The sequence below is a fragment of the Tasmannia lanceolata genome, unplaced genomic scaffold (assembly GCF_043159265.1).
Source record: "Tasmannia lanceolata isolate RefF3 unplaced genomic scaffold, GAP_Taslan_0.1 ptg000020l, whole genome shotgun sequence".
NCBI classification, from domain to species: Eukaryota; Viridiplantae; Streptophyta; class Magnoliopsida; order Canellales; family Winteraceae; genus Tasmannia; species Tasmannia lanceolata.
Window position 1 is genome coordinate 6,366,335 of NW_027518697.1, and position 143,548 is coordinate 6,509,882.

A 143,548-nucleotide genomic window follows, 5' to 3' on the forward strand; every position below is an offset into this window, starting at 1 on the left:
ACGTGTAATAAGATGCTTTCGCCACGTCATGCGTTGCTTTCACGGCCCCCCTCCTTCCTTTTTAACTTTAGACAAGGGGCTCTATCTTTGGGAAGTAAGATAGAATCTAGATTTACTTTTCTCATTTGAGATTTGGGAAATCATATACTCGCCCCATTTTCTTACTCAGCACAGCGCCCTCTAGCGTAAAAAAGTAGTCGTAATACACTGGAGGGGGCTGTCCTATGTAAAAGAAGGGAACAAATATATAACTTCTCTGCAGATTTTAAGTGGGAATAGTTTTTCATATAATGCTTTGTAATCAAGACCGTTGATCTAATGGGGCTTAATAGGGGACTCCACTGGTTCGATGGGATCTCTCATTCACAAGATTTTCGGAGTGAAAAAAAAATAAAAATAAATCAATATCTTACAGATTTCTCCTTAAAAAGGTTTGTCTAGACCACGCCTTACAATCATTAATTTCCATTGTTCCTTAAGTTTTTCTCGATATTGGATTGATGCTTTGTGTTATTTTGCCTCAATTTAATTTTTAGATCTTAAGAATTTTTATATTAATTTACAGACGTATGCTAAATTGAAGGGCGCCCTTGAAAAAAAAAACCCAGAGATGCAAGGCTACTCCATTGGATTTGCATCACCTAACCTCATTTTACAATGGCACTAAAAAAATATAAAATTAAAGAAAGGGTACTAATAATTAGGGCTGCAACTCGGGTCGGGCGGGTCGGGTTTTGGAGAACCCAACCCTACCCGAGAAATATCTCGGGTCGGGTCGGGTCGGGTTTTTTTTCGGAAAACCCACGATTCCCAAACCCGGCCCTACCCATGATAAATCTCGGGTCGGTTCGGGTCGGGTCGGGTTTTTTCACGTTGACGCAAATTTTTAAGGAAAATTCTTGTTTGGCAAGGCAACTCAACTCATAGAAGCAGAAATTACACTCACATTACACTTGAATCAAACAATGATGTAATTACACTCACATCACACTTGAATCAAACAATGCTGTAATCAAACAATGTTGTAATTACAATCAAACAATGCTGAATCAAACACTTGAATCAACTCAACTCATAGAAGCATAAATTACACTCACATACAGTAACAGTGGGTGCGTGGGTATTCACTTTTAACTTTGGGATAATTACATTTACACCCCCTCTAGTTTCTGACACATCCACTTCCACCCCTATAGTTTAAAACGTGACAAATACACCCCTGTAGTTTCAATTTGTTTAAGGTTTGCCCCCTCAGCTGAAGGTTCGTCCATAGATTGAAGGGTTAGGATGATCCGATGGAGCTGATTTTTTGGGCACACCATATCTATGTCAGGACCCATCAAATGAATGCTTTGGATCATCCAAATAATGTGGGCCCCTACCCGAATCCAAACACTACCAAAAAATCATCCAAATAATGTGGGCCCACATTGTTTGGATGATCCAAAGCGTTCATTTGATGGGTCCTGACATAGTTAGGGTGTGCCCAAAAAATCAGCTCCATCGGATCATCCTAACCCTTCAATCTATGGACGAACCTTCCGCTGAGGGGGCCTACCTTAAACAAATTGAAACTACAAGGGTGTATTTGTCACGTTTTAAACTATAGGGGTGGAAGTGGATGTGTCAGAAACTAGAGGGGTGTAAATATAATTATCCCTTTAACTTTTAACTAACAATAGAAAAAAATATACATACTATAACTTATGTAACTCGGGTCGGGTCGGGTCGGGCCCCTTCAAACCCGGCTCGACCCGAGATTCATGCGGGCTTTTGAATGCTGAACCCGGCTCGACCCGAAACCCATGAAACCTGAACCCGACCCAGGCTATTTTCGGGTCGGGTCGATGCGGGTCGGGTTTTACCCGGCTCGAGTTGCAGCCCTACTAATAATATTGGCACTACCATGTTTTGATAATTTTTTTGATAGGTAAGCTGGGATTGAACCTTCGACCATAGGGGTGAAGAACAAATTCGGGCTCAGCCCATACCATGTTTTAATAATTGCACATACTCAGTTTGTCAAGAGCATTTTAGAAACTGTAATAGTTGCACAGGCACACCTTGTCTTTTCTTTTTTAATTGGTTTGTAAGAGCTTTTTGGAAAGTGTAATAACACTTGATAGCTCTTTAAACAATAAAAGACAAGATGGAGATGAGGAAAGTGTTCCTGACCTCAAGCTCAGATAAGCTTATTTGAGTTCGAGCTCAAAAACTCATGTGGCCCCATATTTTTGGAGTGATCCAAAGCATTCCTCCACCTTTGATTGGGTTAGGATGATCATATTAATCTGATTTTTGGTATACACCCTATCCATGGAAGGGCCTTTCAAATGGATGCTTTGGATCACCTAAAAAATGTGGGGCCACATGTGTTGTTGAGCTTGAGCTTGAGCTCATGAACACTTTCCTCTATGGTGATATCATTTATGATGAGTAAGTGCAATTATCAAAACATTGTAGTTCAAATATCAGTAACCTTTAAGAAATGATAAATGCAGTTGGGTGACGTGGATCTAATGGCGCGCCCTTGAGGTTGGGTTATTGGAAGGGCGCTCTTCAATCTAGCATTGTTTTAAATAATTAAAAAGCCATATTTGTCATAATCATTATTATTTATGGTATCAATTTCAGTGAGATGGATCTTTCGAATACATTTCACCTTTACCTACTTTTATACAGGATTTGCTACGCAATTTCGCGGCTCACTTTTGCGGGAGAGAACAGCCACCTGAGATGAATTAAATGAACTAGTCAATATCTATTAAAAGGTGAGCTTTTGTGGATGTTCTCTCATACAAAAGTGAGCTACGAAATGGCTTTCCACGGAATTTCCTAGAAAATCTCTTTTTACACATATGCAAGATTTGCCCCACTGCTTATCCCTTCTTAGACACGTAGAACTCAAAAAAAAGAAGAAAAGAGGGTTTCAATTTTCCACCAGCCGAAAGTTTGTTCAATTGGCATAGATTCTTTAGTCAATTGTTGAAAATATTTTCATATGAGATGCTTTCGGAATAAAGTAAGTGAGATGACAAATGCTACCCATATAGCCCCTCTATTTACTAAGACACCCACCTTTAGTGGTCTTTTGACCATAAGAAACGTTCAAATTTCAATAATACCTTTCAACCCCATAAGGCAAAGAGAATATATCATTTCCCTAGGCTTTAATGATCTTTGTGTAGGGCCAACGCCATTAGGTGTAGCTAGAGATTCCAACCTTGCCTACCAATTGCTGCATTCTAAAGGTTTAGAGCTTTTGGATCAACCAAAAATAGCTAGATTAGAGATTACTAAGGAGCAAGCTAAGTCGTCGAGGCTAAGATACAGCTAAGAGTTCACTAAAATCCCTAATCGAGCGACAAACATGGACGGCATCAAAGAATTTACTGAATTTTGATTGGTCAATGTGGCCCTTACTATCTCCTAAAAATGCAGCTCTTCTTGATTTATATATTGAGATATGATTACTTTTAATTCTTAACTAGAAAAAGGCACGCCACGAAGCACACTAGAGAGAGATTTCATGATTTGATCAAGCAGTGAGAGCGTGGGTAAGTCCACCCCCATCAGTATAAAAAGAGTAGTCATGATGTTGATCTTGTAAAACCTCTAGGGTTGGTAAGCAAACTCAAGATCAACCTTCTAGGATTGTTCATGATGTTTTTCAAGATCAAGTCTTGATTTCAAGTCCATCTTTATCATGAGGCTCAACAATTGCACATATTTCGATAAGGTCCTTTTTTTAAAAATTGGATTTTGATAACCGATTGCGAGTCTAAAAGCGATTATTGTACTCAAAATTAAGGTTGGGCCAATAATCAGTTGGGCCCCTCGCCATTGGTTGGTACAATCTGAAACGAACAGGGCCTAAACGTAAATTTAAGTCCAATAATCAGTTTTGGACTCAATATGGGTTCTCAAAAACCAAACCAAACAGGCCCGGACGTCGAATCACTTGTTAGGATGATCCAATGGATGAGGCACAAGCTCCTTATTGTACGAATCAATTATAAATATCCAATCATCCTTCCTTTGGATCCCGGATTTTGGTCCCTCATCGCTAGAAAGAAGGGAAATAGAAAAGCAGAAAATGAGAATAGGAAAAGGGAAGTGATATATTCCCTCTTTTTCTCCCTGGGGCCACCCGGGAAGAAAAGGGGGGGCCACTATCTCACTTCCCTACAAAAAAGGGGTCTTGACGGTGGGTAGGACATTCCAATTGTACCATTGATGTAACATCCACATTCCTGTTTCCTTATTCCCTCTTACTCGAACAAGATAAAGAAAAAAGATAATCTTCTGAAAAGTTCAGGTATCTTGATCCTTTAAAGATATCATCGGAGATAAATGGTGTAAAGTCTTCACTTTCATAATTTTTGTTATATTTCTAAGCTTAGGTGTGATATTGATGTTTAAACTCGAAAACCATGGGCATCTGGTTATATGCAATAATTGTTGCGTAGTGGCCACATGGACTCATACTATAGGTAAGGGAGTTACATTGTTGCATCTTATGGGATAATGTGTGGAAGGGGGTGTAGCAACATGTTGGCCTATATCTGGGTTGTAACGGTTATATCCAAGGGTGCATATATACACCAGTTAACCCAGGGAGAAAGTATGTCTCGCTAATGGAAACTCCCTAGCCGGAAGAGCAAAGCCCCTTTACATATCTTCTTCTAACCAATTTTTCCACATTGAGCTCTGTTGGGTATATAGTGTAACCCTAATTATGTTCTAATATAAGCCCAATAAGATAATGGACCGGTGTAGTAGGCCTACATGGGTAGAGTGTATTAACCAGTCAATAATTCTAGTGTATCTCTATATGTAGAGGCTGAGGCAACAAACTAGGTATTCCAAACTAGATACCTAGGGTGTAATGCTTCAAGCAACCTTTGCTTGATCTAACAAGCTCCCCATCACTGAGTGCCGTTATTATCAGTTGCTTTTCCTTCCATTTGAAGAGAAATATTGAGCAATATTCACCCATGTGAAATCCATTGGGCCCCATAAATGCTGTGTCATGGCATTCCATTAGAATTTCTTTCCTAAGGTATCCTAATCGTGGAATGTACAACTGACTCTACTTGGTCACAATGATGCCCTCTTGGACCCAAAACCAACGAGTGCTCTTGTCCTTCACATGTTGCATGAGGGTCTTAGCAGAGGGGTCTTTATCTAACCCTTCACAATGTGATCACGTAGGTTGCTCTTAAGTCGGCTCTCACCTTTATTCCTCCAACGTCAAGGCGGCTAACTCGGCCTTCAGGCTTAGAGCATATGCTTTCGATTCACTTGTACCTCAAGTCTTTCCAACTAGCTTGTTTAGTTGATAACTTCCTTTGTGCTTGAAATAACTCATGGCCACATTATCTGTCTTGACAATGAACTCGGAACCAAGAACCTAGTGTCTCCACACCCTGAAGCAGTGCACTGCCAAAATCTCATTCTCCTGAACATTGTACTTAAGTTTAGTGTCATTGAGTTTACACCTCTCGAAAGTAACGCGGAAAATTATCAATGACACACAAAATTGAAAATTATACCCAAATCAGTATCCATCTACTCTAAATAATACTCCAAATTATCTTATATGACTTCGAGGAATGATGTTGGGCCTCTCCATCACACCAGTGGTGTACTATGTTGGCCAATTGGGATCTTTGTATTATCTTTGTTCCTTCAGGACCACCTCGGTTCTGTTTTTACATATATATATATATATATATATATATATATATATATATATATATATATATATATATATATATATATATATTCTGTTGCCCTTTTCAAAAAAAAAGAGTCCCGCCTTGAATTCATGACACACAATCGGCTATTGATCAGACGATTATAACCGTTCAATCAAGTGACTGGCAACGAAATACGAAAAATATATAAATATCTAGGACACATTTGGCTACCATGAGTTTTTCTTTTCAAGATAAACTAGTGTCTCCAAGTGGTGAGTGGGGTAGGATGGGTTCAGTGGCTAAAAATCAGGAAACTAGTGACTCAAGTGGCAACAAGTGACTAAAAATAGGATCGACTTTGCTCCCATGAAATGTTTTTCCTGACAAATTGTCATCTCCAAGTGTAAATTGGAGAGAAATCATGAAACAAAATCCCAAAGACGACGTCTCAAGTGAAGGGAAGATGGAAAACGTGCATGGTCGATTGTTTAGATCATTTGATTACAAGGGATTTGCTAGGGTCCATCGCAAAAGGCATTTCGTGGGACGTCTGTTGCGTGAGAGAGCAGCCACCTCAAGAAAAATGACAAAATCTGTTGGAAAGTGAGCCTATGTGGCCGCTCTCACATGCAAGTATCCAACAGACGTTCCGCGGAGTGCCTTTTGCAATGGACGCTAGCAAATCCCTGATTACAATATTTCTTGGGCAGAACAACTATCCAAGGTAAGGGCCCAGTATATATATAATACAAAGTGGGGACTTCCTATCGGACCCAGGATCGTTGCGTTGCATCAGAATATGACATGAACACGTCCCGTTGGATCATTTCTTATAATATCTTTTTTCACTAAAAATGGTTAGTATGAGAGATCTCACTGTTGGATCATCTTAGTGGTAGATTAGGACAGTAGGTTACATGAGGAAACCTAGCTAGATTATGTGATAGACCCTAGCCTGTGTGGCTGTGTGTGGGCGTTTTAAATAGAGAAGAGGGCTGAAATGAGCATCATCTATCTTTGATAGCCACACCTCCACTGCTCTATTAAAAGGATTCTCACCTTATCTTATGTGGCATACCCAAATTGATAACCACACCCCCATATTTGATATTTGCACCTTTGTTTTTTTGAAAAAAAATCCTTGTGTTATTCAAATGCTTAGAAATTTTCCGCCGATATGTCGCCCTATCCTAGCCGCTAGTGTTTATCTCTCTCTCTCTCTCTCTCTCTCTCTCTCTCTCTCAATTTTACTCTTATTTTTCAAACCGTAAGGTACCTCTCTTGAGGTGTGTGCCTCAAATATGCTCTACTAAGTTGAAGTGCCTTCCTTGAGGTGCGTCCCTCTAAATGAAGGAAAAGAAGTGATTTATAAAACACTTCTTTTCTCATTCAAGTATTGGATCTCACCAAAGGAAAATGTCCCAATTAATAAATGATGATTCAGAAGGTGTTCGGTGGCCTTCATCTCAGTTCGCACAGAGTGAGTGGGAGGGATGATAACCAAGGTTTAAAATTTCGGTTTCGGTAATTTTGAAATTTCAGTCAAATTCTGGTACAAAACCCAAATTCAATATGTTATTCAATATTAAATTTCGGTCAAAATTTCGGTGAAATATTAAATTAATATTTTAAAAAATAGATTTTTTGGGTCAAATTTTCGAAAAACCGAAATTTCGACCAAAATTCCGAAATTTTGGCTGAAATAAATGACCGTTTCAGTTTTGGGTGATTTCGGTGTTGGTCTCCACCGAAATAAGAAATTTCGGTTTTCGGTCAAAATTTACAACCATGATGATAACCCTCCTCACACCTGAGCAAGAGCATATTTTATCAAAATCATGAAAATTCATGCGTGCCAAATGTGTCCGAAAAAGAAGAGCAAAGCAAACGTGACGATTGGAGTGCCCTATTAGTAAGTACCTTCATAGAAGCGTGCACTTTGGTGCCCAAATCTTGGCGATAAGGCTCATTGCCAGACCTGTAGGGAGACTGCGATCCACAAACTGACGCATGGGACTCACCCTTGAGCGTCGGTGCAGAGCACTTTCAGAACGAAGCGTCGGTAGCAAAGCTGAAAACGCAACGCGTTAGTGCAATTGCATCGATTCTCCGCTCTGGATCAAAGCAAAATTCTCGAGCAAGGGACCTCCACCGTATGGACGTAGTTCTCGCGAAATGTTATCATACCAGAAAGAAAATAACGTTCTAGGAAGATTCATAGAATTAGAAGAACTATTCTTCCTCTTTGAAGAGTAAAGTAAAGAAAGAGGAAAAGAAATGAAAAAAAAAATGGGGTTGGTTGTTCCTCGTTGTAATATCCATAATTCTGGCATGGGTCGTTCGAGCTTTTCCTGGGAGTATGGCATGGGTGATCAAGGGGTGGTAACTCATATCACGGGAGGAAACTTTGCACAGAGTTCCAATACTATTAATGGGTGGCTCCGAGATTTTTTATGGGCATCTCGTGGTAACAAAAATAGATTGTTCTAAGGTATATCGAGTCGGATCGGAAGTGACATAATATACCTCCTCCGAACCCTCAACAATAGAGCGTGTGTGTTGTAAATACCAATTTGTTATTCGATGAAATAATGGAACAAATGGCGACGAGAATCGGCTGTATCAATGATTCTCAATGGAGGATCGGGGGTTTCTGGCGATTCGCTTCTACGCTCAGCCCGCCGCCTATCCTATCGGCTTGGTACTACCTGTTGAGATATTAATTTCAAATTCTGTGAGGATCGGTACTAAAAAAGCCGAACCATGATGTCTTTCCTATCGAGGCTTTCTTTTGCCCATTAAGGCATTGATCTATACTGGCCTACTTTTATATATGAGGTTTGGTATTCTAAAACTGGCCAATGATGACTCACCTATCGAGACTTGAGTTCGATTAATTTAACCCATTGAGGCAATTATTCGTTGAGGATCGTAAGCCCACTTCGTCGCTCCTCTTCCAGGCGACACATTCTTCAGCAACAGGCATGAATCATCAACTTCAGCAATATACATCTCTCAACATCTTCGTCGGATTAGGAAATTTGATCATAATCAAACGTATGTCAATTTTTCAATTCACATACGTTTAAGGGGGCATGTAGAGTATGAGAGATCTCGCCATTGGATCATCATGGTGGTATATAAGGAAAGTATGTTAGATGAGGCAACTTTGATAAATCAGGATACTAGATTTGATTTGATTTTGTGGTAAATTGAGGTAGGTAGGCTTATTAGGTAACTAAATTAGATTGATATTATCTCTTTCCTTTCTTATCCTAACTCACTGCCATGTTTATTCTTTGAGTGTTCTGTTTAAACACTCATGGGGTTCATTTTAAAACATCCAAGATAAATAGAAAAATCTATTTTATCAAAAAAATGCTAAAAAGAAAGGAATTGCCAACATCACTTCACAAAAGACACTTATTGGGATACTTGATCAAATGATCCTAGTCACTTGACATGTTTCTCTACCAGGATCAATGGTCTTGATTTTGCATACATACTCTGTGTGGGATCTAAAAATTGTCTCTCACCAATGATTGTAAAAGTGACTATGCATAGTTCTTTTCTTTTTATTGAGGAGGGCCAAAACTTCATTCAAATCAATAGAAACCTCAATTACAATTTATGTCAAAGACCCTTATGAGAGGAGCAAATTTTAGTTAGCAACCTCAAATCCAATTTGTACCAAATACCCTAATGAGAGAGGACCAAATTTTTAATTAGGCATGTTTGGATGCAGGAATTTTTGGAAAAGTTTGGAAAAGAAAAATATTTCTAAGATTCCCTACTTGTAATTCAAAAAAAAAAAAAAAAATCCTATTTGATTGACACACTAGAAATCACAATTTGAAACTACCCTAAGCATCGTTTAATTGTGGGATCTTCAATTTATTATAATATCCCTCAAAATTAACCATAAGAGGAATGCTAGCATCAAGCATATCATTTACCTGTAAGTCATTGAAAGAAAATATTTTCTTGATAACAAATTTTCTGTCAGAATTGTTCTTCTTGGAATCCAAACAGTGCAGGGAAATGATATACTCCCCCCCTTTTCGCCTGGGACAGCTCCCTCTTGTATACCCATGCCTACTCTTTTAGACTACAAGTGGCTGTCCCACGGAAGAAAATGGGACGCATATATCATTTCCCTTTAGTCAGCAACCTATCATTTCCCTTTTAGTTAGCAACCACACTTCTTTTGAACTTTATCCCTCTCCTTAATTTGAAGAGTCTGATATTCCTCTGTTTTTTCAGTGGCTCTGGTGCCATTGTATCTAGATATACATCCCTTTCACTTATAATTTATTTATACTTTCTTTCATGTTGCATGGTCTATATACTACATACACAAAACATGCCAACCAATAAAATAAATACTAAAATAAGATTGAAAAGTAATAACATATAAACATGCAAATGCATCTATTTCTGTAAGAGGCCCATCTTCATATGAAGCTCCATGTTTCGTTTTAGCAACTTAAGAACATCTGTCAAAACCCAAGAATCTCCCTCCTTCCTCTGAATTTTCAAGGTAAACCCTTTGGCAAAAAGGGAAAAAATGATTTGTCTTGAGTTTTTGTTAAATGGGTGTGAATTCCTCTTTTATAGTTATTCAATTTTATTGATTTGTACTTCTAGTTTTATGATTCGAGCTTTGGGTTTTATGGTGGAATCGATGAATTTCTCAATTGGGTATGAGAATTTGTATTTGATTTTATTATAGTTTTAGTATGAGAGCTCAATAAGATCATGGTTTGGAGTGTTTCTGTTGAGTAATGAATCTGGGGTTGTCCTTTTTGGTAATATTCGGCATTTGTTTGGACGTTTGTTGGGTTTTGGTCCTTTTTTGTGTAAAAACAATCGGGTTTTTCTCTTTTTGGTGTGAGTGATGATAGCACTGTATGCATAATTTACTGTAGATTGTGTATTTTTAATTCTTGAAATATTATCTTTTTCTTTTACATGGTTTTATAATTTCCAGTTGGAATTTGATGTCGCATTTCTTATATTAATATTACTATTTTAATTCATTTGTTCTTCCGTGTCGATCATTCATTATTTATGACAGCGGGATTTTCCCTTTTGTAATTCTTGTATAGAAATGATTGATTGTTAAATTATCATGGAATTTTCCTTTTCATTATTTTTTTTGAATTCTAGTGGTGGAAAGTTTAAAATGATTAATTGGTTTTCTGCTTAATAATTTCTTGCTTATATTTTATGATTTGACATGATTTTTCTTGTGTAACATATCATGATATCTCTTTGTGTAGTTTTCATGCCTTCCAAATTTTATCTGTTGCTTGATTGTGCATACATGAAGATGGTAAGCATGCATTTTGTTTCCAATCCTTTTTTCTTAAACAAAAAAAAGAAAAGAAAAGAAAAGAAAAACTTCACTATAAAAAAGAAGAAAAGAAGCTTCACAATTTACTAATTCATTCGATGTTTCGCTTTTACTTTTACCTGATTTTGATTTATTACTTCTTTGATTTATTCTTCATTGATCATTAAGCGGCAACATGGAATGATCAGTCTTGCATTTAGGCTTACTTTTGGTTTTAGATATTATTAGCACCTCACCTTCAACACATTTTTCCCTGGATATTCATTATTTAGAATGAAATGACCTAGTCTCTATGAAGATTAGCTTCCATCAATATTGATATTTTTGGCTCTTGTCATGATAATGAACCAATGACTTTGTAGTTCGCAATAATTTTATGCCATGATGTTCACTCTTTTGGATGAAACCTTTTCTCGTTATCCTCATTATAATTATGCCTTAAATCAGATTAATTTGTAGACATGGTTGTTTCTTTTGGGGAGCTTTTCATACTCATTTTACAGCACTGTAGGTTTTCAGGTTACGAACTGAGTCTATAGGTTTCTACTGTATATTGGAGAGAAAATTCCTATCTGCCTCTGTGGTGACATTGATAACTACACCATCATGTCACCAAAGGCATTAGACTACGAGTCACTGAATGAGAACGTTAAGAAGGTTCAATATGCTGTAAGAGGTGAGCTGTATCTCCGTGCTTCAGAACTTCAGAAGGAAGGCAAGAAGGTATATACATGCACTTTTTTTCTTGGGACTAACTTCCACTTACTTTATTAGCAATGTGTTTATGTTTGTTTACAAGCGGTCCGGCCTTGTTCTTCAATGGCTATCCTCCAATTGCTTTTGAGTATGTATGTGCAGGTGGTTTCTGAAACTAAGTTTCTGCTCTATTGTTTGCTTTAAATTACTTTTTGAGCTGTTGTTTCCAAATTTGTATTCTACCATGGTCTCCGTAAATTCTATAAATAAGATGAAGAAGAAAACGATGGAGACCCAAAATGTGGAGCTTGTATTTTTATTCAAATGAAAACGGAGCTATTACAACGCATACAAAAATGCTCTTAATGCACATGAACTCTTTAACATCCCCTAAATTTGAAGCGTTCCTTGGATAATTTTCATCTTGTCAATCAAATGAGTATGTTGGTCTACAGTCAAACCTTTGGTGGACACATTCACTACCACGTCTCCACTAGCAACTTGCACTGGAGTGATCTCACCCTTCATTACCTTCTCATGAACGAAGTGAAAGTGTATCTCAAGGATGAGATGAAGGCACTCATAGGTAGTGTCACTACTGCATTGAGCGTAGTCAAGAAAGACGTATCGAACTCTGTGGATGAGGTCCAGTAGTTGAAGACCAAGGTTTTCATACTCGAGAAGGCTGGGTGGGTCGGTCACTAGGAATGTCACTGACGTACGGATTTCTGAGCTAAAATGCTATAAGGATATTAGAAATGCTGAATTGGAGAACTTCCTGTGGCAAATGGAACAATACTTCAAGGTTATACTGTTAGTCTGTTATAAGAATCGATTATGAGGAAATAGGGTGCACAAACTACAATGTACCTCATCTACGGTGCCATGTTGTGGTGGAATAGACAACATGGTGAAATAAAGAGGGTTATGCGCTATTAAAATAAGGAGCAGAAGAGAGGAGAGGAGAAGAAAAGTGTAGTGGAAATTAGGTTATGTGAGGATTCTCTCCACATGACATCTTTATATGAGAGAGTAATATATATTACAAAATGAACCCAATAATAACAGCATTTTACAGTATTACCATCATAAGACATAAACTAGTCACAACTCTAACTTTGTTCACTGTTTAAAGTTTCCGTAATTCCAAGTAGCTTGTCATGATTAGGAAAGTGGGTGCAACAAGAAGTTTATTATAGGGAAATGATAAATGCGCCCCTTTTCATCACTTGGGACACCCAGCAGCAGTGTATCAATGACTGCAGAGGGGCTGATGTACTTCACGTCAGAAGGATTCAACGGATTTGATTGCCACATACACTGCAGTTGGGTGTCCCATGTGATGAAAAGGGGCGCATTTATCATTTCCCTTTCTATATCATCTGCTTTAAATTGTTTACAGTTGTATGGCTCTTCTTTGTGCTTTATTTTTCTACTTCAAGTGCATTAATGTTGATATATAATGAAATTTATCCATTAAAATTTACAAGTTGTCTTAGAACCTTATTATTCAAAGGATTCCTTGCAACACTTCGGTATATGGAAGTATGAGTTTGGTTTCTATGATGAAGTCAAGGTCACCACACAGAACAAGCTTTTTCTTAGGTTTCAAAGTAAATGGTTACTTTATAGGTTATTCAGTATAACTTGTTGAAATGATAAGCATATTTAATGGTTTTGCATGAAATTATTGTTTAATATATATTTTTTACTATATCATGTTCCACTTGTTCTTTGCAGATCATTTTTACCAATGTCGGCAACCCTCATGCTTTAGGACAAAAGCCACTGACCTTTCCTCGCCAGGTTCATCACCATTGCCGTATTCCCTTTCGTTCTATTTGGATGTGAAATGTACAATTATTGGATTTGAAAATTTCCCTTTTCATTTGAATTTTAATGAATGCCCATTTCAGGCACTTGAAGTTAAATAACTTGAAGAAGCATGATAATTCATATTCTGTGCTCTTATACGAATAATAAATGGGTATTCTGCTATCTATTTCCGGCAACTTAAATGCAGAAAATGATTTTCTGCATATTGTTTTCCACTTATTGCTTGGGTATCCTGATATATTGATGCTCTAAGGTCGATTTTTTTCCTTTGAAGTTTATCTTCACATGAAAGTGGTTCATTGCAGGTGGTAGCATTATGCCAGGCTCCATTTCTGTTAGATGATCCAAATGTTGGACTTGTTTTCCCTGCAGATGCTATTGCCAGGGCTAAACATTATCTTTCATTAACATCTGGTGGTTTAGGTATGCCCCTTGATCCTTGATACATTGTTCATGTTGTTATCGGCAGGGAAATATTATTGAGTTGCATCAGTTTCTCATAAAGTTAAATGCGTACGGATGTACATGTTTTACTTTTATTATATCACATTTGAGGATAACTTATCTGTAGTCTTTATGGACTGGGTTATGGTGTGTGTGTGTGTGTGTGTGTGTGATATATATATATATATATATATATATATATATATATATATGAGAAAAGGGTTCCTGCGCTTGAATGCAGGAAACAAGGGTGGGGCCACATTGTTGGGGTGATCCTAAGCATTCATTTGAAAGACCCCATCATGGATGGGGTGTGTACCAAAAATCAGCTTCATTGGATCATCATAGGGTGTCCATTTGTGGGGGTGAAAATGGACAAATACTGTTTGTCCACTAATCTGCCAAATTTTCACCCCACAACTGGAGACCCTAAGATGATCCAGTGGAGCTGATTTTTGGTAGACACCCTATCCATGAAAGAGACTTCCAAATGAATGCTTTGGATCCCCCCAACAATGTGTCCCCCCCCCCCTGTTTTTGCACTCGAGCGCAGATAAGCTTATCTGCGCTCGAGCTCAAAAACCCTATATATATATATATATATATATATATATATATATATAGGTTGATAGATATATAGAATTCAGAGTCTCATCCCTTGAGGGGTGAGAGTTAGCCACTACAAATATAATCCTTTGAGATTTTTTCTCCAATTCAAGTAAAAGAGGGAATAAAGCAAAACTGATAATTTGCAACCTTTCTGATCAATAGGTGCCTATAGTGACTCCAGAGGCCTTCCGGGAATAAGGAAGGAAGTGGCTGAATTCATTGAAAGGCGCGATGGGTATCCTAGGTAATCGGGTTGGATATGAAAATGGATATAAAAATTGATAATTTATTTATATACTGGGTGCAGTGTACTTTAGTTTCTAAAGTAGCGGCTGATTGTATCAATTTCATTGCCTGTAGTGATCCAGAACTTATATATCTCACGGATGGCGCCAGTAAAGGAGTAATGCAGATCCTGAATACTATTATTCGCAATGTAGACGATGGGGTACTCAAGTCTTTCATAATGACTTAGTATACATTTTACCAGTAAAATAACCTGAGAAGTTCATTTTTCTTGGTTAGCCACTTCTCTGTTTATTTTATTTTTGTTGTATTAAAATACTCAGAATTCGTGCATTTGCAGATTTTGGTTCCAGTTCCACAATACCCACTTTATTCAGCTGCAATTTCTTTATATGGCGGTTCACTTGTTCCATATTACCTAGAAGAGACAGCAAACTGGGGTCTTGACATCAATAACCTGCGTCAATCGGTAGAACAGGCCCGGTTCAAAGGAATAACTGTAAGCATGGTTTCTTTTCCATCATCAGTCCCATATTAATACATGCTACCCAGTTTTTAAAATCTTGGTACTTGAGAAATGCCAAGTTGAGTCGACTAAATTAAGTTTTCCTAACTTGAAATAACAGTCCATATTTTTTCTTTTGGGCCTGAAAGATCAAGCAATCCACTGAGTATAGAATCCGATCGTACTTATGCACTCATTGATCCTGACTTGAGTTTCAGGTTGTAAGTGTTAATATTAATGCATCGTGAAGAAGTGTCGGTTGCAATTGTTGCTGATTTTATTCAAAATTTTACTGTGCATGCAGTTATTTCCAGCTTATGGACTAATGGCTTATAATCCTCTCATATTGTTTGCTAGTGGTTTTCCAAAAAATTTGTCCCACCTATAACTGCTTTAGTGCTTGGTGACATGAAAAGTTGCTTGCTAAAGTGTTGTGCGGTTGTCTTGTATTCTGGCTGTAATTCATCATCTTGATGGACTAATATGCCCGATCCAAAACTCTATTCGACATATAATCCACATATTAGGGTTATGTGTATTTTGGTAATTCTTGATGTAGTGGCATCGATATATAAGCCACATATTAGGGTTACGGGTGTGAGAGGTTTCGGGCATCTTCTTGACTGAGAGAAAAGGTAAAAAAAGATTTTTGTAACCGTAATATCAACATAGTGAAACTCTATTGTACCATGGATGTAGCCATACTGTCGAACCCCGTAAATCTTGTATTTCTTATTTTATGTGTATCTGTTTCTTTCATCTGATCTCGTTGTTTGCCGCACGTCGAGTTTGATCCTGTTCTCGGGAGATTAGAGATCTCTCGGTTTTCAACATAAAGTGTATTATTCTGCGTGCCTTTTTTATTCTTCTTCTTTTGGTATTGAACTAATGTTTGTTTAGTAAAGGAAACTTCTTGTAGATGCTTTGAAAGTAATGCCTTTTTTACCCTAAAAATATTGAATTTTCTTTCTTTTAAGGTCATGCTTTTTTTGAAGTCCTACTTGCCATTGTTTGAAAATTTGGGAGATTAAGAAGGTTTTATATCTTATGAGTATGAATTGTATTTGTTTAATCTCAAATCTATTCTTTGAAGACGTACTTGGTAATAACATCTGATATGTTTTGTGCGATCTCTTAGTATATACGTATGGTTATGGCAATGATGCTTTCTGCAGTAATGCCTCAAATTCAATGATACACATTACAGTTTCTTAGGTGTCTGCATGCAGTATAAGTGAATATTCACACATTGCATGCATGCATCCACATGTAGGTATGTTTGAAATTTTGAATGCATGACGCTAGCATTCTCAATCTCATAAACTAATCCAGGCATTAACAAGTTTATCATCATCTTAACTAATCCAGGCATATAATACCAGTTAGCAAAATAGTAAAAGAGATTGTAAGATGCCATTCACCATGCACTAGCATAACCTAATTACCTAACTACCATGTTATTGGACAAAGTTGTAAATAGACTGTATGAATACCTGATAAATTCATATCTTTAATTTTAATGACCACTGCAGAATAGGAGCTCCGTTTGCTAATAGGCCTGTGGCAGAAGTTCCGCTTGCCACACACCTGTTTCCCCTTTCATAAATACTTTTCTTTCAATAAATTTACTTAATTTCCATCAAAAGAGAAAATTCCAATGTGATAGGATAACATGAAATCTTTTTTTAGATTATAGGTAGCTGATTGTTCCAGTGTAGCAACTTCATATGCCTCTGCATTTCGTTTAATATGCGTTCAAATCCATTCATGGTGACATTTTCGTTTATAGATATATTACCCATATCTGAAGCATTCAAACACGTATCTGTTGGATTCAGGTTCGAGCTATGGTGATTATAAACCCAGGAAACCCTACTGGTCAATGTCTGAGCGAAGCTAATATAAGGGAACTGCTAGAATTTTGTTTCCAAGAAAATGTAGTCCTGCTTGCAGATGAAGTTTATCAGCAGAACATATATCAAGATGTGCGCCCCTTCATAAGTGCAAGAAAGGTATAACATACTCTATTTGTTCCTTAGTTCAAGAAATTTTTTTTCTGGCTTATCTTAAACTAAAACTAAACATTTCTCGATACTGCAAGATTTTGATGGGCATGGGTCCACCCAAAAGCAAGGGGGTGCAGCTCGTGTCTTTCCACACTGTCTCAAAAGGATACTGGGGAGAATGTGGACAGCGTGGAGGATATTTTGAGATGACTAACATTCCTCCACAGGTTTGTTTCTTTCTGGGACTTGTCCGAGTTTCCAATTATCTTGTAAATTATGAGTTTAGAATTTCATGTTTTCTACCACAATTTATTGCCTTGCATATCTTTCTTGTATCTTTTTTCTTTGAATGGTGAGGAGTACTATTAATGGAGAAGAAAAGAGAATAACCTGATGACCGAGATGGTCGATACATGGAAAAATACAAAGAAAAATTACATAAGATCGCGACCCTCAAGGGGTGGAAGTCAAACAACTCTAAACCCACCATTTTAACACCGACCCTGGCTAACCTATTGATGTCGGCCAAGGAAGCCTACAATCCGCAACACCTATCAGCATCGTCGTTCGCCAATCTTCTTACACGGCTGTAGGTAATAGGTCCTCCCACTACGCTCGCTCGAGGGTCTCGTCGAACCAGTGCCCGAATCTCTATGGGTGGAGATGACTCCCTTGCAACCACCTGATGACATTGAGGGAATCTCCCTCAACAATCAACATGTCGAAGTTGTTCACTCTATAAGCCTTATACCCTGGAGAACTACTCACCTCCGCCTCTTTGTAATTGGTGATCCCAATGGGACCTGAGAAGGCGAATCTCTGCCAGGGTTTCCTTTGTTTCTGCCACTCTTTTACTTTATCAAATCCTATCAATAACTTAGTATCAGATCAAGTTGTGATTCCCAAACTGGTCTGGATTATCATTATGAGAGGTGGAAACCTCATCCAACAGCATAAAGATGAAATGTTGGTGTATATGACAAAACAAGTAACGGCTCTAATGCAACAGCTTCAAGCTATGTGTAGGGAGCAACCTGGTGATGGGTGTGTGCCTGGTGAAACTCATCCAACCCATGACAACCGCAAGGTGATGTAGGTGAATATTTTCCTGAGGATGATATGGAGGACTATTAGTCTATCCGCTCAATGCCAGATTTGGAGGAAAGAATCCCTTCCATTACGATCTTTTCAATTTCATATACCCTCCCCCAAGATAAAACTAACTTTAAAACCACGGGCAAACATTGAACGGGATTTGCTAGCGTCCATCGCAGAAGGCATTTCGCGGATGGTCTGTTGCATCTGACAGCAGCAACCTAGTGAATGAAGACAAACTCTACTGAAAAGTGAGCCTCTGTGGCTGCTGTCCAATGCAACAGAACATTAGCGAAATGCCTTTTGCGATAGAAGCTAGAAAATCCCACATTGAACTTTATGGTTATTCATTTTTCCCTTTGTCAAATAAGATCAAGTTGTGCAGTGAATTATTCTCAACTGTTTTGACTCTTTAGTAAATCATACAATTCTTGTTCACTTTTTTTTATAATTATAGGTTTGAAGTTGAATTGTAGATTATTTGCTGTGAAATTTGTACCAAATCAGAAAACTTTAGTGAGACACCAAAACTTAGGATTTTAAGAAATGTGTTGTATTTAATCTGCTTTCTCTTCACATATGCCTCTTCAGTCTTCACTGACTATTTTAACCAAGCACTTCTGAAGATGCTGATCTTTTATGTTGTACTGATGCAGACAGTTGACGAGATTTATAAAGTTGCATCTATTTCACTCAGTCCAAATGTCCCTGGCCAGATATTTGTAAGTCAAAATGCATGTAGATACTTAAAAATTGTCATCGTCTTTTAGATCTGTAACTGTGTATGCAACTGTAGAAGTTAGAAGTGGTGTACTGGTGTTAGAAATCTCTATCAAACTAATAACTCTGAACAAGTCAAACGCTACTCAGTTTGGCTAGGCTTTGAATACTATCTCCAAATTCCTATTTTTAAAAAGCGGTTGAGTTAATAGTCAACTCCACAGATTTTTCTTCAAGTTGGAGACTTTCTCATTGAATCAATTGAGTCCAACTCAGAAGCGGAAAGACCGATTTCTGAGATGTTATTGGAATATTGTTTAGAAGTTTGGTGCTTTATGAGAAGCAAAGTAAAATTGTTGAAGTGTGTTATTTTTCATTTCTTATTTCCCATTCACATTTATTATGTGATATTTTTGCTGGCATGCTTTCTTTTTTCAGCTAGGGCTGATGGTTAATCCCCCAAAACCAGGAGACATCTCATATCTGAAGTTCGTTACAGAAAGGTAGAGACAACTATTTTTCAACTGCCAGTTAATTAGCAGCCTTTCCCTTTTTCTTTATGATATGTGGATTTTGAACTGACAAATCCTTCCTTTTGACCACAATTATGGGTAATGCGAGTCCAACAAAGGTCCTTTGTTACTTGGTGAATTAAATTGCAGGAGCAAATAAGCATAGAATTCAACATTTTTGAAAAGAATTTCTTTGTTTTGGAATACTGACATGTTGCTATTTCTGTTTTTTTTTTTTTTTTTACGAATTAAGGACTATATGGTTAATTTCTGAATATTATTTTCTGAAGGATACATGCTAACTTTTTCATGAATAATGAATATGCAGCAAGGCAGTCCTTGACTCACTGAAGAAGAGAGCGCATATGATGACTGATGGATTCAATAGCTGCAGAAATGTAGTTTGTAATTTTACAGAAGGTAATGACGGCTAACCAGTATTGTCTATACCTTATTTATATTTTCATTAAATTTGAATGGTTCCCATGTTCCAAGCGCTTGGAAGTTAAATAAATAGCTGGTTTCAGGAGCCATGTATTCGTTCCCACAAATACGGTTACCACCAAAAGCAATTGAAGCTGCCCAAAAGGCTGGAAAAGTCCCTGATGTTTTCTATTGTCTCAAGCTTCTGGAAGCGACAGGCATATCTACAGTCCCAGGTTCAGGCTTTGGCCAGAAAGAAGGGTAATTTGCTAATCTATTTTTTTCTTGATTATTCTCGTGGGTGAATGTTCATTAATTAATTATTTAAGCCATGAAATCTAGAATTTTTTCTATGATCTCCTTGATTGTTCAATCATGAATAAATGATCTCTTAATCAGCAAAGAAAAGTTTAAAAACTTGAAACTTGATTAGGTCTTGATGGGAGTCCAGGTCTACTTGAAAATTGTTTTGAGTATTGATCCGAAATTGTTTATTTTCTGTCCTGGGTTCTCCAAACCCAATGAAGGTGAATCTGAAGGATGTGATGCAATCCATCCCCCTAATTTTGATATTTGAGTGAGCAGTTTGACTGACACATTTGAATCTTTCAAGCTGTAAAACTTGTCAATTTTTAAAAACTCACCCGATTTGGTTGAATTTTGGAAGATTACACTAAAATTGTAACCCAATTGGATTGTACCATAAAATTCGATAAGGTATATTAAGTTGTTCAGCCATTTCCAAGAGGGGTTTTGAAATGTATTCATGTAAGTTTTCTTTATACAATTCCGTGGGGTTTATTGAGCTACTTCTTTGATAGGGTCTTCCACTTGAGAACCACCATCTTGCCAGCTGAAGAAGACATGCCTGCAATCATGGCTAGTTTCAAGAAGTTCAATGATGAGTTTATGGAGCAATATGAAGACCACAGAGGTTATTCAAGGATGTAAGAAAAAAAGAACTCCAATTTGTACTACTTGCTATAACTTTGGCAATTAATTAATGTACTCAAAACTCATGGTGTTATCATTTTCTAAGCCCTCTAAAAGTGGGTGATACTTTTATCATATTGGTTGGCATTGCTGCACATTGATCTTTCTGATAAGATATTCAGAAAGACAGAACAGTGTGAGAAAACCAGAGTTTCAATTTCCCATTAGAAGTTTGGCACATTTCTCATGATTTTGGGTTTGATTTTTCAATAATCACACGCCACCATTTCATTTGGTTCGAATACATGTAAATCTACACTGTTGTAGAGACATGTCATGCTTCAATTTAATTTCCTTATCAAAATTAGCTGATTTGTTTTGATACATTCTAGGTGAAAGTTAGGAGAACCACTAAAGAGTCTGCCTATGCAGAGAATCAACGGTTAGGATTGAATCCTGAATGCTTTAGCTTCTCTCGGGGGAACCCAATGGCCCTGTTTGTTTTGGATTTTGAGAACCGATTGTGAGTCTAGAGTCTAGACTGATTAAAGTAAATTTGAGTCCAAAACTGACTCACAAACTGTTCTCCAAATGCTAAACAAACTGGGCCTAATCATGGGCTTATAGATCAATGGCTAGTGATCATGGTAGGGCCAAAGGTAAGGGCCGGATTTGTGTTTGCCAGTTGGATCAACGAACCTTATCACATCCATGTGGCACATGTGGGACAAGGACAATCATTAGGACAAATAAACTCAATATGGATCTCAATTAGTAGTTTTTAATGGGCTATTTCTTTAATGCATTTGGGTGCCTGAAAAACTAGGCGGAAATGGGATAATGAGAAAAAACTCATTTTTTTCTGTATTTTTGGACTTGCGTAAAGCAGAAACTGGAGGAAGAGGCTGGTATGAACTTCATCTTCTGGATTTTATCATTCTCTGCTGCAAAAAATCTGAAAACCATTTCCGTAAAGGGTTGTTGAACTCATAAATTTGACTTGCAGTTAATCTTCTCATGGAATGTGAATGCATTTTTGAAGTGAATATTGGATATGGACAACATGGTTGCATGACTGGAGAATTCCTATGAATGTTGAAGGAAAGCAAAAGCAAGGCCTCGTTAATTTCATTAATATGACTTCCATTGAAGAAGTTTGAGCATTATGTTTGGATAAATGTTGGGACGGGCATTTTGCAGACTTGTAATTCAGTATTTCAGAATTGCTGAACTTGATTGTAAAAATGTCAAGGTGTGGCATTTCTTATGCAGGATCCTTATGTAATGTTTAAGTACCTAAACAGTGCGCCAAAAGCTCTAGAGGTAATGGAACACGTTAGGCAAAGCCCTTTAAACATGTACCATACCAGACTGGGTCCCACCTGGTCCCCACCCACCCCACACACACACTTAGAATCATAGCATTCCACCATACTTTCTTATCTGCCATCTTTTGGCGGCCTACTCTGTGACGGCTTTTACTCTAGCCGTTTTTTTTTTTTTTTAGTTAGCCCTTTTCATGTCACCACTTCTGTAGTGACCTCACTATGTAGTAACTTTACTCTTAACTGCTTTCATTTAGAAAACGTGATGCGGTGACTGCTATGATACCAGATGTTAGGTACCGAGCCAATATGCCAAAAAGGTCCAGACTTGCTAAAATTTTGGGGGCAGGTTTGAAGGGCCTAGTCCGACACATTTCAACAGCTCTAGAGCTTTTGGTGTATTAGGTAGTAACCTAACATTTGGTAGCATAGCACAATCTAGGGGTGCAACTCACGTCGGGTTAAACCCGAAAAAAAGTCAGATCAGGTCGAGTTGAGTTGAGGGTTTGGGCAAATTGACCCGAGTGAACCACAATATTTTTCCTCAAAATTTTTTTTTGTAAGCTTAAAAACTCGGGTTGGGCTGGGTTGAACTTCGACGGGTTGGGTTGGGTCGGGTTGAGTTGCACCCAGCAGCTACTGAGTTACGTCTTGGGAGTCATGGAAGGGGAGGGGACCACTTGAAAATCCCCCCTGTAACGAGGGTTTATCGGTCGTAGTCTCTTTTGTTGCATATAAAGAAGTAAAGGCAAAATCAAATAATTTGCTTCCCCTTCTGTTGAAAAATAAATTGGAATTCTCCTACTCTTACCTAAGCCAGCACAGGCACAATCTCCATACAAGTATGCCGAAGTAGAAATAGTGTTCATAATTCAATGGAAATGGGTATCAAACAGAGCAAAATAGAGGATATGTACACCAAAAAACGAAGTATGTAAGGGTATACCCAAGCATGTTGTTGCAAAATAAGGCCTTTTTTTAGCTATGCTTCTTCACAATATCATCTCTGCTTTTGCATAGAAGATTACATCCTCTTTGGAAGCCATTAACTATATCATTTTGAAATTTATTATAACTATTATTCACAAATCATTGTAATTGAGTGCAAAACCCAGTGGCATATAAGATTATAAGTAAATAATTATGAGAGGTATCAAAAGTTGCCCTAATATTGGTGTATGCTTGTTTGCTTATTAGGTACAGCGTGAAATTTCAGCATGAGAAGTCAATATTCATGCTATTTATTTATTTAAATATGTGTTTCTTTTTTGAATTAGTCTAGTTGAGATAGACCCGGCAACATGGGACCCGTACTTGTGGGTACACCCGGCCCGCAGGGGTACGGGTACCAATATCAATACCCGCGAAAAAAATACCCGTACCCGTGACCCGCAGGTGGGTCTGGGTCGGGCGTTGGTGCCCACGGGTTACCTACCATTCGGTTTTCAACTTTTTATTCTTGAGGCCTAAACACTAAACACTAAAAAATAGACTATGTGGGCGGGCCAACAAAACAAGTCAAAGCAATCAGACCATGTGACTCGTATCTTTGGTTGTACCAAAACAAACATTTGTTAAAGTAAATGAAAAATTGTATGATGAATGGGCGTATAAACATGTACTCATCATCCCATCCTTGATATTTGATCCAATAGCAGCTGACTTGTTAAGAAGCTGCTGTTGGATTAAATATTAAGGCTTGTACATCCATCGTACCACCTACTCTGTATGGTTGCCAGGATTTTTTTATTCCCGGGAGTTATGTGGGAGAAAAAAATACCCTGAGAGATAGGTGGGAAAAAAAAGTCCTGGAAGTATCCTTGTAAAATAAAAATCCCATGTTTGGTTATGTGGGAGAAAAAAATACCCTGGGAGATATGGTGGGAAAAAAAAAAACCTTTGTTTGGTTGCTTGAACTGTTGGGTAGAAAAAAATTCTTCTCAAGCTTATTTTTGGTTCCTGAGTTTATTTTTGTTCCTGGGGTTATCTTGGGATGGGATGAAGAGGCGATCATTACAAAAGTGGGATTAAAAAATTCACCCCACAAGTAATCATTACAAGAGTGGGATTAAAATAAACCTAGTGCTAAAAGGCAACCAAACATGGGATGGGACCAAAATTTAACTTACTCTCCCACAAAACTCCCAGGAACAAAAAAAACCTGGCAACCAAACAGAGCAGTATGTATTCATACACCCATTCATCATATAATTTCTTTTCGTAAATATATATATAATTTCTTCTTTAGATTTGCCGGGTTACCCGCGGGTATACCCGTACCCACCCGGGTGGATTCCGGGTTCATGAAAGGCTACCTGTACCTGCGCCGGTATTTCTTACCCGTACCCTCCCGGGTTACCCGTTTGCCGGGTCTAATGTGAAACCATTTTCAAATTTTATGTGTCTTATGGAGTGTACAATTTATCTGTCTTCATCAAAGGATGTCTCCCTATCAATAAAACTAACCTGAAAAATCCGGATCTGATCATAAAAAGGATTCAGATTTAAACTAAAAAACTCTAGATCTAATCCAAGACACTTTTGAAGGAGAAAATAAGAGTACCAACCCACTATGACAGTGTACCGTCCAGACCATGGGATGATCCAAGCGGTCCATTTGATAGGCCACATCGTAAATAGGTTGTGTCCCAAAAAACCATTTCCATATGATGATCCTAGCCCTCAGATATAAAGAGAAATTGCTTATTATGGAAACCTCTATAGATTGGAGGGCTATGATCATCCTATGCAAATGATTTTGGGGGCACAACCCATTTAAGTTATGGCCCATCAAATGGAAGGCTCGGATCATCCTATGGTATGGACGGTACACTTCATTTTCAAAAATATGGGTGGAGCCTAAATTGGGCCTTAATGTTACTGTACGAACCACACCATAGGATGATCCAAACCATGGACGGCTTGGATCATCCTATGTTGTGGACGGTACACTTCAATTTGAAAAATATCGGTGGGTCCTACTAGTGAGCCTTAATCTTACTGTACGACCAACTCCATAGGATTATCTAAACCATGGACGGCTTGGAACATCCTATGTTGTGGACGGGCCTTAATGTTACTGTATGACCAACTCCATAGGATGATCCAAACCCTTTATTTGATGGGCCACAATGTAAATAGGTTGTGCTACCCCAAAAATCATTTCCATAGGATGATCACAACCCTACAATCTATAGAGGTTGCATAAGATGTAGTTTCTATTTAGATCGGAGGGCTAGGATCAGCCTATGGAAATGATATTTTGGGACGCAACCTATTTACGTTTATGGCACATCAAATGGACGGTTTGGATTATCCTATGGTGTGGTATGGGTGGGGCCTACGTTGTTCAAAGATGGGCCCACCATTACACCAACGGTTTCTGTTTGGCCCACCAACTGTTCCTGTTGTGTGCTTGTGTGTACGGAGAGAGAGAGAGAGAGAGAGAGAGAGAGAGAGAGAGAGAGAGAGAGAGAGCAAATGGTGGGAAACGTGACATATAACTATATAAGTTAAAGCCTAACGTTAAAACGTTAGCCAGCCGTCAAGGGGGCGGAAAATAGACTACAGGGGGGCGGAGGAGAGATACCAGCGCCCATAAGATTTATATGTTTGTTTTCAATTTGGCACAATAAAATGAGTTTTTATATGATGGCCAACCGGGTAATAAAAGAACTTATTTAAAAGAAAGAAGATGTACGAAATTTTTTATTTGCAAAATTGAGGTTATCATGATAGTCTATCAATGAGTATTCAATTTTGCTGCTCTCTGAAGAACTAACTGCTGATTAAAAAAAAAACTATAATACCTTATAGCAAAAATTTCTTAAATAGACAAGATTCTTTCTTCTCTTATAATAGCATCTAGGACACTGCTGCTATTAAACAAATTATGAGGAAGTTTCTAGTTTATATTGCTTGAAAACCATGATGATTTTCATTCATATAACCCCTACAAAATTGATTTATTAATTCTATCCATATAAAATCGTTTTGATATAACAAAATACAGAAGAGAGGGCATTTGATTTACTTAACAACTGAAAATTGTACATACAGAAGTGAATTCCACCAATACAACTATGAACAAATGGTACAGAATGCTTCATCTAACTGATTTTGTACAACTGATCTTATCTATTCGAATAGCATACATCATATACACACCTTGGTAATAGCATAAGAAAAGCATCCACACCAACCAGGCTTCCACATAGATAATTGCAAATATCATCAATGTACCTCCTCCAACTGTTTTGACTACCACACATTCCTTATTTTGGTGACAATGATTTTGGGTGGGAAGACTTACCAGTGATGGCCTTCTTTACTTTTGCAATTGAATGCTTGACCTTTGATCCTACGCCTGACAAAATGTTGTGAGATTTCTTATGTGCTGGCTTTATATCTGCATCTCTAGAGGCTTCGACTATGACTGGAGCATCAGAGCCCGACTCCTCTTTTTTATGTTCATCTAATTCTTCCTCATCTTTTTCTTCATCTGTTTTCTCATCTTCAACTTGAACGCTCTCTTCCTGTCCAGTTTTCAAGCCATTTTTGTTTACTGTTTGGTTACTTTCTTCCATGAGATTTTCTGCCATCTGTAAGTTTTCCCTCGTAGATTTCTGTATGAGATCGGATAACCGAACCTTATCAGAATCTGATGCTTTGGATTCTTCTACTGCATTTTCCATTTTCTTCTCAGTAATTCCATCTTGGTTTTCTTCATCACATTTTTCTCCTTTTAGTTCTGACTCAACTCCAGAAATTTCTACTATGGATTTCTGCAGTGTTTTCTCGCATGGGTCCTCTGCGTTCGATAGAGTGTTTTCATTGTCAACCAAACTCTTTATCCCTCTGTTGTCAATGGAATTCTTCTCAATGTTCTGCAAGATGTCTTTGGCTTCTGCGTGTTTTTCACTGCCTTTCTTTTGTAGTATTTCTCCATCAGACACCAAATCAGGGTCGGCTACAGACATGCCAATATCAAGCTTGCTATCTGGAATACTCCTATTTAGGAAAGCCTGTTCTGTGCTATCACTTGCAAAAATTGTCTTAAAAACCTCAGTTCCGGGCACCATATCACAGACTTCTTCTATCTTTTTATCTCCCTCAGATGCCTGTATAACAGTTGAATCATCGAGACTCTGTTGTGGGGTTTCTTCACCTTTTCTAATAGCGATTTCTGCATTCTCCTGTGCATCTATCTTTTCATGGCTTTGTTTTTCAAGAACCAAGTCAGAGGTGTCCTCGAGCTTCTTGGGACCTTCTAGTTCATCTTCTGCAATGCTTCTTTCTTCTATTGTCTGTTTGATAGGTAAGAAAACGGGGGCTTCTTCATTGTTTGGGATTTGGATTTCTTCAACTTCTCTTGCAATGGTTGTTTCCTGAACCTTCTCTTTGGAAACTGAATCAGAGACTTCATCAAGCTTAATGTCTTCTGTCTGTGAAATTTCATCAACCGAAGGCTGTGGAACAAGTGAAGCATCGAGATCTCTGTGTTGCTTTTGCTTATTTTCTGAAGTTTCAACGTCTATCTTTTCATGACCTGCTTCAGATGTTGCTGGCTCAACAGATATCAAATCTGATTTCTCCTCATCTTCGACAATATCTTTTGCATCTAACTTTTGAAAGCTCTGCTCTTCAGATACAAAACTAGAAGCTTCTGCTATCTTCACACTGCCTCCTTTCTGTAGTATTTCTTTGCCTGAATCTGTGGTGAAGAATGAAACATCATGGTTAGCGTAATTATCTTTCAGAATTTTAATTTTTTCTTCTAGCATATCAATTGAACTGCTTGTTTGATGAAGAGAAATTGAATTTGCATAGGAGTTCTTAAGCTTCTCACCTTCGATAAGGCCTTTCGGGATACTCGTCTCTTCTATTACAAAATCTATGTTCTTTTCATTTGTGTTGACGGTTGAGACCACCTGTTCTACAGGCACAGAATCAGGCAGTTCCTCAACTTTGTCGCATACTTCTTGCTTGGTTTCTCGTTCTGACACTTTTGTAGCAGGTGTAGCATCAAGGTTCGTATTTGGGTTGTCCTCATATTCGTCACTGAACATTTCTTTCTTCTCATAGCCTGTTATCTCAAAGTTTTCGTCTATGGACACTGAATCGGAATCTTTAACCTGTGATAAATGAGAACGTGACAGTCAAGAAAGAGTAGAAGGATTGGGAAAGGAAAAAAGAAGAAGTGTTATCTGTTGTGATCTGACCTCTTCATTTGAAATTCCATTCTTTGTGGTATCATTTGCATTGTTTGCTTCACAACTCTGGTCTTCAGGCTCCAATAGGGTATTGAGTTCCTTAGAAGCACCCCTTTCCTTTACTGTACTTTTTTCATTGTTCTTACTTGCACAGGCTGCCTCAAGTTCCTCACACACCTATGTAACAAATTAGCTTCAACTCAACGGGCATAAAAATAATAAAATGGAAAGAAAAGAAAAGAAAATAAAAGAGATAAAGCTTCAACTATATGTTCTGTTCTAACCTCTTCATTTGGAATTTTCTCCTTGCTGGTTTCAAAAGAGATAAAACTTTCTTCAACCGTTTTGTCTGTGATGGATATATTCCCTAATTCCTTAACAGTGGTCTCATCTTCTACGACCTGTTTCTTAATGTTCTCAACTGCAGTAGCTGTCTCAAGTCCCTTAGACACTAGGTCGACTGAGGGATTTTCAAGCTGCTCTTGTTCCGTCTGTTCTTTCTGCAAGTCTGTATATATAGTTTCCACTTCCTCTGGCATCTCTACTCTGTTTCCTGTCTCAACGATGTTCTTCAGTTCATTTTCAGTGTCCAATTCACATGCATTTTCAAGTTTCTCACCCATTGGTTTTGTAGCATCAAGGTTCTCTAGGTCTTCCTCACCCATTGGTTTTTCAGAACTTGACGTTTCAAAGTTCTTTTTCTCATCTCCTTGAAACTTTTCTTCAATTGTTTCACCTCCACAAGATAAAGTATTGAGTTCCTTAGTAGCACTGTTTTGCTCTATTTTCTGGATTTCGGTGTTCTCAATTGCACCAGCTGCCTCAAGGCCTTCGGACACCTGTATAATAGCAAAGTTTCAACTTAACAAACAAAAAGAAGAGTAGAATCTAAAAGGAAACATATGAAGCTTTAATGTTCTGTTTTCTTATCTGACCTGTGCATTTCGAATTCCATTATCTGTCATTTCATTTGCATCATTGTTTTTGTGACTGTGACCTTCAGGCTCCAATTCAGGTGCTGTTTCCTCGAGATTCTCACTTGCAGCTGCTGCCTCAAGACCCTCAGACACCTGCATAATAGTGAAGTTTCAACTGAACAAACAAAAAGGAAGAGTAGAATCTTAAGGAAACATATGAAGCTTTAATGTTTTGTTTTCTGATCTGACCTGTTCATTTGGAACTGTCATTTCATTTGCATCATTGTTTTTGTGACTATGATTTTCAGGCTCCAATTTAGGTGCTATTTCCTCGAGATCCTTGCCCTCGTTTTCATCCTCCCTAATGCATTCTTTCACCATGTCATCTCCTACAGGTACAGTACCAAGGTCCTTTAGACTGCCCTCTTCTTCTATGATCTGTTTTTCAATATTCTCACCCGCCCCCGCTGTCTCAATTCTCTCATACACCGTTCCTGAGGTTTCCTCAAGCTGTTCATATTCATTTTTTCCTCTCTGAAAATCTGTAGATGAAGATTCATCTTTCTTTGGCGATTGTTCTTCTCTGTTCTCCCTTGAATTTACATTCTCCGATTTATTTTCGGAGTCAATTGAATAAGCATTTTCAAGTTTTTCACCTTCTACATTGTTTCGTTCTAAGTTCGATACTGTTGTTACCTCATCTGTAGTTTCCTCTTCCTCTGTGATCGTAATTTCTCCACTTTCGCTTATTTCATTTGCTTCCTTGATAGGATTTCCAGCTTCCATTTGAGGAGCTTCTCCTTTCCGTGTGTTTTCTTGATCAGAAACTTTCAGGGTGGGTAAAACATCAAATTCTTTGTCAGGGATTTTATTGTCCATTGAGATATCAATTTGGGTGTGTTCCATTTCAACGATCATCTCCTGACCTTGTTCTTCAGACACTGAATCAAAGGTTCTTTCAAGCTTCTCAGGTTCAGTTTCTCCCTCAGGGCTATCCAATTGTATTCTATTCTTTGTGTAGATGGTTTCTTGTATCTGTAAAGATGTAGCCTATAATAAATCAGTAGGATCAACTTAGTGCAAATAACTAATAAAGGAAAGAAATAGAACATAAAGTGTCATTTTATTTTATGATTTCACCACCTCATTTTCGCCATCATTTGTTGTAAGTATTGCATCTTTTTCTTTGGAACTCCGGTCTTCATCCTCCAGTTGAGGTGTTGCTTCCTCGAACTTCTTGCACTCACGTTCCTGAAAGTGCTGTTCAACCGGTTCATCTTTCACGGGTATAGTATCAAGGTCCTTTACAGTGCTCTCTCCCTCTATGGTCTGATTTTCAGTGATCTCATCTTCACCAACTGCTTGAAGTTCCTCACGTGCCACTGATCCAAAGGCTCTTTCAAGATCCTCAGGTTCAGTTTCTCCCTTTGGGCTATCTGATTGTATGATATTCTCTGTGTTGATGGTTTCTTTGATCTGGGTTGTAGCGGGTGACGTATCAATGATCTTATTTGGGTCTTCCCCGTCGTTAAAGGTCATGGTTTCTATCTTCTCAGTTGAAACTGTTGTTTCGAGGTCCTGCTGTTTGGATATGTCAGAATCTTTAACCTGTAACCGGAAAGTTCAAATTAGCACTAATAAGTAATAAAGGAAAGATAATAGAAGATAAAAGTTTCTTTTATTTCATGATTTGACCTCCTCATTTTCTCCATCTTTTGGTATAAATGTTGTATCGCTGTCTTTGGAACTCCGATCTTTATCCTCCGGTTCCTGTGTTGCTTCCTTGATCTTCTTGCACTCACCTTCCTGAAAATGATGTTCAAGCAGTTCATCTTTTGCGGGTATGGTATCGAGGTCCTTTACTGTGCCCTCTCCCTCTATGGTCTGATTTTCAGTGATCTCTTCCCCACTAACTTCCTCAAATTCCTTAAAAGCCACTGCTTCAAAGGCACTTTCAAGGTTCTTGGGTTTAGTTTCTCCCTTCAGGATATCTGATTGTATGTTATTCTTTGTTTTGATGGTTTCTTGGATCGGTTCTTCAGGCACCGAATCAGTGGTTGGAACAGGTGAAGCACCAATTATCTTATTTGGGTCTTCATCATCCTTAACAGTCATGTTTTCAATCTTCTCATTTGAACCCATTGTTTCAAGGTCCCGCTCTTTGGATATATCAGAAGCTTTAATCTGTAACCCGAAAGTATCACAAAAGCTTTCTATAATAAACCAAAAGGATCAACCTAGTGCAAATAAGTAATAAAGGAAAGACAGTACAAAATAAAGTGTCATTTTATTTTATGATTTCACCTCCTCATTTTCTCCATCCTTTGTCGTAAATATTTCATCACTTGCTTTGGAACTCTCGTCTGTAGCCTGCACTTGAAGTGTTGCTTCCTCGACCTTCTCGCATTCGACCAGTTCATCTTTCAAGGGTATAGCATCGAGGTCCTTAACAATGATCTCTCCCTCTATATTCTGTTTTTCAGTGTCCTCATCTGCACCAACTGCCTCAAGTTCCTCACATGCCACTGATCCAAAGGCTCTTTCAAGATTCTCAGGTTCAGTTTCGCCCTCAGGGCTATCCAATTCTATGATTTTCTTTGTGTTTATGGTTTCTTGGATCTGCTCTTGAGGCAACAAGTTAGTGGCTTCCTCAACTACTTCATGTTCACTATCTTCAGGAGACGTAGGCGTAACATGTGAAGCATCAGTGCTCTTATTTGAATCTCTCTTATCCTCAAATGTCAAGATTTCTATCCTCTCTGTTGGACCTGTTATTTTAAGGTCTTTGGATATATCAGAAGCTTTAACCTGTAACCGGAAAGCATCGGAAAAGATTTAGCCAGTGAAAGTGCAGAAGGTTCAACTTAGTGCTAATAACTAGTAAAGAATATGGAAGATAAAATTGTAATTTTTTATTTTATTTTACCTCCTCATTTTCTCCACTTTCTTGGATCTTTTCTTCATGCCCCAAATTTATGGCTTCCTCACCTACTTCTTCCTGCGCACTGTCTTCAGGTGACGTGGACGTAACATGCGAAGCGTCACTGATCTTTTTTGAGTCTATGTCATCCTTGAATGCCAAGGTTTCTATCTTCTCTGTTGAACCTGTTGTTTCGAGGTCCAGGTCTTTGGATATATCAAAAGCTTTAACCTGTAACCGGAAAATATCAGAAAATCTTTAGTTTGTAATAATGCATAAGGTTCTACTTAGTGCTAATAAGTTGTAGAGAAAAGAATATTGAAAGAAAATTGTCAATTTATTTTGGTATTTTACCTCCTCATTTTCTCCATTTTCATGGATCTGTTCTTTAGGCACCAAATCAGAGGCTTCCTCACCTACTTCTTCCAGCGCACTGTCTTCAGGTGATGTGGACGTAACATGTGAAACATCACTGATCTTATTTGAGCCTCCCTCATCCTTAAATACCAAGATTTCTATCTTCTCTGTTGAACTTGTTGTTTCGAGGTCCTGGTCTTTGGATATATTAGAAGCTTTAACCTGTAACCGGAAAATATCAGAAAAGCTTTAGACTGTTATGATGGAGAAGGTTCATCTTAGTGATATTAAGTTGTAAAGAAAAGAATATTGAAGGAAAATTTGTCAATTTATTTTGTTATTTTACCTCCTCATTTTCTCCATTTTCATGGCTCTGTTCTTGAGGCACCAAATCAGAGGCTTCCTCACCTACTTCTTCCAGCGCACTGTCTTCAGGTGATGTGGACGTAACATGTGAAACATCACTGATCTTATTTGAGCCTCCCTCATCCTTAAATGCCAAGATTTCTATCTTCTCTGTTGAACTTGTTGTTTCGAGGTCTTGGCTTTTGGATATATCAGAAGCTTTAACCTGTAACCGGAAAATATCAGAAAAGCTTTAGACTGTTATGATGCAGAAGGTTCATCTTCGTGATATTAAGTTGTAAAGAAAAGAATATTGAAGGAAAAATTGTCAATTTACTTTGTTATTTTACCTCCTCATTTTCTCCATTTTCTCGGATTTGTTCTTCAAGCACCAAATCAGTGGCTTCCTGACCTACTTCCTGCGCACTGTCTTCAGGTGATGTGGACATAACATGTGAAGCGTCACTGATCTTATTTGAGCCTCTCTCATCCTTAAATGCCAAGATTTCTATCTCCTCAGTTGAACCTGTTGTTTCGCGGTCCTGGTCATTGGATATATCAGAAGCTTTAACCTGTAACAAGAAAGTATTAGAAAAGCTTTAGCCTGTGATAACGCAGAAGTTTCAATGATAATATGTAGTAAAGGAAAGAGTATAGAAGATAAATTTATCATTTTATTTTGTTATTTTACATTCTCATTTTCTCCGTTTTCTCGGATCTGTTCTTCAGGCACCAAATCAGTGGCTTCCTGACCTACTTCCTGAGCACTGTCTTCAGGTGATGTGGACGTAACATGTGAAGCGTCACTGATCTTATTTGAGCCTCCCTCATCCTTAAATGCCAAGATTTCTATCTCCTCAGTTGAACCTGTTGTTTCGAGGTCCTGGTCCTTGGATATATCAAAAGCTTTAACCTGTAATAGGAAAGTATCAGAAAAGCTTTAGCCTGTGATAACGCAGAAGTTTCAACTTAATGCTAATCTGTAGTAAAGGAAAGCGTATAGAAAATAAAATTATCATTTTATTTTGTTATTTTACCTCTTCATTTTCTCCATTTTCATGGCTATGTTCTTCAGGCACCAAATCAGTGGCTTCCTGACCTACTCCCTGTGCACTGTCTTCAGGTGATGTGGACGTAACATGTGAAGCGTCACTGATCTTATTTGAGCCTTCCTCGTCCTTAAATGCCAAGATTTCTATCTCATCAGTTGAACCTGTTGTTTCGAGGTCCTGGTCCTTGGATATATCAGAAGCTCTAACCTGTAACAGGAAAGTATCAGAAAAGCTTTAGCCTGTGATAACGCAGAAGTTTCAATGATAATATGTAGTAAAGGAAAGAGTATAGAAGATAAATTTATCATTTTATTTTGTTATTTTACATTCTCATTTTCTCTGTTTTCTCGGATCTGTTCTTCAGGCACCAAATCAGTGGCTTCCTGACCTACTTCTTGAACACTGTCTTCAGGTGATGTGGACATAACATGTGAAGCATCACTGATCTTTTTTGAGCCTCCCTCATCCTTAAATACCAAAATTTCTATCTCCTCAGTTGAACCTGTTGTTTCGAGGTCCTGGTCCTTTGATATATCAAAAGCTTTAACCTGTAATAGGAAAGTATCAGAAAAGCTTTAGCCTGTGATAACGCAGAAGTTTCAACTTAATGCTAATCTGTAGTAAATGCTAATCTGTAGTATAGAAAGTAAAATTATCATTTTATTTTGTTATTTTACCTCTTCATTTTCTCCATTTTCATCGCTATGTTCTTCAGGCACCAAATCAGTGGCTTCCTGACCTACTTCCTGCGCACTGTCTTCAAGTGATGTGGACATAACATGTGAAGCGTCACTGATCTTATTTGAGCCTCCCTCGTCCTTAAATGCCAAGATTTCTATCTCCTCAGTTGAACCTGTTGTTTCGAGGTCCTGGTCCTTGGATATATCAGAAGCTTTAACCTGTAACAGGAAAGTATCAGAAAAGCTTTAGCCTGTGATAACGCAGAAGTTTCAACTTAATGCTAATCTGTAGTAAAGGAAAGAGTATAGAAAATAAAATTCTCATTTTATTTTGTTATTTTACCTCTTCATTTTCTCCATTTTCATGGCTATGTTCTTCAGGCACCAAATCAGTGGCTTCCTGACCTACTTCATGCGCACTATCTTCAGGTGATGTGGACGTAACATGTGAAGCGTCACTGATCTTATTTGAGCCTCCCTCATCTTTAAATGCCAAGATTTCTATCTCCTCAGTTGAACCTGTTGTTTCGAGGTCCTTGTCCTTGGATATATCAGAAGCTTTAACCTGTAAGAGGAAAGTATCAGGAAAGTATCAGAAAAGCTTTAGCCTGTGATAACGCAGAAGTTTCAACTTAATGCTAATCTGTAGTAAAGGAAAGCGTATAGAAAATAAAATTATCATTTTATTTTGTTATTTTACCTCTTCATTTTCTCCATTTTCATGGCTATGTTCTTCAGGCACCAAATCAGTGGCTTCCTGACCTACTTCCTGCGCACTGTCTTCAGGTGATGTGGATGTAACATGTGAAGCGTCACTGATCTTATTTGAGCCTCCCTCATCCTTAAATGCCAAGATTTCTATCTCCTCTGTTGAACCTGTTGTTTCGAGGTCCTGGTCCTTGGATATATCAGAAGCTTTAACCTGTAACAGGAAAGTATCAGAAAAGCTTTAGCCTGTGATAACACAGAAGTTTCAACTTAATGCTAATCTGTAGTAAAGGAAAGAGTATAGAAAATAAAATTATCATTTTATTTTGTTATTTTACCTCTTCATTTTCTTCATTTTCATGGCTGTGTTCTTCAGGCACCAAATCAGTGGCTTCCTGACCTGCCTCCTGCGCACTGTCTTCAAGTGACGTGGACGTAACATGTGAAGCATCACTGATCTTATTTGAGCCTCCCTCATCCTTAAATGCCAAGATTTCTATCTCCTCAGTTGAACGTGTTGTTTCGAGGTCCTGGTCCTTGGATATATCACAAGCTTTAACCTGTAACCAGAAACTATTAGAAAAGCTTTAGCCTGTGATAACGCAGAAGTTTCAACTTAGTGCTAATCCGTAGTAAAGGAAAGATAAAGAAGATAAAATTATCATTTATTTTGTCATTTTACCTCTTCATTTTCTCCATTTTCATGGCTCTCTTCTTCAGGCACCAAATCAGTGGGTTCCTTACGTACTTCTTCATGTGCACTGTCTTCAGGAGATGTGGACGTAACATGTGAATCATCAATGATCTTATTTGAGTCTCTCTCATCCTCAAATGTCAAGATTTCTATCTCCTCTGTTGGGCCTGTTGTTTCTTGGTCTTTTGATATATCAGAAGCTTTAACCTGTAACCGGAAAGTACCAAAAAAGCTTTAGCATGTAATAACGCAAAAGGTTCAACTTAGTGCTAATAAGTAGTAAATTAAAGAACTATTCAAAAAAAAAAGTAGTAAATTAAAGAATATGGAAAATAAAATTGTCATCTTATTTTGTTATTTTACCTCCTTATTTTCTCCACTTTCTGCTGGGAAATTTTCGTCAGGCACAGAAAGAGTGGTTTCCTCGCATACTTGTTCCTGCGCACTGTCTTCTGGAGACGTGGACGTAACATGTGAACCATCAGTGCTCTTATTTGTGTCTCTTTCATCCTTAAATGTCAAGATTTCTATCTTGTCTGCTGGACCTGTTGTTTCGAGGTCTGTGGTTATATTAGAAGCTTTAACCTGTAACCAGAAACTATCATAAAAGCTTTAGCCTGGGATAATGCAGGAGGTTCAACCTAAGCTAATTAGTAGGAAGAATATTGAAGATAAATTTGTCATTTTATTTTGTTAATTTACCTCTTCATTTCCTCCATCCTTTGTTATAAATATTGTGTCATTTGCTTTGGAACTCTGATCTTTAATCTCCAGTTGAGGTGTTGCTTCCTCGACCTCCTTGCATTCACCTTCTGGAAAGAGCTGTTCAACCAGTTCATCTTTCGCAGTTATAGTATCGAGGTCCTTAATAGTGCTCTCTCCCTCTATTGTCTTATTTTCAGTCATCTCACCTGCACCAACTGCCTCAAGTTCCTCACATGCCACTGTTTCAAAGGTTCTTTCAGGATTCTCATGTTCAGTTTCTCCCTCGGTACTATCCAATTGTATGAAATTCTTTGTGTTGATGGTTTGTTGGGTCTGTTCTTCAGAAACCAAATCAGTGTCTTCCTCATCCTTAACGTTCACTGTTTCTATCTTCTCCGTTGAACCTCTTGGTTCAAGGTCCTGTTCTTTGGATATATCATAACCTTCAACCTGCAACTCGAATGCACCAGAAAATCTTTAGCCTGTAATAAATCTGAAGGTTTAACTTATTGGTATTAAGTAATAAAGTAAAGAAAATATATGATATAAGTGTCATTTTATTTTATGATTTTACCTCATTTTCTTCATCGTTTAATGTTAATGTTGTGTTGTTTGTGTTGGAACTCTGATCTTTAGTCTCCAGTTGAGGTGTTGCTTCCTCGACCGTTTTGCACTCACCTTCCTGAAAGCTCTGTTCAACTTGTTCATCTTTCACGGGTATAGTATTGATGTCCTTAACTGTGCTTTCTCCCTCAATGATCCTATCCGTAATGGTTATTGTTTCTTTGTTCTCTGTTGAACCTGTTGTTTCGAGGTCCTGGTCTTCGGATATATCACAAGGTTTAACCTGTAACCGGAAAGTTTTAGAAAAGCTTTAGCCTGTAACAAATCAGAAGGTTCAAAATAGTGCTAACAAGTAATGAAGGAAAGAGTATATAAGATAAGTGTCATTTAGTTATGATTTTCCCACCTCAGTTTCTCCATCCTCTGTTGTAGATATCATATCGTTCACTTTGGAACTCTGATCTTCATCCTCCAGTTTAGGTGTTTCTTCCTCCAACTTCTCGCACTCATGTTCTTGAAAATCCTGTTCAACCAGTTCATCTTTCATAGGTATAGTATTGAGGTTCTTCAACATGTTTTCTCCCTCCGTGGTCTGTTTTTCAGTGTGCTCGCATGCACCAACTGTCTCAAGTTCCTTATATGCCTGCATAACAAATTAAGCTACAGCTTAGTAAAGAAAAATAGAAGATAGAACAAATGCAAAGGAGCAAAATCTCAGCAATTATATGCTGTTCTGACCTCATCATTTGTAATTTTTTCCTTTGTGGTGTCATTTGCATCTTCTGATTTGTAACCCTGCTCTTCATCCTCCAATTCAGGTGTTGCTCCCTCAAGCTTCTTTTGCTCCTCCTCGTCTTCCTGAAAACTTTGTTCAACTGTCTGACCTTTGAGAAATACAGTATCAAGGTCCTTAAGGGCACCCTCTTCCTCTAAAATCAAACTTTCCATGGTTTTACCCACTCCAATTGCTTTGTTAAGGTGCTCTTTGTCAACTTCCAGAAAAGCTCCTTCTTTCTGCATGTTTTCTTCAACTGAAGCTTGTGAAGTGGATAATGCACCAACCACTCTATCAGAGCTTTCTGCATGCGTTGAGATCTCAGTCTCGAGTTTTTCTGTCTGAGCAATTGTCTCATTATTCTGAACATTGGACACTGACCCAGAGACTCTTTCAAGCATCTCATATTCTGTTTCTTCTTCTAGGCTGTCTTTAGTTAAGGCTTTCTCGACGGGCTTTGCCACTGCTGATGCATCAAACTTTTTGTTTTGGACCTTCACTTCAGATGGGTCTTCAATTTTATTTTCACACTTGTCTGCTTCACGGACAGTCTCAGTGTCTTTTTCATTTTTTTCGCTTTCTACTTCTTTCTGTGGGAAGCTCTCTTCTGATGATTGTGTTAGAAATGAGACAGTGAGGTTCTTGTCACATGTTATCTCTTCTTTTGGAGCCTCAATTTCTACCTTACTGCTTGAAACCATTGTTTCAGGATCTTGTTTGACTGACACCTGCCCAAGAGGTTCTGCAATGATTTCTCCTTCTTTGCCTTGTAAGGTGGTCTTATTTTTTTCTAGAGTTATTGCTTCGGATGCAAGATTGGAGATCTCTACGGCCTTCTGATCCGGTTCAGCTTTAATTAAGCTTGTCTCTTCCATTAGCATTGAAACAGAAGCCGCCTCAAGCTCATCCTTATCACTAATTCTGCTGCCTTCTTTGTCTACTATCTCCTCTTCAATGTTTTGAATTGAATTGTTTCGTTCAAGACCCTTCTCTTCATACTCTAACTTGTGGATGCTTGTAGGCATTGTGGTTGCTGAGATAGAAGCTCCTCCAAGGCTATTTCCCTCTAGTTTTTCGTTCTCTATCTTTTCACTTGCATTGATTGTTTCGGGACTCTTATTCACAACCTCAAAATTGGATGCTTTTTCTAGCTCCTCGCTTTCTATTCTGTCTTCTTGGAAGTGAGCCTCTTTTGTTTCTTGTTTGACAACTACAATTTCAGTATCAAGGTCCCTGTGAATGCTTTCATCTTCTTTGTCTTCTTTCACATTTGTTACACTCGTGGTTCCAAAATCCATCGTTTCTTCTAGCACCTTCTCAGATGCTTTCTCCTCCTTCTCTACATTCATCTCTCCAAGTTTGTCTGCTAGTGCCTGTGATGCAGATATATCTTCTCCATGTTCTTCAAAACTTTCTCCTGATAAAGACTGTGTGACGAATGGAGTTCCTAGATTTTCATTATCAGTTGCCTCAATTTTTTCATGTATCTGTTCCCCAGATTCCAAAGTAATATCTTCTTTGAAACTCATGTCTTCCGTTTCTTCCTCCTGTAAGCCATTTGCTGCTATTTTGTCAGTCATAGATACACTATCGAATAGCTTTTCATCAATTATCTTTTCTGTATTATGACTTGTATCAGTTGTTACATCACCTTCTGCTTGCTCCTTTTCTACATTGCCTTTTTCATCAATGTTTTTTAGGTTTGTTTCTCCAGATGAAAAATCAGTATTCTCAAGATTTTCGCCGACTTTCTCTGCCTCTTGAAAACTGGTTTCTTCAATCAATACGGTGTTGAGATTGTCGTTTTCCCTCTCATTTCCCTTGAGAATCTCTTGTTCCATATTTTCAACGACATTCAGCAATGCGATATTTTGATCTTCAAAGTCTATTTTAGAGGATTCCTCAGACTTATTTCCTTGTATTTCTTTTGATACTGATAAACCATCAAATTTATTGTCAGAGATTTGTTTCTTCTCTTCAATGACTCCACTTTCATCGATCTTCTCTATCTGTACTCTCTCTTCAACTTCATATTCTTGAATGATAGCCTCCAACGATACCTGCGCTATGCCAGTATGAGAATTGATATTTTGCTCTGTATTTTCTTCTTCCTTCACGACTAGTTTTTCCATTTTATCACATGCCTCGAATTGATCAATATTATGCTTATCAAACAGTGCTTCTTGGCCTTCCTCATTGTCCCCAGGTTCCTCTTCTTCCCGTAAACTCGGGTAAACTGTTTTCACATATTTTTCTTCAGATGGTAATTCATATTCCTTCTCTTCATCCCCATTTATCTTATCTTCTTGCAATTTTATTTCAGTCTCCGTCTCCTTTTCAATCTGAATCACATTTTCTCTCTTCTCACCCCTTTCATAAGTTGCAGAGATTTCTTCCAAAGCAACCTCATTTTGCAAAGATGATTCTATAAAACTTTCATCTTTGTAGGCATCTGTAGTTACTTCCAACACTTCTTTTTGTTCAACTTTTGGCAAATCCTCTGAAGCAATTGTTTCAAAGTTGCCTCTGCTGCTCCCCATGACAAATCTGTTATGAACCTGCTCTTCCGGATTTTTGTACTCAAATCTTGTTTTTTCCACCGAATCCTCAGATCTCGGCATCTCAAGTTTTTCTGATGGGGTTTTCTCAAGTTCTAGATATTTTCGCTCTGTGATAGTTGTGCCACATTGCTCGCAGCTTATATCTTTAGTTTCTGCTATTTCCTGCAGAAAAAAGACTGTAAAGATGATTGCAAAATAATGATACTCAAAAGGACAGGATCACTGAACTTTCGAATTCAAGTAACCAGGCATTTGTCACAAGCCACAACACTAAGGCTAAGTAATCAGAAATATCAATAGAAATAAACTATAAAAAAAAGAAGCAAGTGCCATTTCTTTCTGTGTTCTTGATATGGACCAAATCCGTAGATATGAAAAACAAACGTGAAACCTGGATACTGTTTTTCATTGTGAGTCGATGATCTCATGCTAGTAAAACTACAGAAATCTGTATAATACATTGAAGAGATTTACAGAAAGCTAGTGGCATTGTCAGGTATGTCTTGAACTATGATCATAACAGAGAACAATCTAATAAAAAGTGAAAGAAGAAAATCTGAGATTTGGAGTATAATTGGATTAGCTGTAACAACCCTTGTTCGAAAATACAAAATTTCCAATATGCGAATGGTGGACTGATTCCATGAATAAATACCAAAACCAAAGCAAGAACAAACAAGTTTGTAAATGGAGTACTAGTAGAGCTTTCTTAAACTGTAAAAATGATAAAGACATCTGAAAATAACTTGGAACCATTCTCCAATAAACAGTTCAAACATCAAGATGTGGTTCCCCTTGTTGTGATTTCAAAAATGGGAGTGAATCCACACCGATCCTTGCTAGAAATGCCTCTACCGGTATGTTCTGATCTCCTTTCCCAGGAATTGATGCACTATGATGAGGCTCTACAAACAATGAACAGGAGATGAAGCCGTAAGAGGATCTCACTCAAGGTAAGCACCAAGGGATCCCAACCATGATTTTAAATTTTCCCGAAATTTCCCTGAAACGACCAACATGTTTCCATTTCCACCTCCACCAAAACGAAATCTACATGATGTCCTTTTACGTCATTATTTTCCCGAAATTTTGACCAAAATTTTGAAATTCGACCGAAATTCCTAAAATTTGACCAAAATGGTTGGAACGACACAAACTGGAAAGTTGTTATTATTTGCATTTCATTTCATTAATGTAGAGAATGATGTTTGGTAGGCAACATCATTGAACTGCACAGCAAAGTAACTGTATCTTATGCATAGGATGTCAGATCGGCAAGAGACCAACAATACCTCGTAATTCTATGTGGTATTGACATAGAGTTGGGGTGCTTAGAGGGGAGACCAGTCATTGTACTTTCTTATACTTCATTACAGTGTACTTATTTATTGACAGACATGTGCGACAATGCATGTCAGTAGGTGTTCGATGTGATTAACCCATTATGGATGGTTTTCTTGCTTAAGAGATGGTTTGAGTAGGTATTTGTGTTTATTATAGCATTTCCAAAAGTTTCATCTTACAATTTCGTCATTTGCATATGTTTCCATATGTTTATGTGTTTTCACAAGATTTCCACCGAAACTGAAAACTTTCCGTTTCCCTGCCGACCGAAACCGAAATTTAAAATCTTGGTTCCAACAAGAGCAGGGATTAGCCTTGTCTCTCGGGCATGGGGGTGGGCGAAGGAGAAGGGAGCAACCCCCATGCATGACAAAAGAAAAACCAGATTTTTCATGCTTGATATTCCCTTCTTCAAACCCTTACAAAATGCAAAGTGGGGCCCGACTTCCTCACTTAAAGCCCTTTTGAACACATAAAAACCCTCCCATGTGCTTCTAAATGAAATGAGGGCAAGGACCCACAACCCTATCGCACTTGTGGCCATACTCCACAAAAAAGAACATTATAAGTCCTACACTCTTAAGATTGCTTGTCCTCAAGCAACTCAGTCAAGGTTGCGGGTGGAGGCCTATTTTGTTAGGATTTCAAATTATTTTCTTCAACAGTTTGCTCATATCTTCAATGCGAGGAGCAATGGGTTGGTAGTAATCCAACTTTTCTCATTGATCCTTGGAATACCATAGTATTCTTTTACGGATATCTCCCCTTGAACATGATTCGCTACATCTTACTGTAGCTGAAAGACTAGCAATATAATCTTTATGGGAGTATGGGCGACAGTTTCCCATACATCTTTTGCTGTATGGGGACAGTGTCCCATAAATCTTTTGCTGTATGCAGAACATTAATCCTCTGCTGATGCTAAGCTGCATAAAGTGTAACAGCCATGGCATTACTATAGGACTCTCATATTCTCATCTCTCATACTTGGGATCCTTTGGTTCCTTTACCCATCCAATTATATAACCAATATAGATCTGCTCCCAAGAAACTTGGGAACTTCAACAACTCTCTAGTCTAAGGATTGGCCTCCCCTTCCTTGACCACCGTCGTAGCCGATGAGACCTTTTATTGGTTTGATATTTTTCACCTTTCTCTACTCAAATCTCTTGTCCTAATTTTTTCCATCAATTTTGAATTCATTGATAAATATTGATGAGTGGAGCCGGCCTTCCCTATATACATAAAGGGAAAACTGTTTGTGAGCTAGAGCTCATATAGCTTATATGAGCTAGAGTGCCACAAACACATGGGTCCCACATATTTTTGGGTGATCCATAGCATTCATTTGGAAGGCCTTTACATAGATAGGGTGTGTACCAAAAATCAGGTCCATAGGATCATCCTAACCCATCAAAAAATAAAAAAGATTATAAACAAATCAGTGCATAATAAAATAATCAATTATTCATTTTCATCCAAAACTATAAATTTAAATAGAAACTACCATGATTAGTTATTGAATATCATAATATGAATTGTTTGCTAACAAATTTCTCCCATACTAATCATCTATTTCTCATCCAAACCCATGCATTTGGATGATAATCTTCAAAATAATACAAGATCATATCAATTCTGAAAGTCTGAAACATGAAATGACAAATATCAATTATAAAAAAAATTGGTAAAACATTGATGTTGTCCTCATTATAGTTGTGTCCCTCATAGATGTATGTAATGCGCTCAAGCACATGTACTATGCCGACTGGTTCAAATTGGTTTGATTCTTTTGAAGTCCTCCTGTCTTCTTCCTTCTCACGAGAGGATTTTCAAATGCTTTTTTCTAATGTAGAAAGGAAAAGGGAGGCTTTTGAAAGAAAGCCATAGTTTCTTTTATACAAAACTTAAATAAGATAAATCACATTAATCGTATGATTTATGATATAATTGTAAGATTCAATCGAAAATCGCAGGATTCATACAGATTAAGATTCAATCATGGGATTCAAATCCATAAGATTTGATTTGAATCATAAGATTTAAATTTGAATGGCAAATCGTAAAATTTTCAAAACACTTAGGCTAGGCACACAGCTGTCTCTTGGAATCTATTGGGCAGGCAAGAACAAATTGGCATATTGTGTGTGTGATTTAATAAATTCATGGTGACTAATTAAATCACGAAGTCTGAAATGTTACTGTCATTAGGAAATCTAGAAAACACCTATAGTTTTATGGTCTAATTACAATAAAGAGAACTCAAAATGTCGAGATCTAATTTTCAGAAACGTATATAAACAAAAGAAATTCAGAAGTATTTCAGCAGCAGATAAGGATAGCAAAGCAATTCAAAGCAAGAAATAAAAAAAATAAATAAAATAAAATAAAAAACAGATTCTGGTTTCCAAAGCACGATTGAAGGGGCGTACTCTTGAGAAGTTGAGTGAAACAAAAGTTGGTAGATGGCAGAGTAAAAGTGAAACCGCAAACTCAAAGCTATTTATCCTTGGTTTGACATGATGTTTAAAACCCAGGAATTCATAATTTCATATCTCAATTGTGCTATTTTTCTCAGGTTTCAAATGATGATTTGAGAAGTTTATCATGATTTATACTAAAATATGAAGATCACATGAATTGCAATCTTTGTATCTTACATACCATGATACAGTGAACATAATAAATCAGAAACCATGGAATGAAAAAGAGAACTGATGTCTCTTACCTTTCCCGCTACTGTTTCTGGAATTCCAGCATCAGTTTCCATTTTTCATGCAGAATTTCTTAAAGATCAAGGTGACAAAACTGCAAAAGGGTGTCTTTTTCTGGGAAAATGGTAGGTGGCGAACTCTGTAAGTAAGCTTATGCTATTTTGCTTTCTCTTTCTACTTGCTTATGCTTCAAAACAAATTTCTAAAAAATGCATGATTTGAACTTTTGAACGTCTAAATTTGGTATCTGTAGTATTCTTTTGACAGCTAGATTAGTGAAGAGAGGAGCTAAACATTAAATGACTTGTTCTTTAATTTCCTTCTGCTATTGGCCACAATGTTTTTTTATTTTTCAGTATATTCTTGTCTGTGTTGGTTGTACTGATTTTGTGTGATTACAAAAACACCCATCATTTTTTGTGTGCTTATAGATTAAGATTCCTTTACTTTCCACCTTTTGGAAAAGTTGCAAGTACACCCGTCACCCATGATATTTTTCAAGGTTTATAGATTAAAACTCTTATCCTTTCCACCTGAAGATTTGCAGTGTCCACCACCTGTGGTCGGAAGGCAAAAACATCTGCAGAACTTTTTTAGTAGCTTTTACTTTAATAATCTGCATTGTGGGTTGCTTGGCTTTTTTGAGAAAATATTGGTAATACAATTGTTTTATTTTCCTGAAAAGGGGGTATTTCTGTCTTTTAGCTACTCAACTATAGCAAAAACTCTCCATTTTGTATTTTTGGAAGTACAAATATGATGCCCTGCAGATCTATGGCATTGTTGGGTTCCACCTTTCATTGATCTCAGTCGTTCAGCTTGGTGGGCACCATCTTGGATTGTGCAGGATCCAAGATCTACTCTGATCAATTAATCCTAACCATTCAACCAAGAACCCATCTAGATGGGTGGTGGAAAATAAAAGGGAAGCAGTTTAGCTGTCGAGAATAAAAAAAAAATAGATTGGTTTGGATTGTTGGGATCATCTGTAATGTGATTACTGGGCCATGGGCCACCCAAGGTGTGCCAAATGGATGTCCAAGATTGATTAGTGCTGGGGCCACCAATACAAAACAAGGTAGAGGATTTTCTAATTTGAAATGATGTGGAAGTCAAATAAAAAAGCATTCTCTCTATGACTGTTAGCTGTGTTGAAATCAGTGGGTGCTAAGTTAGGTCTCTGTCTAATAAGTTCAAAGATTCAAATTCTCCCATGAAAGTGATTATGATAATGATATCTTAGAGACTAGGGAATTAAACAGCTCTAAATTCAGTTAATATGAGAATCTTTTGCTTAAAATATGTAAGATTGTTGAAAGACAGCTAGAACAGCCCCATCACTGACGATGGCATTAATCCAGTTTATTAATTATAATACAAGTGATTTTTCTTAGGCTCTGTTTGGATTGCAGGAAATTCCTGGAAAAGTTAGAAAAGGGAAAAATACTTATATATTTTCCTACTTTCTTTTTCATGCGAAAAATTGCAACTGGAACCAAGCATATTCAATTTTTATTTAGAGGGATCTTCAATTTCCGAGGAGTATTTTTCCGTCAGAAATGTTTTTCTTGCAGCCATTCATATATATATATATATATATATAGAGAGAGAGAGAGAGAGAGAGAGAGAGAGAAAAGTGTTCTTGCACAGCTGCTGAGATAGCTTATCTGAGCAACTGCTTCAAAAACTCATGTGGCCCCATATTTTTTGGGCGATCTAAAGCATTCATTTGGAAGGCTCTTCCATAGATAGGGTGTGTACCAAAAATGAGCCATTTAGGATCATCCTAACCCTGCCATTTGTGGAGGGAAAAAATGGTTAGAAACACTGTCTGTCCATTTTCCCTCTCCACCTTTGATTGGGTTAGGATGATCCTATAAGGCTGATTTTTGGTACGCACCCTATCCATGGAAGGGCCTAAAGAGAGAACTTTGAAGGAGTAGAAAAAAATTAAGAAAGTATCTTATTTCTTTCATCAACCAAACACTCAGGTTTTTTTTTTTATGTTTGAGCTGTCATTTAGATTGATTTCTTGGATGTTTTCATAATATCATATTCTCTTATGGGAAGTTGGGAATTCCTCTCAACATTTTGATATTGAAAAACTAGAAAAAATTACAAAGTGGGTATTAATCTTCACTTATTAAAGCTTCAAAAACTGCTACTATTTTGGAAGTTTGCATGAATTCACACACATCATTCTTATAGGAAAATCGCATTTTTTTCTCTAAATTAAAGAAAATTGTGTTTGAGGTGATTAGCTTTTACCTTATTTTCTTGACAACTTACATTAAAAAAATCAATTCATTGCTCTTATAAGATGTTAGGAAACTCTGTTAAATACTGAGAAGTTTGATAACAGAGCCATGTGCATGAACTATTTATAGTTGAGAGATAAGTCATAACTCCTTAAAAATAGAAAAATAAGATTTATTATAACAAGATAACAAAACAAAGAACAATCAAAATCACTGTCCAGAATAGTATTATCCTGTGATCCTGTCCTCTTCGCCGTCCCAACGTTGGCAAATCAGATTAAAAAAGATAATCAAAATCAGTGTCTAGAATAATATTTTCTTGTCCTATTCGCCGCCCTATACGTTGGCAAAACAGACCCAAATGCAAGTTGGTTCTGATTGAATGGACAGACAAATGTGCCTTTCTTTTTCATTGAATGGAAATGAAATATCCACCCTCTTTCTTCCTTGCCACCCACTTGAGTGTAAAAGGGTAGTCACAATTCACAAATACACTAGGGGGGCTGGTCTAGGGAAGAAAGGGGGGCGAATATATCACTTCCCTTCATTGAATTAGTGGGTAAACTATGGCAATGTTAAGTAGCCCTTGGATACCAAATTTAGTAAGTAGTATCTACTTTGGAACCACTTATCTGGTGTGGCCCACCTTAGATGGGCCATGATCCATTGAAATTCTCATTGATCGATCGGCTAAGATCGTGTAGGTAATGACTCATCGGATCAATGATCTCAATCATTTAACACTCGCCCCATGTGTGCGATGGGGCCGTATGTGTCCTCATTATTGAGGTTGCGTTGCTCTCCATTCTCCAAATCATGATTTAATGTTAAATAACTTAAATTTGCTAGATCTTAAGATGGGTATTTTGTCCATTTTAACATTGAACAAGGAAATTTTCATAATTTACAAAGAGATGTCCGTCTTGGAAAGTGTTGGAGAAATAATTCCAATTTAAGAAAGAGATGGCATTGAATGGTTGTGAGAGAAGGTTATGTCCTTGTACTAAGGCCCACATTCTTGATAAGCAGAAGAAGAAAGAGAAGAAAAATGGGAAAGGCAAGTGGTGGGGTCCATTGTAAGCTTGTGGATGTGCCTAAGCCGCAATCCCATCTCTTTCTCTCTCTCTCTTTCTCTTGCAAGATGTGATGTTACATTCACCACTTCACTTGGTATATTAATATCAATAATGTTACAGTGGTCCTTCGGAGCTAAGATTCTTTTTGCTTTCCAAATTTAGAACTAAAATTCAAAGAGAAATTACTTTCTTTTTTTTAAATCTTATATATGTAGTTTAAAAAAACTAATGAACAAAATTTTAAGCTTGTAAGTAACAAATCCGTAAAAATTAAAATTTTAATAAGCCCTCTTTAGCTACTTGTATTTCTACTATACATTAAAATTTTAAATAACTTTAGCTACTTGTATTCCTAATCAACATTAACCTTCGATCTCTAACCTACTATTACAATACCCCATCTTTCTATGTACTTCTAGTTATCTTCCAATTGGTACATACACCATGTTGGTTTTCACTTCCTATGTGTTTTATCTCTTTTAGATCTCTGGATTCTCATATTTACTTCCCAATTTAACAATTATACTTGAACATACAACATTACAAATGACCTTAGAATCTCTCACTCTCCCTCTCGGATGTGTTAGGAAATATTAGATCTTTTAAGATCTTAAGATCTGACCATTGGACCGTTCTGTGCTAGATTAAGCAACTAGGATTGATTCGGATACTAGTCTAGATTAAGATAATCTTTATTTAGTTATTTTCATATTTATCCCTGTAGTGTTCTATATAAAACATTCATTAGGGTTCCTTGTAATCCATTAAAGATAAAGGCTAGAATGCCTTAGATGGAAATTGAATACCAAAGGACTTCTAGTTTGCATGTTACGTCAAGAAATCACAACAGTGTTGCAAGGATTAAAACCTTACACATGGGATGCCAACTTGGAGATCTTGATTGTTCATTGGGTGGGGTTCATAAGATGTGGACCGTTGTAGAGCTTTGGACTTTTATTCATTGAATGTGGACAATTTGGCCATATTATATCTTAAACTGTCCATTTGTGGTGTATTACTCGGATGGCTAGGATTGTAGGACTACTGATATCTATCCGATGGTTCATCGCGTGGGGCCTACTTGAATCAATAATATTGTTGCACTTCTATTGTCTTGATGGCCCAGAGTGGGCTGCAAAAAATTGGAAAAAAAAATATGCCTAAAATTTCCTAAAAAGATAACATGAACCAATCCTATTCAATTTTTATTTAGAGAGACATTCAATTTATGACAATGTCCCTATAAATTAACCATAATCATAACATTTACGATAAATCATGGCAGCCAGAAAATTTTTTTCATGATAAGTCAATGTCTCCAAGTGATGAGAGGGGTAGGGCAGGTGGAAGGTAAAAGATCCCATATCGGAAAGGGAGGAAAAGTTACTAGACTATATATGTGGATTTTTCCTCTCCCTATGTAGACGCGTTTTCAGCATCTCAAAGGGGCGGGCCCCACGGAGTGGGGCGGGCCCCACGGAGTGGGTCGGGCCCCACGGAGTGGGTCGGGCACGGTTTGTGCTGCTGGAAAACAAAACCGGGGAGGGTAGATGACCCAGAACCGGACAATATCTACACAGTGGGGTCGAAGCGTGACATAATGGTATCAGAGCGGGACCTCCCATCCAGTACGGTGTGCCAGCGAGGACGCTGGGCCCTAAGGGGGGTGGATTGAAAGATTCCATATCGGAAAGGGAGGAAAAGTTACTGGACTATATATGTGGATTTCTCCTCTCCCTATGTAGATACGTTTTCAGCATCTCCAAGGGGTGGGCCCCGCGGAGTGGGTCGGGCACCGTTAGTGCTGCGGGAAAATAAAACCGGAAAAGGTAGATGACCCAGAACAGACAATATTCACATAGTGGGGTCGGGGCGTGACAGAAGGAGAGAAATTCGAGAGGGCACGTTTGACATGAGGGTGAGAAGTGGCTGAAATCAGGAAAAAGTCTATCTTATTTTGAGTAGATTTTTTTGTTTCCTGATTTTTAACCACTAGGAGACACTAGTTTCCTTATTTTTGTTTCATGATTTTTAGCCACTTCACCCACCCAAGTCCCTATCCCCTCTCACCACTTGGAGACACTGATTTATCATTAAAAAAATTTCCTGAGAGCCGGACATGGCCGAAAAGAAATTAAATTTCCAAGAAAATATTTTCCATCAGAAATGTTTTTCTCGCAATCAGGGTCGAACTTCTCATGCTACCCTCGCTCATAGTTAGCAAAATTCCGTCTTAAACGGCGTTTTTTTTGAAAAAAAAAAAATGTGTTTTATTGGTGTGCTGTTAAAACTCCTTTTAAAACTTTTACAATGAATAAAACTCTGTTTTTTTAAGGCAAAGGCTTTAAACATTTTAAACACATTTTTTTGGCCAACTTCCCAATTTCCCGCTACCATATTTTGTAAATAACAAAATTCTGAACTCATTTTCTTGTGTTTCTGTTTTCTTACTACGTTTTTTTTAATCAGTATTAAACTTGAATTTTTGCCGTCCCAGTTTTTTGCCGAATCACGTTTTGCCAACTATGCCCTTGCTCTCCTTCTAGAGTCTCTCCCTCTCCCACCTCTTTCTCATAACTGAGCTCCACAAATATTTTTTATGGTTGACAAACTTGGGAATATAATCATCGAACGTAGGTCTCCCTAAGATAGGCCATCAGATCAGCGGTCTCAATCACCAAGCACAAATGCCACATAATTCATAGTGCTTTTCGTTAATCTAGATGTTAATAAAGACGGGATATGTCTTGCCAGTCAAACTCATTAACTATTTACTTAGATGAAATGTATACTTTCTATAGCATTTGGATTGCCGGAATCAAGAATCAGAATCTAAATATTCCGATATCTATTCCGTTTCTCCCATAAACAGATTGAGAAAGATTTAAAATAAAAAAAATTAACTCAATTTTTTTTAATAAAAATTCCATTCCAACTGGGGCAGAATCAGAATACCATGGGGGCAAGAAATAGATTCCGTCATTTTTCCTCTTTAATTCCTCCTTAATTTCAATTTTTCTTTTGTGTGTTTGGAGGTAAGCTGGGATCAAACCTCCGACCTCTAGCTTGAAGGCCAACAATGGAATTGAAATCATTTGGGATTCTAGTGTCTGATTCTGGCAATCCAAACGCACCATTTATGTAAAATCGTCTTAAATTGTGTGTGAGAGGGAGGAGATGAGTTTAGATTGGGTGTTACATCTTTCAGAGAGAGAGAGAGAGATGAATTTAGATTGGGTGTTACATTGCATCATTCCCTCAGGTGGGGGCTATTTCCTATTAAATGTGGGGCACTGTCCAACATATTGGTGGCTTCTTACCGTTGAATGTGAACCGTTTAAATTGTCCAATTGCAATCCACCTATCAGACGCCTAAGATTGTAGGTGGAAAATGACATCATTTTCCAGTTGATTCCCATTGACCTGTTTGGTTCTTGTGGAAATCCGTTTTTTGAAATAGAGTTTTGCCAATAGGAAAATGCTAAAAAAAAAAGTCACTTTTATGCTTTACCTTCTTCCTAGAAGACACTAATTTGTTCCTACTACTTTGTATACGTTCTACTGTAATTTGGATCCATCGATCCCAACAGTAACTATAAGTTTGGCCAATGGGACCAAGACCAAGATGAATGGGTCCCCTCATTATGTTCTACAAGCTTCGATTTTACATACCCTCTCTCCTATATTCCCTTGGAATATGAACATGGTGGTACCATTATCCCTGATAATTCTTTGGGAAAGTGAGAAACTACCTGACTTTTACTAACTTGGGTCCCGAAAAAGGACCCGCATTGACTAGACTAGAAAATAATTTGGGTCTGGTTTCACTTTCAGGTAAAAAAACACCCGATCCATTTCGGGTACAGGGGTCCCAAATTTAATTATCTGAACACATTAGTTTATAGGCCTCGCTTTAGATCTAAAGTGGTCAAAAAATCATGCCAATTGTCCAGTCCTAATATTTAGTAATCTGCATTTTTAGGCATTGAGCATTGGTGGTCAAAAATTACATATAGTTTATTATTAGACGGTTCACATTGAACAACAAAATAATCATATATTAATGAACTGTTACGACTGTGTGTATAATTGGTTTGATTTTTTGGCCCTAGAAGATCCAAAGAGAAGCCTATCAAATGAACCATTCCAATTAGAGGTAGGAGCCACTATGCCGCGGTGGGTGGAGGGTCAGAGGCACATATAGCACGAGGGGGGCCATGGCCCTCCCATTGAATTGCAAAATCTCTTTTATGGTACATGGATGTACATGCATGCTTAGCTAATTTAGTGGCCATGGCTCTCCAATGACCAATGCCGGCAAGTGCAAATTAGTAAATTCCTAGCTCTGCCCCTGGTAGGTGCTCCTCATTGTAGGTCGCACTCTAGTCAAGAATTCTTCTTGGAGGGGAAAGATGCATTGAATCTCATTTTTTTAGTCTAAATAGAAGGTGAAAATTGGGAAACAAGGCCTTAGGTTTGGGAAACCTAAGAATCTATATGAAGTGTGCTACAACATAAGTAAAAGTGACAAAGAAAAAAGAGGGATTTCCTTGTGGAAAAGAGAGGAAGACTTGGGTTTCTCTTATTGGATGTGAGGGTCGTATGGATTTGATCTTTCCGGCCAGTTATAAATGGTGAGTGCTTAAGGATTATAAATGAGAGAATATAGATTATGCAAGTAGTTTAGATTAGGATTATATCTTATGCTAATCAAATCCTCATCCATGAAATAATATTTATCTCTAAGTGCTTAGGATTATCTTATGCTAATCGAATCCTTATCCATAGACATATTTAAATATATTAAATTCTTAACGAGCCTGGCCAGCCGGCTCGGCTCAGCTCGTTAAGGATTCGAGCCGAGCTGAGCGAGCTTCCGAGCCCGAGCCAAAATTGACACCCTTAATTGAAATCACCCAAGATTAGTAAAAATCTATAATTTGATGGGTACTACTAAGAAATGACTTTTTTGTGTTTTTTAGACAAATTTATTTTCCACCAAGGGACAAGAAAATAAAAAATGGAGAAGTGTCTGTGGGCAAAAGTGGAAACACAATATATTCCCCTATTTTGGCAGCAAACCCTAGGTCAGCTGTTTGGACTGACCGCGGTCAGCAATTTTCACGGGCAGCTCCCCTCCTCCTTTTGTTATAGACTTCAGCTTCTTGCTTTGGTCACGGGTTTCCTCTTCCCTCGACCAATTCCCGTTCTCACTTTCTTTATTTCCACGCAAAAAAAAAAAACCCCGTTCAAATGCCTCTCTTTTACTTTTGAAGAAAGAAAACCCCTTACAGAACCCATGTTTAGGATTCTTTATTTGATGAGCTTTCTTATTATTCAATAGCTTTGGGTTCTGCGTCTCTTGTTCTTATTCTAGTTTTTTTTTTTTTTTTTTCTAGTATTTTCTTCATGGGTTTTCTTGGAATCATTAGCTTCATTGAGAGTTCATGAACTTTTAGAAAGGTTTTACTTTTTGTGATTAGAAATGGGGATATTAGAGAAGCTTCAAGTTGAAGGAGGCTTAGAATCAGAAGGAAAAAAATGGGTTATAGCTGAAATTTCGTTTCGAGTTCCATTGAGACCGATAAATACAAAGGCGTTGGACAAAGACACGGAAAATGAAGAAAATGAAGAAGAGGGTTTCACAACACCAAAGGCCGAAGAAGCAAAGATAGTGAAGTCAGTTGCATGTCCACCTGCTCCGAGGAAGCCAAGGCCTTCTTCTAAGTGCCATTTAAATGGGGTCAGGGAGTTCTTTAATACACCAGGCTTAGATTCTGTTTTCATACCCCGTGTGGAGAAAGCTTAGTGAGTTCAAGTTGAGATTTTACGTACAAAGTCATAATATATGAAATGGCTTTTTAGTGTAGCTTCATGGGTTTCTTGTGGTGATTGTATTATATTGTTTCTTAGGATCAAGATTAATTGAAATTTTCAAATAAGATAATGCCTTTCTTTTATATAAGTTTTTTGCCAAGGGAACTGTATGTGCATGTTTGAGTTTGTTTTTCTTAGCAGCAAGTTTAGTGACAATTTAGAAAGTTCATGTACCCTCTTCAAGAGTTATCTCTCTCTCTTTTAAAGAGTAATGCTAAGGAGACCGAGAGTCCCACCGAGCAGGGAACCTAACAAATGGTTTATTGCCACAACCTCACAAATGACATAATCCAACCCTTAAGTTCAGGAAAATCAATCAAAAGTAAAATTTTGTTGGACTCATGGCACATTTTCACTGTAGGTCTCCTACTGGTCTCCATATCATTTTCCTATTTTAAAAGAAAAAAAGGAAAATATTGGCCAGGGATTTGTTATCACCCACATTTGAAGGGAAGGTACTATGGAACGTTTTTATGTTTTATTTTGGGGAAAGGGGTTTTATTGTTATACTTTTATTGTAAATATGGGTTAGAGGCAAGGTTCTATGTCTTGTAATTTTATTTCCTATTAATAAAATTTGAGGTGCCTCTCTCTCTCTCTCTCTCTCTCTCTCTCTCTCTCTCTCTCTCTCTCTCTCTCTCTCTCTCTCTAGCTTGAGAATTTAGAGTTCATCTTTTTCCTCAGTCTGTTTCTCTCTCGAGCATGAGTTTTTTCCAGTCTCTTTCTCTCTCTAGCATGAATTTTTTAAGATCATGACTAGGGATAATTTAGTGTTCATCTCTCTCATCTATCCATCCCTCGTCTGAGTTTCTTAAAGATCATGACTAGCGAGAATTTAGAGCGTATCTCTTTCCTCCTATCTCTTTCTCTCTCTAGCTTGCGTTTATTAAAGATCGTGACTAACGAGAATTTAGAGTTTATCTCTTTCCTCATATCCCTTTCTCTCTCCAGCTTTAGTTTCATAAGATCATGACTAGGAATAATTTACTCTTAATCTCTCTCCTCTCTCTCTCTCGTATGAATTTCCTAAGATCATGACTTGGAGAATTTAGAGGTCATCTCTCTCTCTCTCTCTCTCTCTCTCTCTCTCTCTCTCTCTCTCTCTCTCTCTCTCTCTCTCTCTCTCTCCATGAAATCTGGTAGGGGCCCTGCCTAACCCCAGCTTACCCATCAAAAAATAAAAAATAAAAAAAATTAAAGAGAGCCTCAAATGGAGTTTAATTTTGTATGTATTTTTAAAAAAGTACTGTGGGGCCCACTATACAAACCGTTAATTTTTGGGCCATAACGTAAATAGGCCGTAGATCATCTTCACGGGCGCACACAGTATCATATCTCTCTTTGATCAGTTTTCTTTGTTAAAGGAAAAAGTCTCTTCCCTCTCCTTTCCCATTGGGTAGGACTTCATATGTAAGTCAAGATACTAGTCAAAATTTGCTACCCATGCAAAAGAAAATCTTTTCATAGTTCAAAGTTCCAGATGCTGCACGGATGCTTCATATAATTGAACATATCCCGCATTAGTCTTACGACCTTATCTCTTTTAAGCTTTGTCTTTGGGTATCCCCACACAGCCAATTAAATTATGTCTAGGGAAGCTTCTTATCGTGAATAAAAGAGACAAACACATATGGCGGTTCAGATTGGAATCCTATGTGTGAAAAAGAATTGTATGGCCCCCTTATGAAATGATGTTAGGTGAATATAATATTATGCTTTTTGGATCATATTAGGCTTTTGATTATCATATAATGAGCACCCATCTATATAATAGAGTGGTCAATTTATTAGCATGGACAAACTATTTGGGGGAAGTTCACCTGATCTTGTCTTCCCTTATATAAGATTGCTATGGATTGGAGCCATTGGCCAAAAGTATAGCCTTCATCTGAGAATTTATGACTTTTACCCGGCCTCGGTGAAAACCAATTAACTTTCTTGTAGTAGGTATTGTTAAATTGTGAACTGAGTAGGATTCCAACTATAGTTACTTGGATTAGGTTAGTATGATGACCTAACAGAGATTTAGTCTGATACTATCGTTTCAAGAATTAGAATCTCATGCATTAGGAAGAAGAGTGTTCATTCATACTTTAGATATTTTCATCTATAATTAAGAAATTTTGTCATGTGTACTACTAGGACGTATGAACTACTTTGTTGACTAGGCTTTTACACAATATACCAACAATAATTGGGTATTTATTTTGGGTAAGCACAAATAGAATTCAAGTTACCATGTGCATTAAAGTTTACTGATACAATTAAACTTAGTGATTGAGGCACGGCCACAGGACATAGTGGGTCTCACCTTTGATTGATCCTGAGTCATGACCGTTCATTTTATAGGATATGCTTCGTACCCCACTGGTTAAAAAATCACATGATTCATGTAATCCTAATGTCCAATAAATTTTTAATTTTTTCATCATTGAACGTGAACCGCTGTTTATATGTAGTTACTCTGTTGCTTAGACGTAGTTACATACTGGCCTTCCATGCTCAACGAAAAAGAATGCAAATCATTGGATGTTAAGATTGCACTATTGGGTTGATTTTTGGGCCATAAGATGTCCAAAGCAAGGCATATTAAATGGACATTTCAGATAAATCAAAGATGGATCCTACCATAGATTAGCGGGTGTGCCACACTGTATTACGGTGAGGTCGCATCCTGCTGAATCATTGTTTGTTGGGACCCGGGTAGAAATCACCCTTAAAAGCTAGCCGTTAAGGGGAGGTTGCCCAAGCCCTTTTTACGCCCATCGACATCATATCTCATGACTTTTCAGACGTGGATCTTGCTTTTGCATGGAACTGCCCAACTATCTCCCCCTCCACTCTGAAGCAATGTGGATAATCTTGCCCCTTCATGCGACGGCAACATGGAACTACGAGATCTTCTCCGAGGGAATTCCACCATCCTCTGAGGCACACCGGAGTTACCGAGAACTTCCCCTAGGGATTTTCTCCATCCTCGAGGGTACACCGGGGTTACCACGCCCGCCTAGGTTCTGATACCACTTGTTGGGCAAGAACCCGACGCTAGAAATATTGCATAAAAAATATGGGGTTTTTAAGAATATTTTAATTATTCATAGAATTTGGCAACTATATATGATAGGAATGTGCATCAGTTCTCATCAGTAGTATTGCTTAAATTACACACATATGTTATTTTATCTTTAATTATTCATTTCCCATGTAATGAATCGTAATCACCAGGTGTATAATATCAGCCAATAGGTTGAAGAAAAAAGTGGCTTCTAGGCTATATAAAATATCAAATCATTCTATAAGGAATTGGCAACTTGTGCTGCGATGGTCAAAGTGTTTCATCATGATTAGATCGTTTTGATCAATTAGGATGCAGGCGTGCCACTAATCTTGTCCTACTTAAAGAACAATTAGTGAAAGGACAAGACGCAGCTACTTTAGAGCACAGCCACAACTCGCAAGGTTGATACTATATTGCGAAATGGAGATGCTGATTTGATGAAGAGGTCATTTCATAGGTTTATTTATCAGAGATTGTATGATGAAGGGCTGTATAAACACGTACCCATCATCCCATCCTTGATATTTGATCCAACAGCTGTTGGATCATATATCAAGGGTGGTACTTCGGTCCTACCACCTTTACGTGTTTATAAGGCTTTTCATCATATAATTTCTCTATTTATCAAATTGGTTGCAACTTGCAAGTATTTGCCAAGTATATTAATGGTAGATTAATGGTGTGAGTAGTCAACAGGAAGACAAGCATTTTCTTTTTTGTAGGTAATGTGGGGTTGCCAACCAAATTTTATTAAGCAAAAATGAGAATTACATCCGAGGGTAGGGCATCACAGCAGTCATTAGATACAATACAATACATTGAAGATAAGGGGGGATGGAGTTGAGAGGAGAGGAGAAAAAAGATGAGTGAAGAACACATGGATTAGAATAAAATAAACATAAATCCATAGGCTATTTTCAGTATCACTTCACATGGACTATCAGGATATCTATGAATGAAAAAGGCATGGAATGAAGCATCTTTAAGGTTGTTTTTTAACAAATAGAAGCCAAGAAAACATGGAAAATGAAATTGAAACTAACCCATGTGGGGTTTTTTCAAATAATTCAAATAACCAAACCCTAGAAAGAAAAAAATGAGGGTGAGTTAATAATTAAACAGGGAACAGATAGCTAATGATAATAAATTGTACAGTGCTCTCTCTCTCTCTCTCTCATGAGAATCCTATGAAGTGTAGACATTCACACGGGGCCTTAGAAGGAATCTCTTTCTCTCTCTCTCAAAAGAATCCTATGAAATGTAGACATTCACACGTGGCCTTTGAAGGAATCCTATGGAAAGAGGATTTGTAAGGATAATCAATTAACTTTCCATCGAGCCTTGCTCCTCGAATCCTGCCCGAGCTTTTGGCGGGAGGAGAAAAGAATTTGGTTTCTAGTTGGCTTCCCGCCCAAAACCCAGACCGGGAAAAGCGGGCGGGGAGACAGTGACGCCTTTGATTCTCAAGTTTCACACTTTTTAAAGCGAAATGACCATCATGCCCTTTACTTTTTATCATTGAAAATGGGGAATGATATCAGGACTACAATGTTTTGATAATTGCACTAATTAATCTTGTCCTTATTACGGAGAGAGCTGTTTCCTAAAAAGCTCTCACAAGCCCGTTAAAAAAGAAAAGACAAGCTAGGTTTGTGCTATTATTAAAACATGGTAGTGCCAATATCAGTAGCCTTGGAAAAAAAAATGCTACAATGGAATAATAGTTAGGGAGCTGATATCCACAATATTGTATTTTGATAACGGTACTACTCTTCAATTTTATTTTTTTCATTTTGAATCTGCCTATATCTTGGTCACGAATTTACAAGTAACACTACATTTTGTAACTTTGTTCTTGTGATTCTCATCATATTCAATAACATCTTAGCTTTAACCTGACAGCAAAAAAAATTCAAAATTTTAACAGCCTAGTGTCACGTCACCATTTCGTCCTCAAATTCCAAACCAAAGGTCCGTGACACTAGGCCCATTAGGAAAGCCCATTAGGAAAGTACTTAGTAACTATATGTGGGGTCGAGCCTACTTACCAGCCAAAAAAAGTTGGCTTTAACCTTTATGTAGGCTGATGGGACCAAATGGGTCCCATTATAGGCACCTCAGCCATCCAATGCCAGCACGTAGTAAAAAATCATACTGGGATAGGTGTCATTTTTTCCGCTCACGCGGAGTAGGAGTATCCTAGTTTAACCAGGAGTTGGGACTTTCAATTGATTTTGTATATCGAGTTGAACTACGAAATAGACTTTAGATTTTAATGAAAGTAATGGTAGATGTGGGGAGTTGATAACCGACTATTAAATGTGGGGTGGGAGAGAAAGAGAGAGTTACTTCCTGGGTTTTCTCATGTTGTGAGGACTTGAGAGAGGATCATCTATTCTCTTTGTTTTGTGTATGATCTTGGTTGAGAAGAAAAAGTGAAAGGATTACGGTTTTTGGGTTTCGAGTTAATCCCGTGGTATTCATGAAAATTTTCTAAAGGATTCATTAGCCGACCCCAACTAGTATGGATGTAGGTATCTTGGCCAAACAACGTAAAACATGGTGGGTGCATCTTGTTGTTTTTCTTTTTATTTCTTGGGATTCGATAGAATCAGAATTTGCCAGTGGGATTTCTCAACAAATATTATCTTGCAGTTTGTTTCTTTTTATTTATTTGCAGGTGATAGGATGAGTTCTCAACATATCACAAATTGCCCCAAATAGCCATGAGCTCATGAGTTAAAAATCTATTTTTATGACCTAATCTATTGATCCGAACAACAACCATAAGTCCAAGATGTCCCTATTAGAAAGGGAGAGACAACATAATTTCAAGATGTCCAAGATGATTTTTGGAGTCCTCTATATTATGCATGGAATGTCCGATGGCTAAGTGACCATGACCAAGTGAGCCACCTCATAATGTTCTCCAAGATATATCCCTCTTAGAATTGAAAAGTAGATTTTTTTATGGTTTTTTCTTTTGCCCACTTTCCACATTCTTTCTCAGGAAAGTCATGCAACTGAATGCGATGAAAAAAAAAAACAATTGACGTCTTCATTTGAATATAGAAACAAAGGCTTCCAAAATAAACAATGGCTATTTTGTTTTAAAAAATAGGAGTTTAGGCTTTTCACTTCACATATATGACCATTCGATATAATACTTTGTGGGAAGTGGGATCTACATATACAGAGGAACTAAATGCAATTGCCAGAAAGAAGGCATCATTGGTGAGACATATTTGGGAATCCAAATAAGTTCTACTCCAGATGCACCGAGGGCCTGTTTGGATGCCCAGAAGAATTTAATTTGGATTTCTCACATTTGCAGCCCTTTTTGCACTGTGATTTGGATCCCATCAAATCTTTCAATTTCCAAAATAGCGACCGACAGTGAAAAAAAGCAAATTTCCAAATATGCTGTGGAAATAAGACATTGGAAATCCACAGATATGGCAGTTTCCTTCACCCTCTTTGCTCCTCAACCTCTCCCCTCCACTAGGAAGTACCCCCTTCCACCTCTCTCTCCCTCTACATGAGCTGTACATGAGCTGCCTGATCTATTCATTTTGTATTCAAAACTCAATTCCAAATGCAAATACAAAATATGAGGTATTCAAACGGCCCCCAAGTGCTCAGCTGAAATAACTATGGAGACCGACCTCAAAATTCAGATTACGTTGTAGAACTTGATGCAACTCACTAAAAAGCAAAAAAAAAAAATTGTGTAGAACTTCCAAGCAGAGTAGTGAACCTAACAGACTCTTTGACAAAATTTCAAGCTTCAAACCGCAGAGACTCATAAGCCTAAACCTAAGATCATTGTCAAAGTCGTTAACAAAGAAAAGAAGAAAGAAGGGCCAAAAACCAGTGAGATGAACATCAGACTACAATCCCTCTGTCAAAATTACCATGGCGATGAAAGTGACTAAGATCTTCTTGTACTACATTTCTCTTTAGCTGATCATATCCTATGTTACACAAATTCCAATACTTCAGGATTCGCCGCCAAACTTTTAGATCTCTTTTATCTGTTTTCTTTTTCTAATTACTACCACAATAGTACAAATTTACAATCTCCACATGTTATTGAGTTTTATCCATCCTGGTAGTAAGTTCTTCATATAGCATGTTTGGCAACCATGAATTTTATTTCGTTCGAATATTAGCTTACCAAGTGTTGAGAGAGGGGTAGGGAGAGAGGGTGCCAAGTGGCTGCAAAATAAGGAAAACAAGAACTCATGGCTGCCAAACATGGCCTTAATGTCTAATTTATAATGACATAAGTAGTATTAAGGGGCTTTTTTTTAATGGCATTTAAGGGGCTTATTCATAATGTTTTCAAATATTTAAACTATTTGGCTGTATCATGATTCTTATGGGGTCATTGGAATTTATTTTAGAAATTAGGATCATTAGGTTAAAAAAATCCATTGTAAAAAGTGGCAAAAAACATGTCGATGGTTTCTAGAGCCACTGAGGAGAGTGCTGATTTTTTATTTTTATTTTTTTTTGAATGGTACTGAGGAGAGTGCTGATTTCCCCACTGGACTATGCAGTAAAGCCTTCTTATAAAAAAATATCTACAAACTAATAACCTCCAATATGAAATATTTAATAAAATTTTGAGAAACATCTTGGTTGGACTTTAACAATTAGGAAAATGCTTCTAGATTTAATTTCTATAGAAAAAGCATTAGCACCACAGATTTAATTTCTATAGAAACATTTCCCAGATGTAATTTCAACTCTTATCCAATAAGAAAAGTAATATGATTATGGGTAATATCAGGACAAATAGTTATTTTGTAACACCTGACAATCTATTTATAAAATCTGTAAATTTCATCCTTCACGAAATCTGTAATTTGCATTGGTATACAAAAAGAAAAGAGAAGGAATTCAAGTAACTGATATTTTGGACAAAGCGCATACCTTGGTTGTCTAAAAAAAGCATCCTTCATGTGTTAATCCACCAGGCAGACAGGTGAATTTCACATAGTGGCTGTGGTTAGAATGATCTAGATCAAGGGGCATTTGCCCATTGAAAGGAATGAAGGTGTGCCAAGTTCAGATCTGACGCAATGGAGCTTTGTCATGTCAGACAAAAAAGGTAGTCCCCTAAGTTTCTTCTTCTTTAGTTTCATCTTTGTTGCTTCTGTGTCAAGAACCCAATGATTTTCACTTTAATCAGAACGAAAAGTAGAAATAAAAATAAATAAATCTTCCAGTCCACTATGATGATATTCACCACTACAATTTGAAAGTTTCTTTTTTTTTCCTGAATGGTGTAAGGACCTTAACTAGAGAAGGAACAATGCACCACAGAAGAGGTTAGACTCTAAATCATAGCAGAATGTGTGCATGGCCGTACTCATATATAAGCCGAAAAAAGAAGAGAAATTGAAGGAGCAGAGTTCATTCTCAGTTTGTACAGCCAATTATGCATGAACTGAAAACATATTTTGATTCAATTGTGACTCAAACACAACAATTTCTAATTCAGAATAGATGGACTACAATTAAAGAAGCAGAAACACGGGTGTGCCAACCATCTCCATACATGATCCTAAACCTCCGATTTGTGGAGGTTTCTATACTATGTCATCCACTTCGCACCAAGTACAAGGGTTAGGATCATCCTATGGAGATGATTTTTGGGGCACGACCTATCTATGTTGGGGACCAACATATGAATGGTTTATGGCATCCAATTATGTGGGTCCTACTATACATTTGGCTAGAAGTGTAGCTACACACACGGCCACTATATGAAAAACTTGTATTAAGGTTATTTCATAAATCAAAACAGCCTTATAGAAGGTCTGCAATTTTGGGAGCAAGCTTTTGGAGAAATATGTCACGTTCAAGTGATTTTTCAAGTCAAATCTACCTTTTGAACCTCAAGTATGTGCAGAATGTTTGGTTAATGCAAAGGTGAGTAGAAAACACTCCTTTCTCACCTGTTCCCTTTCTACCTTCATGTCTTGAACAGAGTTTCCTACGTTTCTTGTGTGTTGTTTTGAGTTTCTTAGAAGTTTATTGAATTGCTTTGGATAGTAATCGTATGTTTTGAAGTGGATTGCCGTTGTGATATGGAAGAAAGAAAGGAATTGGAATGGACTCATTTAGGAGAAGTGGTTGGAGATCAATCTTCGCAAAATTCAATCAAAACCCACCAAAAAAATAGTTTTTTTGCTAGTAAAGTCATGGGATTTATGCATCTAATGCCCTCTCTCTTTCTTTCTCTTCTTTCTCTATTTTGATTACGACATACACCACTACTCTAGGAGATTGACAATCAAACACTACTTACCACTACTCTACGAGGTAGCTACAAGGAGACTACTTGCCTTGTCTCCTCCCTGTTGACTACTTAAGTTTTAATTTACCACTACTCTACGAGGCAACTACGTGCAACCAAACTGACCCTAAGGGATATAGTCCTTGTAGATTTTGTAATTAATTGAGCGTTGGAGTGTGAATCAACTCAAGCATTACTTGGATGGCAGTGGCACATATCATTGAATGAAATCATCGAGATTCAATAATGTATTTTCTATTTACATGTTTGAGGTTTATATTTAGTATTCTTAATAGAATGATGACTTATGCTTGAAAATGAAGCACATTTACTTTGTAGAATTTTTTTTTGCTCGTTTTATTATTATTTTTAGATCTTTCAAAAAAAATTAATTTTTCTAGCCTGAAAAGTAAAAACAATGTGAGGCGTATGCCTCGCCACGTGTGAGGGCTGAATGCCTTGCCTCACAGCTCATGCATCTACCATTAAGACACCGATTTCTCCTATTAGTAATAATAAGGGGAAGAAAACATTAACCATAATTCGAAGTCAAAAATAAAGTCATAACCCATTGACTGATGAAAGAAAAAATGAGTACCTCATGTCCGAGTCCACCATGGAATGCTCATCAATGTTGGAATCATGACATTGTGGCTTTGGGTCATCATCAGATCCTGATCCATAAGATTCACCATCCCATATGCGGCATTTTGGCCTTTGATCCATATGGCCCTCCTCCTATATTCAAACAATTCATACAGTACAATCAAGATGAAATCCAAAGCAAGTGAAAAAGACAAAGAGTGACCCACCTCCTCCGGAGGTTCTGTATTGGGTGGTCTCGCTTGAAATTGTACACTGGGAACATGTTGTATTCTTGAAAGTTGCTCCAACAACACACTCCTGAAAAAAAAAAAAGGATATAACAGAAATCATTGTCATTTTCAAAAAAAAAAAAAAAAACAGAAATCATTATGTTAAAATGGCCCAAATGCTGACATTTCTGAAAGGGTATTCATGGTTTAGAATCATACAGTACGGTATAACAGAGACTATCATCCAATGCATACACTACTCATCCAAAAACCATTATTATATCTGAGATAATGCTTGTCTCAGGCGATATGTCCAACACGGACTTTGATGTGCCCAACATGCATAGGAAATCCAATACTCAAAATCATGTCTAGGCAGGTCCCCGAGTAGTGGTTAAATCTCAATTTTTGGAAAAAAAAAAAAGGAGAACGTGTCTCTGTATAAGCTGTTTAAACTTGGAATTGGAAATATGATTTTCAGAGTTGAGTAGATTTTTATATCATTGCTTTAAACACAGAATCAAATCTCAGAGAATGTCGAAGGGTAGAGGTACCATGCCAGGAAATCTTTTACCAAAGCTGAAAAACGACACACACACACACACACACACACACACACACACACACATACATACATATATATACCTTTATATATATATATATATATATATATATATATATATAGAGAGAGAGAGAGAGAGAGAGAGAGAGTATATATATATATATATATATATATATATATATATATATATATATATATATAGAGAGAGAGAGAGAGAGAGAGAGAGAGAGAGAGGGAGGGAGGGAGGGAGGAAGAGTCTTTGGGCAAGGGGTGGATTTACAGAAACTTTATGATTCTGTATGATTATTAATAATTCATATTGTTCTTTAATGCCTCCCTGACTAAAAAGGCCCAACTAAAATAAAGAACCACGGCATCAGCATAATAGTAAGTTTATCTTGCAAGGAAGACCAACACAGCTGTTTACATCAGGGAGCAAAAGCTCATTCCTCTATCTCAATCAGTAGCAAGTAACATCTTAAGGCTGACATCTTTCAAGCACCCAATTGACGTGGATGCTCTTTATAGTTGATTAGTAGTTTATAAAAAAATGCCACGGGGTGTAATACAATCACTAGAACGTGATCTGAAGTACGATAACATGGATGTCTTATTTGCCTCTAAGCTTAAATATTTCTTGTATTTTTCTTAAATTTATTAAAAATAAAAAATAGTATGCTTTATGATCCAAGACCCCGAGTTTATGAATTGATTCAATCCATCTCTCTTATGGAGGCTTTTTCTGAGCATTAACAACAACAAAATTTCATTGAAAAAAAAAATGAAAAGTACATAAAACCCGAAATTGCCAAAAGAAAAAAAAAAAAAAAAACCTAAGCTAAATCTCTCTTATGGTTTTCAGATTCATAATGCAGAACTATGGGTATTTGGTAAAATATAATAGGATAGATCAATACAGCGTGTAATACTGAAAGGTTACCTCATTTTCTCCAAATCTTTTGTAATACTGAAAGGTTACCTCATTTTTTCCAAATCGTTTGGTGAGTTTTGATTCTCCATGTTGCTTGGATCGACATGAAGAGTATAGTTGGGGCCAAAGTATTCATAATATTCATTGTAAGGCAAATTATTTTCGGGTTCCACCCCAACTGCAACAGCAGTCTGCACCAAGGTACCCGAAAAAAAATACTAAAACATTAGCCCAATTAAAGCATAGAAAATAAAGTAAGATATAAGCATAATGGGAAATGCAACTGACCTCATAACACCAACAACGAGCAACATTACGGATTGTATAACCTCCGCCACCCAGAACCATTAGAGGGACATTGAAAGATCTAAGGAAACGCAGACAATCGGCATGTCCCCTCACTGACAAGTTGAAACACCCCAACCTATCTCCAGATAAAGAATCGGCCCCACATTGGAGAACGACTGCATCCGGCTGATAAACCTCCATGACCTTTTGGATGACGGGCCTAAATAATCCCCGGAAGCTTACATCATCCATTCCATCATTTAAAGGGACGTTCAAGGCATAGTACTTCCCCTGCCCATATCCAATGTCCTTAAGATGCCCCGTTCCTGGAAAGTAATCCCCAAATTTATGAAAAGATACAGTCATGACTCTGTCTGTAGTGAAAAATGCCTCCTCTACACCATCTCCGTGGTGAATGTCAATATCTACATACAGCACGCGCTACACGATAGTATGGATGGAGTTAGATAGTCATTAGTGACTACAATGTATCATCTTATAACATGAAAAAAAAAACGATAAAAAATTTTTTTTTGGAGTTTCCAATCTATTCCTATGTCTGGAACAAAGCAGAAAACACGGAAAAAAGTTACAACAGTATTCATGGATGATAATTCATAAAACAATTTTTCTACATTTTGGGTGGCTTACAAGTTGATTGATGGAGTTATAGTCATTAGTGACTACAATGTATCATCTTATAACATGAAAAAAACAAAAAAAATAAAAATTTTGGAGTTTTCAATCTATTCCTATCTCTGGAACAAAGCAGAAAACACGGAGAAAAGTTACAACAACAACAGTATTCATGGAAGACAAAATTCATAAAACTATTTTTCTACATTTTGGGAGGCTTACAAATTGTTCTTGCACATTTTCTTCAGAAACCTATATTGATACACCTACTAAAATAGTATTCAAATCATCTGATTCCACAAAGAATGGATTGACTTACAAGTTTGAAGTAGACTCAAAGCTCCCAAAATAATATGCATCAAAAGTTCACTTGAACATGGGTTTAAGAAGTTTAAACAGAGATTTCGTAAAATAAGTCTAGATAAGTTGTTGATTGGAAATTTGGAAGCAGAAAGAGCTCTAGATGAAACTTGTTCCTTTGGCCATTTCATAAAAGGGACACTCACTTAAAGTAATATATTCAAGTATTTGTGAGAAAAGGATTCCATATTTATGTATGAATAGGTGTTTTAATAAGAACTAAATTCTTTTTTTCTTTTTTTTTCTTTCTCCTCCCCTTTTTCTCTGTACAAAACCCAACATCTTCCCTGATTGCCCCCCTGGAAAACCCAACATCTTCCCTGTTTGCCCCTGCGCGCCCCCCTCCCCTGAAATCCCAGGTTGCCCCCTGTGCGCCTCCTAGAAGACCCAGGTTGCCCCCCCTACGTGCCCCCCTGTGCGCCCTCCCTTCTTTTTTTTTAACATCTTTCCCCATCTTCTTTGACTTATAAGGGTAGCATTCTTCTCTTCTAGCCGTCGGGTGTTCCTGCCCTACATTTCCCGTTACATTTCTCCCCTTTTTGGTCGCGGCTCCGCTTTGTTACATTTTTCTTTGATTCCTACTTGATGACTTAAGCTTTGTCTCTATGTTTCGTTGTAGTTCCACAAGTATGAGGCTTCGTGCTTGTTCTTTCGGGGTCCTTCTTCCGGCGGCTGTTTGTGGTTTTTCCTTCTGATTGTTTATCTCCGTGGTGATTTGCTTGCCTATATTTGGCTGCCCTTTTCTGTGAGTGTCTGTGATTGTTGTGGTGTGTCTTGTCTGGTCTGCTTCACCGACATCCCATTTGAGTTTTGGTGTTTATTATGGCCTTGCCATCAGTTTCTTCCTCCGGTTCATTTCCGGTGTCGGTGACCTCTATGACATCCATTAAATTGGATGATGCTAATTACCCTGCCTGGAGTCGTTCTGTTCACCTCTATCTACGAGGTCAGGGCAAGTTACGTTTCCTCACGACGGATCCTCCGGATCCGAAAGATGCTGGGTATGATAAGTGGAGTCAGGAGGATGCTCAGCTCCAGTCTCTTCTCTGTCAGAGTCTGGAACCAAAGATTGCGACCCACATGCTATTTCTGGATACATCACGGGCAGTCTGGTTGCGTGCTGAGACACTCTATTCCGGCAGCAACAATCTCATGCGGATTACTGATGTTTACAATGCCTTCTTTCGTATCTCGCGTGGAGATAAAACCGTCGCTGAGTACTATTCGGATTTTGTTGGTCTTTGTGAGCAGCTTGATATTTATCATCCACCGTCCACCGACCTTAAGGTCTTGGCTCAACAGAAGAATGAGCTCCGTACTACTCGGTTTTTGGATGGCTTAGGGCCTGAGTTTGTCCCTCTTCGGCAGCAGATCCTTCGGTTAGGCACGCTCCCATCTTTGGATGAGATCTTTTCTCGCGTTCAGCGCGCTCTACATATCGATCCGGCTATCTGTGTTGCTGGTGACCAGTCCACCTTTGCTGCCCAGTCTAGTTCCTTTCGGAGCACTCGTGGTAGGGGTCGTGGTCGCGGTCGTCGCGGACAGGGCCGTGGCTTTGGCCGAGATTCAGAGGGAGGCCGTACTTATGGGGGTCGTGGCTCACGTTATTGCAGTCATTGTGACATGGAGGGTCACACCATTGATTTCTGTTACGATCTCCATCCCGAGCTGCGTCCCGCTCGAGCCGCCCACTTCGCTTCTGAGACACCTGCTGCACCTATTCCTGCTACCTCAGACACCATAGTCGTCTCTCGGATTGAGGAGAAAAGGAAACAACCGGCTGCTCAACTTGCCACAGAAGGTAGCAACCCATCTTGCTCCCTTAGCCACTCCGCTTCCTAGCTCATTGATTCTGGTGCCTCTCATCATATGACCGGTAACAGTACACTTCTTAGTTCATTTACTTCTTGTGCTCCTCCTAAGATAGTCACCTTGGCCAATGGGACACGATGTCCTATTTCAGGCACTGGGACTGTTACAGCCACCTCCCACTTATCCTTATCATATGTACTCTGTGTTCGTACTTTTCCCTGCAATCTTCTCCTGAGCGTCTACCCCGTTCTTCAGTTGTTTCTGGTGTTATTAGTCATTTTCATTGTGAGTCCTGTCAGTATGGAAAACACCATCGTGTTTCCTACCCGTCTCATTCTGTTAGTCGTGTCAGTAGTCCTTTTGAGTTAGTGCATTCTGATGTTTGGGGTCCATGTCGTACTCCTTCTATATTTGGTGGGAAGTACTTTGTTATTTTTGTTGATGATTTTTCCAGGATGACCTGGCTTTATATAATAAAGGATTGTTCTGAGGTGTTTTCTACATTTTGTTTATTTTATTCTGAAATTACAAATCAATACTCATGTTCCCTTAAATGTTTACGTACTGATAATGCCCGTGAGTATTTTTCTGATCGGCACGGTTTTCAGGAGTTTCTTTCTAGTCGTGGAATTATTCATCGGTCGTCTTGTGCCCACACTTCACAACAGAATAGTGTTGCCGAGCGGAAAATACGGTATCTAGCTCGCACCATTCTGTATCAGATGCATGTTCCCAAATCTTTTTTGGCTGACGCTATGCTTACAGCCTTCTTTCTGGCTAATCGTATACCATCTTCAGTTCTTAGCAATAGGTCCCCTTTTTCGGTGTTACACCCTTCTGGTGATCCGTTTCCGTTACCTCCCAAGGTGTTTGGGTGTGTTTGCTTTGTTCAGGATCTCACTCCAGGACTTGATAAATTGGCCCCAAGGGCAATCAAGTGTGTTTTCCTAGGTTATTCACGAACCCAACAGGGTTACCGATGCTACAGTCCTCAGCTTCGCCGCAAATTTATCAGTGCTGATGTCTCTTTTTTTAGAATACTCCCTACTTTCCTGCTTCCTCTTCTTTACCGGTATCTCCTCCTTCGTTGCCGTTACCGGTTCCGGTTCCAAGTCTGCCACCGGATCCGGTTTAGCATCCTTCCAGGTATATACTCGCAAGCGTTCTACTACTTCAGTTGAGCTTTCATGCCCTGCCATCTCTTCTCAGCAAGCAGGTCCTTCTTTACCCTCATCCTCTGATGATGCTGCTCAGGTTGATGATTCTCTTGATGCCCCCATTGCGAGCCGTACTCGTTCTCATACCACTCATCACCCTATTTCTGATGCGGTAAGTTATGCTCGGTTATCTCCTTCGAATACCGCATTTATATCATCTTTGTCATCGATTTCTATTCCTCGCTCTGCTCAAGAGGCTATGCTTGATTCGGGGTGGCGAACAGCTATGGAGGCTGAGATGGATGCTTTGGCCAAAAATCAGACATGGCAGTTGGCTTCCCTTCCTCCTGGTGCTCAGGTAGTAGGATGAAAGTGGGTGTTCACCGTCAAATACCTACCTGATGGCTCTGTTGAGAGGTTAAAAGCCCGTCTTGTTGCAAAGGGCTTTACTCAGACTTATGGGATTGATTATGTTGAGACATTCTCTCTAGTGGCAAAGATTCCGTCCATCCGTGTATTGATTTCTTTGGCCGTGAATCAGTCTTGGCCACTATATCAGTTGGATATCAAGAATGCGTTCCTCCATGGTGATTTGCAGGAGGAGGTGTATATGGAGCAACCACCAGGGTTTGTTGCTCAGGGGGGGTTGCAGCATCCCGTCTGTAAGCTTAGAAAGGCGATTCATGGTCTTAAACAGTCTCCTCCTGCTTGGTTTGGGAGATTCGGTGAGGCCATCCTACGATTTGGTATGAAACAATGTGTTGTAGACCATTCTGTGTTTAGCTCTCGAAGCAATGATGGTCTGATTCTCCTGGTTGTATATGTTGATGACATTGTTATTACAGGAAATGACAAAGCAGGAATACAACGCCTCATAATGAATTCAGCACAAAAGACCTTGGTGTTCTGAGATACTTTTTAGGCATTGAAGTGGCACATTCACAAAGGGGGCTATCTTTGTCCCAAAGGAAGTATACTCTTGATATTTTGGAAGAAACAAGTCTTCTGGGGGCAAAACCTGCACAGACTCCTATGAATCCGAATGTCAAGCTTTCACCTGATCAGGGGAAGCCCACTAGACGATCCTGGTCGATACAGACAGTTAGTAGGACGGTTGATCTATCTCACAGTCACTCGTCCGGACATCGCATATGCCGTTGGTGTGGTTAGCCAGTATATGAGTGCGCCTCGGACATCACATTCGTCAGCTGTGATTCAGATAGTGAAGTATCTGAAGAAAGCTCCCGGGAAAGGTCTTCTCTTCCGGAAGCATAACCATTTGAGAATTGAGGGATACTCTGATGCAGACTGGGCCGGATCTCCTGCTGACCGGCGATCTACTAATGGTTATTGTACCTTCATAGGTGGAAATCTAGAATCTTGGAAGAGTAAGAAGCAGGACGTTGTGTTTCGATCCAGTGCAGAAGCAGAATACAGGGCATGGCTTACACCAGCTGTGAATTAATTTGGCTACGATCGTTTATGTCAGAGATTGGATTCTCATACTCCTCACCTGCGTCCCTCCACTGTGACAACAAGTCAGCCATTCACATAGCTATGAATCCGGTATTTAACGAACGAACTAAGCATATAGAAGTGGATTGTCACTTTATTCGTCACAGGATTCAGAAAGGCCAAATTCAAACCGAATTCACTCGAACGAATGATCAGATTGCAGACATGTTTACCAAGTCATTGAATGGAGTTCGATTGAGTGATTTATGTAACAAGCTGGGCATGTATGACATTCATACTCCAGCTTGAGGGGGAGTGTTAGAATAAGCTTATGTAGCCTAAGGGCATTATAGTCTTTTCATATTCTTCTCATAATAAATATATATGTGTGTGTGTTAGGGCAAGACGGCGAACACACGACATTTCATTCTCAAATCTAAAGAAAGAAAGAAAAAAGAAGAAGAAGGAGTTAGGGCATGGGCATGGACTTCAATGGAGGAAGACAAGAGGTCTTCAATGGAGGTCCCTCGGGCATCGAGGAACCCTAGGGCTTTGATACCATGTTAACAGAGAAATTTGAGAATGAAGTGTTGTGTGTTAGCCATCTTGCCCTAACACTCACATATATATTTATTATGAGAAGAATATGAAAAGACTATAATGCCCTTAGGCTACATAAGCTTATTCTAACACATTACAAAGAAGAGAAGTGTCCGCAAACAGAGTGGAAAGCTTAAAAACCCCAGCAAAAACACAAGAGAGAAATAACACTACACGAACAGGTATATATCACTAATTTGGAGCTCGCTTCAGTCAGCATTGGTTTTGCTAGAGCATCTGCTTCCAAGTTAGCCGATCTTCATCTGTGCTAGAATTGCGATTTGATGACTCTTCAAAGATCAGAAATTTCCATGATAATAGATGCCAACTACCAAGGGCCAACCAATGCTCCTTCCGCCCAAGCTAAAACCACTTTGGGACCTTCAAATATACATTTTCCAACGAAACATTCCTTCAAATATATATTCAAGTCAAACATTCTTTTTGACTGTCGTCCACATGATGCCAGGTATCCAAATTAAATTGATGGCTTCTTGGAGGAGTTTGAGGTCATCTCAAGAAGTCCAAGCAAAGAGGTTAGGGGCTCTGACAACATTGAGTGACTGGATCATTCCATTGGCAATGTCCCACGTGTTTGACGAAAGGCCTCAGTGCTAACACAATTCTGGCCAGTTTTAGGCTGCAAAAATGGCTCTTCCAACGATGCCCCCTTGTTGTTTGACTAAATGCTCAAGTGAAACTTCAACCGTTGGTTGCAAGAACTTCAAGTTGCGGTTCCCCGATGCCTACATATAGATAACCATTTACCTATAGATGGGTCCTCACACTCCCACCCCCTACCCTGCCTCATATTTATGTGCAATGATTTTATGCCATGAGGCATTCTTTTCGTCACCAAACTGCCAAATCCATTTGCCCATCAGTGCCAAGATTATGATCTTCATGTTGCCAATTCCAAATCCCCGTTGCTCTTTGAAAACCATTTGATTTGAACGCCAGTTGATAGGTGGCACCAGAAATCACTTTGATGAAGTGGCTTGTCATAGAATATTGCATCGAAATATTTCCAGCCTAGTTGAGGAGCATAGAAAGTTTCTTAAAGTAGAAGGATTTGACGGAGGATAAAAAAGTATAAAGCTGTCTTGGATTGAGGAAAAGAGCTCTTGGTGCAGAAAGTACTTTGCAGCCATCATTTTTTTTGTGTGTGTGATAGCATTGAGTTACAGTCGTGAGAACGGAAAAAAGAAAGATTCTTTGCAACGTGACATCGCTAACCAAAATATGGGTACTATGGAAGGAAAGAAATGCCCGAGTATTTAGAGGTTTGGCCCAAAGCCCACAATTCATTTACTTGAAGGCAATTATGCTAACCATTTCCTAGGTCAGAACACTGCCCAGCTTCAGGTTCATTTTGGCCTATGTCCTATGGAAAGGCTCGTGGGAGGTTTGTCTTAGCAATGAGCGCATGTGGAGTCTCCTTCCCAGAGGTGGGTCCCGCAAGGGGCCAACTGAAGCTTAACTTTGATGGTCTAGCATGGGGAATTCGGGGCCAACAGGAGTAAACGGCATTCTCAGAGATGAGAACGGTTCGACAAGGTGGCTTTCTCGTGTCCCATTGGGGTCACAGAATCCAATGAGGCAGAGGTTGAGCTCCCTCCAAATATCAACACTCACCCAACTTATTTATTAGTCCTGGTAAGTTGTATTTCATTAAGTGGTCTAGTACATTGAGTTTCATTTCTAGTAAGTTGAATTGCATTAACTAAGTCTAAATTCTAGAAAGTTGTGTCCAGTAAGTTGTGTTTCTTTATGCAAGTCTAGTAAGCTGCGGTATTGAAAGTTCTAGTAGTTAATGTTGTGTAGAGATTTCTATGTGTAGTTAATGTTGTGTAGTGTAGAGATTACTTTAGGGTTCTATAAAATGTGTCGTATGAGATGGAGAGGTGGATTTCGGACAAACTTAGATTATTGATAACATATCAATTTCCTCCTCCTCTTATTGTGTTCTTGCGTTCTTTCTTCTTCTCTCTTAAGCACCCGTATCACCATCCAAAGGCGCATACCCTTGGGATGCTAGAATGCCCCATTCTCTGGCTAGAGGCGAAGGTCCAGGGCTCAGAATAGTGTTATTGACTTATTGCCACTCAAAATAAAATATAAACAAAAATAAAAAGAGATCTGAATCAAAAGCAGTAAACAAAAACAAATGAAAAGGAGAAAACCCCAAGCACAATATCAAAATCACATAAACAGAACCCCAACCCAAAAACCCAAATCCCCCAAAAAAAAAGGAAAAGGTAGAAAAAGGCATCACTCTTACCCTATGGACCTTGAGCAACTCAAGAATCCCAAGCACAATATCATTAACATAACAAAACCCAGAAGCCTCACACTTCTTAGCATGATGCAAACCCCCAGCCCAATTCAAAGCAATATCAGCATCCCCTCTATTAATCTTGACCGCCGCCCCAATCGAACCTCCGGCGGACGCCTGACAAAACCCGAAAAGCCCATCAAACACAGGACAATCCTCACCAACATTAAACCTCTTAAGGTGGCGGACATGGGACGAGTCGTGTTGGGTCTCCGGCGTGACGGAGGAGAGGAACTCGACGTAGTCGTCGGAATGGAATCGACGGATATCGGAGGGGGTGGCTGGGAATGGACGGTTGATTTCCATTAGACGGTGGAGGGAGTAGTGGATGATTAGGTTGTGGGCCATTCGGATTCTGTGGGGTTTCATTGGGTGGCCTTGGCCGTAGTAGTAGTCTCCAATTGTGGGTTCGTAGAAGTAGCTTACTCGGCGTTTGGTTGCGTCCGGGCCGGACGGGAGGGCCACTCCGGCCGTGTCTGGGTCCGACATGGGATTTTCAGTACTGCTCTAGCTGTGTGAGAGAGGGAGAGAGTATGAGAGGGGGAAAAGAAGGGGCGAGGTAAATGGGTTTTAAAAAGGGAAATGGGGTGAGGGTGATCATTACTTCATAACCATATGATCCATAGAGAGAGAGGGACTGCACATTATGAAGCGTCTATGGATCGGAGGGTTGGGATCATCCCATGGAAATGATGTTTGGGGCATAGACGGATTTGGGTTGTGGGCCGACAAATTGACGGTTTGGATTATCATATGGTGTGGGCCGTACCGTATTTTTTTATGGCCTCCATCCACTAATTTTAATCGTGATTTTCTTAGGGTTATATTTTTTTTTCTTATATCTTCTGTTTGGTCATATGTAAATTGGAACCCAACCCATCTGGATTTATTTATTTTTTTAAAAGGTTAGATGTGTTGGGGTTTCATCTCAGATTGTAGCCCAATAATCAATTGGGACCTCACCATCGGTCGTCACAATATGGAACGAATAGGGCCTTAGGGTTTAGAGATTCAGAGTGAGTTGGGTCAAGTTAGGGTTAAAGTAATGGTATCTCAGGTTGGGCTAGGGTTGGCTTCAGTCCAATCCGATCCCACCTGAACCTTGCACTCCTAGATTTTATATGATGCGTGGCCATATATATAGCCATGTAAACCTACTAGCAAAAAACCCCGTGCGATGCACAGGCCGAGAAAGAATTGTACATGATCTAAACCGTCCATGTGATGGAACATAACATAAATAGGTTGTGCTCGTAAAATAATTTCCATAGACTGATCCTAGCCCTCCAATCTATAGAGGTTTCGATAATTGTTGTTCCTTTTAAGGTGCCTAGAATTCATCAATATTTTTACAGATGTCCTGCATTCATAATATCAAACTTTCCGTAATTTGACCCGCACATAGTGAATAAGGAAAAGTAGTTCCCGATTTCTAGCCCGACCGGGTTCAACCCGACCCAACCTGATTTCCAATTCGGGTTGTGCCGGGTCAGGTGGACCCGATTTGATATGGTACCAATTGTTGACCACCTCAACTCAAGCCGGGTTGTTTTGGATTTTGAGAACCAATAGTGAGTCACCGATAATCAGTTTTTAACTCACAATTAGTTCTCAAAATCCAAACCAAACAGGGACTACAATTAACAGAGTGAAATGTTATCCGCACTACTATATTTTGATGATCACACTCCTCACTTGATTAAAGTATGGTATGGCCCGCACCATAGGATTATTCAAACCGTCCATTGTGGACTGTGGAGACTATTTCAATGTTGAAAAAGAAAAACACATATGCAGAACTTCTTCAGATGGAACCCAAATTCGGGTTTCAGGTCAGGTCGGGTTGCCCAGTCCAACCTGACCCGACCCGATTTCCAATTCAGGTTGATTTTTCCCAACCCAACCCAACCCGATTTGCGAAAAAGCTTAACCCGACCCAACTCAAATTCGGGTTAAACCCGACCCGCATGGGAATGTCCAAGTAACAACAATGGTTTCAAATTATATATAGTACTAATGTCCTCACTACCATATTTTATAATGGCACTACTCACCGTATTTTGATGATCGCACTCCTCACTTTATTAAAATGTACGGTATGGCCCATACCATAGGATGGTCCAAACCGTCCAATAGATGAGCCACTGCCTACATAGGTTGTGCCCAAAAAATAATTTTCATAGGTTGATTCAAACCCTTCGATCTATAGCGGGTTATAGGTTGATCCAAACCATCCATGTGATGGAACACAACATCAATCGGTTGTGCCCGTAAAATCATTTCCATAGGTTGATCCTAGCCCTCCAATTGATAGAGGTTTCCATAATTGTTGTTCCTCTTCAGGTGCCTGGAATCCGTCAATATTTTGCAAGTGTCCTGCATGAGCAATATAAAGTAGTTAGGTTGATCCTAGCCCTCCAATCGATAGAGGTTTTCATAATTGTTGTTCATCTTCAAGTGCTCGGAATCCGTCAATATTTTGCAAGTGTCCTGCATGAGTAATATAAAGTAGTTAGGCTGATCCTAGCCCTCCAATCGATAGAGGTTTTCATAATTGTTGCTCATCTTCAGGTGCCCGGAATCCGTCAATATTTTGCAAGTGTCCTGCATGAGTAATATAAAGTAGTTAGGCTGATCTTAGCCCTAGAGGTTTTCATAATTGTTGTTCCACTTCAGGTGCCCGGAATCAGTCAATATTTTGCAAGTGTCCTGCGTGAGCAATATAAAGTACTTCTTTCATCATTGTCATATATGTTCACCTCTTCTTGGTTGTTATTTTTCGTAATTGTCATAGACAGGTACCCGGGTTGGTACTTTTCGTATGTAGATTACGATTTTACCCTCAAATAATTTCTCATAGAGATAGACGTTAGATATCAGCAAAGGGGTTAATGGTAAAAGAAATTCCTTTTTAGTAGTATATACTTTTCGAAAAAAAACTTTAAGGTCCACAGTAGGGGTGTAAACGAGCCGAGCTTGACCAGGCTCGGCTCGGCTCGTTAAGCTCAAAGACTCGGCTCGGCTCGGTCAGGCTCGGCCAGGCTCGCGAGCCGCTCGCGAGCTTTATCGAGCTTGGTTATAAAGTTTCGCCTATGTCGCAAAGTTCGGTAGCAAAAGCAAATGAAAAAACAAGTAATGACAAAAGAAGCAAATGAAAAAAGAAAAGTAATGATTACAAACAAAAAAGTAAAATAGCGAATTTATAAAGTTTGAAATGAGAAATTACCAAGAAAAGGTGATAAGTTATGACAATTAAGAAAAAAATACCAAAAATGCTCAAAGTTATGACAATTACGGAAAAAATTAATTTCGGATTTTTCTCAACCGTTTAATATATACGATGTTGACATGACATATGCACCTTCATACGATGTTGACATGACATACGCACCTTCAGTACGTTTTTGAAGATGATGTTTACCTGACGAGCCTTAACGAGCCGAGCCAAGCCGAGCCTGGCCTAACTCGGGCTCGGCTCGTTAAGGATTCGAGCCGAGCTTTTTTTCTGGCCGAGCTCGAGCGAGCTTCCGAGCCCGAGCCAAAATTGACACCCTTAGTCCACAGTCCCACACCATAGGATGATCCAAGCTGCCAATCTTTGGGGCAACAACGAATTTAGGTTGTGTCCCAACAATAATTTTCATAGGATGATTCCAACCCTTCGACTAGAGTAGGGTCATTATTGTTTCAAATCCTCTATTTGTTCGTGATGGATGGCACATTAGGGAGGGTTAAGACTTAAGATCATCCCATCAAATAGACTGTTTGAATCATCCTATGGTGTAAGCCGTCCAGTACTTCTTTTTAAAACACCAGACAATACGGGCTTACACCACATAAAAACTCATAAAAAAGAACATGTGAAAAGCACTTGTTCTAGGATAAGTTTTGCCCTGGACAAATTATCCGCGGAATTGTAAAATCATTTAACACCCGATTAATAAAATGTATAATGTAAAACAAGGTGAGGTCGCTGACTAACAAAAATAGTCGTGCGAATATCATACGCCAGTCTTTCATATTCTATTCGGCTATTCATCTTCTACAAGGTAAGTCTCTCTCTTTAGTCTTTACAGCCCAAGAAATAACCCTTTGCTAGAGAAATTCCCGTCCGTCGATCTGAAGATGAGCGACGGAGATGATGCCGTACGTCGCAGTAGCGTCGTTGGGGAATACAGGAAAAAGCTCCTCCAACACAAGGAGCTCGATTCCAGAGTAAGAGCAGGTCTGTACGAAAATAAGATAAAACCCTAATTTCTTTTGTGTTTTTTCATTTTCTTCCCCATCTAGAATTCTGATGCTCTAATGTGACCAGTTTATAAGGGTTTCTGATGTTTTGGAGTGGTTGGAATCGAGTATTAGGGTTTGCGTAGGGTTGTTGTTCTTCTGAGATGATGCCATTTTTGGGTCTGATTTAAAAAGTGGTTTGTATTTTTTTTATTTTTTTTGATAATTTTGAATATTTGGGTGTTTGAGAATTGGATGGGAAATTCATAGATACGGAAAGAAGAAAAAAAGACAGTAGATCCAGGTTCTCATGCGGTTTTGAAGAGAAGGGTTTTCATACTGATTTGAAGATTAGGGTTTTGAAAGTAATGGAATGAGCCTCTTGAGAATCTGATGGGGCGAGATTATGGTTTTAATGCTGTTTTGATGATTGAGGGTTTCAAAATAATGAAATGGGGTTATTTTAGCATTTGGGTTGAAGGTTTGGTTCGAGATTAGGGTTCGACTAGTATAGATTGGTTTTTGTTAGAATTGGGTAGATGGGTTTGGATTTTTGTTCTATTTTGATGCGTGATTTTCTTATTCTGGTTTAAAATTGCATGTGGGTGTTCTTTTTTAATTTTGTTAATATTGCATTATGGAGTGATTGATAACTTGATGGGCAAATGAGATTAGGGTAGCTAAAACGTATAAGACAATATTTCACACTTGACACCTTACAAAACATGTTGACATGCCCACATCAAGTCTAATACTTATAGCAATACATGAAGTTTTGAAAGGACTGTAGATATACGTGTCAACACCCGTGTCAGTAGCAAATTCAAAGTTTTGGCTAAATCACAACATCTACGTTATTGGTTTTTACCTTCCTTTTGTCTCATTTTTTTTGTTGTTGTTGAATTGTCATAGTTAGTTGTTGATAGAGATATTTAATTGTACTATTAAAAAAAAGAAGAAGATTTGCTTGTTATCTCCAGACAATTCTTTGCTTTTTATTTTTTATTTTTTTTGAATTTTGGATGTATATGCTTTTTAGAGTGCGTCAAAAGCAACATATTCACTTTGTCTCGTAGTTGGACAATCATTTTTAACTGACATTGCATGTTTCCATACTTTATTAGTATTATTCGTCTGATTAACTATCAGATTATTTAATATCTATATTTAGATTGACTCTACTAATTATACTTGTACCAGTAACTAACATAAAATTTGAATGCAGTGCGGGAGAATTTACGAGCAGCGAAAAAGGAATTTGCGAAGACTGAAGATGATTTGAAGTCTCTTCAGAGTGTTGGACAGATCATAGGAGAAGTTCTTCGGCCTCTTGATAACGAGCGTTGTAAGTACTTCATTATTCTAAATGTTCTTATTCGTATCCACAGTCATAGAATGCATTTTTAATTTTGCGTGCGTGTGTTGACTGTTGGGATGTGGTAGTCATCCTGCCCTTGTGCTAGTATAGTATTGAAGAATCAATCTATAGTCAATATATATCTCTGTTTGAGGGAAAAATTTTCTAATGACCAAATGACAAGACTACTTTCCATTTTTAGGCTTCATCTTTGACTGTTGGAGCCATATATAATTAGTTATATTGCAATAATGAAGTACTGAAAGGTTAATCAAACCATTAGAATTGTGCATGGCGAGTTTGAATAGTTTGAGCTGATGGTCAAAGTGTGGTGTTGGGAATCTTCTGTTTTGGCATGCTGATTTTCTTTCTTTGTTTGTGAGTCCAGATATAATTGGTCAAACATTAATGATGTGGGCTCTTAGGTTGTTAATTTTTATTTTTATTTTTTTTTCTCGTCCAGTGGGAAGCTCTTGCTAATGATGTTTTGGGAACCAATACTTTTGTGTTATTCCAGTGATAGTCAAAGCAAGTAGTGGTCCCAGGTATGTCGTTGGCTGCCGCAGTAAAGTAGATAAGGAGAAGCTCACAGCAGGAACCAGAGTGGTTCTTGACATGACTACTCTTACAATCATGCGGGCTCTTCCGCGCGAGGTATGGTGTCCCATGATGTATCGTGCTTCTTTATTTTGGGATGATTAACAATCGAGAAGCTAATTTAAGGATGGCTCATTCTCATAATATAGTCCAATTCTACTCTTCACAAAAACTTAGAAGAGATGATAGAAGAGATGACATTTGAGTTAATGGTGTAAAGCCTATACTTTGTTTCCAGGTTGACCCAGTTGTTTATAACATGCTTCATGAAGATCCTGGTAATGTTAGCTACTCTGCTGTGGGTGGGTTATCTGATCAGATCCGGGAACTCAGGGAATCTATTGAGCTACCCCTCATGAACCCTGAACTCTTCATTAGAGTAGGGATAAAACCTCCCAAGGTAACAAACACGACACACAATGGTGATGCTTTCATTATATATGGTTTGTTTTTTCAGTAGCACTGCCCAACTAAATATGTGTTGGGAATCATGACCAAGTCAGATTAAATATATTTGTTCAGAGCTACAAAAGCAATTTGGCAGTTCATTCTTATTTATTACAAATGATTTCAGGGTGTTCTTCTCTATGGTCCTCCTGGAACAGGGAAGACGCTATTAGCGAGGGCCATAGCCAGCAATATAGATGCCAATTTTCTTAAGGTAGGTGTTTTTATTTTCTAGTCTGGGAAAATAATTGATTAGCCAATTTTCCTCACCTAGTTCAAAATTTCAACTTTATGAACATATTTTCTGTGTGTAGGTTGTATCCAGTGCTATAATTGATAAATACATAGGTGAAAGTGCACGACTGATCCGGGAAATGTTTGGATATGCACGTGATCACCAAGTAAGAATTCAGTGTTCTTAGTTTATGTTTCAGTTTCTAACATTTCCATCCAACAACAACAGGATACTAATTTCATCTTTGAAGATCAGATCCCCATCCCTTCAGAATTTTATGTAATACATGTCAAGGATTTAGAATTACTTTGATTTTTCATTGCCATTTATAGATTTTGAATGTCTGATAATTGGATATTCTCCACTTCATTGGTCAAACCTTTTTCCTTGCATGCCAACGCATGCAAAATAGCATGTTTCTTCATATGTTGGCATGGTAAATTTCACATTTCTTGGTTCTCAGCAATTGCTTCACTAATTCTCTGGTTCTTCTTGTCAAGCCTTGCATCATTTTCATGGATGAAATTGATGCCATTGGCGGCCGCCGTTTTAGTGAGGGAACTAGTGCTGATCGCGAGATCCAGAGAACGCTAATGGAGCTGCTCAATCAGCTGGATGGGTTTGATCAGCTTGGAAAGGTATGCATGCTAAGATCAAGTTTGCAATAAAAGTTAAATAACCATAATATCACTAGCAGTCTTGTAATTATAGATTGGTTAAAGTAAATAAAATGCTTGAACTCCACTTCAAGGTGCCTTTTTCAATGCCAATGATTGGCAAATGTGATGTGCCCTTTTTCTATGGTTGGATGTTTTGTTTTTGTGAAAAAATTGTATTTCCAATTGTATGCTACTTATAATGGACACAGGTGACAGGTTTCGGTGTCACACGTGAATGCAATGTGTCTCAACACAATTGCCTCGACAAACTCAACATGCAGATATGTCATGCTATTTACATGATAATATCGAAGGACATTCTTTTCTGACCAGAGACACTTATTGTGAGAATAATATTACATTAATACGAAATTCAGAGATTACCCATTTACTAGGTACATTAAAATTATAAATAAATAGCACAAAAAGGATGAAAGGGAAAATCAGAGATCACTTCTTTGTTTTGATATGTACACCTTTTTCTTTATATTAAACATCTTTCAATGGCTCTTCAATTCCCAGAAAGTTGGTACAATTAATCAGAGAAGTTTAAGATAAGGAGGGGTGCCAATATCAAATAGGGCAGTGTGCTAATATCAGTTCCTTTAGTAGATGTTTTAAGAAGTTGCACCATTGCTAACAAGACTACCTTCCAAAGGAAGTTAATGCATGCACGGAACTAAAAATAGAAAGTTAATGAATGTACGGAACTAATAACTATAAGGGGAATGCAAAATTATTAAAAAAGAAGAATCAGAAACATCACCAATAATTGATCCTTAAAACTTACCATAGAAAGTTACAAGCAGAAGAAAGTGGAAATTTTTAACTAAAGAAAATTAAAGGGCCGCTCAGTGCACGAGGCTCCCGCCATTGCGGGGTCTGGGGAGGGCTAGATGTACGCAGCCTTTCCCTTGCTTTGCAGAGAGGCTGTTTCCGTGACTTGAACCCGTGACCACCCGATCACGATGGAGCAACCTTACCGTTGCGCCAAGGCTATCCCTCTAACTAACGAAAAGTAGTAAGTAACTATTTAAGAGGAAATTTTAACTAAAGGAAGAAAGGTAGCCTACAAGAACAACTATGATTTGGACTATAAAATTCATATTTCTTAGAGACACTTGTGAACATTAATACTTCCATGATGGCATGGAATCAAACTTCTTGCATGTTATTTTCTAATTTATTATTCCTAGTTTTCAAAGCTAAAATTCCATATTATGTCAAAAAATACTACATACATAGAACCATTGTTTTCTTTGCCAAATTTACAGTGGAGGCAATCCATGACCCACATACACGTTGTGTGCAATGTATGTCCTAACTTGGAAAGTTTGACCGCAATGCTTGTTAATTTGTAAGCAAGGTTTTAAATTTCTACCGAAGCCGATATGATATATTTATATTTCCATTCCTACTGAAACGCATACCAAAACATAAATGTATGCCGAAAATAAAATCGTAAGTGTATTAGTGGTATATTATTCCACCATGTGTTACATAATTATATTTATATGAATTGCATGTGAAATGTAGTGTATGCATTATGCATAATTTTAACTTATCTGAATTTCATGTGAAATGTAGTGTATGCATTATGCATAAATATTTATATGAATTACATGTGAAATATAGTGCATATTTGTATGGCGTCATGATTTTTCAGAAAGTGGAGTGTTCTTTTTCTATTGGAAGATAAAAAGTGTGCATTGTCCTTGTTACCAAATTCCCACCGTTTTTTTTTCTTTTAATATCTACATTCATTTTTATAATCCAAAAGAAGCAGTGTTCATTTGTGTTCATTTTTTTCTTTCTGAGATTAAAAACAAGGTGGAGCACAAGAGCATATGCATGCAGCGGATGAACATGGTGGTAGCAGGGCTTTAGAATGCAAGGGTAGTTTTTTTCACCACCAAGTTAAGGCTATAACTTCAGGAAATGCTACAATAAGCTCAAACACACGCTCGAAAACCATCAAATAAGCGAATAACCACCAATAATGATTTAAAATCGAACACCTAGTAGTGACATGCTCTGTCGCGCTTGCCTGATAATTCAGTGCATACCAAAGTTACCGGAAATGCTCCTGGAAGGTGGGAGTCACGCTTTTGGAGAAGCACGGTTCGGAAGCGGGAAACGCGTCACTTCCAAAAAAATTCCAAAAATTGGGGAAGCGCATTTCCCCAATTTGGGAAGTGCATTTCTGAAATCCGCGGGAAGCTCGCTTCTCCAATTTGCTCGGTTTATTTTTGCTCTTGTCTGATTCTTTGTGAGTAGAGATTTTCTTTTCCCTATTTTTTGATAGGCAAGTTGGGATTGAACCTCAACCTTGAGTTCTCACCCCCTCTTCACTTATGCTCTCTCAATTCTCTCCCTCTCCCACCCTCCTTGCCCTTCTCCCACCACTGGATAAATTGATGCTTTATTAAAAAAAATTCATGGGTGCTAAACATGGTCTAACCGTGTTCTTGGATTTGCATGTAATTTATGATGGTGGGATTCTAATTGCTTATGTTGGTTGGAAACTGGAATTTGCCACTTTTAAAATTTTGTGGATTTTTCATTTTTCAATTATTTCATGCTGCCCTTTACAGTTCTCTGTCGATTCCCTTCACGCTTCCCATCACGCTTCCTCTCATGCTTCCCCTTCGCTTCCCTTCACGCTTTCCACTTCCCATCTTCCCGAGAGCCTTTGCTTCCCGCACTGGCAACTATGCTTGTTAGTCACACTCCCTGGTTCTATTGAAGGATTGAAATGTTATGGTATTTAAAGGTTTGGTTAAGGAGCCACACTTTATTTTTACGAAGGTGGTCACGTTAACCATTTCTTGTGTGAAGATCCTCCCAAGCTTTAGATTCTTCTTTGCTTATGGCCTTTGGAGGGGATGGAGAGAGATCTGTGTTAGTGGTGATCCGGCTCATCTAAAGCTTAACTTTGATGATTCTAATATGGGCAATCCAGGGCCAGTTAGGCGGCGTTCTTAGAGATTAGAACAAAATCCAGGGCCAGTTAGGCATCCTTCTTAGGGATGAGAACAGAAATACTAAGCGGGCTTTCTCGGGTCTCATCGGGATTACCGATTCAAATGAGGTTGAGGTGAGAGCGGTTCTCCAGGGCATAAGTATCACAAGGATCACAGGTAGGCCTGATTTGGGGAGGTTGATTGTTGAAGGAGACTCCCTCAATGTTATCCAGTGGTTGGAGGGGAGTCATCCTCATCCCTGGAGATTTGTCCACTCATAGATGAGATTGAAGATTGATCTTAGGGCTTCCATCCGTTTCTTCACCATGGGAGAAGATCAGCTAATTAGTGATGCTGACAGATTGGCCCGATCTGGTGTAAGCTGAGACAGGATCTTTGATCATCTCCCTCCTTGAGAGCTTTGATTTTAGTTATGAAAGCCTTTTGTCGTCTCCCATCTTTTGGTTTGTAGTGACCATCTCAGTCATGGTTTCTTCCTTCCCACTTCTTTTATGTTGATAAAATTTTCCACCATTCAGAAAAAAAGAGTGTTATGTTGTAAGTGAGGCAGTCTGCTGTTATTTTTTCTCATACATCGTTGACATTTTCATCACTTTAGTCTAAAACCTGGTGGGCAACAAGAAAATGAGGGTTCTAGAATTGGGTCTTTTTACTTTTGCATAGTATGGATTTCCTTCCGCACCTCCAATTATTGGACTTTGAATTGCTTTTAAATTTGAGTCTAATAATCATTTTGGTACTTTTAGTGGTGGGGAGGTGATTTGGGCTTTTAGTGGTCCAATTGGGGTGAAGGCAAACAAGGTGGACGTTTGTGCCATTCACCAAGGAATTATGATGCTCCAATCTTATTTTCCTTTCTAATGTACTTGAATTTTATTTTTTTTGAAAGATGACATATTTTCATTGATACTAAGGTTACATTGGGGACCAGGATCCCCCATCCTGTATTACAAAGTATCAGAGAAGCTGGCCAGGGCATACCCTGGACCAGGAAACTTTAAAGCAAGAACAAAATAAAATAACTGGGACATGTCTTCCTTCATCATACCAGTAGTGAGAAATATGCCTGAACCGCCCCAAGAGAGCTTCTTAGTACCATGCTCTTCCATCAACCCTTCTTTTACAAATTAATCCCCCAACTTGTCCTATTAACACCGTTACTAAAAAACACCAAGATTTCAACACTTCTATTATAACCACTCCTTCCATCAATTTAAATAGCTAATGTACTTGAAATGATATTGTACTTTTAGGGACCTCCTCGGTCTCTGGTTGGTTTAATGAAATCTCGTTACAATTCAGGAAAAATAATAATCAGTTTGGTACTAAAAATCAATTCTCAAAATCCAAAATGCACGGGGCACAAACAATGCCTAGTGGGAACCTTCTTCTTTCCCATTCCTATTTTCTACTCGATTAGCACTTGAAATGAATACATGCGCATAGAAAAGTACCATGGGCACACTTTTTTGCAGAATCTAAATTCCTTACACCTGTTAACTTTCTCTCAAGTACAATTAGGAGCATTTTATGCTGTTTTTTATACGCATAAGGTTGTTCTTGTAAGCTTTCCCTACCTTGTAATTCTTACAAATTTCTGTGTAAGTTGCAAGTCAGAATGTCTGATGTCTCGTACATGTAAAAGTGACATTTTTATCACTTTATACTAGAGCTGGTGGTCAATGGGAAAATGATGGTTATATAAACAGGTTTTTTTGTTAAGTAGAAATGTTTGTTAAAAACAATAAATACGGTTTAAATTGTACTTAAATAACTACACAAGTCTTCATTTCAGAAAAAAAAGTACACAAGTGTTCTACATGCAGAAATACATACATTCAAATCGTATTTTTTCTCTCTACTGTCATGGTCAAATGCGAATTCTGACTGCTATGATATGGTTGCAAGGTTAAAATGATTATGGCAACAAACCGACCTGATGTTTTGGACCCTGCGCTCCTCCGTCCAGGGCGATTAGACAGGAAGATAGAGATCCCGCTACCAAATGAACAATCAAGAATGGAGATTCTTAAAATTCATGCTGCTGGAATTGCGAAACATGGTGATATCGACTATGAAGCAGTTGTAAAACTTGCCGAGGTCAGTCATGCCTTCATTGTTTGAGGAGCTTAAGCATAGTACTTTGTCACTTCCTCACCTGAAAAATTTATTCCCGACACTTGCAGGGATTCAATGGAGCTGATCTTCGTAATGTTTGTACGGAAGCTGGGATGTCAGCAATCCGAGCAGAGCGAGATTATGTCATCCATGAAGACTTCATGAAGGTAAGGTTTTCATTAGTCAAAGAAAAAATGAAGGTAAGGTTTCCATTTCATAGAAATGATTGATGGAGATAATCAGTTCTCACTTAAACGGTGAGTGAAATTTCACTGATCATTGGAGATATCAATTGTCTCTGGTCACTTAGTTTTCATCTCGTAATTGTTTATTGTTGTCTCTGATGAAGTTTTCGTTAGAAAATTTTTAGATTTGAATAATTTATTATTGCTTCTACTAATTGATGGGGATCGTAGGCACCTGTTTCAGATTTATTCTAGGCACGGTCACAAACCCGTGAGGGCCCAATAAGTGACATTTTTGTTATAAAGATTTTATTTTCATTTTCATTTTATTTTAATTTTGTTGATTTTTGTTTGCCTTATATATATGGGATGATGTGTTGGACATTTTAGCTTTTGGAATAATATTACGTGCAAGTTTATTCCCTCCTATTTATCTTCCGTTTTCTTTCTTCTGCCCCTCTTTCCCTTGTTCCCTTTCTTTCTTCTTCCCTTCCTCTTCCTGTTCTACATCACCATGACCGTGATTCCTTTTATAGATGATACTTGCGGGAGTGTTTCTATCTTCGGTTTTTACCAACATTTTTATTCTTGCTTGGTACATTTATTGTTTATGCACTTCTACAAGATGGATTACCACTCCAAGATCAGACCCATTTGAGGAAAGTGTCTAGAATCTTATTGTCTTTCATGAAGTTTTGGGAATCTTTACCTTGAAAATCTCAATTCCTATGTGATTCCAGTCTTAATATAGCTCATCATCCTTGTCCTCCATCTACTCAGCCTTCATACTTTTCTCCAGGTGATTGGTGTTTACGATTTCCACCATATCTGATAGTCAATCATTTTTACTAGAAAGGGTTTTATCAGAGCGTGGGTGTTCTGGAATCTGGGAGTCTTTAACAGTGTTTTGATTAGACATCCCACTGTAAACAGATGGTTCCCACAAGGAAACGGAACCTTTTGTAGGGCGATGAACAGATTTTGCGTCCCTTAATGTTGTAATGTTGGATGACAATTTGGAAATTTTTGTTGATGAGTTCTGCTGCTTGAGTATTCTAATGTTTTCATTTGTCCCAGGCTGTTCGAAAACTGAACGAAGCTAAAAAACTCGAATCGACTGCCCATTACAATGCTGATTTTGGGAAGGATTAGAACACCGCGTTGTGTTCTGGAGCCATGGATGCTGGGGCACTGCAGAGGATTCAACTGGAAACACAGACATAAAGTGTAGTATGGTCACTTGAAACATATTCACATGCAGGCCTGGTTTACCAATCTTGCCTGAAATTACTTTTGCCTCTCAGATAAAATGATACGGGCCTTGTAATTTTTATTGGTAAGATATTGAGCCTTCTACGAACATCCTTAAACCACTCGAGCTTATAGCTGCTTCATCATCCTGTTAATTTCTCCATTAATTGATGATTATATGTAGAGAAGAACCTAACAATTATATGTAGCACTTTATTTTGATAGTGGCACCCAGCCGGTCATTCATTTCTCATTAGGTCCTCCCGATGCTATTAATGTTACTAACTGGCCTGATTGGTAGAACTTCAAAGCAATGCAGCTTTCTTTGTGAGCATGCTAGTTGTATTCAAGAAGACAAGAATTAAAATTTAGGAAGGAAAGACAATTCGGAATCAGCTTTGTCTACAAGGAGGCTCTAATAGTGTGTGGTGGAATGACGAGTAATTCAACCTATTTCATATTGAAAGACCAAAAATATTATTCTAATATAATCGAGAACAGGAACTTAGGCTGGGATTAGAGAGCTCTGAGAGTCACGCAATCGATAACAAGGAGACTTAAATTACAAGTGCTCTTCATTGGTTGGTAAAGGGAAAAGACACGAATTGGGTTTGAAGGACAGGAGTGTTTGGTTGCAGGGTAATAAGTAGGGGTATTGTTACCAGTACATAGAGAAGAGGGGGGAGAAGCACCATTCCCATGAAACTTCCACATTTTATTGTGGATTTTTGCTTGGAAGTTGCAACAAGTGATTAGAATGTCACGTCGCAATAATTACCCAGACATGCCAAGGATTCTAGGGGGCAACCAGACTGGAAATTTTGCAACAGTGGCACTCAAATGCCAAGCAAAATCCATAGGCTGTGTTTGATTGCACAAAATCCCTGCAGCCATTCCTTGTTTGATTGCAATAAAATATTGGATTGAACTCCCTAGAGACTACCTGGGATATCTCATAGGTAATTATCTGTTGAAATCGAATTCTTGTCCTCATAACTTTCAGATCAAATTCTGCAAAAACTTGAAGAATTCGGCTTGAAAAATCTTAAAGAATTCTTGTCCTCGTTAACTTTCAAATCAAATTCCACCAAAAAGTAGAATTTGGCTTGAAAAATCTTGAGAACTGTTCTCTTTCTCCTACTTATTCCCCTACTCTCCAAGCCTATGCCGTGAAACCAAACACTAATTGTCTAATTATGAATATTAACCCGAGGTAATTCCACGCAAATGCAACACTTGTCTCCTTGTTGGCTGCTTATTCCACTACCCTCCGAGTCTCTGTGCATCCAACCTTTGGATGCAGATAGTTGCCTTGTAGAACAGTGGTATGAGAGTCTCTGTGCATCCAACCTTTGGATGCAGATAGTTGCCTTGTAGAACAGTGGTATGAGTAGTCAATAGAGCGGATACAAACATTTTGTAGTGTTTGATCTACCAAGGATTTACCAGGTAGGATAGTGATGAGTAGTGTTAAGTTGCCAACCTTGTAATGGGAGGAGGTATCATTACCAATATAAACAAAGAAAGAGAGAGCAAAGTTCTACTTGCTAAATTCCTCCTTATTAGAAAAATTTGGCATGGAAGGTGCGAACAAAGGTGCCAGTGTGCCCCAGCATGACAAGCAATAATTACAGTCAGGGAACAAAGGTGCCACATCACGACAAGCGATAATTACTGTTAAACTTGTCTAGTAGTCTCTAGGGAATGTGATGCTAAATTGACAACCAAACACTGCAAAGTTGCCATAAAAAAGCTTTTTTTTTGCTAGGTACATTCTTGAGCATGCCGGGCATGTGGCAACTATTTTGGGTCTGTATGGATGCATATTAGTTACCTTGTAGATTAGTGGTACAATTAGTCAATATGGAGGAGACAAAACATTAGTAATGTTTCATCTAACTAAGTTTACCTAGTAGATTAGTGGTACAATTAGTAATAGGGAGGAGACAAACATTTGTAATGTTTCAACTAAACTAAGAATTACCTGGTGAGTGTCTGGTTGTCAATCTCATAAGAGTTTTCATTACCAATATATACAGAGAGCAAAATTCTACTTGACAAATTACTCATTTTTTGAGGAGAATGGCATGGAAGGTAACATGGGTGCCACATCACTAAACAAGTAATAATTACCTACGAATCTGTGGCCATCAAAGAGTAATTTGTGGCCATCAAGGAGACTATAAAGCTGAGGTCTCATGTACGGTTATGATCTTCTTCATTCATTTTCGTGGGGGAATGACATATGGCCTAGTCTCTAGACTGTGATGCTAAATTGGCTACCAAACACTATTAAGTTACAAAAAAGAGCATTTTTCTAGTTGGGACATCCTTGAGGATGGCCAAGAATGTAGCAACCAAACCAAACAGGGCGGGCATTAAAAAGAGTGCAAGCAGAGGAAGCTTTCTCGTAAACAGAAACATCCAAGTAAATAAAATATCACAGACTTTCCAAACTTATAATGTCCATACACGATAGAGTCACACACAAACTTTCAAATTTATAAATTACACACACGATACAGAAACACATATGCGACCGCTACTATTATTTATTGTAAAACAGGCAAACTTTATTTACGCTCGTGGTCTGTATCTCTACATTGGTATTCTTCTAGTAGCCCTGCCCCTGCTCCTTGTGCTGTCCGGGCAGCTTCTCCTTTATCTTCCCCATCACCCCTTTCTTCTCAGTAGTAGTCTCATGCCCGACCTGCCCCGTCTCAGTACTAGTAGTAGTCCTACGTGCCCCGGGCAGCTTCTCTTTTATTTTTTCCGTCAATCCCTTCTTTTTCTCCTTCTTCCTACGTCCCCCCATTCCGTCATCCTCTGACTGTAATAAACAAACAACATAGGTATATTTGTCATTTTACCAAATATATGCAAGAGTACTTTTGTCACTTGAAAATAGTAATTAACATGCTCTTGGGTAAGTGGCACAATAGGGAGGGCCATCTGAAGGTGCTGTGACACATGAGCGTTTTACTAGCTGCTCTCTTTTTATAGTGGTAAATCATCTTGCTAGGGAGTTTTGCATGAGAAAGGCATCACATCTGAAAAGTGAGCCTCTCTCTCGTACAACAGCCACCCATGAAATGCCTTTCTGCAAGTCCCTAATTTTAGGTTTAATTTCTTCTAGGGAAATGATATCAGCAGAACCATGTTTTAATAATTGCACAAACCACCCACCCCGTCTCTCCTTTCTTATAATAATTGTACGTACAAACCCAGCTTTTTTAATGGGCTTGTGACAGCTTCTTGAGAACTATTACAACATTTGACTCTAAGAGACAAGACTAGTGGAAATATCAAAACATGGTTGTGCTGATATCAGTTAGCTTCTTCTATTCTCTATTTCCTCAAAAGCTTTCACCCAACAATAAAAAAAAGTTCCCTTTATCAAAATAATGGAGTTTGAATAAAATAGCTAGATCTCCTTGTCACCCTTCTCTACTTAGCTCCCCTTCGTTTTGCATTTTGAGAAGCGATTGTGAGCCCAAAACTGATTATTAGACTCAAAATAATGTTTAATTTTGAGTCCAATAGTCAGTTACAGAGCAAATAACGTTAAGATAAGTAAGCACTTACAGAGCTGGAGGAGCTAGAGCTTCCAGAGCGACGGAGAATGCCGGAAACTCCATGTTGCTCCGGCTGTTGGTGCCCGGCACCGCCCGTTACAGAACCCAAACCACCCATTGTACCTGGTGCACCATATGTGCCCGTGCCAGTGCCCGTACCTGGTGCACCATATGTGCCGGTGCCGGTACCGGATTGGTTAATAGGGTTCCCATATTCGTCGCGTAAACCCGACATTTTTCTCTTCTAAGGATGAAAAGTGAAACAGATGTATATGTGAATAGATCTGAGACAAAAACTTGTTTGTGATAGGAAAGATTGAGAGGGGGGTGGGGTTTAAATAGGTGAAAGAGAAGGGAGAGGAGCGGTTCGTTGCGTCACACGCTTCTTACACGTATCTAGAGCTTCTTCAACTGAAGTGCCACGTTGCTATTTAGAGGCAACGCGGCTGGTTTTTAGCAAGGCACGTTTCAGCAATTTTGTCTGTTTTTTTAAAGAGGGAAATGTTATCAGCACTACTGTATTTTGATGAGGGCACTCCTCACTTTATTAAAAGTACAGTATGGCCCGCACCATTGGATGATCCAAACCGTCCATTAGATGGGCCACAGCCTAGATAGGTTGTGCCCCAAAAATTATTTCCATAGGTTGATCCTAACCGTCCAATCTATAGAGGGTTAGGATCAACCCTCTAACAATCAGATCGGAGGGTTAGGATCAACTTACGGAAATGATTTTACTTTTACCGTTGGGGGAATAAGTGACTCTTGCATGGTTGCATCAAAATCTTGAAGCCACGTGGACTAATGATAGACCATCATATAGATAGCTGTTCATCCAGAGGACTAATGATCATCTTTTTAGCATTTTTCTTTCAACGTCCTATTTGGTTTGCAAATGTTGGGACCCGGGTAGAACTTGTTAGTGATTTTGATTTTCAAAATCTTTTTTTTTTTTCGCCAAGTTCTAGTACTTTTGGAAAATGTTTGTTTTAAAGTGTTTCGTGAAGCCGGATAGATTCCTTTCACATTCTTCATGAAATTTTTCTAGAGGACTCATTTAGTGACAACAATTAGTTTGTGACAAAGGCTTTGTTAATTTGAGTTGAGTTTGGGAAAAAGAAACTTTTCTTGAAAAAAGTTGCTTTTTACAAAGGGATATAGAAGGGTAGTGGGAAAGATGGTCCTACAGCGGATGTTGAAAAGGAATGAAATAGGTTTATATAGCATTACCCATCTTTACTACTTGTTTGATACACAATGGGTTAGCCATGCGTTGCACCGTCTGCGCACGCTCGGTGTGGGCAGATCAAGATCGGGGTGATCAGAGATGTGATCCTGAGTGGGTGTGATGTGCATCATAGGATCGCTCGGATGGTTCCAACGGCTAGTGCAGGATCAGGTTCGATCTCGTGCGTCGGATTAGGTGCAATTTGGACCGTTGGTTCGTGTCGATTCACGTTCCAACGTCCAGAAGGCGACCGGGTGCGATCCAAGCCGTGGAATGGTGAATAGTCCTGATCTAGCGGCTATGGGAGGGGACGTGGGTTTCACACAACACAACAGTCACTCTAGGATCGATCATGACAGTTGAATCGCGAATAGGTGCGATCTAACGGTTAGAATTCAAGCCAATATGGAAAGTTGCCATATAGAGGTGCTTTTCACACTGAAAAGACACCAGAGGCTCTATTAAAAGAGCAGAATTATGTCATTTAAAAACAAAAACTAAAAAATCCAAGTGTGTAATCAATCAAATAGTTCCATACAACTTCTACTATCTTTAAAAGATCCCCACAATCGTTTTTTCACTCTCTGTTCACTATTTTGGTTCTAGTCACTCTTATTCTGAAGAAATAGTACTAAAAATTTCTCTTAGGCGTGAAATTTCTGAAGGGCGTTTCGGGTTTGATTCCGCTTGTGCAAGGCGTCATTAAACATTAGTAGGATTTTCCTACTACTACTAGGCTTCGATCATTGTATCCTGGAGGCAGTTCACGGATCCCCTTTGCACACTTCTGGTGGGGGGAATTTTGTCTTAAGGAAAATGATCTCACGCCTTGAAGCAACACTGTATTGTTTTTTTCACTACTATCAGAACCCTCATGTCTCCAACAGAACTCACCCTTAAAAGCTAGAGGTTAAGGGTAGGGTGCCCAAATCCTTAAAAGCCTTCCGCATCTATTCACTTCTCCGATATGAGATCTTTGCTTTTGCTTGGAACTCCCAAACATAGGAAGAACATTTCTTGTAATTTTTTTCTACTGTTTTTTCATTTTTCATGATTTAGAGGGATATCATTAATTATAAAGTGAATGTCCCACTAACTAAAATTTGCCGTTCAAGTTACTTTTTTTTTTTTTTGTCATTTCTAATCAAGCAGTGGAAGTTTTTCTTTAATTTCCAAACAATTCTTGCAATCCAAACCCGGCTCTATTTGTTTTGGATTTTGAGAGCTGATTGTGAACTCAAATAGTGCCTAAGACACTTAATCAAACAAGCTAAGGATGGCACTCAACTTTACTAGTAAAGTGTTAGTAAAGTCTTCTGAAATGTACAACCAAATAGGCTCTTAGGGTTTGGGAGGAGCCATTGAAGGTTCGACTTGGATTCTATACACCCATGCCTCTCTTCTGGTGAATAAGGTTCTTTTTGTCTTGAACTAATCTAGAAAGAGTCACTTTCACTCTCCACTTAAAAGATACCTCCTAAGTTCCACCTACTTGTTGTTTACATGATCGGATCTGTTGATCCAAAGGACAACCATAAGACCGGCTAGATGCTTTTGAGAACACCTTAAATTGGATTATCTAGGCCCTTGATCCATTTTTCTTTACATTTCGGCCAAGAAAAGGTAAATCCTTGATTTTTTATAGTCCTCATCTTATACAGGGATCTCAATTCGGGATGAGACGAAGAACATGTGGATTGCCTCATGAGTCATGATTTTATACATGATCAACCGTCTCAAATCTCAATCTCACACACATTCCCCACAGATACTCCGAAATTACCTTTTACCAGCGGTAGTGAAAGTGACTTTCTACTTCCTCTTTTACACCAAACTAGTTGCAGTCCCGTGCGATGCACGGGGCGGGGAAAACAGTTCAATAAAACGAAATGTATTCATAAAAAGAAAATGTTGGAAATAAAATGATCTCTACTTAATAAAAATGATCTCTGTTTACATTTCATGATATGGAACACAACACTTGTCATTCCAAAATAAAAGAAGGAAAACAACACTTGTATTTCATGTATACGTGAGATGAGTTTTTATATGGTTCACGACTGTCAAGTACCTTCAAAGCAGTACCACCCTTGATATTTGATCCAACAACAATGCACTTTTTAAGAGGCTGCTGTTGGATCAAATATCAAGGATGGTACTACCATCGTACCACCTTCACAGGACTTGAAGGTCGGCCACCATATAATTTCTCACAATAAGATATCATATCTGATCAATATACTAAAATGATGATGAGATTTTCACAGCTGAGCAATATACTAAAAAGAAAATGAGAAAGTTAGTTGCAGATAGAGACAAAGATCTGAAGAGTATAGAAAGTGTTTGCCCGAGACCAAGACAGCCCTTCCAAGAACATGGTCCAAACCGCCCATTTGATGGGCACACCTTAGGATGATCCAAACCGTCCATTTGATGGTCCACACGTAAATTTATTGTGGCTCAAAAATCATTTCCATAGGATGATCCCAACCCACTTATCTATATGGATTTACATAATATGCAGTTCCTCTATAGATCAGAGGGTTGGATTCATGCGATGTATAAAACATAGACGATTTGTGGTTGTATTCATGTCCCATGTGCCTTGTGATGTTGAATCCCATTATGGGGAAATCATGAAATATATTAGGATAAGTTAATGGATAAAAAAATAGATGATTTGTGGTAGGATTCATGTGTCATGGGATTGAATCCCATTTGGGTAAATCATGCAATAGTTTGGTCAAAAGTGTTTTACTGTAATGGTCGGTTCATATCAAGTATGGTGGGCCAATCAGCCCATGTTTACTGCAACATAACATTCATGGGTTTATCTGAACAATTAAAAGCTATAATCTTATTCACCAAACACAAAAACAACCCATATGCTGAAATATTTCCCGTAAAATGAGAATAAGACAAAATTGAACCTTGTAGCCTCCATGGCTATATTTCTGATCTTACACCTGGCTCATGTACTAACACCAGAAAAATACAATTAGAAATAAATAATTAATCAAAATACGTATATAAGCATATAAAAGAACAACAGGAAATAAAAAAGGGTATTATATTTTTACCGTTGAGAAATTTACCCGATTAATCATAATAGCAAAGTGGGTTTTGCGCAAAGCAAAATAATCAAATAAGCATATATGAAAATCTTCTATGAATTTCACATACAAATATTCAACATATGAGTCAATTGGCAAAACTTGAATATGTGGCACTCACACATCACTGAAGGCTGCAATTAAAAAAATTCACAAAAAGATCATCACCACTGCCTGACTAATCAAATAAGCAGGAAATTCTATGGATAGAAGCCGTGTAAACATGTAAATGTGGCATCCTTGAACACTGATCAGAAGAGAGGATGATAGCCATGTCCTCGCTCAAGGAGAGAGAGAGAGATTATAGAAATGAATCGAACGATATCTATTTAGGAGTAATATTTTAGAAAGGAGGTGTCTTAGGAGTAAACCTTTATGGAAATGAGAAGTTTTAGGAGTCCTTTGAAATTTAGAAAGGAAACGTATATACTTGCGTCCTTTTTTATTTTCAATTTTGCCGTTTTAGCGTGATAGTAAACGTTTGGAAGTTGAGCTTTAAATAGTGTCTTCAATTAAGGAAGCTTTTGAGAGAGTGAGTTATACGTTTGGAATATGAAAAGATTTACTTTCTTAACAAACGAAAGCCAAAGTTACGCGCATAGGAGGGTTTAAACTTTCAAAAACGTAATGCAATTATTGACCATAAAAATTGAATGCCTATTGGATTTCTTAGTAAAATTGCGAGATAAAGGAGGGGCTGCCACGTGGCAGCACCACAGCTTGTAGGATTCCGCTTTATATATATATATATATATAGAGAGAGAGAGAGAGAGAGAGAGAAAAGTGTAGCTACACATAAGTGTAGCTAACTTAGCTACACCGACGGCTTAAAATACAGTGGGCCCCACATTGTTTGAGTGATGCAAACCATTCATTTGATGGGCTCTCACATAGATAGGGTGTGCCCAAAAAATCAGCTCCATAGGATCATCCCAACCCTCCGATTTGTGGAGGCAAAAATGGACGTGTAAAAACCTTCACAAATCTGTCCATTTTTGCCTCCATAGTTTGAAGGGTTGAGATCATCCAATGGAGCTGATTTTTTGGGCACACCCTATCAATGTGAGGTCCTATCAAATGAATGGTTTGGATCACCCAAATAATGTGGGCCCACTGTATTTTAAGCTGTCGGTGTAGCTAAGTTAGCTACACGTATGTGTAGCTTCACTTAACTCATATATATATATATATATATATATATATATATATAGGATTATACTACTGCACTTTATAAAATGGGGTTGGGGTGGTCGTAGGAAATTATGGGGCATGGAGGCACATATAGCATGAGGGGCGCCATGGCCACCCCCCAATGACTTGCAAAATCCCTTTTATGCTTCATGGCATGTACATGCATGTTTGGTTAGTTTAATGGCCATGCGCCCCCCCCTCCCCCCCCCCCCCCCCCCCCCCCCAATGACCTCCGGGGTGACAATGTCCGCTCTCCCTTCTATTAGGGGTGTAACTTTGGGCAGGTTGGATCGGTTCGAGGCCAACCCAAGATAGCTTTTCCTAGACCCCAACCCAACCCAACCGGATTGGGTTGAGGATGGTCAACCCTAACCCGATCCGCCTCTAAATCTCTCAACCCTAACCCGACCTGCCTAACTCGAAATTGAGTCGGATTGGTTCGGGTTTACATTGGGCCGAACAGAAAAATACAATAACCCAAAGAAAATCAAAATAAAATAAGAGGATGGAGGTCGGGTCGGGTTGCCAATGCCTCAACCCTAACCCAAACCAAAAATCGGGTTGAACCAGTTGGGTTCGGGTTGAGCCCGACCCAGGTTGCACCCCTATCTTTTACACCAACTTATACTTCTAGACGAAACTTGGCTCAGGTCGAGGTCTGAGGAACTTTTTGCATTAATTGTTGGGGGCAGTCGTAGAAAGTTCGGGGGTGACAATTTCAGCTCTCCCTTTTATAAAGAAGAGTTTAGCTATTTATTCTCCTAGCCCATAATCTAACGGCTGAGATGTTCGTTCATGTGTACTACCTTAGCTTGATGGTGGCCCACCTGAACAACGGTTCATATCATCCAACATGGCCGCCTCACGGAGATTAATTTGGACGAGCACTGCCTCATAAGTAGACCTGGAAAGTGACCCGGACCTGCGGGGCCACCCGGCCCGGCCGTAATTTACGAGTCCGGGTCACACATTAATGACCCGTTTCCTTTTCGACCCGGCCCGTTCGGGCCATGGGAAAAATTGCCCGGGCCCCTGGTGCTTGTAAAAAACACATACGAGAGTATTTTTTTCCTTCCCATAAATAAAGCCCGTATTTTGTCCTTCCCAAAACAAACAGAAGTAAAAAAAGAACTAACTAGATGGCCAAACCATAGGGTTCTCTTCTCACCTCAAGCCGTTGTCCGACTGCCTTCCCCTGACTCCGGCCATCTCCAGGGACTCCGGCCATCTCTCTCTCTCTCTCTCTCTCTCTCTCTCTATGAAGCTAAGGTTTTGAGGTCTCTGTAGGATTTGGCTGTCCCATGTAAAAAGGGGCGAATTTATCATTTCCAGGTTGTTAAGGGCTACTTGTGTTTTTCATCTCCCTCTCAGCTAGGGTTTCTTGGGGAGGAACCCCCTTGATCTTCAGTTCAGGTAATGTATGGTGTAAGCCCTTATAGTCTTATAGGCCCTTATATTTCAAAAAGTAATGTACGGACCTGTTAGGTCTAAAATTGGTAACAGGTTATGGTAGGGCCGGAAGGGCTGATCTGGCAAGCCACAGCTGAAGGGCTAGTGGAGTCCTGCGCTGCACAAGGGCACAAACAAGAAGACAAAGGGTCAGAAGACCAACCCGGAGTGTTGCTCCGGACGGGCGCTTCGACACTCAAGTCAGTATGAGCAGGAGTGCAGAGCAGAAAGCTTAGGATTTTTGGTTTCAGATCCCTCACCTTAGCACAAGTGAAGGCTATTTATAGTGATTCTGAGCCACCTGTCCAGGACAGGTGGTAGTTCTGAGCTACCTGTCCAGGACAGGTGGTGGCCTTTGTATGGACCAGGTCTCATACCTAGGAGGGGCAGGTGGAAGTCCCTGATTGGCCCAGGTGTCACACCTAGCAGGGACAGGTGTTGGCTTTGCAGCGGTCCCTGTGAGGGCCACGTGTCAACAGCCAATTGGTTGCTGAGTTCGGGCCTCATCAGTGCTGAGTTCGGACCTCATCAGTTCGGACCCCATCAGTTGCCCCCTGGTTCTCCGAGTCGTGAAAGCGGCTAGGGGAAGCAAAAAGAGGGTTAAAATAGCATCTGGCCGGCCTTAAGGCCTCTGGGCAGCTGAGGCCGGCCTCAAGCAGGGGCCAGGAAAAACCGCGGTGGCCAGGGGCCTCTGGGCGGCCTGGTCCGGCCTTGAAACTTGGCCTGAAGGAGCACGGCCGGGCAGGAGCCCCTGTGCAATCCAGTCCGGCCGAAATTTGAACCAGAAGTCTGGCCGGCCAAACCTCCTGGGCGTCGTGGCCGGGCAGATTTCCTGGACGGGGCGGCTAGGCCGGACAGGTCCTCTGTCGCCTAGTGAGTGCGCCGTATCCTGTCCGGCTCCGGCTAAGGCGCTGGACGGCACCAGGCCGGGCAGGTCTTTTGTCGCGTAGCGATTGCGCCATATCCTGTCCGGCTTCGGCTAAGGCGTTGGACGGCCAGGCCGGACAGATCTTTTGTCTTCTAGCGAACGCGTCATATCCTGTCCGGCTAAGCCTTCTGGGCGGCTAGGCCGGGCAGGTCTTTTGTCGCGTAGCGATTGCGCCATATCCTGTCCGGCTTCGGCTACGGCGTTGGACGGCCAGGCCGGACAGATCTTTTGTCTTCTAGCGAACGCGTCATATCCCGTCCGGCTAAGCCTTCTGGGCGGCTAGGCCGGGCAGGTCTTTTGTCGCGTAGCGATTGCGCCATATCCTGTCCGGCTTCGGCTAAGGCATTGGACGGCCAGGCTGGACAGATCTTTTGTCTTCTAGCGAACGCGTCATATCCTGTCTGGCTAAGCCTTCTGGGCGGCTAGGCCGGGCAGGTCTTTTGTCGCGTAGCGATTGCGCCATATCCTGTCCGGCTTCGGCTAAGGCGTTGGACGGCCAGGTCGGACAGATCTTTTGTCTTCTAGCGAACGCGTCATATCCTGTCCGGCTAAGCCTTCTGGGCGGCTAGGCCGGGCAGGTCTTTTGTCGCGTAGCGATTGCGCCATATCCTGTCCGGCTTCGGCTAAGGCGTTGGACGGCCAGGCCGGACAGATCTTTTGTCTTCTGGCGTCATCACTTTGCACTTTGGAACTTGTACCTCGCATTTAATGCGGACGGTGCATTTAATGCGAGCGGCGCATTTAATGCGGTAGGTGACGTGGCGCACTCCGGCTGGTGGGAAAAGGGCGGGATTTTTCCCGCTCTTCCAAGCCTATATATACCGGAGTTTTTACTCCTCATTTTTCACTTTTCACATTCTCCTCTCCTTCTCTGCTGCTCGGCTAGTCAAATTTCTGCCCGCCTCGGATCAGTGAGCCCGGAGATCTTCAGTCAGCACCTCAGTTCGGTAATTTCTTTTAGCTTTTCTTTTCTTCCCTTTTAATGTCTAGCACTAGTTCCGAGTCGGACTCCGGCTCAAAGGAGTCCGGTTCGACTAGTAGTACTGGGTCCGGGGCGTCGGAGAGGACGAGGCCGGCCTCTCCTGCGGAGGCCGGTGTTGAGGACGAGGAGATAATAATCGTAGTAGACGAGGAGAGCGGAGAGGAAGAGATTGTGGACTTAGACACAATCCCGGTCCGTGGGGACGGACCGCACCGGGTAGAAACCAGCGACGACGAAGAACACGTTGAAGTTCCTCGCTTGCCGCGCGCACCCGTCGAGGTGATAGCGGAGGCACGGATGGAAGCCAACCCACAGTACAACATCGGGGCCCTGTACGAGGCGAATCATCTGGGGCCGGGCAAACTTCAGGCCGTCAGGGACAAATACTGTATCCCTGATCGGTACCTTTTGAGGGCGGCCGTTGAAGGGGACCGGGCCAGCAACGATAGTGCAGATCTCTGCCTATACGAAGAAGCCTTACGGGCCGGGCTCAGGCTTCCCTTGCATCCATTTTTTGTCGACGTGCTGAATTATTACGGGCTGGCGGTTACACAGGTCGTGCCGAACTCTTGGAGGACGCTGGTCGGCTTCCTGCACCTTTTGGGAGTTCGGCTCCGTAGGAACCCCACCTTGCCCGTCTTCAGGATGTGTGCGCACCTGAAGAGGCACAAGGACGGCGGTTGGATCTACATCAGCCAATGGCCCGAAGTAAAAATGATCACTGGCATACCTACTTCCATTCACACATGGAAGAACAGGTTTTTCTACGCTAGGGACACCGAGCAGGGCTCCAACTGGCTGTTCTCATTGGAGTGGAGAACGCCAGACACCAAGAACCTTAGTCGGAAGCCAGCCCTTAAGGGCTATGACTACATGACCTTCGTTTTGATCAAAGAAGAGCTGAAGCGCGGTCAAATAAACTGCTCGGAGTTCTCCGAGGAGGCCGTCCTGGTAGAGCTCGGTATCAGCCGTGCGACGCCGGCACGTACGTAGACTTTTTTAGGCCAACTCTTATTTTTTGAACTGTTCCTTTTTTTTTCTTTTTTTTATAGTTCTAACTCTGTTCTGTTTTCACGTTCAGAAATGGTGAAGCAGATGTCCATGCTGGACAAAATCAGGCAGACCTCCCAGGCGTCCCCAACGCATGAGCAGCCCCAACCCAAAGGCAAGAAAAGAAAGGTGCTGGAGTCAACTCCGGCAATGGTCGCACTGGCTGAGCCTCTCAAAAGCAGCCGGGCGACACATAAGCTTGCAGTTAAGCCGAGCCGGCCAAATCTCGTCGGGCAGAGCTCAGGGTCTGCACGGGTGACAGAGCCCCAACACAGCGGGCCAGTCCTGGGCATCCCTGCCGCCACGGCGGCGAGAGGCGACAACGTCTTCCGCCCAAACTGGGCGGTGCAGAAAACGGACACCGGCCTAGGGGATAGCCGGGTGGCCACAGAATTGATGTACCAGGGCGTCCTCCCACGCGACCGATGGGAAGTCGAGAAAGAGGCGCCGGAGACCTGTGCAGAGGCGATCGCCTCCGCCCTCTATCAGCTCCAGGTGTACTCTAGGGATATGGCGAAGAAGAGTTATCTCTTCTCTGAGACGCTCACAGAGATAGAGTCCGAGAAGGGCCAGCTTCAAAAGGACAAGGACGGGCTTAGTGAAGCCGTCCAGGTCAAAGAGGCCGAATGCAACAGCCTGAAGGACGAGGTGCAGAGGGTCAAGAACCAGGCCGTGCAGGATCTCCTAACTGCGAGGGAGAGAGCCGATCAGAGAGAGAAGGCGGCTATCGAGGCGGCCGTGAAAGTGGCAGTGCGGGAGGCCGTGCAGAAGACCGAAGAGAGGAAGGACACACAGTTCTTCAACCTGAGCCTCCAAGCCTATAAGGCGGGGTTCCTTCTCTGCTCCGAGCAGGTTAAGAAGGCTCACCCCGACATCTCTCTGGACGGACTGGCCGTCCCGTATGCACCTCCAGAGGAGGAAGAGGACGAGGAGGAAGAAGGCGAACTGGACTCCTCCCAACCCATCGAGGTAGAACAGGAAGTCGTTCTGGCTTCCGAGGTCACCCCTCCAACCGCCGAGGCTGGCCAGGCTGGAGCCCTTACTACAGAGGCAGTCACCGACGAGGTGGCCGACGGGGAGGCATGAGTGGCAGCCCTCTTGCTCCTATCCTTAATTTTTGTTTGTAAATTTTTATAATGGCCCACGAGGCTCATTCTTTTTAAGCCAGCTCGGCGAAAATAGCACTTTTGTGATATGAATACAAATTCAATTTTGTCTAACTGTCTGTACGGCTGCCTTGTTTTTTTGTATTTATGACGTCTGTGCTTCTTCCTTATCTTTCTGCCGAGCCGTAGTGGTTAACCGGATGTCATTGGCCGGAGTGAACCACTGCCGTTTTCTAAGTCTGCAAACACTTAGAATGAGAGCTAAGTCTGCAGACACTTAGAGTCTTTTTGGCGTCTAGCGATTGCGTCATATCCTGTCCGGCTCCGGCTGTGGACGGCCAGGCCGGGCAGGTCTTTTGGCGTTTAGCAATTGCGCCATATCCTGTCCGGCTAAGGCTCTGGACGGCCAGGCCGGGCAGGTCTTTGAGGTGGTTCTCCAGTAGGGCGGGTCCGTGGTTGGAACTGATCTCCACACCAAATTGGACGGCCGGAGTGCACCACTGCCGTTCTCTAAGTCTGCAAACACTTAGAATGAGAGCTAAGTCTGCAGACACTTAGAGTCTTTTTGGCGTCTAGCGATTGCGCCATATCCTGTCCGGCTTAGGCTGTGGACGGCCAGGCCGGGCAGGTCTTTTGGCGTTTAGCGATTGCGCCATATCCTGTCCGGCTAAGGCTCTGGACGGCCAGGCCGGGCAGGTCTTTGAGGTGGTTCTCCACTAGGGCGGGTCCGTGGTTGGAACTGATCTCCACACCAAATTGGACGCGCCGGAGTGCACCACTGCCGTTCTCTAAGTCTGCAAACACTTAGAATGAGAGCTAAGTCTGCAAACACTTAGAGTCTTTTTGGCGTCTAGCGATTGTGCCATATCCTGTCCGGCTTAGGCTCTGGACGGCCAGGCCGGGCAGGTCTTTGAGGTGGTTCTCCACTAGGGCGGGTCCGTGGTTGGAACTGATCTCCACACCAAATTGGACGCGCCGGAGTGCACCACTGCCGTTCTCTAAGTCTGCAAACACTTAGAATGAGAGCTAAGTCTGCAAACACTTAGAGTCTTTTTATGAGGGAGCTGGCATATACTAGTGACTCGAAAGTGAGGGACACAGTTTAGAAACAACCCCACTTTATTTCTCTTTGAAATTTAATTACAGAGATTCTTTACAGGCCTTCAAAGGCAAAGGAAAAGACTATTGATAGTATATTCGAAGATTGCTGGAATTCCAGGCATGCGGCAGGTGCTGCTCGTCAAGTGTCTCTAGGCGGTAGCTTCATGGACGGATGACCTCTTTGACTCGGTACGGCCCTTCCCAAGTCGGGGAGAGTTTGCCCACCCTTCTTGGCTGGGAGACGGCCGCTTTCCTCAAAACTAGGTCGCCTGTGCGGAACTCCCTTGGTCGGATCTTCGTATTATGGTATCTAGACACCTTCTGCTTATACGCTGCGGCCCTGATCTGTGACTCCTCACGGACTTCTTCAAGCAAGTCGAGGTTGACACGGAGCCCGTCCCCATTAAGCTGTTCATTGAAGTGAACAATTCTTGGGGAAGGAATGCCGATGTCAACCGGGATCACAGCCTCTGTTCCGAAGGAGAGATTGAAAGGCGACTCACCCATTGCAGTGCGTGGGGTAGTCCGATACGCCCATAGCACATGGTACAGCTCGTCAGCCCAGCGTCCGGCCTTATCATCCAGTCTCTTCTTTATCCCCTGCAGCAGAGTCCTGTTCGTCACTTCGGTCTGTCCATTCGTCTGAGGGTGCGCCACGGAAGTGAACCTTTGCTCAATCTTCAGATCTGCACAAAAATTTCTGAAGTTCCTTGAATCGAACTGTTTGCCATTGTCCGTTATGAGGACCCGGGGTATCCCGAATCTGCACACCACTGATTTCCAGAAAAAGTTCTGGACGTTCTGCTCGGTGATCTTGGCCAGAGGTTCAGCTTCTACCCACTTAGTAAAGTAGTTGATGGCGACAACGACGAACTCGCGGCCTCCGGAGGCCGGCGGAAAAGGACCTAAGATGTCCATTCCCCAAATAGCAAAAGGAAGAGGGCTGATGATCGGAGGGCACGACAGGCTGGTGAACGGCGGGAGAAAATTTCTGACACTTCTGACACTTCTTCACAAGGCTCAGTGCATCTTGTCTTAATGTAGGCCAGTACAGGCCTCTTAGAAGGACTTTGATGGCGAGGGCCTTGCCCCCAAGATGTTCTCCGCAAATCCCTTCATGGGTCTCTCGCAGGGCATACAGGGCATCGGCTGGCCGGAGACACTTCAAGTACGGGAGGGTGTAAGATCTCTTGTACAGAGTCTCGCCGTCAAGTGAAAACCTTGCTGCCCGCTGTACGACTTTACAGGCCTCTTTTTTCTCTCCGGGGAGCTCTCCGCTGCGCAGATATCTGATGATCTCATCCATCCAGCACGGCTCATCGTCGATCTGCATTACTACGACGGGCTGGTCATCAATACTGGAGGTCTTTAGGAACTCCATACGGATTTCTCTGAGAGCGGTGTAGCCTGATGCCGCTAGCTTTGAGAGCACATCAGCCTTTGTATTTTCAGTCCGGGGGACTCTGATGACCTCAAAACTTCCGAACTTGCTGGCCAGGCCACGGACCCTTTGCAGATATTTTATCATTCGCTCTTCTCGGGCCTCATATACTCCTTGGATCTGACATACGACTAACTGTGAATCGCAGTACGCCTTCAGTCTCTGAGCACGGGCCTGAATGGCGAGGTTCATTCCGGCGATGAGCGCTTCGTACTCTGCCTCATTGTTTGACGCACGGAATCCAAACCTCAGGGCATAATTCAGGACAAAGTCATCTGGTCCTGTGAGAACTAGTCCGGCACCGCTGCCACTTTTATTTGAAGACCCGTCGACATATACCTCCCAGAACGGCTCTTCGGAACATGGAAGCGGGCTGGTCGGAGGAGCTGCACTCTCAAGCCCGGGAAGCGGAACCGCTTCGGCTTCGATCTGCTGCTCGGGTATAACCGGTTCTGCTTCTGAAGGAAGCGCTGCTTTTGACCCGGGGTCTGAATCTGGCATGGTACATTCAGCTATGAAGTCTGCAAGAACCTGAGCTTTGATTGCTGGCCTGGGCAGATATTTGATGTCAAACTCGCTGAGCTCCACGGCCCACTTCACAAGTCGGCCTGAAGTGTCTGGACGGTGGAGGATCTGCCTGAGGGGCTGTCCTGTCAGGACCTTGATCGTATGCGCCTGGAAATACGGCCTTAATTTTCTGGCCGCCATAACGAGGGCGTATATGAGCTTCTCGACTCGCTGATATCTTGTCTCTGCATCATGGAGGACCTTACTGACATAGTAGATCGGCTTTTGCTGGTGGTACTCCTCTCTGATCAGTACTGCTGCAACTGCCAAAGGTCCCGCTGAGAGATACAGAATCAGCTCTTCTCCTGGTTCTGGCTTCGACAGCAACGGTGGAGAGGATAAGTACTGCTTCAGCTCTTCAAATGCCGCTTGGCACTCCGAAGTCCAGGGCGCGGTTTTTATACCCTTGACTGCGTTGAAGAACGGAAGACATCTTTCTGCGGACTTAGAGATGAACCGCCCCAGGGCAGCTACTAATCCGGTCAGGCGCTGTACTTCTCTGATAGTTCTGGGCGGAGTCAGCTCCATCACCGCCTTGCTTTTCTCAGGATTTGCCTCTATCCCTCTCTGGCTTACGATGAAGCCCAGAAACTTGCCTGCTCCGACCCCGAATGTACACTTGGTCGGATTGAGCTTCATGTTGTGCTCCCTCAAGACTTGAAACGCTTCTTTGAGGTCGGCAACATGATTGCAGGCAGCTTTGCTCTTGACCAGCATATCGTCCACATATACTTCCATAGTGCGGCCGATCTGCTCTTTGAACAGCCTGTTGACGAGCCGCTGGTAGGTGGCTCCTGCGTTCTTCAGTCCAAAAGGCATAACTCGATAGCAATAAGTCCCCTGATCGGTTACAAAGGATGTCTTCGGAATGTCGGACTCCTGCATTCTGATCTAATTGTATCCTGAGAAGGCGTCCATGAAGCTTAGCAGCTCGTAACCTGCAGTAGCGTCGATGAGCTGATCGATCTTCGGGAGCGGGTAGCTGTCCTTCGGGCAGGCCTTATTTAGGTCTGTAAAATCTATGCAGGTCATCCACTTCCCATTAGACTTCTTCACCATCACAACATTCGCGAGCCAGTCCGGGTACTGGATCTCGCGGGTGAAGTCGGCCTTCAGAAGCCTTTCCACCTCTTCTCTAATGGCCCTTCGCCTCTCCGGTGCAAAGTGCCTCCTCTTCTGTTTCACGGGCTTGCAGGTCTGATCAACCCCGAGCTCATGGGTGCTGATTGCAGGGTCGATGCCGGGCATGTCTGAAGGAGCCCAGGCAAAGACATCTACATTGGCTCTGAGGAACTGAGCAAGATCCTGCTGCGCGGCCTATGGCAGGGCACAGCCGATTTGAACAACCCTCTGATCGTTATCGCTATACAACAGGATAGATATAATGTCCTCGGCCGGCTCGTTTACTGTGATCTGGGCTTCGTCCCTTAGATCAAACAGCTTGATCGGCAGAGACTCGGACGCATTCTTCCCTTTCAGTGCCGCTGCATAGCACTGCCTCGACTGGGGCTGGTCCCCTCTGACCTCCCCTACGCCCCCTGGTGTACTGAACTTCATCTTCTGATGATAGGCGGAGGGAACGGCTCGGAGGAGATTCTGGCCGGGGCGACCCAGGATAGCATTGTAGGCCGACTTGGCCCTTACCACCAAGAAGTTCACCATGGCGACGGACTGGCAGGGCGGCTCCCCGATAAGAACTGGAAGCTCGATCTGCCCTTCAACTTTGACAACTTCTCCGGAGAACCCGAACAGATCAGAGTTGGCCGGCTTCAGACGGTCGGTTCCGATCAGCATCCGCTCGAAGGCGTGATAATAGAGGATGTCTGCGGAGCTCCCGTTGTCGACCAAGATCTTCTTCATTTCCCAGTTCGCCACCAGCATGGTGATGACCAGGGCATCATCATGCGGAAGGATCAGGCCGTCGAGATCTGCATCTGAAAAGGATATCTCGTTCTCTAGCCTGGCCTTCTTGCTGCAGGTATGGACGGCGTTGACCTGCCGGGCATAAGTCCTGCGGGCTGATGAAGAGGTTCCTCCTGCGGTCGGCCCTCCTGAAATGGTACCAATAACACCATGAGGTTGAGGTTGAGGTACCTGAGGAGGGGGGCTGGCCGGGGCCGGAGCTTGAATGCGGTCGCCTAGAGGTTGAGCGCCCCGGGGGCTTCTACCTCTGGGCCTCGGCTTGTCCTTGCGCTCTTTTTTGTTGTCATCATTTTTCAAGTACCTTCCGAGGTACCCTCTGCTGATCAACTGCTCGATCTCTTCCTTCAAATGAAGGCACGCGTTGGTGTCGTGACCGTGGTCCTTGTGGAACCTGCAGTACTGGGACATGTTTCTTTTTGTCGACGAGGTCTGCCTCTCCGGCCACCGGATGAGGTCCTCTTCCCGAATGGCTGCCAGGATCTGCGCTCTGGACGCGGTCAGCCGCGTGTAATGCTCTCTCGGGTGGGGGCTTCTATCCTTCTTCTGAGACTTATCATCCCTACGCTGCTTGGTAGGGTTCTTCTCTTCGGGCCTTCTCTTGCTAGCAGAGTCCAGGGCGGCGAGAGTTTCCTCCACCGAGATGTACTCCTCCGCCCCGGCCATCAGGTCTGCGAGGGACTGCGGGTTGCGCCGGGCCACTGCTCGCCTGAAGTCAGTTGATCGGGCGCCGGCCAGAAGGGCGTTCGTGGCCGCGGAGGGATCCAGGTTGGGAACCTGAAGAGCTTTCCTATTAAAGCGACCAACGAACACTTTCAAGGCCTCATCATCTCCCTGCCTGAGGGCCATCAGCGAAGCGGTCGTCTTCCTGGGTCTTCTGCTGCTCATGAAGTGGCGGGCCAGGTCATCCCCAAAATCATCAAAATTGTCCACTGACCTGGGTTTAAGCCGCGAGTACCAGTCCCGCGCTGCTCCGGTCAACGTGGTGGGGAATGCCCGGCAAAGGAATCCATCCGACGCCCCGTGGAGGAGCATTGTGGTCCTGAAAGTCTCCAGGTGGTCCACGGGGTCGGTGGTCCCGTCATACTGCGAAATCTGCGGCATCTTCCAGCCCGCGGGGGATTCCGCGCTGAGCACAATGTCCGAAAATGGTTGAGCGCTTGTGAAGATCCGGGAGGCAGGCCGGCCCTGCTCTCTAGCGAGCTCTTCGATCCGGTGGTCGATCTGCTGGATCCTTCGCAACACCGGGTCCTCTCTTTCCTCCGCCCGGTGGACGGGCCTCTCTCTTCTTGCTGGCGGACTCATAGCCGATCCGGACTGACTGGCCGGACTCCTTCGCCGGTGCCGCGATCCCTCTCCGTGCGTGGCGTCTCTCTTGCTGCCATGCCTTTGTACGGAGGGAGATCGTGACCGGTGATGTAGGCGAGGCTCGGGGCGCACATGCTTGTCCCGGGAGAGGTGATCTCGTCTTGTGGAGTAACGAGTCTGCTCCCGGGGCGGGGGCGTGTGCTCTCTGCGGGAGCTTCCTCTCCTCTGGGTGGGGTGAGAAGCCTCGGCTGGGTGCTGCTGGGGTGCGGTGGTCGAATTCCTGAATTGCGCAATCACAGCAGTCATTTCTTGGAAAAGGGCCCGCATCTCCCTTGGGGTCGGGGTAGGGTCTGAGCGGTCCGAGCGAGTCGGACTTCGCTCCCCTACCGCCCCGACCTCTATCTGCGAGGCCAGTCGCTCGCTTCTTCCTTCGCGGGGGGCTGTAGCCCGGGTCGTCCGGGAGGTTGGCACATGCTTTTCGTTTTTCCCTACCATTGCTTGAGTGAGGTTCCGAACAGCTTTTTGTTGCGGCGTCCCACGGATGGCGCCAAATCTGTTAGGTCTAAAATTGGTAACAGGTTATGGTAGGGCCGGAAGGGCTGATCTGGCAAGCCACAGCTGAAGGGCTAGTGGAGTCCTGCGCTGCACAAGGGCACAGACAAGAAGACAAAGGGTCAGAAGACCAACCCGGAGTGTTGCTCCGGACGGGCGCTTCGACACTCAAGTCAGTATGAGTAGGAGTGCAGAGCAATGTCAGAACAGAAAGCTTAGGGTTTTTGGTTTCAGATCCCTCACCTTAGCACAAGTGAAGGCTATTTATAGTGATTATGAGCCACCTGTCCAGGACAGGTGGTAGTTCTGAGCCACCTGTCCAGGACAGGTGGTGGCCTCTGTATGGACCAGGTCTCATACCTAGGAGGGGCAGGTGGAAGTCCCTGATTGGCCCAGGTGTCACACCTAGCAGGGACATGTGTTGGCTTTGCAGCGGTCCCTGTGAGGGTCACGTGTCAACAGCCAATTGGTTGCTGAGTTCGGGCCTCATCAGTGCTGAGTTCGGACCTCATCAGTTCGGACCCCATCAGGACCACACTATAATAGGATGATCCAAACCGTCCATGTGAAGGGCCATAACGTAAATAGGTTGTACCAAAAAATTCATCATATGGACGGTTTTGATCTTCCTATAGTGTGGTCTGTACAGTGCTTTTTGAGAAATAAGGGACTGTAAGTGTTAAGCCTAAAATCGGTAACAGATACAGCAGTGACGTAAGAGCTGGGCTTGAGGACCCGACGAGTGGAAGTGAAGGAGACTGAGTCCTGCACAAGAGCAAACGAGGTCAGAAGACCAACCCGGAGTCGTTGCTCCGGACGGGTCCTTCGACACTCAAGTCAGTACGAGTAGGAGTGTAGAGCCAAATTTTAAGAGTGGTAGTTCCAGAAGTTATTACCCTTTACTTTGAGCCTTGAGATGCCTTTTATAGAGGGAGGCCTGGGGTGGTTGAATTACCTACCCCAGGAAAGGTGTCAGCACTTCTGTGGGTTTAGGTTTACCTACTCTCAGGTAATTACCGGATTACCCTTGGGCAGGTGTCGATTTCGTGGTGGGTCTTTCCGGGGCCACGTGTCAACAGCTCATTAGTTGCTGTTTTTCGTACCCCATCAATAAGGATTATAGTGTGGTCGGTACGCTTTTGATCATCCTATTTAGTGTGCCCAAAAATCTCATGTTTTAAAAGGGACTATAGTGTGTGTTATGGAGACCCGGCCAAAACGGGAAAAAAAAAACGCAACAAAAATTATTGGGAAAAAAACCGGGTGACCCGCGGGTCGACCCGGTCATTACGGGCCGGGTGCGGGTCCACGATTAGTGACCCGTAAATTTTACTGGTCATTTTTTGACCCGGCCCGCCCGTTTGCCAGGTCTACTCATAAGTCGAACTCGTATGTATGCTATCAAAACCCTATTTCACTCCAAAACCTGAATTGGGGTTTTGGCCTGAGATTATTAGGGCATTTTGGTCTTACACTTTGCTCTGCAATTTTCTGTTTCTATTATCGGTACGAGCTCTTCTATTCTTTCAATCTGAATATTATGTTTTTTTAATCCGAGCTAGGTACTTTTCGATTTTGTCTCTAGTGATTTTTTTTTTTTTTTTTTCAGTGTTATGCTCTTGTTCATCTGTAGTGCTTATTTCCTTTAAATCCGAATATAAAGTTCTGTTCAGTGATAGAAAAAAACTTTTTTTTTTTTTTTTGATAGGAAAAATAGTTGTTGTATGAAAAAAAAATGAAGAATTAGTGAAAAGAAAACATTGTGTGTTGTAGTTTCTGAACCCTTGATGGTGTCTTTATTAATTTTTCTGATTTCATAATTTGAGTTTTCCCTCATCTGTTTTAGACAGGATAATTGTGTGAAAAAATGATTGCGGCTGTGTGTTGGATCCCTAAAGGGGTTTCAAAGGCTGTTCCAGTTGTTGGTGAGCCACCTTCAAAAGAGGAGATTGAAGAGATTATCAAGTCTGGGACTTTAGATAGAAGGTATAGTGGTTATTTATTAACTCATACAAATACTCATTGTTCTTACATTTAATACATCTTTTTACATTTTTAGAAATGTTGTTTTCAACAACTCATGATCTTGTAGGCTTCAAGGTTTTAAATTTCAATTTCAGTTTCAGTTTCAGCCATCATGGAAATCGATATATTTTGGTTTTGGTGGAAATTTCAGCCGAAACATTGTAAAATTCGGTGAAAAAATTTCGATATCTCTATAATTTAGGTGGAAATCTTATAAAATTTGTTGGAATTCTTGTAAATTTTGTTGGAAATCATGTAAATGGGTGTGAAAATGAATTTTCGGTTGAATTTCTGGCAAAATCTTGTAAAAATTCGATTAAATGTGGATTTCGTTTCGGTCATGGCCAAAACTGACATTAAACGACATGTTTTGACCGAAATTTTAAACCATGGTAGGCTTCTTTACCAACATGATAGATGGAACATATAAAGTCCCTCTCGGGGAAATCTCTGTAATATACATTCTCCAGAAAAATGTTTCTTTACTACTATCCCAGCAGATTGTACTTAATCTCAGGAAAAAAGAGTGGATGATGAGCCCCACTTCAAGGAAGGAACATACCCTATCCATATAAGAGTCTCTTCTTTCCATTGTATCCACAGTATATTATCCTCACAACCCTCAGATTGTCTCATAATATGCATTACTGTCCTAAATTGCTGTACATCCGTCATGAATTACATAAACACATCTAACGTGGAATTGGATTTTCTCCCATGAAATGATGTTGCATTTCTGTGCAATCTAATAATGTTAATGCACTTCTATTTGGTCTGAAATCTTTTTGCTTGCGCAGTGGAGACAGTGACGATGAAGAAGATAAAGACATGGATATCGATGCTGCCAAGCAGACTGATGAAGTTGCCCATGCATTAGCCATGGCCGAAGCTGTTGGGAAGACTTCGAGGAATACAAATTCTAGCAACAACTTTGTAGACATAACTGATGGCCTGAGAGAACTTGACATGGATCATTATGACGAAGAGGATGATGGTACCTTCTACAATTTAACCACTTTCTATTTACCAATGTATCCTGCACTCTGAAATGCAATCAGATCCACTATCCTCAAATAGCCTTTCAATTTAAATATTTTACAATAATGCATTTCTTCTTGTCCCATATCAGGCGTTGAGCTGTTTAGTACTGGACTTGGTGATACTTACTATCCAAGTAATGACATGGATCCATATCTGAAGGATAAGGATGTGAGTGATTTGTTTTTTTGTTACAGGAATCTGTTATTCCATGGGATATTGAGCTTGTAATGCAGGAACTATGAAATGGTACTTCTGGCAGGATGACGATGATGAAGAAATTGAGGACATGACCATAAAATCCTCGGATGCTGTTATAGTCTGCGCACGTAATGAGGATGATGTCAGTCATCTTGAGGCATGTAATCATAGCTTGTGCTTTAATTCTTCCAGCCTGATATTTCTTTTCATGTTGCATATTTATTCGGACATTTGGCATGCTCATAGTCCTATTGGCTTGATTTGAGACGAGCAAATCATATTTGTTCATTTTCTTTATTTTGTTTTGGCAGGTTTGGATATTAGAAGAATCAGAAGTCGGTGATCCAAACATGTATGTTCATCACGATATAATCCTCCCCGCGTTTCCTCTTTGCACAGCCTGGCTTGATTGTAATCTTAAAAGTGGAGATAAAGGTCCGTTGGGTTGCACCTACTGTTTTGGTAATGTTTGTTATTTTGTCTGTGGAAGTTGCTCGGGTTATGTTGGGATCTTTGTTGGATCTTTGAAGGCGTAATTCTGCTAGTTTGCTTTTGGACTGATGAGGAATTTATTTATTTGACTGCTATTTGTTTTTTATGTCAATATCTCCAGCTAGTAAGATGAGAGACAAAGCATTATCGACATGAGGAATTTATTTATTTGACTGCTATTTGTTTTTTATGTCGATATCTCCAGCTAGTAAGATGAGAGACAAAGCATTATCCACATATATGTGCACTCAATGACTCCAGACTCTTTCCAAATCCAGAGATGTTTATTTAGCTAGGATTGGCATGAAACTCATTGGCTCTTGTCATGAAATCTTCAGAGTTAGTGCAATTTCATTCACCTTAGACACGCAATGAAGTTAGTCAGGCTTAGGTAACAGCATGGAGCATGATTGTGTGGTTCAAACATAGGGTTGGCATAAAAGGTGTCTTGACTTCAATAAAATAGCACCACGATTCCATGAATAGATTAAACATCCAAAAACAGTCAAATAACAACTAGAGTTTGCAATGATTTAGTGCCTTTAAGTTATTTATTAATAGAATAAATTCAAACCAAGTTTGCAAATAATTAGTTCATACAAAGAAATCAGAACTGTAAATGAGGAAAAACAATAATATAATGATTTGTCCACAATCTGAAATGATTTAGAAATAGTCAAATTGGGGCCTAAAGGATCTAGGGTAGGGTAGGGTAGGGCAATTTGGTATGAAGGTATGTGTGGATGGAAGGGCTGGTAAAATCAATAGGGCTGCAAGGATAATGGTAAGGCTCAAGGAAGGCATCAAAAGGTTTAAAACACAACCACCTATAGAGGAAACATGGTTACCTTGGTCCTGTAGGCTTCGACTTTAAATCCAGTAGTGAAGGAGTTCTCAAGACAGGATGGAGCAATAATGGCAGCCTCGGTCCGTCAAAGCACTGTGCCAGCCATCAGGGGATAGGATGGAGGAGAAATGGATGGAAATGCAAAGAATGCAGTAGGGCCACACAGGCTGCAACAAAATGACTTGGAAGAAGGTAAACTGCTGTAATAGCTGTTTTACTTGTACCAACTAATGCAGGGTGCAATGGCTGAAATTACAGGGATAGTAGCGAGGGAAATGTGAGATGGAGGGGAAGAAGATGATGGGATCTGTTGTTTTGCTGGTATGCAGCTGAAAGGGGACAGCAGCTACAACATCTGGCTGCCATATAGCAGCTGTACCAACTAATGCAGGGTGCAATGGCTGAAATTACAGGGATAGTAGCGTGGGAAATGTGAGATGGAGGGGAAGAAGATGATGGGATCCATTGTTTTGCTTTTATGCAGCTGAAAGGGGCCAACAGCTACAACATCTGGCTGTCACAATTAATGAAATAAGATGTGCTTATCGTAGGATGTAGGGAGAAGATAATAGGGGGCTGTCTGCTGCAGCCTGGGTGATGTGCTGGACGATAGCTGTTGGGGGGAACAAGGGGGTGGATATAAGGAGATAAGGACGGGAAAAGAAAGTGGGAGAAGGTGGGGAAAATAGAGAAAAGGATGAGAAGTGGGGGAGTATGACTGTTGGCTACAGGTGAGTGTGAAAATTGCTGGCCGACATTAGGGAGGAGGTGAGACAGCAATGGAGTGGAACGGGGAGGGGGGGAAGGAAGAGAAAGAAAGGAAGAATAGGGAGGAAGGAGAAGAGAGGAGGGAGATGAGAGGAAAGCGAAGAGATGAAGGCACCCCTTGCGACTGGTGCGACTGGGGTGGGGAGTGGGGTTCTGCTACACGGTTTCATAAGGGGTGGTTGGATTTTTAAGTGGTAGGCCTTGTTAGTCCACCAATGAGGTAAAAGAAGTAGCTTGAGTGACTTAGTAAGGCTGTGTGGGCCATGGTGTCTATGGGCTACCAATGCGATAAAAGAAATCACTTAAGTGACTTAAGTGAGGTTATGTGTGGGCTAGAGGATTAAAGAGAAATAAAAGGGGGAGTGTGAGCCCTAGGTGATGTGGACAAACTCCATATCTACTGTAATTAATATGCTAAAAATAATAATAAATCATAAATACAAATAAAAATAAACCTAAACTAATCAAGTCTCTCATATGATAAAAACAATATCAGCTCCTCAAGTGGCCTGGATCACATCAGTTCTCCTGTGTGGAAAAACTTGACTCTGTCGAGTAAATGTTGGTAACACGCTGAAAAAGGTCCTTTTGAAGTCATCGCAACCCAATTTCATCAATCCAGGAACAGTGTCAACGGCTGATCTCATCAGCTAATAAAATATCTTCGATGCAATCCTTGGTGAGTGTTCGTTATCCTGATATCATGATGTCATCAATCTGGTCCTCTGAAGATACTCACTCTGAACGGTAAAGTGGCTGTCATTGGGCTCTTGCAGGTCTTGGAAAATAGATATAAGTTGGCAATGTTGAAGACGAGATAAGTCATCACATCCTCAGGGATGTCCAAGAGATAAGTGTTAGGACCCAATTGCTTGAGGATTTTGTAAGGTCCAAACTTCTTCTGCTTCAACTTGTCGTATACTAAAATCGTTCTCGACGAAAGTATACCATCACTAAGTCTTCAACACTGAATGAGTTATCTCTCCGGTGTTGACAACTACCTTGTACTTCTCATTGCTCGCACGCAATCGTTTTAACACATCTTGTTGTACCTCGTTAATATGATGAACGAAGTCCTTGACTTTGGCACTATATCGACTATGGTAGGACAAATGGGTACAGTCTAAAAGGTGAGGGATGAGGTGACCATAGATGGTCTCAAAAGGGGAGCTGCCAGTGGAACGGTTAATGGGACTATTGATGAGGCATCATCTCAGTAAATTCCTAAGACTGCGATTAACCACGTTTGTCTCTCCATCTTTCTGGGGATGATAGACACTACCAAACCGAAGTGTAGTCTCTATTTTGTTCCATAAAATTCTCCAGAAATGACAAAAAATCCTACTTTCTCTATTGGAAGTGAATGCCCTAGGGACTCCATGCGTACAACCTCTCTAAAAAAATAACTCGGCAATATGATACACTAGGCTTACTAGCACATTACTCTTATTGATATAAGAGTTTAAAATAATATTATCATTCAAAAAAGAATTTACATTATAAAGCAACTGTGCTTCATTATCACCTGCAAATTTTGTTAGTTATAGTATTAGAGTTGTTGGTTCATGTTTCAAATGTAATATCTTGTTTTTCCTCCTCTTTTCGTACATACAGTTGATTCTTCCTGATGTTGGCAGGAAACTTTAATAGAGATTTGGGACCTCAACCTTGTTTGTGATCTTGTATTTACATATTTCCTTGATGCTTGGCAGGAAACTTTGTAGCTGTAGGCTCGATGGAACCTGCTATAGAAATTTGGGACCTTGACCTTGTATGTGTTCTTGTATTTGCTCATTTCCTTGATGCAACTTGTTCTCATGGAGTTATGATTTATTTTTCTTATTTTACATTTTCAAACATCCTCTTGGACCTTGAGTAAACATTCTGGTTGTGGATTCCCTTTTGATTGTGTTTATCTTCTTTTTCAGATTGACGAGGTTCAACCACATATTGTATTAGGGGGCATTGCCAAGAAGAAGAAAAAGGGAAAGAAGAAGGTTTGTGATTATTTCTGTAGCGGTCCATTTCTTCAGAAATTCCGCTTGAAAAATGTTATCTTTTGCCTTTTATTGTTTTCTGTATCCCTGGATACTTCTGGGGTTGCAATCTGACTAGCTTTTTTTTGTTTGTTTGTGGGTGATATTTCATCAATTCATTTCACTTTTAACTTTCATTTTTATCCATGTTTTCATCCTTTATATTTTTGGGGAATTTATTAATTATTTTACAAGTAATTTCACCTTAATATAAAGTGTAAAGTGAATATGCTTTTTAGGTTCCTACTTTTAGATAATGGAAGGACGCACAATTTAATAGTCTTGATTGTCCAATGAAGAAACTTACCTTCTTGTTGGAAGTCCTGTTATGCCCCTTTCTACTGCATTAGAAGGTATGTAGTTATGTCAGCAAAGAAATTTACGTTATTGAATGTCTGCTTGGCCCTTACTACCGCATTGAAAGATATGGTTTCACAATGCCAATCATATAAATTTATTAATGCCTTGATGGGTATGTGGTGATGAAACTTGGTGGGTTCATCAGCTTTGGCTAAGAGCTTTTGTTGTGCAACACTGAAGTACCCCCCACTCTATCAAAGATCTCGTCAAACATGTGCGTGAATCTCCATGCAGGCAGTTGGTTCCCTCTTGCTCACCTAATAACATTGGGAGAGTCCTCAACTATCAATCTATTAAGGTCGGAGCTCTCTACAAACCTTATCGCCAGTAATAATGCTCTGGCCTTAGCTTCATTCGAATCTGTTATTCCGATTGGGCCTGAGAAAAGCCCATATGGTGCCACCCCTCTTGTCTCTAAGAACTCCACTGACTTCTGTTGGCCCTGTGTTACCAATGCTGGATCTGCCAAAATTAATTTTGAGCATGGTTTGGCTTGGGGGTTCTCACGTACAAGTAGGGACATGCGCTTGCTTTCTACTCGTACTTATCTCTCTTCATCCCCTCTGTATAAGGCCTAGCAAGAGATGAAAGTGAAGTTAGGGAGGGTTTTGACCCTAGATATGGGTAAGAGCAATCCCTTTTGTATACAAGAATTGTGCGCTCTTTGTCAATCCCTTGAAAATCCTTGCGTTCCTTTCCTTCCATATCACCCAAATCGTGGCAAGGAAGGTCACATGCCATAGTACATTACCTTTTTCCGGCCATGCGACAACAAACCAAGCTCTAGGAGGTTGTATAGATGTAGAAGAAATACCCAAGACCTCCCAAATCGCCTTAGAATGTGACTTCATATCCCTTGACGTTCTGCAATGGATAAAAATGTGGTCCACTGACTCCCTAGCTTACAGACACCCTAGCTTCCACACATAGTGCACAATGGTCAATCATGATCATCTCACGGTTTCTGAGATGGTCTACTGTGAGGATCTTATTGCGGGGGCTGTCCAACTAAACCCAATTGACCCTTGGAGGAGTTGGGGTACTCCACACCTTGGCTATACATGAAGTCAGAGGACACGGCACAATGTGGTGGTAAAGTGATTTGATGCTGAAAGTGCCAGACATGTTCTAGATCCAATCCCTTTTGTCTTTTCCCATCTTCCTTATATAGCAGGAATCCAATAACTTAAGAAACTGGGTAATCCTACCTATTTACCTTTCAATGCAGTTACGTCTAAACTGTATTTTCCATGATATCCTTCCCTCTACCCATTCATAGCATTCTAGTACGACCGCCTCTTTGTTCATAACTACCTTGTACAATTTTGGAAAAATCTCCACTAAAGGTCCATACCACACCATTTATCATTTCAGAAGCTTACTCTATCACCCTTATAGATTCTCAACTTGATCCCCTCGTTGAATTTGAACCTTTTGTTTCAGAATTTCTCTCCATAATGTCAACCCAATGAATTCGTACTTGTCGTCAGATATCTAGTTTCCTTGCTTCATGTCGTATTTGCTATCAAGAATTTTGGTCCACAACTGACTTCTCTCTTCCCGGACCTCCATATCTTCTTCCCAAGTAAAGCTTTATTAACTTCTTCCAATCCATGTGTGGAAAACCGGGAAATATGTTCTCAAATAGGATCACACACGATTCACAACAATCATAAAAAAAAAAATGCAAGAAACCGAATCACACAATGCAAGGAGACAATATTTACGGGGTTCGATAGTGTGCCTACGTCCACGTAGAAAGGGTTTCACTATTTCACTTTAGGCTTACAAAACTCTCCTTGTTGGCCAACAAAACTCAGAGAAAACTAGCACCCGTGACCCTAAAATGTGACATACATAAATATCAATGCCACTACATCAAGAAAATTATGAAACTACCCTTTAGTGCAAAACAGTAAATCAAAATTTCCTTCCTGGGCGTTTCCCCGGAAACCTAGGCATGTGTGTCGCGCACATTAGTCCGCCAGGGTCCCCTATAATGCCTCTTCCGATTTAAGTCTATTACGTCATAAAATGCAATAACTATTTACCTGCTGGTTTGTGTTCCATATTATTTTGCAACCAATATAATTACAGGTGGGGGTGAGGATTCAAATTGCTACTCAGTGCTATACTCGAGAACTATCAAAACTTTCTATTTTTGAACTTCAAACATTTTGGTGCAAACCACCATCGATCGACGCTGATACTGTCAAGTTATTTTTCTAAAATGGAATATTGTCAAGTTACTTCCGGGAAAAGGTTATATTGCATAGCTGGAATTGCTGGAATATGGTCTTTTCATAAGGGTTTTCTGTTGATTCAGAAAATACATGGTGGTTTCTAAATTCCCATTTTTTTCCCTTCAAAACTAAGAAGGTTTCAGTAATATGGCTATAACTCGCTATAAATTGTGAGTTTTGTCATTATTTTGCTCTTTCCTTGTTCTTGTTTGAAGGTCTTATGCAGAGTAGAAAATTCGAGATTATTTTCTCATGTTCTCTAACATCTATTCTTATGCAATACTATAGACAGCAGTCAAATACAAAAAGGACAGTCACAAGGATTCTGTACTTGGTCTTGCATGGAACAAGGAGGTCAGGTGAGCATGTAGCCCATTTCTGCTAAGATTAGTTTTGGTTCCTTGTTATTTGTAATGATTTTTATGTTGCTGCCTCACCATAATTTCAGGAATGTCCTAGCGAGTGCAAGTGCTGACAACTCTGTCAAGGTTTGGGATGTGGCTACGGGGAAATGTGCTCTCACGATCGAACACCATACAGACAAGGCATAATACTTCACTGACCGTTGATATCTTACTTTTTGAATGCTCCCTTTTGAATACTTTCTGAATGATTTCACCAATAGTATTTTCTATTCTTTTTTTTTTCTTTTGAAATGGTTCTCCAAAAGTATTTTCTATTCTTTAAAAGGCCAAGACCATGTTGCTGTTCTTTTTCCTTTTGAAATTAATGTAATCCTTTTGTTTGATTTACTTATTCAAAATTTTTTTTGGCTGTCTTCTACTAATGCTATCACATGAACATCTTCCTCGGCGCCTTTGGAGAATTGGGCTTAACACAGCCCTTCTAAGCAATCTCCAACTCCTGATCAGATAGTAGGTTAAACACGGCCAGTAAGGCCTCAGTTCATTCTTTTCCTCCTTGGAAAAATGTCTTCCCCGTGACTATGTCTATTATTATCAGATACCTAAACTTAATCCCCTTTTTAAACTCATCCACCGTCCAGATAATATGTTTCACCCCAATCTTTTTCTCCTAGAAGCTCCCTTAACATCCCAACTCCCTCCTGGAGGCTGTAGTTTCCTTGTTCCCCACAACCTCCTTTCCTTATCCACAAACCTTTACAACCATTTCTCCCACATGGCCTGATTTTATTCCCTTAGATATCTAGTCCCAGCTCCTTACTCCTCCCAAAAAAAGGAAAAAATGACAAAAAGATATAGTCTTCATTTCTCCATCCTCCTAGATCCATGATGTACCTTTCTGTTGTTCTAGATGAAATTCACCCTTCTTATTCTATAATGGCCCGCTTCTAACGGTGTTCCAGACAATCTTCTACATGCCCAAGCATTGGAAAAAGGGTATGAAGTACAACGAAGGCTTGGAAGTATGTCATTAAGGAATGCCATGCCCACCAAAAATTGGTTATTCCACTAAGGTTCTCTTTCACACCTTTCCACCACAGGGTTTCATGTGGCTAGGGATGGTTTACCAATAAAAATGGGAAGCCCCGTTAATCCTCATCACTCTGGAAAATGTATCCTTTAGTTGAAGCCTGCCTGTGAAGAAAACAATCTACCACCTCATTCCCACCATTGAGCATTTTACGTAGCTTTACTTATTGCATGACATTGCGTTATAGCTTTGAAGTGTAGGTTTCAAGTGAGGAACCTTGTGAGAAGCATCACGGAGTAAAAGGGTGACACAGTGAATTTTGAATGGGAACGCCCTGCTTGCTGGTATGTTATTGATTGACGAGATGGAAGGTAGGTTTGGGTTGAGGGCAACTCAGCCAACCTTATTTCTTGGGCCAATTCTTAGTCCAGGACTGTAGAGGCTGGCTCATTGTGTTCATAACCTTATTTCAAACGACAACATAGTCCCTTGTTCCTTTCATTCTTAAATTGAAGCACCTCATGGAGGTAGTTTTTTTTATCTCCTGCTTTCGAACCTTTCTTTATGCCACATTTTAGCATCATCTGCTCGGGAAACCTGCTCATCAAGTCTAGCCTATGCCGCACCTTACCCACTCCACCTTAAGAGAATGCTACAACTCCCTAGTAAGCTCTTGACCCTCAGGAAACTCCAGCGAAATGATCGTAACTTTTAAGAGCTAGGACCCCCTGACTCAAGCTTAAAATCTAACCACGTAAGAACATGATTGATGGTAAGAAGTGGTAATGCTGTCTGCAGAAAGCCAGGAAGATTAGTCTCCCATACCTCTAATTAAGAAAAAAAATCCAGTCGATTTATCTCCAGATTATACTAATTATTTTTCCTGGTAAAAATAGTACTTCCCACACGGCCACACCTTGACACCTATTCTCACTGTTAGCTTCCAAATCTTCGGCCCATACATGAAACATGTGGCCTAGCTGTTATATCCATGTAGAATCTGCTGTATTACCTCTTAAATGGATTTGCATGGATGCTTTTTAGCCAGTCTATGGTAGGTTTGGTTTTGGTTCATAGTGTAATCAATATGTCAACTTCTGTTTGTTATTGCTTTTGTGAATGTAACTACTTAGATATTGTGGTCACATATCAATAACTTTATTGTTTTCACCGCAATATCTGGTGGAGCTTTGGGACCTAGAAATTACAGGATGATGCTTGACAGTTCTTGGTGTTGGCCTTCTTGCACTAATCCTACATTGTTTTTTCAACAAAGTTCTTTATTTCTGATCTAGCAATGCTGTTATCACTCAGCACAGAGGAATTCGGAGCGGTTCGACTAATGGCCTTATCATGCCGAGCCGCTCAACTTAAGAATACAAAAGTATTAGCAAACCACGCCATACTAAAAGCCTCTTTTTAGGTCTGTAATAGGGAGAAGAACCCACTAAAGGTAGAACCCCTCTATGAAGAGAGCCTAGGTAGAGAGCTCACCCACCACTAGCAAAGGCGTTTGATCACCCATCATCAGAAGCGAAGGCCAGGGCATCAGAGCCTATTGAATGAAGAACCAGAACCGCCAGGTTTTTTAGTTGTGTTTAGAAGGCGTCCATACCGGCTCCTGTAAAGGGGTATGGTATGGAAAACCTCCATCTTTCGATGGTGAACCAGTGTTGGGTTATGACCTGGCTCAGAGGGGCCCATATACACATCTAGGGGGAGGTTTTTTCACGGAGCACAAAAGAGGTGGAAACACGGCAGCAAGGCCAATTGGTTCTTGGTTGTTTCCATTGGAGGTCCAAAGGGGCCTCCCATCGCTAAGATAGTTGCTGTGGTTAATCAGTCATTGCCTAGTTCCTCAAACAGTGATCATACATATTTAGTTGAAGGTGTGAATTCTGAGTCATCTAGAAAATTTAAAATGAATTGTAAATGCTTGGTTCGTCGACACTCTGTACTTTCAGTGAAGAATAAATGTTTGAGGAGGTATTTGGCAGTATCTGATGTTCTTCACTTCCATTTCTGTTGATCTTGGAACAGGTTCAGGCAGTTGCATGGAATCCACATGAGGCAGAAGTTCTTCTTAGTGGATCTTTTGATCACTCACTAGCCATGGTATAGAGAGAATAATCTTAAGTTTATGTATTCTACTCATTTCTTTTCAATGTGTGTTCATTTTCTAGAAATTGGTAAACAAAAGTGAGTGCTTTCTTTCCCTGTGTGTGTGTGATGTAGGTTTTTTTTTCTTGGGGAGGAGGGGTTGTTATCAAGATCTTGATTCATGCTCTTCTGAGCATAGTAGGTTATCGAGATCTTGATTCATGCTCTTCTGAGCATTGTACAATATTTTCAAAATATTGTGATTTTGTCCTGGAAGTTTCATAAAACAAGACCCCAAAATAATCCAGCAATTTTAAAACATATTGCGATAATTTTATTTTTTTAATCATTTAACATGAAAAAAATCACGAAACTATCGTGAAATTTTTATTTTATATTTTTATGTATTTTTAAATATCTTATCTCTTTTCCAGTTTTTTCCCGCTATAAACCCGAAGTAGCAAAAAATTTAAAATAAAGACCAAACAGATGTGATCTGCCGCATCTGTGGGAAGGTATAGAAAATACATAGTGATATCTTATACCTCTTTGAAAATGATACTTTCTATTTGTGAGAAGGTTCTTATTTTCATTACAGTAGACAGTTATGAGAGGCTCCTATCGAAATATTAGTTGTGTTTTTTTTTTCTTTTTATATAATATATGTGTATATGCGCTCATTATTTGCTGCATTCACAAAATGCAGATGGACATGAGGAAGCCTTCACATGCTGGTATTAAGTGGTTAGTTGCAGCTGATGTTGAAAGCTTGGCGTGGGATCCGCACACCAAACACTCTTTTGTGGTGAATTTCCTGACCATCTCAATATGAAGCTTTTGCTAAGAAGTTGAACACATTTCTCATGCTTTAATTTGAAGTTTCATCATCCTTGAATTCATTAACCCTACCGATTCTTGGTGGGTTCTTCATCCGAAATTTTCTCAGTTTTCTATCGACTCCAAAAAACTCGATAAATGACTTGGAACTTGGCTAAGTCGTTCCAAGTACTATCTCTAAAAACTTCTCAATTCATTTTTTTGAATGGTAATTCTTATGTTCTTCATTGACTCGGAAAATACCATTGTTTGGGCTACAGAGGGTGTTGATAGGTAGCTATTAAGTGTGGGGGATTATCTCCCATTATTGTAACTATGTTGGGTTGGTTGGTTGGTTCTTTTGTATTCTTTTTGTTGTTTCTTTCCTGAGGGATCAGCTTGATCTCTCATGGCTGTCTTTGATTCTTTTTCTTTTAATAAAATTTCTGTTATCTTCAAAAAATAATCTTCAAAAAATAAAAGACACTGAAGGTTAGAAAGTGAAATACCAATTCATTGCTCATGTCTCAGTGTATTACCGTTTAGATTGAAAATATTGATTAATTTGAATTAATCTCTCTTAATGTGTGTAGGTCAGTCTTGAAGATGGTACAGTTCAAGGTTATGACATTCGGGCTGCTTCGTCCACCTCAGACTCAGCTTCGAGGCCAAGTTTCACTCTCCACGCACATGATAAAGCTGTTTCTACAGTCTCATATAATCCATCTGCACCTAATGTATGTTTTCACTATCAAATTCAAAAGAAGCCTTCAGTTGATTACGTCCTTTGGATGAATAATTCCTCCATAGTTATTTTTAACATGTAACTTTTCTTCCTACAGCTGCTTGCAACAGGGTCAACTGATAAAATGGTGAACTTCTCTTTCTGAGGACATTTTGTTTATTTATTTATTCCTAACACCTTTATTTTTGTAAATGATTAATAATATATATCTCCAAACACCTTTATTTTATCTTAGCTTTAGCTGATTTTATCCATGTTTGTATGTTTTAGGTGAAACTATGGGATTTATCAAACAACCAACCTACATGTGTTGCATCCAAGAATCCAAAAGCTGTGAGTGTCCCTTAGTACTATTGTTGTGTCTCCTGCTGCTTTCATTTGACATTGTTTGAGGTATCTTCAGCGATTTGCTAACTTTATGCATTAGGAGGCTAATTCCATTGTGGATGGGTTAAGCTAACCTTGATTTTTTTTTTTTGGTAACTTGTTTTTTAATCATCGTGCGCTGGTGCCTTTCTGCTCCTCTTTTATAGATAACTTTTCCCATAGATTAATCAATTTTTCATTGATTAATCTATCGTAGAAACGATATGATTCGTACTTGTGAAATATATCAGGTTGGACAGATGCACACTCATAACAGTTTGTTAGAGATGGAAAACAATTCCGTGATTTAATTGATTTTCTTGTTTCTCCCTATTACTTCTACGCTCTTTATGTAGTTTGGATGTACGCATAAATGATATGCATTTATCTGTATTCTGTCTCGTATCAACTAATATCTAAATAGTAGTGGGGAACCTGTCTGGTGTTGCACCCTCTATTTCTTTTTCAGTGTTGGTGTCTCTAATCGTGCACACATGACGGAGTTATATGCCAACTGGACTCTGTACCGTTCATCTTGCGAAGAACCCCTGGCATGAGCATAGCGGGAAAATACACCAATAGGGAGATAATAACCATTTGATTAGAGGACTTCTGATGAGTGGCAAATAGTTTGTTAAAAAAAAGTTTACCAGTGGATTCTCGTTCATTGGTAAAAGTTTCTATCAGATGGCTTGGACAAATGTGTGATTCTTAGGCTGTTATCCATCGACTCCATCCACTCTAGGATTCACTGGTTGAACCCTCTAGACCATGTACACATGTACTGTATTAGTGGCACCGATACCGAAGAAAAGTGTCCAACATTAGATATTTTTCGATCTTACTATATCTCAATATTATCAGATGACTTGATCCATGGCGGTATTGTCATGCCTTGCACCTGGTATTCTTGTCTGACACGTAGACGCATCCATCCTACGTTAGTGTAGCTTTTACAAATAATCTTATATTTTGGTAATGAGAAACCAAAATGCAGCTTCAAGTAATCACTGAAGTTGATCATCGTGCTTAGTAAATGTTCTTGTTGCTATTATGTAGAGAGAACCTTTTCCATATTGATTGATGTCATCAAACTGATTGACAACCCAGATATTTAATTTTTACCATGAAATCCAAACTTGGGTACTTGTAACATTTTCCTGAATTTTATTTCAGGGAGCTGTGTTTTCTGTTTTCTTCTCAGACGACAGCCCTTTCTTGCTAGCCATAGGAGGCTCCAAGGGGAGATTGGAAGTAAGCAGAGAAGCCCTCATCTCTCTTGCTATTTACCATCGTCTAATCTTTGTGCTTCCTTAAATTGATCATGGTCTGCAAATTTTTACAGGTGTGGGATACCTTAACTGATCCTGGAGTTGCTCGGAGATTTGGGAGTTCCAGCAATCGAAGAACAGAACCTGCACCAGCAGCTTGATGGCACAACTGGACTCAGAAATATATTTTATTGGATTGACAGCCAAAAGCGGAGATTTGGAAACAATCTGCTCTTTTACTAAGCGTAAGAATTAGTTTTGTAAATTATGAACTCGAGTTGCGAATGATTTTGATTCTTCTGAGAAATTGAGGACACAGAGAGCATCCCATCACTTGCTTGTGGGGTTCAAGTTTTGAGAGTTCATCAGGTTGACCTTTTTCCACTTTATGAGGTCTGTGCTTTGGTTGAGTCTAATTTAATTTCCTTTAATAGTTGAATTACAAGTGGAAAGAGAGGAGTGTCCATATCAACTCTCGAAAATAAATAAAAATCATAAAAATGTGATGTTATTATATGGGCCCCACCGAGCCTGCTGGCATCACATTGCCATGATATGGTGTGTTGATATATTTATGGCCCAGATCATGGTTATGACATTTGGTTTAGGGAATAATTTGAGGCAAATGTTCGGAAATCAGGGAAATTTTGGACAAAATGCATGTGTTTTTCAATTTTCAACTCACTATACATGATTATTTTCTCAACGACAACAATAAACTTTGATCATTAAGGGCCCGTTTGGATGCTGAGAAGATTTTGATTTGGATTTCTCACATTTGCAGCCCTTTTTGTGTTGTGATTTGGATTCAGATCAAATTCTTTGATTTCCAAATTAGCGACTGACAGTGAAAAAAAAAAACAGATTTCCAAATATGCTGTGGAAATAAGTAATTGGAAATCCACCTGGCAGTTACCTTCACCTTCTTTGCTCCTCATCCTCTCCCCTCCAGCAGGAATTACCCCGTTTCCTCTCCGTCTCCCTCAACATGAGCTGGCTGATCTTTTCATTTAGTATTCAAAACTCAATTCCAAATCCAAATACAAACTATCAGGTATCCAAACGGGCCCTAAGTGCATTTGTTTGTTAGATTAGAATGTAAGTTCAAATTCGTGTTTTACGCCCATTCTATGGCGAAATAAATGGAGCCTAAGTAGAAGTACGCCCCATCACTCTCTTACCAACATCATCACCCCAACAACAGACCCTTGTAAAACTACCAGCTAGCCATTAAACAATACACACGTACAAAAAACAAATATCAGCTCTTTTCTCAGCTCATAAATGGCTGGCCACATGCTTCCATCATCTCCTAATTACTTTATTAATTTCCTTAAGCCATTTCTAACATGAAATAAAAGCCAAGGTAGAGTACATGACTAGTGATTTCATCATCCTTGCCCACTTTTGAGATGGTGGGTCTGTTAGACAATTACCACACCACCTAAACTCACCAACTTCTACGCTCTCTTTATCTTTTGTTTGTTTTTTAAGCAACAAAAAGAAAAAAGAGAAGAAAAGCTGCTTCATTTTTTTACAATTCTTTCCTTGGTAGTTGGAAACAAAGAAAGAAAGGAAAAAGGGCATGAAAAACATCAGTTTGTGCTTAGAGCTTTGTTGAGTACATTAAGATTGTCTGTGTTTTGTGAAAATGGAGAATTTTCAGCCCTAGATGATTTTTTCTTGTAGTCATACTTAGAAATTATAACTTTCATGCAAATTTGTATTAGAAGAATGGAAATTTTTACTAGTGCTTAGTAAAATCAGGAGAATAGATTGTGGCCTAATCATGACAGGGTTTGTCTCTGACCAATTTTTATTTTATTTTATTTTAAAATTTTCATGAGTGCAATGAGGCATGAATGGACAAATATATGTTAGAAAATCACAAGAATCTTCAGATATTTTACTTTATTTTGTTTAATGACATGAAGTACATGATGCTTAGGACTTTAAGGAAAACAAACACTTCTGGGTCTTCCACCTTGAACCCATTTTCCATGTTCCCTTGTTCTACATGGAAAGTGGCAAAATTTCTTATTTTTAAGCATCTAAGTGTTTGTTTATTACTGCCATTCAACAAAAAAAAAAAAAAAAAATTTTGTTTGTTTATTACTTATAATTTTACAAGTCAGGTTTCATTTTATGTTTTTAATTTGTTACTTTATCATTTCCTAATCGACTGAAGCAGCACATATATGGATGGAGATGGGTTAATCAGCTATAAACCCCTTTGTAATTCGATTATTCTATAAACCTTTCAAAAAAAAAAAAAAAAAAAAATGCTATAAACCTTTTTTATTGCAAAATAAGCATTAGCAAATCTTAGATTTTTTTTCCGGACATAATCATCCCAAGGTTGATGCTTATTTTATTATATATCTTATGGGTTTTGCTAACAGTGCCCTTAGGGCACCCGTTAAGGTGCTTTGGAAATGATATTTTACAATCATTCTACACGTACTTTGATAAAAAAAATACTCATATTATGAGAATTATCTACGAAAACATGTGTAAAATATCATTTTCAAAGCACCTCAATGGGTGCCCTAAGGGCAAATATCGAACGTAGCATGTGGGTTGCAATGGTGTATTAGATGTTTAATCTAGTAATTAATGGTGTATTAGATGTTTAATCAACAGAGGAAGATCCCCAATATGGTATTTCCGATATTTGATTAACGATTTAATCAGCAAAAAATTAATTGATTTGGAATTTGGTCGTCTAAGGGACAATTTGTAATATTTGTTGATTTTGGGTAAAAATGCGAGAATCTCTGGTCCTAAGATTTCTCATTTCTATTGCTCTTAAATGAATCTCTGGTCTTGAGGTGCCCTAATTGGATTCAAGCAATTCCCATTACATTTAAATTCCCAAGCATTTGAGACTTGGTTAGGAGAATGAGAATCCAATGTAGCTAAGTGTCTTTGATAGGTTTGAATGAAATCCACATAAAGAAGGGATTTAACCTTACCCTCTCTCTTGGTTTTTTGTTTTTTTTTTTGAATAGCACTTACCCTGTCTCTAGTTAAACAAGAAAATTCCAAGGATTTGGATGCAGGAGCTGAGCCATGGATTTTTACCATTTGGGTAAATTTCTTGGAAAGAAGGATAGATTTCTTTCTCATTTGGCTGCATGAAAACCACAAGGACATGATGCCACTGTCAGAGTTACATAAGTATTGGCTGGCTTCATGTCTTTCTAAGCTCCCCTCGAAAATCATAGAAACTCCCCATTTCACTTTAAAGTGCTGCCCTTATTTTATCTGTATTTTACCTCAGATTAATGGAATAAAAGGTCAGATTTTGTACATAAAAACTGAAGATATTTCTTTTGCTATTTGTGGTTTCCTTGTGTTCAAACATTGAATTGAAGTTCACCCAACAACCACCTGCCAATTAATTATTGCCATAGCAGCAATAAATGTGGGGGTTTTCCTCTTCATTTCCTTACAACTTCTAAATAAAAGAAAAAAAAACATTTTTCTTCAATATTCATGAAACCAAGAGGTAGTTTAAACTGATTGGATTTGAACAATTTAGTAATTTATTCAAATTTCAAAGAGGGTACTACTTTCGTTTTGTTTAGCTTAGTTGAATCAAACAAGATGACACTCATAAGAAATTCAGAAAAAACCACCGCCACTACCGAAACATTTTAAAATTAACCACAATAAGAGCACTCATCATGTTGCCGAACATATAAAAACTCAAACATATAAATCCAAGAAAAAGAAAAAAAGAAGAAGAAAAGGAAAAGGGCAGACATCATCAATAATGAGACTACTATTTTATTTGGAGTAGTGATTCACATTTTTTTAGTAAAAATGATTCAAGATTTAGAACTTTGGAATTCTCCCAAGATTCAATGTGGGGATTTTTTTGATTAATTTGCTTGAATTCAAGCAAGCATCCAAGCCAAAGACCTAGTAGTACAATAGCAGTATCATGTGGTCAACCATGTATATAATAAGCATGAAGTGAAAAATAAAATGTTCAGCAACAATGGAAGTTATTAATATTATTATATAAAGAGAAAAGCCAATTACACATAGAACCCCATAACCACAGCCCTTCTTTTTTATCTTTTTTTTTTTCATCACCACATTATTCTCTATTATTCATTAAACCTTAACCTAATATAAACTAAAATCTAGTGTTCTCCTCTTGTCCTGAGCAAAACCGGGACATCAGTAACAAAAGCAAAACCATCAGACCCTTCTTAGTGATGGAAATCAATACTGAAACATGTCTGCTGAAGCCATGATGGGTTGATTTAAATGGATCAAATTCCATGGATTCATGAAATTATCAGTGTTCTGATGAACCTCAGGCTCAAAAATATTGGTTCCATTCATGCAATCAAGTATCTCATTGAGGGACTGCAATCTGTTGCTCAATTCTATCATTTGAGTCCTCAGAACTGAATTCTCAGCTTCAACATTCAAATAATGTTGGGTAGTGATGTTCAAACTTGTAAGGATCTGATTGTTTTGCTTTGTGATCTGACCCACTTGGGCCATCAGATCATGCAAATGCTTCTGCTTACGCATTCTCGACCGTCTTGCCGATTCGCGGTTCGACACCATTCTCTTCCTTTTCCTTTCCTCAATTACAAGCAGGTCCTCTTCAGACCCAGAAGTTTGCATTAAGGTAGATCCAGAGGAAGTTCCACTAGAAGAAGCCATGATATATTTACACAAATTATGAAGCCTAGGATATTAGGCTCTGTTCACTAGGTTTCCACGAGAAGAAGAAAAGGAAAAGATAGAAAAAGGAAACTAAAAGGAAAAGAAACTGTGATGGAAAATCTGACCGAGAAATGGAACTACAGGACCAAGATATCAATTATTTCAAGCTAATTATGGAACACTATATTTGATCTAAATGAAACAAACAGGCCCCTATATTATTATCAGTTTCTGAAAGCTTGTTCATGAAAAAACATAAAACCAGTAAAGGAAAACAACAGAAAATGATTGAACTAAATGGGTCCTGCGCCGAAAAGTGGAATTGATCATAAACCCTAAAAGAAGGATTTCACTAAGAATTGGAGACATCAATCAGAAACATCAAAAGTACGAAATTAAGCATATGGAAATGTATGGAGAAGAACTGTGAGAAGTAGTTCAACTTTGCTGAAAAATTAGGGTTTTTTTAGATCTAAACCAAACCCATCAAGAAATCTGACACAAACCAAGAGGACTTTGCAAGACAGGTTCAAAATTTCAACTTTGCTTAGGGTTTTTTTGAGATTCAGGCCAAACCCACCAAGAAATCTGACAGAAACAAAGGATTTAGCAAGACAGGTTCAAAATTTCAACTGGGCTGAAAAATTAGGGTTTTTTGAGAACCAGACCAAACCCACCAAATCTGACAGAAACTAAGGGTTTTTCAAGAGAACTTCAAAATTTCAACTGGGCTGAAAAATTAGGGTTTTTTGAGAACCAGACGAAACCCACCAAGAAATCTGACAGAAACAGAGGGTTTTACAGGTTCAAAATTTCAACTTTGCTGAAAAATTAGGGTTTTTTGAGATCCAGGCCAAACCCAGCAAAAAATCTGAGAAAAAAAATTAGGGTTTTGTAAGAAAAGAAGATTGGAAGAGAACCCAAATCCCCAAACAGAGGTTCAGAACCTCTCACCTACAGAGGATCTAAAAAGGGAAATAAAACAGGCAAGATCTATGAGGAAGAGAAGAAGAAGGAAGAGGTATTTGAGGGTGCAATGGGGAGAATTTATAGATTGAAAAAGCCCACAAAAAAAAAAAGATATTCAGGAAAAATACCAAAAAAAAAAAAACAAAAAAGCAGAGAGCTTTGGAATCTAAAAAAGTTGTTGGGAGGGGTGATGGGTGAAAACGAGATTTCCACAACTGTCCAACTCCAGCTGGTAAGCAATAATTCAAAATTAAAATCAGAAAACTTTCAGAGATTTTTTTACCCTTTTTGACAACATGGAGTCTGTAGTATATTTACTGTAAAACTCGGTTTTAACTCTGCAGGACTGAATACAAGAAGAATTCCGAGAAGTTTTCTTTGATTAGAAAGGGTAATTTAGTCATTCTAGGAGGGAATTTGGGTAATTTGGCCAAAAACTACTTTCTATTTTTTAGGGTAAATTCTAGAAGGCTTGGGTAATTTAGCCAAATATGATATTCGAAGTCCCTTGATTTGATAATAGCACATCCCATACTTTAATAAACCCGGTTCTGATCGGCACATGAGAGCATCTTGGAAATTGTGACGGCCTTGGAAAGCTGATTTGAAAAGTACAACACAAACAGCGGAGTACTATTATTGGGATTTTATCAATCTGAAATTCTAAATGTTAAGAGGGTTGATCCTAACCCTCTGTAGATTGGAGGGTTAGGATCAACCTATGAAAATGATTTATGGGGCCACAACTTATTTAGGCTATGACCCATCTAATGGACGGTCTGTATCATCCTATGGTGCGGGCCATACTGTACTTTTAATAAAGTGAGGAGTGCTCTCATCAAAATACAGTAATGCTGATAATATTTCCCAAAAAAAATTGTAACTATTCTCTTGAGTGAGTTGGTTTTGAGTTGACTCGATTAGGCCCACTTTCGAGTAAGCCGAGTTCCAAGTTTTTGAACTAGGGTTGCTACCCATTGGATGTGGATGTGGCAAAGGAACACGTGGCATTAGCTGATTAGTTGTTTCATGAATGTGTATAGGATTGACACATGCACTGATGCATTGTCCTACAACTCCTAGGCAATATTGGAAGTTTTTTCGAATGAGATACGTTATAGATGCTTTACCATGAAGTTCAATTGCCAGAGATATTTTCAAATCAAATAGATCGATAGAAGAGGAGAAGGTAAAAAAAAAGAAAAAAGGGTGTAGGCATCTTTGGGTGCTATGGAATATCCAACCACAAACCAAATTTTGATTAAGATGTCACTTTTCATTTTAAGGCTCTTAGTTATTTTCCTACCTACCAAGAGTAGCTTTGATGTGCCTTTTGGTATGTGGCTCCATCACAGTTTTTATGCACTCCTCTCCACCCTACCAACCCAGTGTGTGTGTGTGTGAGAGAGAGAGAGATGCTTACCCTAGTTCCAACTAGCCCAAGTGCCCCTAAGTCCTAGCCCTAGTTCCTTATACTATTTGAGGGGAATTCGGGTTCAATGATACTAATTCAATTTCATTTAGAATTCTAAAATTGGGTCTAGTGGCGGGTTCTCTTTGTGATAGGACCTTCTATTAGAGGGTTCCCTTTTTATAGAAGGAAAGAAACAAAACATATTTCCATCATACCATGAAACAATTTCGATGGACTTGGCTATGGCCCATATAGATAAGTAGATGAATGATTTACTGACCCGTGGCAAAGAATCCATGGTGCCAAAAGAATATCACTGTAGTAGTTGGTGCTTGGAGAACAGATGCCACCATTACCTGTCCTCTCAACACAAACCACCAAAGCTTCCTTCAAATCACACTGCAACTGAAGATTTACATAGGGCTCCCATATATTCCTTGACGATTATAGTTATTCTAGCATCTCCATATATCACTACCCATTTGTTAGTTTATGAAAACAGATAGTACATATATGAAGATCATATCCCCCCTCCCTTTATGTTTATGTTTATGTTTATCTTTCCTGAAATTGACTTTATTTGCAAGAAGAAAATAAGGAAAGGAGGTGAAAATGCTAGGAGTAGCTAGGGATAGAAACATGTAGTGTATGTGTGATTTAGATGAGGTATCCATTTCACATCTTTTCATCCAATCTAAAACATCCTCATTCATTTGGGTCAAGTTCTCAATGGTATTCTATTCAAGAGTTATTGTGGAGTTGGAGAACATCAGGCCTCGGTGTGCTCAGTTTAACATTAGGGCTTCTCACACCTTTTGCTGCTATCTAGATTATTTGGAAGGAGAGGAATTCTCGTATCTTTGAAGGTAGAGGCTTATCTCTCATGCGGGCTAGTGGTTTGAAATATCAGATTCACAATGGTTTCTTGCACCTTGCAACAACCTTCATTTTCTTCAGGCTACTCGGCAGATTATAAGAAATTGGGACACGATTTTGATAGCTAGGTAGCATTCCAAAAGCTAAAATGGTAGCAAAATGGAAACCTCCTCCTAGAAACGTCATGAAATGCAATGTTGACGCCTTGACAATTGCTTCTTGCCAACCGAGGCATATATAGCAGGTATTGGTGGTGTTTTTAGGAATTCTTTGGGTGGCATTATATACTCTTTTGGCAGTCTCTACTCACTGAAGAGCACTAGTAATCATCTTTTATTTAAGGAGAATGATATGGTAACCGAGAGTAAGACCGGCGGGAGAAACCAACAATGAGAATGTGCCATGTGTGCAAAAAATCACCTTTTTGGTGATTTTCGTAAACCAAAGGACTGGTCGTACATCACTTGTGATGTGGTGGCAGCAACCCATTTGTTCTGTCTCCTGCTCGATTGTAAAACTGATTTCCCTAGTGTTACTCTTTAAATAAATGTTATATTTTTTTTAAAAAAAGAGTATATAAAGCAAAAAATCCAATAAATCTGAATGGTGTGTTTGGTGTATTGATCTTTTTTGGAAAGTGCGTGCGCGCTTGCTCGCACAAATTGTGGGGTCATTAACAATTTACACAATAGATTCGGAAAAATTAAACATTCCAAAAGAAAAAAAAATTGACTCTAGGCGGAGCCAAACCAATGAAGAAACACATCGATTCAACAAGTTAAAAGGGAGAGGACTTTGAACCCTTGATGGTTCATTGCTCGAACTATACCGATTTTGGAGCTATCACGGTGATCGAATGAGACAGGTTCCTATAGGGTACCCTTAAAAACCGTATGCGAAGGTTCCTCTCATCCGGCTCAAGTAATTATAGTTTTAAATTTTGTTGATATGCCAAAACCGTGTCTCACGACTCTCACCTCGTAGACATGTATAACATATTAGTCTATGGATAAATACTTGAATGATAGTTTTTCAATACTAATGTCATGTTTGTTTTAAATTTTGTGAACTGATTGGAGTCAACTGTTGGACTCAAAATTAAAGGTAAATTTGAGTCCAATATGTTGGGAAATAATTCGTGTAGTGGTTGAGAAGAAGATAAGAAGATGCTTCAAGGCGCGTAAACGCTCTCCTTAAGACAATATTCGCCCCCACCAGTAGTGTGCAAAGGGGACTACGAACTCGCCTCTAAGATACAATGAAGCCCGGTTCCAAACCGATTGCTTGACGACGTTCTGCACTGAACGGAATCAAGCTTGAATCATCTTTGACTTTTTCAAGTAATTGAGACCCAAGTATTCCGATTCTGCAGAAAACAGAATACTTGAAGAGAACTTCTAAAACAGTAAAAACATAAACTTTGTAGGGGTTTAGAGAGAGAGAATTGTGCTGGAAATAACAATTTTGGGTATGACAAAGTAAAAATCCGAATTTTGTATAGAATCAGTATTTTCTACTGTTTTTATAGAGCTTCTGGTGGCTTTTTCCGTTGGAAAACACCCTTTCTGGACATCCTCTCAGTGGGTTTAAATTTGAGTCCAATATGTTGGGAAATAATTCGTGTAATGGTTGAGAAGAAGATAAGAAGATGCTTCAAGGCGCGTAAACGCTCTCCTTAAGACAATATTCGCCCCCACCAGTAGTGTGCAAAGGGGACTACGAACTCGCCTCTAAGATACAATGAAGCCCGGTTCCAAACCGATTGCTTGACGACGTTCTGCACTGAACGGAATCAAGCTTGAATCATCTTTGAATTTTTCAAGTAATTGAGACCCAAGTATTCCGATTCTGCAGAAAACAGAATACTTGAAGAGAACTTCTAAAACAGTAAAAACATAAACTTTGTAGGAGTTTAGAGAGAGAGAGAGAGAGAGAGAGAGAATTGTGCTGGAAATAACAATTTTGGGTATGACAAAGTAAAAATCCGAATTCTGTATAGAATCTGTATTTTCTACTGTTTTTATATAGCTTCTGATGGCTTTTCCCGTTGGAAAACACCCTTTCTGGACATCCTTTCAGTGGGTTTGAATTATGTCCATTAGATCGTGTCTAATCGCGACTCTACAGATCAGATCAATCCTGGAGTGACCGTTGGCCTGTGTAAAAACCCTTCCAACTCCGAACCGTTAGATTGCCCATCCAACACACGAAGTGCAAAGTGCGCCTAAAAAAGTGCCAATAAAGAGTTACTATGCGCCCTATAGCACCGTCCCGCGGTTCAACCCAAGGCTAAGACCCATTGTGCACCATAGTAAAGTAGAGAAAAGAGTAAATCTTTATAAGCTAAACTTTTTCTTTCTTACGAGTCGGTACGGAATTATCTTTTTCACACTACTTTTACATTCTTCTCTTTCTTTTGCAAAAAGTAACTTTTTTCCTTTTATAAAACACACTTAGAAAATATTTTCCAGACACTATCTTTTTGACTAAAAATAAGATTTTGAAAATCAAAATCTAACACAATATTCATTTTTGAACTCCATGAGTTCTCAAAATCCAAGAGCTTTAAATATAGAACTTTGAAATGCTTTATTCAGAAGTGACTTAAGAAAAGTGAAAGAGAGAGAGATCTCATTCAAAAGCAAATAAAAGGTCTGGACGGTCTGTGGGGACAGTGAGAAAAACAAAGTCTTTGTCACCTTTTGCACGGCTCCTCATTGTTTTTTTGTACTTCTAGTGCTGAGTTTCACATGATTTACTGTAGACATTAGATAGTTTCCTTTGCCAGTAAAAGGTACAATAAGCCTCCATAAAAGCAATAAGTCGGTGTTGTTCATCTTTACCCTTTCTTCTATTTTTCCTTCCCCCCCCCCCCCCCACCCTTTCCCTTTTAATTTTTAGTTCCTACACCCAACAGTTCCAAAGATATTTCAGTCACCATAAAGTTAAATGACCAATGGCTGTATAGTAGATGGTTTCTAACACCAATGTTTTAATAGTTTGGCCTATAGGCTGTACAAATTTTTTAAATAGTTAAATTTAGTAAATAATATTCATTAAATTAGCAAAAAAAAATTTGAAAAAAAATATTTATTCAAATTTTGAGAAAATTAAGAAGAAGTCATCCAAACAATGTAATTAAATTTCTGGGAAAAATGAAAGTTGATCACCCAACCAACCCAACCAATGTAAAACTATTTAATTGTAAATAAATTTAAAGTGAAATTGATTCCTGCAACAAAATTGTGCATCCAAACAGCCCCTATGGCCATGTTTAGCTACCATGAATTCTTTTTTCCATGGAAAAGTAATTTATCAAGTGGGGAAAGTGGGGGGAATCCCCTCCCCGACCCTTTCTCACCATCAAGTAAGCTGATATTCCATGGAAAGTAAATTCATGGGTTGCCAAAGCCTAAAATCTAAATGTACCCAACAAACATAGCCTCTCTCTCTCTCTCTGTCTCATATGTGACATGAGATGTTACATTTAACGTGAACATTTAACATTAGAATATATAAAGGCTCCAAATCTCTTTCCAAACACCTTTTTGCGATTTTCATTCTTCAATTCTCTTTAGGAACCGTCACTCTCTTTACTTTCCCCTCTTTCTAGTCTAAATTAGCTTGATGTTATGTGAAAGGAATATGTTTATTTTTTAAATAAAAAGCTATTCTTTTTTGTATGGCTTAGAGCATTGAAACAAAGACATCAATTTAGACTTTCTTTTCAAATAATGCAGATGGTTTTGTTTCAATGCACTTAGACATACAAAAAGAGTGGCTTTTCATTATAAAATATGTACACCTTTCATTGTGAGACACATGGCTTTTAGTTTGGTGGGTAGGTTGGGGTTTGGCAGGATCTCTACCAGTGTATTAAATTAAGAAGATATTACATCCCAATGAATTTTTCCCCTATCTATTTAGGGTTACAATATTTAGAAGCTGTGGGAAGAGATATGCTCTCTCCTTACAAGGGCATTCACTATTTGATAAAATATCAGCTGCTGCATTAGCCTCTCTCCAAGGCCATATATGTCTGGCAGCTAGGAATTGTTTTTCATGATAAATTAGTGCCTCCAAGTGAATGTCTGGCAGCCGGGAATTTTTTTTTAATGATAATTTAGTGTCTCCAACTGGTGAGAGGGGTAGGTCAAGTGGGAGAAGGAGAGAGATTTTAGATCGCACGATTGAGATGAGGGTGAGAAGTGGCTAGAAATCAGGAAAAAGTGATTTTGAGTAGAGTTTTTTGTTTCCTAATTTTTAGTCACTTCTCAGTGCTTGAAACACTAGTTTGTTGATTTTTGTTTCCTGATTTTGAGCCACTTCACTGGCCCTACGCCTCTTTCACCACGTGGAGACACTAGTTTATCATTAAAGAAAAAAAATCAGGGTAGCCAAACATGCCCTAAGTGGGCATGATTTTCCAAGCCTTAGAATGATTGAAGGATATCTTTTATCTTTGCTAGCGTTTGGACCTTCTTCCACGGGCATTTTTATATATGTTATTGATCATGTTTGCAGGGAACAGGGAATCTGATTCAAACCAAATGTCTTCCACCCGATTCAACCCAAGTGTAACAATGCCACACACATGCTACATGTTGCATAAAAATTGGTGGTGCCAGTTTTTAATCAACCCAATCAGCTCGCAATTTATGGTTTAAACCCTTGAGCTTGGTTTGGTCTAGAATGGTGGCATTTGTTTCATTCTCTTCCCATAAAATATAGTGGAGGAATACTAAACTGAAAGGAGCTTTTGCAAAACAGCAGCAAAGGCACCATATTGGATCCACATCACCCAACTGAATTTAAATGCTCACCAGCTTTCTCAAGGACACAGGAGAACTGTCCAGGCAATCGCATTGGATCAGTCACCTTCTACCCACAACATCCCTCATGAATTTTATGGAAAAGCTCGGAATGAAAAATTATTTCTAAAATTTTCTACTTTTTTTTGTACACACACAACAATAATTTGAAATAACACTATTCAATTTTTATTTAGAGGGACCTTCAATTTATGCCGACACACTCTCGCCCAAGTGATTTCCAACTGACACCCTTAACCGTCGCCAATTCCAAGTTCTTAATGAGAATCCATTGAAGTTCAACTTAAGCCTGTTTGATTTGGAAATTGAGAATTGATTTCGAGTCCTAAACTAGTTCTTACCAAGTTTGGGCGTTAGGTTCACAACTGTAGAATTGATTTTGGACTCAATTGATTCTATACCCAGTAAAAGTGCACATGTTACTGGGATGGAGAATCAATTTTTAGTTCAAAATCAGTTCTACACATTGAAGCAGATGCCACATTTTACCAAAGAATCAGTTTTGGACTCAAAATCCATTCCCAAAATCTAAAACTAAACAAGAATATGAGTTTACCATAGAGAACATTTTGCGCCACTTCCTTCTCCTTGACAAGCTTATCCTCAACAAATCTGTTTCCATCTCATAAAAGGTCTTGCATCAACAATCCTCAAAATCTTCCCTCAAGAGAACCCACTAACAATTTTAAGCTTCCTATGTCAAGGATTAGTCTTCCGATCAAAGAACCTCTCTCCTAAAATGAGTCAGAAAAAGACCTAATTTCAACTTACCAGTTTAGGATCATTGCCCAAAATTTTCTCACTGACTTGCAATGGATGAAAATATGATTTCTTTATTTTCCCGCTGCTGCTCCACAACACGTAACTACTCACCTAAGAAAAACCTTCTTCTTCAATAATTCCCTTCCAAAACCTGTCATAAGCCTTGAATTCTTGTAGTAATAAAAGATTTCCAAATCTCTGCCGAACCAAGTCAGCCGTTTGGTTGCATGGCATAGATTCGGAGAGTTAGTGGTAGTTAATAGCGAAGAGACAAATATTGAATTTGCACGGAAGTTACCTCGGAGAATAGTGGTAAGTGGTGTTTGGTTGTCAACCTCGTAGAGCAGTGGTAAGGGACTAAAGGGTGTCATCACCATGGTTTAAATTTTAACCGAAATCTGAAATTTTGGGTTTCAGTCCGGACTGACACCGAAACAACTAATACCCTAAACGGTACTTTATTTCGCTGAAATTTTGAGAATTTCGGTCGAAATTTCAGTCCGAAAATTTAGGGAAAATTATATTTTATTCATTATTTAATATTTACCTGAAATTTCGACCGATTTCAGGCGAGATGAAAAATGGCTTTCTTTATTTCATCGGATATCGAACTCGGTGGGGTCCGAAACCGAAATTTAATACCATGGTCATTACCAATATAGAGAGATGAGAGAGTGAATAAACGTCATTCCTATGAAACCCAAGCCAAGGAGTTTTGCTGATCTGGCATGCAAATGCCAAGCAAAACCCTTAGCTATCCTGCCGCCCCAACTTTTTAATCACCTTCCACTTGAGACACAAACCTATTTAGGGAGATATACGAGCAAGAGTAATCGCAGGACTGCTACAGTTTACACCTCGCATTGTGCCCAAAGTTCTTAGCGCAGGTTTTACTGAAAAATACGTAAACCTAGATGTACCAAATCACCAGTTTTTTCAGAGGTTTTTCATGTATCTAGGTAAAATGACATTACAAATAGTTAACACCAGTATTCCTCAAACTGTTCAGGCATTACTATTGCTTTCTCCAACAATTAGGAGCTTCAATTGCAGGGCTTAAAAAGTTATAAAGACCCTCATTTTTGTGTTTTCAATGTTCAAGAATTAAAATACGTAGGCAACTTGATCTTCATGCATAATTTTATCATAATACAACCATACATGCCCCAAAAATGTACAGAGCATAAAGTCTCTGCAACACATACATCACCTGTATATACAAATTAGAGACCAGATCATGCAGAGACAAAAACTCATACAACAACTAAAAACAAAACCACACTTACCGTGCATTAACAGCAAACTACTAATACATTTAGAAAAAAAGATTGCATTGTCCTGAAGAACCACCTTGCTCTTGAACCTCTCAGTAAAACCCATAAACATTTCGATTTGGAACCAAGTTCACGAGTTAGTCGAGGCAGCTTCCGGATGATACTGCAGCATCTCATTCCACATCATCTCCCTAATCATATCTTCCCCTAAATCCTCATCTATATCAAGATCAATTGGCACCTGAGCAGGAGGGTCAGAGTTTGGGTCATAGAGAGGTGACATGTAAGGGTGTTGGAGTGCTTCAGTGACACTAATTCTCTTAGATGGGTCAAATACAAGCATTTTCTGCAGAAGGTCAATGGCCAAGGGGTTGGCATTGGGATAGAGACGGGCGAAGGGAGTACCTTGAGAGTAAGGGAGGATTTTGATGTACTTCCTGGCCTTTGGGTTGTCAATGAAATCTAGGTCAGGGTCGGGCATGCTCCCAAGGACATTGATTATCAGTTTGAGTTGGTTAAGGCACTCTGTGCCAGGGAAAATGGGCTTGCGTCCGAGTAGTTCTGCAAAGATGCAACCAACAGACCAAACATCTATGGATGTCCCATAGTTGTCACAGCAGAGGAGGAGCTCTGGAGCACGATACCAACGTGTGACAACATACTCGGTCATGAACTGGCCCTTGCCACTGCTGGTGCGAGCAAGGCCAAAGTCGCATATTTTCAGGTCACAGTTGCTATTGATAAGGAGGTTTCCGGGCTTAAGATCCCGGTGGAGAATGTTTGCTGAGTGCAAATACTTCAGGCCTCGGAGCAACTAGATTTCAAAAAATGTAGGAAGATTTCAGTTAGGAGTTGATATTAAGAGTGAATGCATTTGTGAAAGGTAAAAGCAAAGAAACAATATGAGTGAAGTATATGAGAATTTCGTGGTTGGGAGGTGTATCAGGTTTCCAACAATGTTTTAGAAATGGAATTTGTTGTACACAAAGCAAAGAAGGAAATGGATGCTGGTTTAAGTTACTTGAAGACGGAAACAATAGTAACAAATACAATAATTGATAAATGTTGAAAACTTGATATATAAGTTAGAAGTGGAACATTTAAAACTGACAATTACAAGATTATAATATGTAAACATTAGAATATGCGAATAAATGAAGAAGACTACCAAATCTACTCGATATCATCCATTCACCCATCAATTTTGGGAAACGAGGTTAAATAGATAGTTACAAAGAAGAATGAAAATAATAATATATGATTCTGTTTCGTTTAATTTCTTTTTCTTCTTTGGTGATTGACAAAATCATACCAAGTGGGTTTCCCACCTATAGCAAGTTACATGAGTTCCAAAAGAAAAATGTGAAAACCCAAAAGAAACAGAGAACAATACCTGTTTGTTCTGTTTTTTACTTCTTTTTCTTTTTGGGGTTTCACAATAACAGGCAGCCCACCAAAAACACTCAGGTAAGTTTTGAGCAAAAGAAGAAAAAGCAAAGAGATAAAAAGTCATTATTTCGTCTGGTTCAAAAGGGCCTGCATGGTTTGATGATAGTGGAGCTAGAATTGGGATAGATTTCATTTTCCCAATCATCTGCTGTTTGGAGGCTCTGGGAAACTATTCATTTATTACCTCACATAGAAAACATTGCTTGCAACAAACACCCTTATGCATATAATAATTTTAAAATCTTCTTTGAAAAAATGCAAATGTCTTAGGAAAGCACATACCTGGAAGAGGAAATATTGGCAGTGATCATTGGAAAGAGCCTGAGAAGACTTGATAATCTGATGCAAATCTGTATCCATGAGTTCATAAACCAGATACACGTCCTTGAAAGTTCTATGAACCGGCATCATTACATCCTTGAGAGCAATAACATTCTCATGGCGAAGATGTCGAAGGAGCTTCAACTCCCGCAGAGTTCTGAGTGCATCGACGCGATTGTCAAATGCATTATTGATCTTCTTA

The 143,548-nt window shown here is 39.7% G+C and overlaps 7 protein-coding genes and 1 pseudogene across 11 annotated transcripts in view; 3 read left to right on the forward strand and 5 right to left on the reverse strand.

Annotated features, from left to right (window-relative positions):
- Window positions 1-10,049: 10,049 nt before the first annotated feature.
- LOC143855171 (glutamate--glyoxylate aminotransferase 2-like) lies at window positions 10,050-21,238 on the forward strand. 3 transcript variants are annotated; one of them, XM_077365391.1, is made up of 14 exons: window positions 10,050-10,242; window positions 11,562-11,781; window positions 13,495-13,560; window positions 13,896-14,013; window positions 14,806-14,887; window positions 15,004-15,091; window positions 15,230-15,388; window positions 17,233-17,406; window positions 17,496-17,627; window positions 19,152-19,217; window positions 19,654-19,718; window positions 20,056-20,147; window positions 20,255-20,411; window positions 20,972-21,238. In XM_077365391.1, exons 2-14 carry the CDS (start codon window positions 11,665-11,667, stop codon window positions 21,099-21,101), a joined length of 1,446 nt encoding a protein of 481 aa, XP_077221506.1. In that variant the 5' UTR covers window positions 10,050-10,242; window positions 11,562-11,664; the 3' UTR covers window positions 21,102-21,238. The 3 variants fall into 3 exon arrangements, with proteins under 3 accessions (XP_077221506.1, XP_077221505.1, XP_077221504.1); XM_077365390.1 differs by having other exon boundaries at window positions 11,578-11,781; XM_077365389.1 differs by having other exon boundaries at window positions 10,051-10,242; window positions 11,570-11,781.
- Window positions 21,239-26,415: 5,177 nt separating this feature from the next.
- LOC143853702 (uncharacterized) lies at window positions 26,416-45,265 on the reverse strand. Its single transcript, XM_077363422.1, has 27 exons — window positions 44,971-45,265; window positions 38,301-41,060; window positions 37,969-38,205; window positions 37,573-37,845; window positions 36,996-37,448; window positions 36,657-36,878; window positions 36,282-36,500; window positions 35,938-36,159; window positions 35,592-35,813; window positions 35,235-35,456; window positions 34,889-35,110; window positions 34,538-34,759; window positions 34,197-34,418; window positions 33,851-34,072; window positions 33,510-33,731; window positions 33,161-33,385; window positions 32,812-33,036; window positions 32,464-32,688; window positions 31,842-32,345; window positions 31,233-31,721; window positions 30,681-31,145; window positions 29,787-30,572; window positions 29,556-29,690; window positions 28,905-29,459; window positions 28,630-28,797; window positions 28,257-28,542; window positions 26,416-28,121 (listed from the first exon to the last, which is right to left on the reverse strand). The coding sequence occupies exons 1-27, from the start codon at window positions 45,010-45,012 to the stop codon at window positions 26,683-26,685; spliced, it is 11,484 nt and encodes a 3,827-aa protein (XP_077219537.1). The 5' UTR covers window positions 45,013-45,265; the 3' UTR covers window positions 26,416-26,682.
- Window positions 45,266-61,987: 16,722 nt separating this feature from the next.
- On the reverse strand, window positions 61,988-75,091 carry LOC143854332 (histone deacetylase 6-like). The gene is made up of 6 exons (XM_077364219.1): window positions 74,430-75,091; window positions 66,129-66,569; window positions 65,889-66,031; window positions 64,345-64,435; window positions 64,131-64,270; window positions 61,988-62,386 (listed from the first exon to the last, which is right to left on the reverse strand). Exons 1-6 carry the CDS (start codon window positions 74,970-74,972, stop codon window positions 62,350-62,352), a joined length of 1,395 nt encoding a protein of 464 aa, XP_077220334.1. The 5' UTR covers window positions 74,973-75,091; the 3' UTR covers window positions 61,988-62,349.
- Window positions 75,092-78,517: 3,426 nt separating this feature from the next.
- On the forward strand, window positions 78,518-88,773 carry LOC143854089 (26S proteasome regulatory subunit S10B homolog B-like). Its single transcript, XM_077363844.1, has 10 exons — window positions 78,518-78,708; window positions 79,936-80,055; window positions 80,585-80,721; window positions 80,903-81,064; window positions 81,239-81,325; window positions 81,426-81,512; window positions 81,847-81,984; window positions 86,898-87,089; window positions 87,176-87,274; window positions 88,370-88,773. Exons 1-10 carry the CDS (start codon window positions 78,609-78,611, stop codon window positions 88,442-88,444), a joined length of 1,197 nt encoding a protein of 398 aa, XP_077219959.1. The 5' UTR covers window positions 78,518-78,608; the 3' UTR covers window positions 88,445-88,773.
- A 2,251-nt stretch (window positions 88,774-91,024) lies between these two features.
- On the reverse strand, window positions 91,025-92,435 carry LOC143855055 (dehydrin DHN3-like). The gene is made up of 2 exons (XM_077365225.1): window positions 92,129-92,435; window positions 91,025-91,373 (listed from the first exon to the last, which is right to left on the reverse strand). The coding sequence occupies exons 1-2, from the start codon at window positions 92,351-92,353 to the stop codon at window positions 91,158-91,160; spliced, it is 441 nt and encodes a 146-aa protein (XP_077221340.1). The 5' UTR covers window positions 92,354-92,435; the 3' UTR covers window positions 91,025-91,157.
- Window positions 92,436-111,340: 18,905 nt separating this feature from the next.
- Window positions 111,341-127,173, forward strand: LOC143854372 (uncharacterized). Of its 2 annotated transcripts, none has more exons than XM_077364284.1 (17): window positions 111,341-111,560; window positions 111,905-112,040; window positions 112,877-113,073; window positions 113,209-113,288; window positions 113,380-113,475; window positions 113,630-113,753; window positions 117,138-117,196; window positions 117,354-117,422; window positions 120,353-120,423; window positions 120,513-120,609; window positions 123,500-123,574; window positions 124,266-124,364; window positions 124,969-125,112; window positions 125,218-125,247; window positions 125,391-125,453; window positions 126,663-126,740; window positions 126,832-127,173. In XM_077364284.1, exons 2-17 carry the CDS (start codon window positions 111,922-111,924, stop codon window positions 126,916-126,918), a joined length of 1,488 nt encoding a protein of 495 aa, XP_077220399.1. In that variant the 5' UTR covers window positions 111,341-111,560; window positions 111,905-111,921; the 3' UTR covers window positions 126,919-127,173. The 2 variants fall into 2 exon arrangements, with proteins under 2 accessions (XP_077220399.1, XP_077220397.1); XM_077364282.1 differs by having other exon boundaries at window positions 111,343-111,560; window positions 111,901-112,040.
- Window positions 127,174-130,753: 3,580 nt separating this feature from the next.
- On the reverse strand, window positions 130,754-132,485 carry LOC143854324 (bZIP transcription factor 44 pseudogene; annotated as a pseudogene).
- An 8,927-nt stretch (window positions 132,486-141,412) lies between these two features.
- The window catches only part of LOC143854003 (mitogen-activated protein kinase homolog NTF3), a 7,122-nt gene continuing 4,986 nt past the window's right edge, over window positions 141,413-143,548 (reverse strand). For both annotated transcript variants that reach the window (XM_077363702.1, XM_077363701.1), the window contains 2 exons: window positions 143,308-143,548; window positions 141,413-142,390 (listed from right to left, as the gene is read on the reverse strand). The exon at window positions 143,308-143,548 is cut by the window's right edge and continues 183 nt beyond it. In XM_077363702.1, the coding sequence (XP_077219817.1) occupies window positions 141,707-142,390; window positions 143,308-143,548 (925 nt within the window). In that variant the 3' untranslated portion in view covers window positions 141,413-141,706. The remainder of the gene's footprint in view (window positions 142,391-143,307) is intronic.

Excerpts from the sequence above, each read along its gene's own strand:
- LOC143855171 (XM_077365391.1), top strand. The coding sequence starts at position 11,665 with ATGTCACCAAAGGCATTAGACTACGAGTCACTGAATGAGAACGTTAAG. Across the intron at positions 13,561-13,895 it reads CACTGACCTTTCCTCGCCAG|GTGGTAGCATTATGCCAGGC; the intron begins GTTCATCACCAT and ends GGTTCATTGCAG. Across the intron at positions 17,628-19,151 it reads TGACTAACATTCCTCCACAG|ACAGTTGACGAGATTTATAA; the intron begins GTTTGTTTCTTT and ends GTACTGATGCAG.
- LOC143853702 (XM_077363422.1), bottom strand. The coding sequence starts at position 45,012 with ATGGAAACTGATGCTGGAATTCCAGAAACAGTAGCGGGAAAG. Across the intron at positions 29,460-29,555 it reads ATGGAATTCGAAATGCACAG|GTGTCCGAAGGCCTTGAGGC; the intron begins GTCAGATAAGAA and ends GCTATTATACAG. Across the intron at positions 28,543-28,629 it reads ATGGAATTTCAAATGAAGAG|GTTAAAGATTCCGATTCAGT; the intron begins GTCAGATCACAA and ends CATTTATCACAG.
- LOC143854332 (XM_077364219.1), bottom strand. The coding sequence starts at position 74,972 with ATGTCGGACCCAGACACGGCCGGAGTGGCCCTCCCGTCCGGCCCGGAC. Across the intron at positions 66,570-74,429 it reads AGTTGCTCAAGGTCCATAGG|CGCGTGCTGTATGTAGATAT; the intron begins GTAAGAGTGATG and ends ACTATCGTGTAG. Across the intron at positions 66,032-66,128 it reads CTCGTTGTTGGTGTTATGAG|ACTGCTGTTGCAGTTGGGGT; the intron begins GTCAGTTGCATT and ends ACCTTGGTGCAG.
- LOC143854089 (XM_077363844.1), top strand. The coding sequence starts at position 78,609 with ATGAGCGACGGAGATGATGCCGTACGTCGCAGTAGCGTCGTTGGGGAA. Across the intron at positions 80,722-80,902 it reads TGCGGGCTCTTCCGCGCGAG|GTTGACCCAGTTGTTTATAA; the intron begins GTATGGTGTCCC and ends CTTTGTTTCCAG. Across the intron at positions 81,513-81,846 it reads GATATGCACGTGATCACCAA|CCTTGCATCATTTTCATGGA; the intron begins GTAAGAATTCAG and ends CTTCTTGTCAAG.
- LOC143855055 (XM_077365225.1), bottom strand. The coding sequence starts at position 92,353 with ATGTCGGGTTTACGCGACGAATATGGGAACCCTATTAACCAATCCGGT. Across the intron at positions 91,374-92,128 it reads GCTCTAGCTCCTCCAGCTCT|TCAGAGGATGACGGAATGGG; the intron begins GTAAGTGCTTAC and ends TGTTTATTACAG.
- LOC143854372 (XM_077364284.1), top strand. The coding sequence starts at position 111,922 with ATGATTGCGGCTGTGTGTTGGATCCCTAAAGGGGTTTCAAAGGCTGTT. Across the intron at positions 123,575-124,265 it reads TTGATCACTCACTAGCCATG|ATGGACATGAGGAAGCCTTC; the intron begins GTATAGAGAGAA and ends CACAAAATGCAG. Across the intron at positions 125,113-125,217 it reads ATAATCCATCTGCACCTAAT|CTGCTTGCAACAGGGTCAAC; the intron begins GTATGTTTTCAC and ends TTCTTCCTACAG.